This window comes from Onychostruthus taczanowskii, unplaced genomic scaffold, assembly GCF_017590055.1.
Source record: "Onychostruthus taczanowskii isolate IOZ18803 unplaced genomic scaffold, ASM1759005v1 scaffold90, whole genome shotgun sequence".
Taxonomy (NCBI): domain Eukaryota; kingdom Metazoa; phylum Chordata; class Aves; order Passeriformes; family Passeridae; genus Onychostruthus; species Onychostruthus taczanowskii.
Genome location: NW_024506994.1, coordinates 2,597,980 through 2,719,875, shown reverse-complemented (window position 1 = coordinate 2,719,875; position 121,896 = coordinate 2,597,980). Strand labels below are relative to the sequence as shown.

Here is a 121,896-nt window from a genome sequence, read left to right as displayed (position 1 = left end):
CATATTCTGCTGGGCAGGGAGGGAACCCCCTCTGTTGCTGCAGGTCCAAAGCTCATCACAGCAATTTTCCCTTTAATTTTAAGTCCCATTTTGAGTTCATTACGAGGGAACCCCCTCTGTTGCTGCAGGTCCAAAGCTCATCACAGCAATTTTTCCCTTTAAGTCCCATTTTGAGTTCATTAACCGAAAGTCCCCTTTCTCCTCTTGAAGTCCCTCTCTCTGATGGATGTGTGTGGCTACAGAGGATCCAGGGTTTGCTGGTGCTGCTGTTGGGGGTTGTCAGCCTGGGGATTTCTCTGACAGGAAACGTCTTGGGTACAGCATTTCCTTGTTTTCAGGGTGAACCACAGGGTGTCTTGTGGCTGACAACAGGATCCAACAGGATCAGAACTGTGTATTGCTCTGGGTATGACTTCCAGGGCACACAGGAGACTTCTGGTCAGCTGGAATCTCTGAATGTGCCCACGCTGAGTCCATAATCTATACCACAGGCAAAATGAAGCTGTAGTGCCCTGGACTCTATGGAGCAATCCAAAAAACACATCTTCTCACCACTTCTTGGGGCTGGTACCATTTAACCCACAGTCCTTTGCTTGGCTCCTTCCCACTGGAAATCAACTTCCCACTGAAACAGCCCCATGGATCCCACACTTGGAGCAGCAGAGGCTGGGGGCTGGTGCCAAAGGGGACATCCATGGAGGAGAGCAATGTTGCTCCAGCCTGGGAGGAGGGGAAGGGGAAGGAAAGAGGGATTTTGCTTTGTGGCTGATTTTTGACCCCTCCTTTGATTTTTGAGCACAACCACCCACACCGAGCTGCGTCCTGTGGGAGGAAGAGGAGGAGAAGGGACTTGGCAAAGGAGCTGAGTGCTTGTGTTGGGTCTGGATGCTCTTCAGGCTTCTTCCACGCAGGTCCTGCCTTCCCCATGAGCATCCCCAGGCCGTTCCAGTGCCAATCTCCACTCTGCCACCAAGACCAGCTGCAGGTTCCCTTTGCTCCTCCTTGGCCTCTCCTCACCCAGCCACGAGGCAGAGAGCTCCCTCTCCCTCCTTCTCCCCCATCCTTCCCTCTCCTTCTCCCCACCCCGCTCAGCACAGCGAGAACCGGCGGGAGTTGATGTTCATCTTGGTGACCCCGATGAGCTTGAGGGGCGTGGAGAGGCTGAAGGAGCTCACGAGGGGGAAGTCACAGAAGAGGTCAGCGAGCTCGTCCCTCTCCTCCAGCTCGTAGGTGGCATCGTTGAGCATGCGCTGGTGCAGGTGGCACGTCTGCTCGATCTTCAGCTTGTTGATGTCGCTGCGCAGCCGCATCAGCTGCCTGGCCAGCTGCTGGTCCTGCAGGCGCATTTCTGCCTGAAACGGGGAGGGAAGAGGGGTTTTAGTGGCAAATTCCCTGCCTCCCTGCTCGAGGCTGCACCGGGATCATGGGGAATGGAAGGATGTTGAGGTGCTTGAATGCGTCCAAGAAGGGCGACAAGGCTGGTGAAGCTTGACGTAGCTCAAGCTATGTCAGGGAAGGTATAGGTTGGATATTAGGAAAAAACAATAATAATAAAGTACTGGAATGCTCTTCCCAGGGAGGTGGTAGAATCACCATCTCTGGATGTGTTTATAAAAAGACTGGACAGGGCACTTTGTGCTGTAGTCTAGATGAGATGTTAGGGCATAGGTTGGACTCGATGATCTTAGAGGTCTCTTCCAACCTCATTATTCTATAATTCGGTGATTCTAGCACTAGCCCTGGTAAGGAGGGGCTGTGGGGGCTCAGCCTGAAGAAAAGGAGGCTCAGGGGAGACCTCATCACCCTGCACAACTTCCCGACAGAAGGTGCAGTGAAGTGGGGGTCAGGTTCTGTTCCCAGGGAACAGCAACAGGATGAGGGGACACAGCCTTAAGCTGCTCCAGAGGAAGTTTAGGCTGGACATTAGGAAAAAGTCCTTTATATAAAGAGTGATTTGGTATGGAGTGGGCTACCCAGGGAGGTGATAGAGTCAACATCCCTGGAGGTGTTTAAAAAAAGGCTGAATGTGTCGTGGTTTGGTTGACAAGGTCATAGGTTGGACTCAATCTCAAAGGTCTTTTCCAACCCAGCTGATTCTGTAAACTCATCTATAGGTGCTCAATCTGTGAGGGAGACAGGGATCTTCCAAGCCAGCCATGCATCCCAAAAAAATACCAGCTCAGGAGGGGGAATTTTTAACAATTGAGAAATTCTGTGCCTGCTCTTGTTTTCAGGAGCACCAGGAAAGTAGAATCAAAGCTGTGCCAAGGCTGTTGGCTTGGGTATCTGTCAGGCTTCAGAGCCTCCCTTTCAACATTAAACAAAGCCCATATTAATTTTGCTCATAAGGCAGCAGCCACAGGGAGACAGAGCAATTAGAGGTGGAAAGGACCAATTAAAAGAACACCAAATAACTGATCCCCACATACTCAACCTGGGTTTCTAGCCTGCATAAATCAGAGCTGGCCCATGACAGTCCACCTCCTCTGTGGCTTATTTTATCTCAGTAATTTGAAGTGGCTCTCAGGATGGGACCTCCATGGTTTCCCCCAGGACAGAAAACTACAACCTCCAAGCTAATGATCTAAGTGTTTTGGAGGTATTTTTTTCTCCCCTGGTACCTGGCTTGGGAAGGTGGAAGATTCATAAGTAATGAAAGGAAAGAGGTCTTTTATTAAAAAAAAAAAATCTAGCTCATAATTAAGAAAATTCATTGCCACAGGATGCTGTGGGTAGTGAAAGAAGGAGTGAACACTTGGTGTGGGAATCAGCCTGGCAAACAGGGGAAGGCAGGGCTGGAAAAGCAAATCAAGACAATTCCCTCTTCCCACCCCACTTCCCTCCTCACAGAAAAGCAACAAAACCACAAAAGCTACAAAGAAAAGAAGGTGGGAAAGAAGCTGAACAGGCTCACTGGAAGGGCTGGAACAGGATGATCTCCAAGGTCCCTTCCAACTCAGCCAGATCTAGGACTGTGATTCTACATTTTGGCATAAATTTCCCTTTCCTGGACTTTAGCAGCATGGATGTGATCAGACAATATCAGTTTCCCTCCAGGCCTGAAAATGAGCTGCTCAGTTTGTGGGTACAGACGCAGCTCTGGGGAAAGGGGTAAATTATTCCTGTCCTGGTGACTTATGCATGAAGATGCAGGAGGGAAGGGAGGAAGGAAAGTTCCCCTTGAGAGACCCCACAAAGACCCTGATATTCCTACATGAGACCTTTCCATGACCCCTTTCCAAGGGCTGCTGCAAGGAGGGTGTGAACCAGAGCAGCCTCAGGGTTGCTTTAGCTTTTTCCATAATCCCTCCTCCTCCAGGCAAGCAGAGAATCCCAGAATGATTTGGGTTGGAAGAGACCTTAAAGTTCACCCAGTTCCAAGCCCTGCCATGGGCAGGGACACCTTCCACTATCCCAGGTTACTCCAAGCCCCATCCAGCCTGGCCAGGGCCTCACCGCTCTCACAGGGAAGAATTATTTTCTAATATCTAAATCACTTCAAACCCAAACCATTCTATGATTTTCTGACACTACAGAGACATCCTGGAGGACCTTGCCTGATGCTCCCAGACAGCAATAAGACTCCAGCTTGGCTGTCTGGAGAGGATTAAGTCACCTTTGTACCAACCTCTGAGTGAATCTCTCTCTCTCTCTCAGGAAATCTCTCTCAAATTGTTGGCAGGGTTGTGGTAAATTACCTTTATCAAAAAAAACCCCACTACTTCCTCTCAGACTCATAACCTGTGCCCCCAGCAGAGCAATGCCACTTGGCAGTTTTTATTCTTCCACCTGAGTTACAATATTAAAAAAAAAAACAAAACCAACAAACCCCAAAACTATTCTGTTGATATTTTGCCCTGTCTCACAACAAATGCTGACATTTTATCAGGAGGTGATCACAGGTGTTATTGAAGTGACCCTGGGTCATTCTTTCTTCTCGGTGTATCAAGTTACCTAAGAAATGCCAACAAAGGCTTTCACTGAATATTTGGAAGAATGTGGGATTAAAAAAGCCTCTGCTGTCAAAAAAAAACCCAAAAAAACAAAAAAAACCAAAAAAAACCACAAACCAACAACATTTAAAAGAGAATTATGAGGCCATTGTGCAAAGAGCTGTGAGTTATAGGTGCTTTCTTTCTCTTGCAAACCAGCTTTACATTTTTTTGACTGGTTCTTGTTTTCCCTCTTTTGAGGAATCCATTTGATTTCACACAAGCTGGAAGGCAAAGCCCTCTAGAAAATAAAGATAAGGAACAAAGCCTGGCAGTGGCTGACTAAAACCATGTGGATGTGGCACTTGGGGACGTGGTTTAGTGGCAGCCTTGGCAGTGCTGGGTTGAGAGTTCAAGTCAATGATCTTTGAGGGTTTTTCCAGCCTTAAGAATTCCATGTTTCTATGAGAGGATGATGTGCACAAGGAGGAGATGGAAGATGGGGTGAGAGCTGTCACTGCCTGTGCTCCTTGGAAGGCTGCCTTGTCTTCCCAAGGGCTTGGGAGTTCCTTGCCTGGTGACAGGTCCTGTGGAGGCAGCTCTGAGGGGTGACAGCTGGGCAGAGGGTGGAGCATGAAAATAGAGCTGCTCTGAAGGGCGTGAACTCTCACTCCCCACACTCATCCCTGGGGCTTGGCTTGAGATGCAAACCCTTTGCCCTGCATCCATGGAGTCGCCCCATTAAACACTGCTCTGTTCAAACCCTCCCAGAATATTTAGTGGAATTTCAGCCAGAACCCAGAAATCCTCCTTCTCCTTCCCTTTCCCAGAGACTCTGCACAAATACTAAAGCCATTCCACTGTCCCATGCTGAGGACCAAACAATCACTGGAAAGGATGAGTGATGTCCCTTGAAAAGCAGCGTTGTCAGGCCAGCAGAGCCCACAAAGCTGCCTGGCAATGAATAATGGGATTACAGGGGCCACACCACGGGAAGCCGTGGGGTTTTTCATTTGCAGAGTTCACCCACGAGGTAACTCCACACTCCAGTTTATCCATGTGAGGCAGCAGCAGGATCCCACACACGGATGCAGCATCCTGGAGAAACCCGTGGGGAGCATCCAGCAGAAGCCAGGCTTTGGATTTCCTTTGATCCTCTCATGGCCAGGGCAGGAAGAGCCTTAGGTGTGTCTTGCTCATGAAAACCAACATTTTAACACATTCTGCCCCTCTCTGCACACCCAGCCCCAGCTGTGTCTCACCAGCATGGGTGGGGAATGTTGTTGGAAAGGACAAAATGCCAGGTTGAACTTCCCAGGCTGGAAGGGGGAACAAAACTCAAGTCCTTCCTGGCAGTAAAGCAACTGCTGGATTAAATGCAAAGCTAGACCACCAGATTTTATGAACCTAGGGAGAATTTTCTGCTTGGATTGAGCCTCAGAGTCTCCCAGGGATGTTTAACAGGGATGAGAGAGAGAAAGCTCTGGGTGTATTCTTTCCTGATTTCCAGTCTAGGTGGCTCATCCTAAATAGCTACAAGCAATTGCCTTCAATTTTGCCTTCAACAGACAGGAAGACCAACAATTTTCACATTTAGAGCAACCTATCTTTTCTCTGCATTGCTTTTGGGAGATTTTCAGCAGGCAGCACCTCGAGGCATGGAGATGAGGAGTCCTTTGAGATTTCCCTCTCTTCCCAAAAGAGAAGAATCCCATGGATGAAGTAACAGCCTGGTCCATCAAGCTCAGGGGGATGGTCTGTGGAGAAGCAGCTGCTCCCACAGGGCCAGCCCTTTTTATTTCCAAAAGATCAAAAGAAACTGAAATGTCAATTGGCACTGTCCTGAGTGCAAGCACAAAGAAGCACAGGCCACTTGTCAGATCCTTGCCCAACCCTTCAGACAAGCCCACAATGTCTGTGTTTTGGTCTGGGGCTTCTTCGGAGGAGCTCAGATGCCACCCTGTCATGGCTAATTTTAGGTGCTCACGCCCTTGTGGTGCAACTCACAGCCTCAAGTGAATTATCCCAGATCCTTGTGGAGTGCCTGGGAGTTCTCCACCACCACCAGGACAGCTTTCTTTGCCAGCTGGACCATGTCATGGGTCCCAAATCTCACTCTTCCTCAGTGTTGTTTAGGCTGTGTTGGCTCCCTCTCTCCCCAAAGCAGTGGCTGCACCAAACTGACCCTTGGGGATGGTCCTATTCCATAATAAATCCTAAACTCTTCCCTAGTTTCAGCAATTTAACAGCAGGGGTCACAGAGTCACACAATGGTTTGGGTTGGAAAGAACCTTAAAACTCATCCTGTTCCACCATGCCATGGGCAGGGACACCTTCCACTGTTCCAAGCTGCTCCAAGCCCCATCCAAGCTGGCCTTGGACACTTCCAGGGAACCAGGGGCAGCCACAGCTTCTCTGGGCATCCTGTGCCAGGGCCTCACCACCCTCATAATGAGGAAATTCGGCGTTGCATCATTGTTCAAATCCACTCAAGCACTTGTTCAGCCAATATGAGTATACTAAATGGAAATAAAAGTGCTTAATATTTAATTTTTAAAAATCTGGCTGACAGGACACAGGTGTTTTATGATTTCCCAGGAGGGCCCATCAGACATTTTTGTTCCTTTTCAAGTCTTTCCTGCATTCTGGCTCACACCCCTCAGATTTCAGTGCCAAACTGGTGAATTTGAGATAGAAAACTCGGTTTTCCTAAAAGGACAAAGTTAGAGCTGTTCTAAGATGTCCCTGTTCACAGGGCTGTACTTTAGCCATACTTAGGAGGGAGAGAACTTTGAGTGCTTAATTTTATAACTTGTAAAACCTGGCAAATTTCAGAAGCAAAGAGCAAAGTGTGACCCCTCCAGTCCTCGAGTCCATCACCATCCCTGGGCTGGTGATGGCTTTGCTCTCAGCACAGATGAGGAGCTGCCACACTTGACAGTGCAAAGGCAAGCACAAGGGCAGAGAAGAGGCAGGAGGAGCTGAGGAGGGAAATGCTCCAGCCCCGGGGCAGCTCAGCACGAGCTGAGAGCTGCAATTTGCTCCTGCACCTCCACAGAGCCTCGCAGCACAAAAACAAGAGCAGTTTGCATGTCTGAATAAATCAGCTCCTCAGGGCCAGGATCTCAGCAGGGCCCAGCTGGCTGAGGCTCTGTGGGTTTGTGTCAGTCCCACAAACCTGGGCCTGGCACGGGTCACGTGGGGTGACAGGCCCAGAAAAGCAGATGGACAATAAAACCTCGGGTTTGTCTTTTTGCTTCGCTTCTCAACGTGAGCAGCCCGAACCTGGCTGAAGTCAAATCTGAGCAGACTCTGAAGACACGGAGGAAAATTCCTTGCAGTGTCAGATGATGACTTTTGTGTGGATTGGGAGTGACAAGAGATAGGGCAAGAGGGAATGGCCTCAAGTTGCACCAAGCAAGGTTTAAATTGGGTATTAGGAAAAAAGTTCTTCAGTGAAAGGATTTTCCAGCCCTGGCACAACTTCCCAGGGCAGTGGAGGTGTCCCCATCCCTGAAGGGATTTGAAAGCTGTGTGGATGTGGCTTGGGGACATGGTTTAGTGCTGGCCTTGGCAGTGGTGGGGAGTGGCTGGACTCAATGATCTTAAAGGGCTTTCCCACCCTAAACCCTTCAATGATAGTACCAAATCTACTCTCCTGCCTCTGCTGTTTTGGCTGGGATAGAGTTAAACCAAACCTGGGTGGTCCTGTACAAATTGCCTGATGGGAACAGTCCCCAGCATGTGCAAACTCCTGAAGCTCCAAGTGCTTGGCAGGAGCTCCCTGGGACAAGCCAGAACCATTCCAGGGTGATGCTGTTGAAACAACCCAGCCTGAACACGCTGGGAGCTGTGCTGAGGGTTGGGGGTGATGGAGCTGCACACGCTGCATTTCACTCCCTAAGGACAGGGCTGCTGCACTTCTTTCCTGCATGGAAAGATTCTCCACATTCACCGGCTTTTGTCCCTTCATGGGCTAGGTGAACCCTACAGACCCTAAATAAGCACATTGTGGGATCACAGAATCATGGAGGGGTTTGGGTTGGAAGGGACCTTAAAACTCATCTTGTTTGACCTTGCCACGGCCAGGGACACCTTCCACTATCCCAGGTCACTCCAAGCGCCATTCAGCCTGGCCTTGGACATTTCCAGAGATCCAGGGGCAGCTACAGCTTCTCTGGGTGCCCTCTCCACCCTCACAGGGAAGAATTCCTTCCCAATATCCCATCTCACCCTGCCCTCTGGCAGTGGGAAGCCATTCCCTGTGTCCTGTCCCTCCAGGTCATTGTCCCAAGTCCCTCCCCATCTTTCTTGTAGGCTCCCTTCAGGAACTGAAAGACCATAATTAGCTCATCCCAAAGCCTTCTCCAGGCTGAACAACCCCAGCCCTCTCAGCCTTTACTCCCAGCAGAGCTGCTCCATCCCTCTGATCATCCTGGTGCCTCCTCTGGACTCTTTCCAGCAGCTCCAGCTCCTCTCTGTGCTGGGTCAGCTCTGCAGGTGGGGTCTCACCTGAGAGAGACAAAGGGGGCAGAATCCCCCCTCCCCTGTCCTCTGCTGCCCACACTGGGGGATCAGTCTGGGATCTGGTTGGTTTCTGGGCTTCATTCTGCTGTGGAACCTTCCTGATGTCTTTGCTACCACAGCATGAGGAAAGGCAAGGAAAAATCTTGTCTGTGTTGGGATCTTTGGAAGCTTGTTCCTTTATTTGACAAGAAACTGCTTTTCACCCTTGAAATGTAATGTGAAATGCACCTTTTGGTTCCAGCACCATGTGATGGGATGGCCTGGCTGTGCTCCCTCTGCCTGCTGGCAGCTCTTACCCACACTCGTGCCTCCAGCTCAGCTATTTCACCCTGTGGTCAGTCAAAAAATTGCTCTCTCTTTTGGGGAAATTGTTCTAAATTGCCAGTCATGTCCAGATCCAGCAGAGACTGGTATAATTAAGTGGCTGGGAAATGGAAAGTGAGGAACAATTAGGGTTTGCTTGGCCTTTTCTTGTCTTTAATTCAAACTTTCAGTTTTTGACAGATGGTGGTTTAGATACCACACCCGAGTTTAAGGGGTAGAATCAGACTCTGAGACAATTTGTACTTCCATCATGGGCATAGATTGAAAGGAAACCCCAAATCTTTTAAAATTCAGGGTTCTGAGAAAGAAAATCTGCTTCTTACTCTCTTTGATCATCTTGAGATTCGGGGTTTCCACCAAGTGTGAATTTAAGATTATACCCAGATTCAGGTCATAGATCTGGAGCTGAGGCTCTCCAGAGCACTGAGGGGTTGTAGGGGATCATCTCAAAGCTGTTCCTAATAGTCCTGAATTCCTGAAAGCAGGATCCTAAGAAACCAAGTCACCAAAGTGCAATATCCAGAGCCACCTCTGTAAATAAATCCTCAGGGGACCAGTGGAGTTGGGGGAGTGCAGCAACAGAAAGTTGACAAATCAATGTTATCTGAAGCAAAAGTCACAAAGAAATCTTTAAAACTGTTATTAATTTTTGTGAGAAGCTTTCCTCAAAGATTTCAGTGCTTCTCAAAAACAAAGTGTCTGTACAGGAACATCTTCACAAATGTTGGCCACAAGTGATGTCCCAGCCCCTGTTGCAAATATTCCTGCTGGGACTCACAGGCAAAACTCCAACTGGGCAACAGAAACAAAGCCACGTGTCATGAGTCACTTCCAGTGTTTTGGGCCAAATAATAAAGAATTTTCATGCCAGTGAGGAGAAGGGAAGTGTCGTTTTGGTGTCTGATTGCTTCTACTCTTGTGAAGAGCACCTGAGCTCAGTCTCCAGCTGCCCTGACAGGGACATGCCCATCCTATCGACCTCCAGAGAATCACAGAATACCCTGAGCTGGAAGGGACTCACAAACTTCATCAAGTCCAACTCCTGGCCCTGGACAGGACAACACCAAAATCACTGTATGTGCCTGAGAGTGTTTCCCAAACATTTCTTGAGCTCTGTCAGGACTGGTGCATCCCCCTGGGAATTATCCCCAGGCTTTGCTGACTCCTGAGCTTGGCTGGGAGCTGGGTCAGGATCAGGATAAATTTGTGCCAAAAACCATGAGAGCAAAGTGACAGAGAAAAGGTGAATTCCAGCCCTGCCTCTCTGGATTTTCCTAGCACAGGTTCCTAGAAAAGACAAAGCATTTTTGTTCCCTCCTTTTCTGTGAAATATCCAGCACATAACCACCAGAAATAAACAGATGTGGGAGACAGGGCCCAAGGCTGGGATGGGGGGATGACTGAAATGTGAACTGGGTTTGAATCAAGAAAAAAAGCAACAGAGGATGGGCCTGGAAGAGCCAGGTGTGGAAAACAAAATGAGTGATGGAAAATACGAGTGATGAAAAACACAAGGATTGATTGTTGCCTTTCCACCTGGGGCTGAAGGCAGGTAGCAACAAGGAGTTTCCCCACTCTTTCATTTTTATCCCTCTTGAAAATTTATGCTAACAGGGACAGGCAATCACTTACCAGCTCCTTCCTGAGCCACGTCAGAGCTTCGTCGATGCTCTCAAAGCCACCTATCCTCCCTGAGGTGACAGTCCCCTTGTCTTGGGCAGGGCTCCCGTTGAGGTGCAGCTGCACTTTCCTCATGGGGACAGTCTCCCCTGGGGTCTTTTTGGCCTTGGTGGCCTCGTCCTCCCTGTCTCCCTCTGACTGGGGGCTCTTCCAAGCCTGCTCCTCCAGCTTTGCCTTCCATTCCAAGTAGGAAGGGCGCCTGGTTTCCAGTCTCAGCTTCTCTGTCAATGCCTTGAGGGTCCTCAGGTGATCATCTGGAGGAGGAACCCCCCCAGAGCCAGCATCCATGCTGTCCAGAGCCTCTTCTATTTGGATTTGGGGCACAGACATCCTGTCTGGCAGTCCAAAGGCATAGAGGTGGGCTGGAAAGGACTAGGGATGGAGCTGAGAATACTCAAGGTTTGACCAGGTGTCACGAGGGGCTCAGCACAGCTCCCTGGAGGACAGCTGAGGTGTGGGCCCCTCCTCAAGCACCAAACCAGCCTTGAATGAACACCTAGAAGAAGGAAAAAAAAAAAAAAGATTGGTTTTGAGAAGGAAAAGGGAGTGAGGAAAGTGAGACAGCTCTTGCTGGAGCAAGGGAGTGAGGGTTTTGGGAGAGGCTCAGTGCCAAGGTGCTGCAGGGGAGGGTGACCTCACCTCAGTTATCTGAGTGCTCTGGGGCAGGAACAGACAGGCTCTGGCTTTTAGCAAAGCTCTGGTTACCTACACCTCCAATCTTAACTCCAGGGGCCACAGAAGGGTGGCCAAGGAGGCCAGGAGACATTCTCAGACCCCAAAGTCCTCTGGAGACAGCAGTGGCTGCTGCTGGATGTTGGGCTGTCTGCTTTTGCTGATCTTCTGCCTGGCAAACCCACATTTCCCCATCTGGGCAAATCAGACCCAAATGAAACAGGACAACCTGAAAGAGGGGAAGTTTGGTTAAATATTAGGGAGAAATTCTTCCCTGTGAGGGTGGGGAGGCCCTGGCCAAGGTTGCCCAGAGAAGCTGTGGCTGCTCCTGGATCCCCGCAAGCGTCCAAGGCCAGGCTGGACAGGGCTTGGAGCAACCTGGGATAGTGGAAGTTGTCCCTGGCCATGGCAGGGGGTGGAGTCTTTAAGGTCCTTCCCACAAACCATTCTGTGATTCTGCAGACCCAAAGTTTTCCCAAGAGTTCGAGTCAAAAGGAGAACTGGAAAAAGGGACTTGTTCTTCCCCATACCACACTCCCCTCCAGTTTAATATCTGGGATTAGTTCTGGGTTTGCTAAAGCTGCAGCCTGAGGATTCAGTTCCTTCCTGGCCCACTGGCCCCAGCCGGGAACATGGTCCCAGCCAGGGGAGGAACTAACTGTGGTGCTGGCATGGCCTGGGCTCAGACACCCAGGGACACTTGGACTTGTGGTTTCCATCTCTGGCCACGTCCAGTTTGTCCAGTAGGAGTGGTCCCTTGTAAACACCCTCAGGAGCAGCAGCACAGAGAAGCCAGGAGCTTCCTCCCCACTTCTCCTCCTGCCAGCACTCATGGAAGCTGTGCCCAAAGCTGGTCTGTCAAACCCTGGGACCTGGAAGGGCAGAGAACTCCTCAAGAGTTAAGCTCAGGCAGCTTCCGTGTTCATTTGCCAGCAGGATCAGATAAAGACATTCTCAAGGTCGTGTGCTCATCTACAGCTGAGCTAGGAATAGATCCAGAGCTCTCCTCTGAACGTCAGGCACAAAACAAAATACTTTTCTGCCTGCCTGGTGAGGTGCCTGGAAAACCAGGCAGGATGTGTGCAGCTTCCTAGAGTTACTCAGCCATCCTTCTCCCTGCCATTTCCACAAAGGCATGTGCAGCTCTGAAATCCAGACCATAATTACGCCTCTCCAACCTTTTGAGTAAGAAGACTCAGTTTAAAATAAACACTGAGTGAGAGCAAGACTTATCCCAACAATTGTGTGGGGGGCACATGAGCTGAAGGAGGAGTTGTGAGTGTACACACAGACAGTGTGGGGGTGGAGGATTAGTCATGTTGTGCTCTCCTTCCTGCTCCTATTTATGTTAATGAGAGTTTTACAGGGAGAGGGAGCACACACAGACACTCTGGCTGGTTGAAGCCAACAGCTCTCGTGCCTGGAACAGCAACAATTTTCCTTCTTCTGTTGAAAAAGAGAAGGGAAAGCAGCGGGCTGCCCTGGTGGAAGGGTGCTCTGCTGGGCTCAGGGCATGTCAATGAATTTACCTTTCCTCCTGCTCCAGCCTCCCCAAATCAATAAAGGAAAACAAGTAATGACTCTAAAGACCTCGTTTCTGAGCGTTTTTCTCTATCCTATGAGACCTCTGTGGAGATTGCTGAGGGTGGCCCAAACCCATCAGTCCAAGAGTCTGCTGCAATTTCACACTGGGCTTCTGGATTTGCTAATCCCCAGCAAAGATCATATTTTTATCATTTTCTGAATGCCACAGCTACAAAATAGAGCACCACACAAACTCTTTTGTCCTGTTTTTCAGCTTGTATGGAATCCTCAGGGTGGCAATGGCCCCTGGTATTTGAGCCCTGGGCACAGCTCACTTAACATTTAGAGCATTGGAGCATGAAAACAGAACAGCAGCTTGGAGCATCCCCTTTGTCACAACCCTGCTGTCATCTCCCCCTCCCTGTCACCATAACTCCCAGCAGCTTTGGAGGAGATTTGGTTTTTCTACCCTAAAAGCAGCATTGATTCAGCAGGGACACCCCCTAAATTGGCAGCCTGTCCGAACTCCAAAGTGACAGAAGGGAGCCACTTCTAATTTCCTATCAATATCTTGGATTTGGCTCAAAGACCTGCTGTGGAGAAAGAGATCTGAAAGTTGTAAGTGTGAGAAAAATGCCCTTGTGCTGTAACACAAACCCTGAGAGTTACCAAATTCCCAGGAACAAGCCTGCCTCTGGCTCAAATCCACATCCTCCCAGTTTCCCTGCCCTAGGCTTAACTCCCCCTGGGCTGGCCTGTGTGAGGGGATTTAAGTGATTAATCCTTGATTTGTCTCATTATCACACCTGCCACAGGGAGTTTGTGCCACTCCTAATTAGGGGTAACAAGTTCAGCCCCAAAACAAGGTGAGGGTTTGCTCACACCTCACTAAGAACCTCTGCCCAGGGGTTCCCCCCTTCCCTTAGATGAATCCTGAAAGCACAGAACACAACAGGTCACTGAGGCAGCAACAAAAAACACTTTAATTTCTTTCTTGTGTTAGGTTTCCACTGGAGAAGTCAACTGACCTACCCCAAGGGATCAACAGAAGCACCAGCCTAGGATGGAGAAATAATAGGAATGTTAAACTGGGAGTTCAACAATTAGCCAAGGAGGAGCTGTGGGGAGCAAATTATTCTTCTTCCTTCACTGTTCCTGGTGGACTGTGGGTTCCTCTAACACCATTTCTTATTGCAGAGGAGCAGCAGTGGCTGCAGGAGTCTATGTTAGGGGAATTCTGCTCTGGAGGCTGGGAAGACAAAAAAGCCTCAATATGAGACAAATGCTCAGCTGACAAAAGCCCTTTTGCCCACACACACCACGGATGACACTTCTGGCATGGAGCAAACAGGGCAGAGGCAGTGCTTCAGGCTGTGAATGACCTTCAAAAAGCACCTCAGCCCTTTGTGCCTCAGTTTCCCTCTCACTGAGAAGTCAGTCCGTGCAAATGGCCTTCAGGGAAAAAGCTCTGAGGGTTTTCAGAATTCACCTCTGGTGTCCCCAGGTCTCATTTGAGTGCTTGTGCTCACACTCCAGTGGGTGCAGGGACACCCCCTGTGATCCATGGAGTTTGGGATGTGGTTCCCCTGAGCATTTGCTCTGAAGGTTTGCACAGGGCTCACACAGATACCCCCTGCTCCTACAGAAGAAACCCCTGGAGTAAATCCAACCTGCCAGCATCACCATCCAGCTCTGCAGCTCCCAGCAGCAGAGGAGGACCCTGAGCGTGGAAAGGTGGGATGAAGGAACACCAAGGCGGGGGACAGTGCCTGGTGTGCAGGGAGAGCTCTGTTTGCCTCCCTCCATGCACACCAATGACACAGGGATGGGGTGGGAGTGACTGACCCCCCCTGGAGGTCTCTGACCCCCCCTGGGTGTCTGCTGCAGGTTGGAAGAGGGGCAGAGAGGAGGAGATGCCCGTGAGAAGGGGTTGCCATAGCAATGGAGTAAGGGAGGACTCTGGCTGCTCACGGAGGTGAATGGATGTTCCGGAGCATCCTCAGGGTTGCCATAGCAATGGAGTAAGGGAGGTGGATGGATGTTCCAGAGCATCCTCAGGGCAGCAGAGACTCAGAGGGCTCAGGAACGGGGTGAGGGAAGGAGACACTCATCAGGATTAACACTGCAGCTCCCTGGAGCTGGTGCTTCCCTTTCAGGCTGGTTGCACATCACTCATTCCTTTCCCCACGCCAGAATGAGCTCTGTCAGCAGAGGAGCTGCTGTGCTGAGTGGGTTTGGTGAGCTGGGGGTTCCTCACCCTGCCAGAGCCCCCCCATCCTGCTGGCTCTGCACAAGGGTCCTGCAGAGGTGGAGAACAAATCCCCAGCTACCCCACCAACCCTGAGGAGAGCTGGCTTCCCTGGATTTTATTATTCAGTGTTTACCCACCCAATCCTTTTCTGTATCAGCTGAAATCCTCTCCTGCAGAAAACCAGCCTGGTCCCAAAGTGACCTTCAACTGCCCTCCCTTCAAAAGGACAAAATCCCAGCAGCAGGAAGAGCTGTCTGATCCCGAGGAGCCAGGACATGCTGCAGGGCTGGAATTGGTGCTGTCAGGATCAGATGCTGTCTGCCAGCTCAGGATGGTCGGGACAGGATGGAAAGGGCTCTGCCCATGGAGGAGTCATGGCAGAGCCCTCAGTGACACTGAGCACGGTGCCCATGGAGACTTTCTGGCCACACTCCTGTCTGTGAGCTTGTTCCTTTCTCCACGGAAAAATGACAGCACTGATGGGACCAAAATGGGCATTAAAGGCATAGATGTGGAGATGGCATTCACAGAAAAATGGGAAAAAGGGAAAAAGAGGGGCTTTCCATTCACATATGACCTGGAGCAAGATGAGGGTTTGCTCCAGCACATCCTTCTGCCCAAATGGCCTCCAGAAAGAGCCTGAACACTGCAAGGGAGGAGGGGAGAGCAGTGGCGGCTGCAGAAAATCCACCAGAGGAGTGGAGGGATGCAGAGATGGCAGTGTCCAAGGCCAGGCTGGACAGGGCGTGGAGCAACCTGGGATATAGAAGGTGTCCCTGTCCATGGGAGGAGTGGATGAGATTTATGGAAGGGGCCTCCCTTCCAGCCCAAACCATTTTGTGATTCTGTGAGATTAGAGGGGACCAGTTTGCACTCCCTGCCCCAAGGCACTTCTCCCTGGCTGATTTCCAGCATCACCAGCAGAGTCAGAACCTGTTTCAGTAAACACATCTGCACCTTCCTGCCCGACTACACCTCATCCCTCCTGCATGCCCCACACAGCTTCTAGCAGGCTCCTGGTGAGGGAGGAGGGCTGAAGCTGCTGCCTACTTCAGAGGGACCCTTGCAGCTCCATTTTCAGACCAGTTAGGCTCCCCTAGATCAGCAGATTTCTAGGCTTTGTGTGGAAATCCTGCATGAAGAAGTATTTGGCATTCCAGCAAACCAGTCTTCCAGTCAGCTGGAAGGAGATGCAAACTGAGGAGCTGAACAGGGTCAATGCTTACAACCCATGAGCCAAAACCAGATAGGATTCCTTTTAGGAGGAAAAGGATTGAGAAGCAGAAGCAAAGGCAAGTTTTCAGGCTCTTGGTGAAGTCACCATGTCCACTCTCTGTGTGTTCTGAGCTCTGTGGAGCCATGGGTCATGGGGAAGGGTTTCATCTGCACTCACTGCCCCAGGCTCCTGACAGGTTTTGGAGCTGATCTTGGAAGTGGCACAGCCAACCTGTTCCCAGAGATGCCCCCAAAGGACCTGTGGCTTGGCACAGCTGGTTGTTACCCCTTTTTCCCCACTGCCACCCCAGGCACAGCCATGTTTCAGCAAGGACAGGCAGGGACCTCTGTGCCCGTGTGCCCAGGGTAATGAAAAGGGCTGGGATTCCTTGGGAATGAGCCAGGGCAGGCTGAGAAAAGCTCTCTTCCCGGGAGACTGGTATGGGGAGCTATTTTTTCCCCAGATCCAGCATGCAAGGGTGTGTTTTCAGAACGAAAAAAACCAACCTAACCTTTTTGTTTTTGTTTTGTTGAGCTCCAATCTGCCCAGCACCGAGCTCAGCCCCTGAAGGGACAACACCAGGACCAGCTCCCACTGGAGACCCCCAGGCTCCAAGTTAACATGATCAGGGGAATGGGGTCAGCCCCTCGGTGACCCCCTAATCCCCTTTACATGCCCCCTGTCCCATCCAATTATCCAAACCATGATCATCCAACCTCTGTCCTCAGACCTGTCTTCTCCCAGTGCTGAGCTGCACTGTGGGATTTAATATCATTTAAGATCAGCTGGTTGTAAACAGACCCTCCTCTCCCTCCCCCCAGAAGGGCTACGCTGCTCTGAGGCTGATTATTTTTATTTATTTTTTTCTTTTTCCCTGCAGTGTCTCTGCTACATTTTGCAAACACCTAATGGCTGCGGGGTTGTTGCAAGCCCAGAGCCCGGCAGAAGCCGGATTCCTCCCGTTCTGCTGGATTTTTGTGGCGTACAGACACCCCCCCATCCACCCCCCATGAAGGATGGGGGGGAATTTAATGGGAATTTGAAGGCAGAGAAGAGCTGGGATGCAAAAACCAGCAGCAGCTCCCGTGTGCTGAAATGATGGCTGGCACAGAGCAAACCCACGGCAGCCAAAACAGGCTCGTTCCCGCTGGAAAGTGGGGAGTTCCTCGGATACAGGGGACGAGCAGACAAAGCCAGAGGAATCAGCTGGGCACAGCTCCCCGCTGGAAGCCAGGAACTTGGTTTTCATCCATTCCCACCTCCCCCCACGCCTCCGCTGAGGTCTCCGATGTAGAAAAAGCTCCGGAGGGCGCAGGATTGTGGAATAACAGGGGGAGCATGGCAGGGAAGCAGGGAGGGGTGTCCTTAGAGAGGTGCCTGCGGTGGGAGAGGTGCCAGCCCGCCCGGAGCGGAGAGGTCCGGGCTGCGGGATGAGGATGCTGCCCTGGTGTGCAACACCCGCGGCGTTCGGGCTGGGCTTGCACAAACACTCGTGCTGGGAGGGGTGCGGGCTGGCGCTATTATTTTAACAATTAGCCCCAAGCTGTTATAAAGGGCTCTGGAGAAGTTCTGGCTGGGTTTTTTTCCCCCCTCTCCTCGGTGTAAAGGTGAGCTGCGAGGGCCAGACCCGCGCAGGTGGAAACCTGCTGTGCTCAGCGCACGGTGCGTGCCTCATTCAAAAACCCGAGGTAGCTACGCCCTGCGAGGCCACCACGCTCATCCCACCATGTCTGCACTGCACAAACCCACAAACCATTCCAGGTTTGGAAAGGTTTCCAGGGCTCCTGCACCTCTCAGGCTGGGGGCAGAGGGAGCAACAGGTGATTGTCCCGAAACCCGGGCAGCCTGTCCCCTGTCACACCTCACCCTGTGCGGGAAAATCCTCCTGGAGCCGGTGAGAAGCCCCACGCTGCTCCCGGCTGAGAGCAAAATCCACAAACATCACGGGAAAGGAGGATTCAGACATCCCCAGTCGATGGGGAGCCACCGTGCCGGCCATCTCCAGGGAATGTCGGCGGGGCAGGAGATTGCGGCAGGGGGGACACTTTGCAAACCCCAGCTCCGCCACAACAGAACCGGCTCGCCAGACCCCGGTGCTGAGCTGGTGCTCGGTGGGGTCCCCATCACCCCTCTGTGCTGCTCCTGGGGTCCCCTCCAGCCCCGGGCAGCTCTCCCACAGCTCCCGTCCTGGGTGTCCCCAGGGTGGCTCTGTCCCCCCCCAAGCCACCACCAAGTCCAAACTTACCGGGGCTGGAATCAGAGAGGGGATGGCACGGACATCTTGGCTCCCTCCTTGCACCTCGGGTCCCCAACTTGGTGTTTGCAGAGCGGTGTCACCAGTGCCTCCCGGAGTCTGTCTCATCCTCCTCCTCTGTGTCTCGCTTCAGAAATCTGCGCGTGTGGCGGTTGGTTTGTTTTTGGTTGGTTATTTTTTTTTTTTTTTTTATTTAGGGGGCTCTTTTTTTTTTTTTTTTTTTTTTTCCCTCAGCGGTTGCGTCAGGGCTGTTGCCTGGAGACAGGCGAGCTATTCCAGTTTGAGCTTTTCAGTGCCGATTTCCTCTCTCTCTTTCATTCATACCATCAAGCCCTGAACCTACCTCCCACCAAGCAATAACCCTGGAGAGACCTGGAAGGGAGGAGCTGCACAGCCCGGGTCCTAAACATCCTCCGGCACCCAGGAGAGGAAGGAACATCAGCGATGCTTTCGGCGTGGAGAGGAGGGATGGAGCGGTCCAGTGGAGGGCAGGTACCCTCAAGGCTTGCAGGAGATGCCCGGAGAGCTGCTGTGCTCCTGAAGGAATCTGTGGCTCTTCCCGACAACAACCTGCTGGTGTCCTCATGCTGATCGTGTTTCTTACCATGGATATCAGCCCCCACCAAGGAGTTTGGGGTCCTCTGGCATTCGGGAGAGCTCTGGCATGACGATTTCCAGGTGCCACAGCTTGCCCACTGCGTGTGCAGAGGGGAATTTTGCAAGGATGCATCAGCATCTCTGGGAAGCACCAGGGTGGTTCCTCGGGGCTCCCAGGCTGGTACCATCCATCCCCGGGCAGAAACCAGCTTAGGAACCAGCCTGTGCCTGAATTTTGTACTGGGGAAGCTCCTGTTGCTTCCACAGCTGCCCCAGCGGGGCTGGAAACCATTTTAGCTGCTTCCGAGGAGGGAGTGAGAGAGGCAGTGCCCCGGCTCCGGCTGAGTGGGGTCCAGAATCAAAGGCAGGGGACAGAGGGGCTTTCCTTCCTTCCCCAGAAGTTGGAGGTTAACCCCTCAAAGCCTGTCCAAAGCATCCCACACTTCACACATCTGGGGCTCAGAGCCACTGCCCGCGTTTGCAAAGCTGGTGCTGCGAAGGGTTAAACCTTGGGAGCGACCTCCAACCATCCAGGCCCCTTCCCGCATTCCCACATTCAGCTTTTGTGACAGAAACCCCTTCAGAGCCTTTTTATTCCTTTTTTTCACCCTTCCCTTCTCCTGCCCACCCCCGAGGGCAACAGGGAGATTTACAGTCCCTTCCAGAATTCCAGCATGGAAGGGCTGGAGGTGGGATTTCCCACCTCCCTTCGATGTCAGGGGTACCCCAGACCCCCACAGTAATTTAGAGGCTGTGCCTGCACAGGGTTTGGAAGTCTGGAGTGCAGAGAAGGGGGGTGCCCTGGATGCAGCAATGCAGCTTCAGAATGAACAGCAGCATTTCCACATTTCTGATGAAAATGCAAATATTTTTCAATTTCTTTTCTTTTTTTTTCTTTTTTTTTGCTTTGCCAGCATCCATTTTTTGTCAGATTTCAGATCTGCATATGCAAACTCAGCCTGGTGATCAGCTCTCACTGTGCTGCAGGGAGGCACCTGAAGGCTGATGATGATGGAGAGGCACCAAGGGAGATGGAAGAGCTGTTGGCTGCATGTTAAAACTGTCTGACAAAGACCTACAACAGCTTTTAGCAGCAAAAGGAACCCCAGAATCCCAAGAGCGGTCAGGTTGGAAGGGATCACAGTGGGTCAGCTAGTCCAGCCTCCCCATCCCAGAGCACAGGGCTGTATCCAGATAATTTTGGAATATCCCCAGTGAGTAGACGCCACTCTCTCTCTGGACAATCTGTTCAGTGCTCAGTCACTGCACAGGAAAGATCTTCCTCATTCCAGGTGGAATTTCCTGGGCATCAGTTCCTGCCCATTCCTGTTATCCTGTTGCTGGGTCCCACAGAGCAGAGCCTGGTCCATCAAGCACGTGGAGGTTCAACATTTTCATCCAAATCAAAACTGAGTCTGTGCCCATGAACCAAGCAGAACCAGGGAACAGAGAGGCACAGGGTGAAACAGCCCCTGGCCTGATTTTGGTGTGGAATGAGCAATCCCAGGACATGGTTTGGGAATGACCATGACTGGGGCCCCTTCCTGACAAACAAATTGGATCCAGCCACCCAGATTTGATAGCCAGGAGCATTGAATCACAGCGACGTGGCCAGACAGGGTCAGTTGGCCTCAGGGCCAGAGCGCAGGTCTAGCAGGGTGAGTTTACAGCAGAGGTGTTGCTTCTTAGGTTGGATGTCTGTCTGTCTGTCTGTCTCCTCGCAGGAACAGACCACACACTGTCACCCGCTCCCTCTCCTGTAAATGTTTATTTTTAATTCGGTTGCGTAATGGATTTCAAATGAGCTGCCATAAGATAGCAGTGAAAGGCTGCAGCCACATCCCTCTGAAGCCAGTCCATGGGTTTGAATGTTTTTTGGCCTGGATTTATCTTGGATAAGTTGTCTTCATCCAAAAAACACTGGTGGGGAGCTGCTGAAGAAGAGTGCTGCTCCTGCTGGTGATGCTCTAACACCAACCACCTGCAATGGACACCTGAAATTAGGTGTGATCAGTTAAAATAAACCTGTGAAACACCAGCACTGTCCACACCTATGGCTCAGTATTTTTTTCTTTTCCTCAGACACAAGGAATCCTTTCTGTTGCCCGCAGGGCTCCAGAGACTGCCAGTTCCCACAGCATCCCTGGGCACAGGAGCTTTTCCAGAAGACTGCTGAATCCTTGGAAACACACAGATACAAGCCTGATTTTTTGCTGGGATGAGGTTTTGCAAAGCCCAAGCTGGAAATTGCTTGCTGTAGTGGTAGTTTGTAGAATCATGGAAGGGTTTGGGTTGGAAGGCACCTTAAAGATCCTCTCATTCCATCCCCTGCCATGGGCAGGGACACCTTCCACTGTCCCTGGTTGTTCCAAGCCCTGTCCAACCTGGCCTTGGACACTTCCAGGGATGGGGCAGCCAGACTTCCTTGGGATCCCCTGTGCTGATCTGAACACCACAAACTCTGTAAGGTGCCTTAGAGCCCCCTAAGTCTTACCTGGACCTTCTGAGCTGCCTCTCACCACCCAAAATGGGCAGAAACGACCATTTCTTTATCACAACAGCAGCAGCTCAACTCAGTTTGGATTTGAACATTCTGCTTCTTGCCCTTTTTACTGGATTTGTGGTGGTTTCTCCCTGCAGGTATCCTGCTAACAAAGTGTGGAGGAGCTGGATCTCCTGGCAGGGTTGTGTGGCCATTCTGTAGAAATCTTGCAGAAGCATCCATGGTTTTTTCTCAGCTGGTCCTCAAATAAATGCTTTTCCCCTAAAGTAAAGTCCCTGTAAAGAAAAATTCCTGAAGTACCCAAGGGGAACATATCAGGAAGCTGGGACAAGAACATGGAATGACAGGACAAAGGGGAAAGTGTTCTGGAAGAGAGTGTCTTTAGATGAGATATTAGGAAGAAATTCCTCCCTGTGAGGGTGGGGAGTCCCTGGTAGAGGTTGTCTATGGAAGCTGTGGCTGTCCCTGGGTCCCTGGCAGTGTCCAGGGCCAGGCTGGACAGGACTTGGAGCAACCTGGGATAGTGGAAGGTGTCCCTGCCCATGGCAGGGGGTGGAACAGGATGGTCTTTAAGGTCCCTTCCAACCCAAACCATTCTGTGATCCTGCAGTTCCCTGGGGCTTGGCCTTCCAAGGATGGGAAGGGGAGGCTGTCGTGCACCCAACCATCTTCATCCCACTCTGGGCAGGAGCACCCTCTGTGCCCTCCACAGGGATTGGTACCAGAAAAGTCCTCTGGCATGGCAGAAGGATCACCTGAGACCAAATCAATCTGGAAACGTGGCAGAGGCACCTCCAGAGGGCAGCAGGTCCCCAGGTGATGTTGTCCCCTGGTGTCCCCAGGGGCTGCAGAGGTCAGTTGTGGTCACCTGGCTGCTCATCTCCATGGATCACTGAGGGACCTGGCACTGGCCTGGTTCAGTTTCCACAGAATCATTGAATGGTTTTCGTTGGAAGGAACCTTAAAGATCACCTAATTCCAGTCTCTTGCTGTGGGCAGCATCACTTTTCACTAGATCAGGGTCCTTCCTTAGGGTATCTATTTTATTTTCTCTATGGGTTTCTCCCAGGTGAGTCAAACATCAAAGACCTAACAAAGGACAATTGTGCCTGAAATCCTATAAAAATCATGGTGGGTGGGAATTTTCAGCCCATTTGTTTTTTTTTCAAAGGTAAAAGTAAACCCATTTTGTGATTCCATAACTAACTTTGTGTGTATTACTGAATTATTTCTCCCTCAAATAAAAAAAAAATTCCCCAAGACCTGAAGAACTATAAGTAATTTCCAAATAAAATCAAGACCCTTTCCAAAGATTTTTGACTGATTTGTAATGGCTTTCCTTTGATAAACCTACTAATCCAACTCATTGCAGCAATCCATAAAAGCAAAAAGCACTTAAAAATCTCAGGACTGATATATGTTTTTCCACCTCTCCTCTTTGTTGGAAAAAAAAGGGATTTCAGTTCCACTTCCACTCCAGATGTTTGTTATAAATTAATTCCAGAAGTGCTAGTGAATAAAAATTCCTCCTCCTGTCTTACCTGTCCACCCAGTGAGGCTTCATCACCAAAACCCACAGGACTGGAGGGGTCTTTAAAAATGCTGTGATTGCCCTGAACTTATATCCTATGCTTTGTGAGGAAGGGAAAGGTAAGAAAAGTCCATCTCAGACTCTTGCTTTAAGTTGGGGTGAATGAAGGTGGAGTCTAAGCTGCAGCTTCCCCCCCTTGTCACCCCAGAATCACTTCCTGCTAGCTCCTGAAGGAAGAGCTGGGTGGAATTCCCTGGATTTGGAACTGATCACAGGGAACACAGTTCTACTTCAGTATCTGGTGGCTTGACAAACAGAATCTGGACAGTCTCCTCAACCCAGGACAACAAAAGACCAATAACTGGATTTTTTTTTTTTTTTTCTTTGACCGCAGCTGTTGGATTTTTTTTTTTTCTATTTCTAAATCAAACTGAGTATTTTGGGGGCCTTAAAAGTGAATGACACTTGAAATATGTTTGCTTGTTAGATTCCTCTGCTTTGATGTTCAGACTGATGAATGAGCCATAAAATCAAATGTTTGCAACACTCCCAATGTCCACTATTCCAGAGAAATCCACATTTTGGAATTTGCTTCCAGAAAACTTCCCCTGCAGAAATCCATCAGAAGAAGGGTGTTATCTCAGCCAGTGGTGATCCTTGAAACTGCAGGACCAAGAGTGAAGATCCAACCTTCTCTTAAATAATATTTTCACCCCTCATCTCAAAAAAAAAGCTGACAAACATCCCATTGCTCAGCTGGTCTCAGCCAGGATCCCTGCTGTCCTGTTTGATGAGCCTCTGGCTGGTTTTCCTTTCTCCTTGTCTCAACGTGCAGTGGCTGTATCCAGAATCCAGCAGGATCAGGAGGTGACACTCATCACCTTCAGATGAGTTGGTGGGTCTGGAACCCTGGGGGTGAGGGTGGAAATGGGGATGATGGAGCTTCACAGCATTGCACAGTCAAACCAGGAAGGACCTGGAGCGTCTGGAGTGGTTCCAGAGGAGGCCACGGAGATGCTCCAAGGGCTGGAGCCCCTCTGCTCTGGAGCCAGGCTGGGAGAGCTGGGGGTGCTCACCTGGAGAAGAGAAGGCTCCAGGGAGAGCTCAGAGCCCCTTCCAGAGCCTAAAGGGGCTCCAGGAGAGCTGGAGAGAAACTTCGGACAAGGAATGGAGAGACAGGTCACAGGGAATGGCTTCCCACTGCCAGAGGGCAAGGATGGATGGGATATTGGGAGAAATTCTTCCCTGTGAGGGTGGTGAGGCCCTGGCACAGGTTGTCCAGAGAAGCTGTGGCTGCCCCTGGATCCCGGGAAGTGTCCAAGGCCAGGCTGGACAGGGCTTGGAGCAGCCTGGGATAGTGGGAAGTGTCCTTGGCCATGGCATAGTGGAACATGCTGATTTTTGTTTTTCCTACCCACCCAAACGATTCTGTGATTCTCTGGTGCCCAAAGGCCCTTGGGAATGGAAGGCTCTGAAATGTCCCAGAGGTTTGAGTGAGGTTTGAGCTGGGCCTCACCCACAGCAGCTCCAGATGTGCTCTGGGTGCTCAGCACAGGCAGAGCTTTGTGCAGTACCACAAACAGTTAATTGCACAAAACAGAGGGAAGGCAGATCTCACAAAATCTCTCACACAAGCAATAAAGAGATACCAGGATGTGCTGTCAGCTGTCTTCTGTGCTCTTCCCCCTGTGCCCTAAATGGCATCAGCTGTCTTGAACTCGTTGAAGAAAGGAGGAAGAACATGACCTGTCTCTTTAGGTGAGATCTGAAGCAGAACCAGAACCTCAAATGGAAAGTGAGTGAGGTTACAGCCCCGTAACCCAGCTGATTACAAAAAAAGAAACTTCTCAGACTCGAACGTGACTGGTGATAAGCTCTCTGAAAGTCAAGTGCACACAATAAATAACCCCACCCCTTCTATTGGCTCAGACTGCTCTGAGCTGTGAATGGGCCAATTTACACAACCCCAGACCCATATTTCTCCTCCCATTTTCAGACCAGCTTTATATCCTGAGGCTCCAGGGGTTGACTTTCACCTCACCCCAGCCTGAATGAGAGCAGTTCAGGGCCCTGTTTGCAGCAGGACCAGACTTCTTACAGCCTGAGGAGCCTTTGTGGGTTCTTCTAAGGTAGACCCCGTTCTAATATTAGTAGGGTGTGAGAAGTGTGGTCATATAGTCAGCCCTCCACTGCTCTAAGTGTAACAAACCAGCTCCATTTGTCATTCAGCTGTTGGCAACAGGAAACCACCAACAGCAACTCAACACAGAACAACAAGAAGAATTAGGGTTTTCTCTTTCTGCATGCTCCAAGGATTGAAACTCATCAGAAGGAGCTGATGGTCCCACGCTGATGATCTGGAAGGGGTTCTTCAGCTCTGCTGGACAGCTAAGATTGAGTGGGATATGATTTAATCTGAACACAGGACTCTCAAGGTAAGTGCAAATGATTTTCCAGCAGTTTTCCTTCCTTCCTGCTGCCTGTTTGTTGTTTGGTGCTCCGCTGGGCATATTCCCCTAGGGTATTTAAAGATTTGGCCCATCTGTGGACCAGTGATTATTAAAGCCTTTGTGGTGGGATGTCCAATGAGCCAAACTGCTGCTCTGGACCAGGACAGGGGGTGTGTCTGTCTTTCCTTCTGGCAGCTTCCCAGTGCTGGAATTGGGAACACTCTGAGGTGGGACTGATGCTCCAAGTCGGGCATTCACCCAGTGGGTTCTCTCTCAGGCACAGGCCAACCTTCTTTCTCTTAAAAATAGTGAAAACAGATGATAGCCAGGAATGAATGAGTTTCATCCAACTGAATTTCTTGGAAATGAGAGTGACAGGAGAAGGCGAAATCAGGGACCCAGTTCTGGGGTTGAGGAGAGGTGGAAGTTTGGGTACTCAGCTTCCAACACAGCAACCTTTGGGTGATGCGGACAGAGTGGGGAAGGGTCAAATCTTTAATTCCCCATTTGTGGAGATGCACATTTGGGATTTTTGAGTTTTTGCTTTCTTCTGCCCCACAGATGGTTTAAATGGTCTCACTGGATGCAATATTTTGTTTTCACCAGCTCCTCCACTGAAGCTGGTAAAACTGCTGCAAAGTTAACGCTGGTTGTAGGCAAAGCTTCTGGCAAAGCTGGAAATCTCCAGGGGAGCTGTAGGAAGAGTGGACTTGCTGCTTCTACCTTGGTCACTTCCCAGGAGCTGCACTAAGCCTATAACTTTCATTCCTGATTAAAATTTAGGTCAGGCTCAAAATTGTGAGCTCTAAGTTGGAGCATGGATATTTCAGTATATCTGTGCTTGCTGTGGCACTTTTGGGATGGAATAGCACTTGCTGTGTTGTGGGGTATTTGCATCTCAGACCTCCTCAGTGAGGAGGTTACACTGCAGTGTTTTCTCAGGGCTTTGTGGCCGATGAAGCCCCACTGAACGCTCTTCAAAGTGTTTTAGTTACCCCACTCATGGTTTAGGGCTATTTCGTGCCTCTCATGACAGGCTGCTCTGATATTTAATTGATTATGAATCTTTAACAGTACAAAACCAGGACGCTGCCAGCAGTGAGGGTTCCTGCTGCATGCAGAGCACACGCACATGGTCCCAGCTCATGTACGTGCTGGAGATGGAGAAGGCAGATGGAAATGAGGAATAAAAAAAGGACAGCTGCAGGGCAGCCCAGGCACCCTCATTAATATGCTTGGTCAGTCATTCTGTCAAGGTTTAAGTAATTTTTTATCAGAAGATTTGAGGGCTGCAGAGCTTGTGGTTTCTCGTTCATATTCTGCTTTCTTCTCCCAGACCTCCTGCAGTCTTTTCATTGTATTGGTACTCAGAAGTCAGTGAAAAAACCCTTCTGGTCCATTCTTGTTTTGTTCTGCCTGTACAGGGCTATTGTTGCCCCGTGAGGATTGCGAAGTCAAAACCTGAATTTTCTGGTGGAGGAGGAAACACCCAAGGCATATTTAAGTGAAAATTTTGCAAAAGTGCTGATGATTATTCTTCATCTTCTCATCCAACAAATTCCCATGTTTGATTTAATCAGTATGGAGTGTTCTGGGATGCTGCTATACCCCGGATTTCAGCTTAATGGTGTGCTCCCAGCTTCTCTTAACTCATCACACAATATCCCAGGATGGGCATCCCATTCCCTCATAATTTGGGCTGTGTGTCCCTTTCAAACATGTCTATCAGCTCCTTTATTTCTGCTTTGTGGCTTTCTTCCTGACCCATATTTCAACCTTTAATTCTCTGTGGCACCTCGATGGGCATATCAACATCCGAAAATGACCTTGAGGCTTTTTCCAGAAACAGCTGAGGCTTTTTGTCATCTAAAGCAGGTGTGGAAAGGGAGGATTCACATGGATGGATTTCACAGGGATCACAGGGATGTGCTGAGTAGAGTAGGAGCTCCTGGGCATGCTGTTACTTCATCATTATTTGCCGTCCTTCCTTCCCCTCATTCTTTCCATTCCATCTGTGTTAAAAAAGGAGTTTCCTCACTGCTCCTCCACGGTTCACGAGCCTCTGGAGGCAACCAAGCATTGCCTCCATGTGGGTGAGTTCCCTTGTAGCCAATCATTTCCTGCAGGGATTCTATCACAGGGAAAATATCTTTCAGGACACCTGGGGCTAAATCCTGGTGGAATCCCTGCCAGCCCCAAAGTTTCCATCCATGTCTTAATTCCATGTGGAGCAAGTCAGCTCTTTTCATTAGGCTGACTCCACATTGCAAGATTAGAAGTAGCTGGAGGGGGTAAAAAAAAGGACGAAATTCCGCCTTGCCGAGGTCTTGGCAATGAATTACAGCCCCAGGGTCCTGTTTGTGGAAGGAGCAGTTGCACCAATGGACATCACTGGACAAAACAGGCTGTGCAGGTCACGGTTCTTGCTTAAACATAAATAGGAATGTAAACCAGAATTCCAATATTTCATGCTGGACAAGACATTTGCTTCTCACAGGTTGGCCTGTTTTCCATACCAGGTTTAGATCCATCACAATATCCAGCCAAAAATATCTCCCCCACCACCAAAAACCAGGCTTAAACCACAGCAGCTCCTTGTGTGGAAGTAAAAAAAATGGGTTTCAATTATAATTTTTTCCAAGAAGAAGTTGCAACTGAGCAGGAGAACAATGTTCCTGTGGTTTTACAGAGCAATTTTGTCTTTGTTAATGCTGGTCAGTTTTAATTTCAAAAATGTTGTGGCCTTGCCTATTCAAACTTCCACACCAGTGACAAATGCCTGAAGTAGAGGGACACGGTTGAGCAAAGGTGTGGGAAGGGTGAACTGTTTGGAATTACTGCAAGAAATGATGTTGCTTCATTTGCTGGAGACACAGCAAAGAGGGAGGGAACAAACTTGCAGTCCACCATGGAATCATGGAATGGTTTGTGTTGGAAAGGAATCTTAAGGGTCAGCTCATTCCAGCTCCCTGTCATGGGCAGGGACACCTTCTACCATCCCAGGGTTTTCCAAGACATGTCCAACCTGGCCTTGGACATGTCCAGGGATGGGACATCCACCACGGGCAGGACAGAGAGTCGTGAGTCTTTCAGTGAAGGAAATTAGTGGAGGTTGTTAGGATGCCATTTTAAGGCTATGGGAATTGGAGAGCTGGGATAGACTGATAGGAAGCAGTGGGAATTTCCATCACTGAAAGTTTTGAAGCACAAGATAGGGGAGTCTCTGAGATTAATGACCTTCGTGGTGCCAGTCCTACATTTCTGCCACCCTGTGGAATACACTTAGCTTCTGAACTGAAATGCGCTTTTCAAAATCACCCCCCTGCATTTCCCCCTCTTTATTTATTTACTTACATACTTTTATAAAATAGTTTTCCAAATTTGACCCAATCTCACTGGCAATTTCTGCTCCTCTGGAAGCCGTGGAATGTGTTACTGATCAAAAAGCAGCGAGCAGCACCCCTGGGGTCTTGTGTGTCAGCCACGTAGGAGACACAGCAGAAATAATAAACACATGCCTCACAAATGAATTCTTTGCTACTTAACAAGCAGAGAAGAATGAAAAATTACTTGGTGTCCAGGATGTCTGGTCTGCCTTGGTGATGGCAGCATCAGGAATGATTTTGGTGGATGAAGGTTGGGTGAAAAACTCTTTGTCACTTGATAAAGGGACCTCACAGCCAAGAGGCAAAAGAGGTGCTTGGCCCATGCCCAGGTTCCCATGGTCACAATTTACTACAGGATGGTGTTTCCTCAATTATGGAAGGTCTCTCTTGAGAGAGAAACCTGGGATGGGAAAGAAAAACCGTAACAAAATGCCTGGTGCAGAGGAACTGCTGGACTTCTTTCAGCCCAGACAGCTCCTTGCCCAGCCCCTGAGCCTTGGTGGCATCCAGGGTTATGTGAACAACTTGGGACCATGAAATTTGGGGCAGAAGCTCTCGAAATGTGTCTGTGGGAGGATGATGATTGAGAAGTGGGCTTTGAATAGAGGTTAAATTCGACCTGTGGAAAAATCAAGGCGTCACCTGTAATGCATGATGGAAAGAGGGACGAGTGATACCAGTCTAAGAAGGCAGAGAAATTGATAGAAAAGCTTTAAATTTACTTTTATCTCGACATTTTTTCCTGGCTGTCTCTTGCATATTTGGCCTTGACCATTTTAGAAGCAGAGGAAGAAGAGCACAGCTGCTTGAGACATTAATGCAGCAGACTTGCATGATTATTGTTCTTTTTTTCCAGTGAAAGGTGCCAATACTCGTGGTGTTTGTGTGACAGAACGTTTTGAAAGGTGGTGATTTCCCATGGAATGCTTTTTTTTCCCCTGAAAATTGTGGCGAAAAGTTGGAAAAAGCATTCTAAAAGTCACTCAGTGGTCTGCCAAGGAATAATAACTGTGAGTGGAAGGGAATTGTGAATGTGGGACTCTGTACAAGACTTGTCCTAACCAGGTGAGAAGAAATCCTGGTTGTTTTAGTGCAGTACTGCTTGTGCCAGGCAGAGGATGGACACTTGAAAAGCAAGAAACTTTAGGAAATAAGATTTCTTCCAGCTCTGAGGCAATAACTTCAGGCCAGATCAAATGTGAGGTAGCCTGAGAGTGGATCAGCCCCATCAATTCAGTGCCATAAATAATGACTTTCTGTGACAAACCTGGTTGTGAGGTTTGGCTTTGTTCTGTCACATTTCTGTCTCCTTCGAGCACCATAAGGATGTTTCGGTATTATTTTAATTCTGAAAATCGAGTTAATCTTCTAATTTTGGGTAAGGGATTAAAAAGCAATGGGTTTCTTCTTTCTTTATGAGCATCAGAAAGGAAATAATATTGAGACAAGGTCTTGGCTGCTGCAAATAGTCAGGAATAGTCTTGTTGTGAGTGTAGGACAAAATTGGCAGGGAAAACTGGCCTGGGTAGGAGTCACTTTCTCTTTTCAGAAAGGCTTTTCCTCACGGGATCCAGACAAAATCTCTATGTGTCAATTGCTAGCAGAATATCTCCCAGTTGCCATCAAGCATAATCTGCATTTTCATCCCAGTCTCCAGAGATATCACTGCAAAACCAATGGGATTTAATGATAAATAATGGTAGTGAAACAAGAGGGAACCCATCTTCACCCTGCACTCGGGGCAATCTGGTACCTGGTGCTGTGTCTGAGTGTCATCCCAAACACGGGGATGAGATCAGGGAAAATCCTCTGTTTTCCTTAAAGTTAGGGAAAAAGAGATAGCCTGTCTCTTGCAAAGCAGAGATCCAACAGGAGGGCCGGTGAAATCAGGATAGACTTTACATAAACATGATAAACATACATAGATAAATATAATCCAGGAGCCACCACAGCTCCTGTAGAATGGGGATCACCAGGAGTTTGGATGCAGCCACCAAATTTTTAAGAGGGGGAGGAACTCCAATATTGCCTGTTTTAGTAGTTGAGATGCTGCCTTGGCGTTCAAAAAGTCCTCGGAGAGCTCCGAAAATGAACTCTCAAAATGGAGTCTGGTGGGTTGGTTGTAACACATCAGTGTCTTCCAAGAGCAGCAGGACACTGTAAATAAGCTGCTAGAGGTGTGGGAACAGGGAGGTTCTGATGGTAAATGAGACTACTCATTCCTAAAAGGGAAGAGAAAAGCTTGGCCAGCCTGTGAAAACAGAGTCTAGAGGAAATGAGCTGCCCAGCTTTTGCAGCAGCAGGATAGGGAAGCAGTCCTGGGGGCCAGCTAGGAAAGCAGGGGTACCTTCATCCTCCTGGTGGGCTCAGTTCAAAGCTGGAGTTGTTTCTGCAGCAGAAATCCCAACAGGAATGCCTTTGTGTCAGTGTGAAATGGATAAAATGCCACAGGGTGGGCACTGCTGCACAAGGAGGCCGTGCAGGTGCCACCACTGCACAAGTCTGGCAGTGGGGTTATCCTGGTGGGCTGTGGGGTCATCTGCAGGGAGGCTTTCCCAGGAATGGCTTCAAACTGACAGAGAGTAGGTTTAGATTGGATATTAGAGAGAAATTCTTCCCTGTGAGGGTGGTGAGGCCCTGGCACAGGGTGCCCAGAGAAGCTGTGGCTGCCCCTGGGTCCCTGGAAGAGTTCAAGGCCAGGATGGACAGAGCTTGGATCAGTCTGGGATAATGGAAGGTGTTCCTGCCCATGGGAAGGTGTGGCACTGAAGGATCCTTAAGGTCCCTTCCGACCCAAACTATTTTGTGATTCTATAATTCCATGATTTCACATTCGTGTCAGGGCCTGCAAAGGCACTGGAGAACATCTGGGGGCTGACGTATGAAAACATGGTGGAAGCCACCACCAGAAAGACCCTGCTTGTCTGGGTGAGATCACAGCCTGTGCTTTCAGGTTGGGGAAACAGGGACAGATGGAGCCCATCTGGAGTGACTGGGAGCTGCAAATGAGAGACTTTTTCCCTTTTTAGTGCTTTTTTTCACAAACTTTCTCAGGGTTCCCCCTCCAGCTGCTTTCAGAGGACATCCCTGGGCTGAGGAAGCAAATTTTCTGGGCTTCCAGAAGCTCCATCTCGTGGCCATGAGATTCCCAGGCTGGAGGAAACAGTGTGGGCCCAAGGATGAAGGGAAGTGCTCCAGGTGACACACAGGATAACTTAGATACCAGAAAGACCTCCCTGGTATGCAGTAGGCCAACCACAGCACACCCAATCCTTTTTATTTTTAATTCTTACTTTTGAGCTGCTTGAACTGTGGCCATCACTGGCAGGGCTTTTGCAGTAGGCAGCTGCAGCTGCTGGGTTTCCCCGCTGCCAGCAGTGGGAATGTGTGTCAGAGCAGAAGCAGGTTTCTATCTGGAGCTGCCACGCTGTCGCCCTGTTTCCAGGATGACTTGGCAGACACTACAGCAGTGCTCAGCCTTTGCTGCACCTCGTGGTAGCTCCTCCTTCCCACCTCGGTGGTGGATGACAGCAGCTTTCTAAAAGAGCAACTTCCCTTTTCACAGGGATAGGAAGTGAAGCTCATTTAGCAAAGAGAGGTTGCCCACCAAATGGCAAGGCCCTGTCTTAAAGATCAAAGCCCTCCACCTAACCTGACACTGCCCTCTTCTTCCCCAGCCCCAAACCTGAGGAGCTCCACCTCCATCCCCTGCCCTTAGCTGGAGGAGAATTGGGAAGGGAAAATGGGAATTGACAAGGGGGAAGTTTGGCAAATCTGCAAGGGCTTCCTCATTTCTGTGTCTCTAAGAGCAGGCACACCTGGCTGAGGCCTGCTGGGCTGAGTGTCTCTCCTGGTTGTCTTCAGTGTCACTCAGGCTTGGAGGGTGTCAGAGGATGGTGCTCTTTTCAGTGGTGCCCAGCCACAGGATGAGCAGAAATGGACATACAATAAACCACAAGAAGTTCCACCTCAACCATGATGAAGCAATTCTTTATGTTGAGGGTGTCAGAGCACTGAAACATCTGCCCAGGGAGGGCGTGAAGTTTCTTCTTTGGAGACATTCCAAAGCCACCTGGTCATGTTCCTGTGTCACCTGTTACAGGTGATCCTGCCTTAGCAAGAGGCTTTGACTGGCTGCTCTCCAGAGGCTCTTTCCAATCCCAAACTATTCTGAGATTCTGGGATTCTGGGATTTAGAGATTCTGAGATTCTGTGCTGACCCTCCAGGGTGATGGTCTCAATGTGACCCCCAAGGACTTGCAGGCCCCTGTGTATGGCCCAGACAGCCTTGCAGCCCTCCATGGGGTTGTCTTCCTTTGTCAGAAGCACAGCTGAAGAGCCAAGGCTGCTTTCCATCCCATGTTTCCAGAGGGGGCACCAGCCACGTGCACCTTGGAGCAGCTGTCCCCACCTCACACATCATCGTGTCCTCAGCCACCCTCTTGTTGTTCTTGTGTCCTGTGGCTGGTGAAGGTCCGCTGCCATGATCTCAGCTCAGATCTACCCTGTAAAGCTTTTCCTCCTGTAAACAACATCACCAGTGTGGGGTGACCTTTAGTTTGTGCATCACTCCCGGCAGATGTTGGCTCGTGTTTGTCCTGCTCAGTGGGGGCAGCTGAAGTGTAAACGATGTGAGGTCATCCCAGGCTCGAGCTGGCTGACACCAAGCGTCCTTTTCCCTCCTGCTGTCACTTACAACGCAAAGATGACGCCATGCAATTACCCACAGAGGTGTACATAGTGGTTTTTGGGGGCCATGTGTTTGCAACAGCTTAAAAAAATACACTGAAAACACCGCAGAGGAGCCAGCTCATTACACATCCACCATGGGAAGCCTCTACAGAAACAAATCCTGCTTCTTATACAACATTTATCTCCCAGGACATAGTTTCAGTCTCTCAATTGAACATGCTGAGGCAAAGTGAGAAAGTCACTTCCTCAGAGCAACCCACAAGTCCCTGACCAGTCTTAATTCGTTAGACCACGCTGCTATGGTCGAGTAGGTTCATAGAGGGATGGAGCTGGCTGGAACAAGATGTGTTTCATCAGTAAAAGGTCTTTTTTTTTAGCGACAGAAAGGAAAGATCATTGCAAAGCCAGTTTGTTGGGTGGTTTCCTAAAATTTGGTGGTTTTAATAGTGGAAGCATATCCATTCACAGTAATTTTCACTGCTTTTATTGACAGCTGTTAATAGCCTGTGGCATTTGCTGGGGTTTGTGTCTGGATTCTCTTTGTGTTTCTCGCCTTCCTCATTGTTATTTTCATTGGCCAGGTTGTCTGGGAAGTGCAACTCCCACCCCCTCCCAGGTGATCATTTTTATAATCAAAATAGAGCAAGGAATCCTTAGGGGGGGAGAAAAGAGTCAGTTCTGACACAAAGACCTGATTAAAAAAAGAAATCCCATTAAAAGCATTTGCAAAACCAGGCTGCTCCTGCGGTCGGTGGGTGTAAAGCTGTTGGTCTCATGGATGGTGTGGATGTGGTGGAATCCAGAGACCTCTGAAAGAAAAAATTGGGAAGGGCCTTCAGCCCCATGGAGCATCTGTCATGGGTCCGACCAGTGGCTCGTGCGTCCTCGGATCGTGTCCCCCGGAGCAGCAGCGTGGGAAGCAGGCAAGTCGGGAACATCCCACCCCCATCCACATTCCCCTGAGGGTGGGGAGAGGCACAGCAGGTTTTTCTCTGTCTTCATCCACCCTCCTCTTCCTCCTTGTCCTATTTCCTCTCCTCCCCACAATCTGTGGGTTAAGGAGATGATGGAGGCACTTCCTAGCTCCTGCTGGATCCGGCGCCGAGGGATGGTTTGCAGGGATGTTGTTCCTTCGGTCTGCTGCAAAAGGAGGGGAAGAAAAAGAAGTGCCAGGTGTGCACATCCTGGCAATCCCATCACCCCCATTCTCCCTGGGCCTGGAGGGGAAGAGAGGTTTTGTGTGCGGGGAAGGCTGACAGGAGATGGACACAGCTGTGATGAGTAGGGAAGTGCTCTGACATCCTATTGCTATTCCTGACACGCAGCTGGAGGCGTTCAGGTGGGGAATTGGAAATGTACATCCTTCCCTACAGCCCTTTGCCTCTGCTGAGTGTGGTGGGAGGGAGCATCATTCCCTCTGAGACCCGATCCAAGGAACTGAATTTCTGAGCACCAGCCTGCCACCAGGTCCATTTCTCCTCTTGGTCCTATAAAATGCTGTCCCCTTCCTAGGAAAAGTCATCCTCTGGAATGCAGGGCCTCCAGGAAGGGCCTTCCCCAGGGCAGAAGTTTGGGTGGCCATATATAAAGGTGTGGAGCCCATCCATTTCCTCATGTTCTCAGGGCTGGGAGGGCCAGGACCTCCCCACATCCCTACAGATTCCTGAGATGTGTCCTCCAAGTGCTGTGGAATGGAGCATCAGGGATTCTGGCCAAGGAAGCATGGCCTGTGCCCACTTTCAGAGGGTTTGGATGTCAGATAGGGGTGGCCTGTGGAGGGGATTTCTCCCTGCTGTTTCCCTGCTCACCCAGGACCCATCCACAGTTTGGCCTACACCAACACTGGGCAGAGAGAGGTTTGAGTTGAAATTTGAATTGAAATTCCGGACTCTGCAGAAAGTGCTATTGGGCAGTGCAGTTTTGTCATAGAACCTGTCCCTCCTGAAGAACCCCAGAGTGGCTGCAGGTACCCAGAGGGATGTGCCTCATTCTCCTGGACCCATCCTCCTCCTTCCCCACTCCAGTGCATCCCACAGCCCCTGAGTCCTGTAGAGACATTCCCAGCAGACATCCCACCTTGCTGCCGGGGCTGAGCTCATGAGGGAAGCATGAAGGGAGGTGGGATAAGCAGTCTGCCCTCCTGCATTTCCCCTCTCCAAGACCCTGAGCCCTGGCTCTGTTTCCTGGCCCGCAGCCTCCTGCAGCCCAGCCGAGCATCCGTCAGCTTCCAGCGGGATGCAAAGCTCAATGTAAGCAGCCATTTTTCCTCCAGACAGATGTTTTGATTAGGGAATGACCACTCTGGCAACAGGAGGCTGTTTTCTTCTTCTGGAATGAGCAAGAAGCTTTTATTATCTTCTTCTCTTTATTTTTTTTTAATTCCCTGTCAAAAGACTTTCTGTGTCTGCTTAAACTCAAGGTTCCGGAAATCTGTGCGCTCCCACACCCCCCCAGCCTCACACAGCCTTCTCCCAAAGATTGTCCCAGCTCTTCAGAAAGACCTGGAACAGATGGATTTTTTGCTTGTTTCACTTGCTTGGGCCAGGTTCACCTGCAAATCATGGCCTAAGAAAAATGGTAGATTTAGGGCAGATATAAATTGTAATAGAAATGGAAAGCTGGCCTGGATTGTAGCAGGAGACCCTAAAATAAGCCAGTGGGCTTCAGTCTCTTTCCTGAAATGTGTACCACTCACTTTGGGATAAATTACAGGAGCACAAAGCTCCAGGATTTGTTCATCTGCTCTGGGCTGCCAGGGAACAGATATTTCCAAGGCAATTTGGCCACACTGGCTGTGCTCAAGAATGGGGCCTGGACAGAATTCAAGCCAGGGAGATGGGATGCCCAGGAATGGGGAAGGAGGAGGATGGGGCCAAGAGAAGGAGGCAGCTACAGTTGCTTTGGTGTTCTTTGGTTGTGCAGTTTTAAGATGGATCAGCCTCAACATCAGCACCTCACCACAGTGGGAGAGCCCAGCTGCTCCTGGGGGTTCTTCACCTTCCCTTCAAGGACCTTTGACATGAACCAGAGTGTTTGACAGAGTCTTCATTGCACAAATACAATCTGGTATCCATCAAAGATCAGGACTGAAACGGGGTCTGAACACTGCCAGTAGGATATTCCCAGTTCTCTGGTGAGGATGCAACATGAAAACCCAACATTTGCTTCACTCCCCAGCAAGAACCAGGATGCCTCTTCCTCTGGACTCTCCAGCTCTTCACGGGGACTTCCTGCAGTGCTGGAATCATGGAATCACAGAATGGCTTGGTTTGGATTGGAAGGGACCTTAAAGCCATGGGCAGGTCTACCTTCCACTAGACCAGGTTGCTCCAAGGCTCACCCACCCTGGCCTTGAACACTTCCAGGGATGGGACAGCCAGATTTTGGCCACCACATCACAGAGGATGGCTGTAGCCTCCACCTTCTGCTGCTGAGAAAGACCTTGCTCATGGTTTCAATGCTTTTTATAGCACAGCACATTGGTTTGGAGCTGTCTTCTTACCTCCTCCTTTGTTGCAATAATTTGCAACAAAGCTGCAAATTATTTCAAAATATGAGCTAAAAAGGACTTGACAGAAACCCAGCAGAAGTAGAAAATGGTCACAGCAAAAACTGCTTCAGTAGCAAATCTTTCTTCTTATTTAAGGAGCTGATCCATCAAGATCTTCAGTAATTCTTCAGTTTTGTGTCTTGCAAAGCAGTCCAAGGGTGCCAGGTCAGGAAATGTTCTGAAAAACTACATTATTGAGGGGAAAGAGAATTGAATGCATCTGTGATGCTCTGAGAACTGGAGGAAATTTTTTTTACTGAACTTTCTCACTCCTTGTTGATGCAAAATGCAAATCTGGAACACTTAAATTATTGCATCTGAAGTGAATTGATTTCAGCAATTCTTTCAGGAGAGGGGAGGACTTGCAAAGAGAAAGCTAGCATTTAAAACCTTTCATAATAGGCTAGATCTGCATTTTCAAAGTAATTTTTTTAGGGTTTTTGAACCCATTTCCTTTTAAAAATGTGTTCTTAAAAAAATAGACATTCGTAAGTTTTTTAATGAATTAAAATATCTGAACTTGCTGAACTGTTAAAACACTGTGTCGCACCCACCACAGAATCTGGATGGAAAGGGGGCTCATTTTGTGATTTCAGTAGGCTTAGGGGTTTTTTTTTTGGAGCTGCCCTCAGGGTGAAACTCTATTGACTTACTTGGGCATTAACCTCTTTTTTCCATGGCAGTTTAATGGGGCTGAGGCAAATGGTGATCCAAGACTTCTGCTTTTCTGCTCAGTTTGGTCTTGTTTCCTTTCCTATACCCCGCCTATGCACTCTCAAGGCTGCCTGTCAGTGTCCTCCACATCCCTCTTGCAGAAGGTGCTGGATTCTCACCAGAAATTACTTTAGATCTCTTTTGCCCTGGTAGAGGAAAGCAGCCAAAGGCAGTAGGTGTTGCAGGGCTGCTCATTGTGAAAATGAAATGGGCAAAGATTTGAAATGACAGAGCCCAAGGCAAGGGTGTGAAACTGACTCCAGGGAGGTTTAGGCTGGATATTAAAGAAAGTTCTTCCCCCAGAGGGTGATCAGGCACTGACCAGGCTCCCCAGGGAATGGTGAGAGCCCCAAGGCTGCCAGAGCTCAGGGAGCGTTTGGACAATGCTCTCAGGGATGCACAGAATGGGATTGTTGGGGTGTCCTGGGTAAGGCCAGGAGCTGGATCGATGATCCTCGTGGGTTCCTTCCAACTTGGGATGTTCTGTGATTCTAGGCTCTTCGAAGAGCTCCCTTTGACTCATTCCTTCAGAAACCCTTGAGCCTGCACGCACCTCTCTGTAGCCAAAATGCCACCTCAACTACCCCTGTGAAGGCTGCTAAAATTACATTCTATCATTCCCCAATGTGGGCACCCAGCTTGAACCCCAGTTTTAGAGGCTCATACATCCAGTGTTCCTGTGACCTGCACGTCTGTCCCACAAATTCAGGGCTGGCTGCACCACGTGGCTCGTTGTCCTTGTGTCTATTGGCTTCTTCAACTTGGCTCTTCCAGGAACAACTAATATTCTTTACTCATGACCTAGCAGCAGCTAAGCTGGACTCATAAAATTGTAGAATATCCTGAGTTGCAAGGAGCTCATAAAGGTCATTGAGTCCAGCTCCTGGACCTGCACAGGACCACCCCAAGAATTCCATAATTTTGTTTCTGAAGCTGTTTTTTGCTACATGTTTTTATGCATATAGGATCTTAAAATCCCAGAATGGTTTGGGTGGAAAGGGACCTTAAAGACCATCCCATTCCACCCCCTGACATGGGCAGGGACATCTTTTGCCTTCCCAGGTTGCTCCATGCCCTGTCCAGCCTGGCCTTGGACACTTCCAGGGATCCAGGGGCAGCCACAGCTTCTCTGGGCACCCTGTGCCAGGCTCTCCCCACCCTCACATGGAAGAATTTCTTCTGTATATCAGACCTAAATTTCCCCTCCTTCAGTTTAAACCCATTACTCCTTGTCCTATCAGTCCATTCTCTGATGAAGAGCGATATGGAAAAAACTTTGTGTTGCCTTAAAACTTTTTTGTTCTGGTTGTTCTGCTTTGACTTTTGGCCACTTTAAAAAGAACTCGTTTTGGAAGCTTGAAGGAAAAAAATTTCCCTTCTCTTAGTTATTAAATAAAAGCAATATTTTTAGATGAGAAATACTATAAATTCACAAAAGGAAATTTCTATGATTTTCTGAGTGGTGCTCTCCCCAGCACTCCTTTCCACTGGAAAAAAAAGTAAAAACAGGGTGGGAGAACTACTCTAAGTGGCATTTCTCATTTGCTTTTTCTTGTGAAGATATTTTTTTAAAGCATTCATCAGAAGCGAAACACATTGTCATGACGCACACTCAACTCAGCCGCCTTTATTTTTGAAAATAAAATTACTTTTTACCAATCTAAGGTTCCACCAGCTGTGACATGGGAACCAGCAGCTCGCTGTATCCAGAAACATTTGCCTGCAGGACTTATTTTGGGTTTTTAAAACACTTGCTGGCCCAAACGACGGTGACTTTGGCTGCCAAAGGTGTTGGAGGTGACTGGAAGAGTGGGACTGGTGGATTTTGTAGGGCCTGCGAAACCCCAGTGCTGTTCAAACCCCTTCTGTGTGTGGGTGGGAGCAAGTGACCTTTGTGGGAGGCTTGACTCGAGGTGGGCTGTGTTGTTCCCCTCTCTGAGCTGCTCTTGCACGGCTGTGTCTCCAACACGTGCGTGGGGACAAAGCTGAGCCTGTGCAAGGCTGCAGAGAGGTGTTTCCAGTCTCAGCAGGGTGCAGAAAGGGCTGCAATGTCTCCACGGGGGTGCACAGGCCAAGTTGTGGTCCCCACTCCTCTCAAACCCTGCCAGAGGAGCTGGAATGGTCCCAAGCCCCTGGATGGAGTTGCTGAGGTTGATGTTCCTCCAGGCCTTTCCTATTCTGCCACCACTGGGTACCAGCCTAGTTGAAAGAAGATTCTTGGCCCAGTGGAAGAAGTAGGACACAGTGATGGTGTGGATGATTATGATTAGATTTATAGATAATACAATAAATATTGCCAATGAATATCTAAATAATAGCTCCATCATCTGTTACAGTGGTTGCAGTGTCACCAGGTCATAGTTTATCTTGTTGAGCCATGAGACCTCCTTGCTTTCTAAACTGCTCAAAGAAATCCAAGTGTGGCTCACTCCACTTAGTCTCAGATTTGGTCTATGACTAAAGCATTACAATGTAAGCAAGTTCAGCTGGAAATGTACAGGTTTTCAGTCTTTGGCCCTGCAGAATTCACAATTGCAAAGCACCTATGGAGCTACTTTAGGATTTATCTCTGTATTTGACCAGAACTGAGAGCTTTTACTCACCCACCCAAAAGTTCCCCATCTTTGGGCTGGATGTTCTGCAGGTGTCCCTGCCAGGGTGAAGACCCATCCAGAAGCTGCCTTCTCTTGGAAGATCAGTTGGTCCAAAGAGTCCAATCTCCAACAGCATTTTTTTACCCTTTTGCAGGCCCTCAATAATCACAAACATATAATAATAATAATAATAATAATAATAATAATAATAATAATAATAATAATGTTCTATTTTTTAATGTATTCCATTAATTATGTGAGCACCTGGTGTTCTTATGATTGGACAAATTACATTGCCTGACACAGAGCGGAAGGGGAGAGGGAGGATGTGTGTGGGAGGATATATTTGATGGCCAAAATATCTTTTGTTGCCATCACACATTGAGAGCAACTGAAAACCCCAAAAAAAGCATCCATAATCCTGTAGGTGTCAATCCTCCCATAAGATCATTCTTGTGACATGACTGGCAGTCAAAGCAAATTGCTGACTCGTGCTGTATCTCACACTCCCTAAATCTGCCAAAAATATGGCAGTTGCATGAATTATCTCTCATGTGGGAGCAGAGTATATCAAAGATCCCAGGATTTTCCAGTGAGACCATAACAAGGACAACAAATCAATGCCAAACATGTAGGTGGATTTTCTGTCTTTCACAGTTGCTAATGAGTGATAGCTGAAACTTATCCATTGTCCTGCCTTGACTTTAAATGATACCTTGCTTTTCCCTGCTGCTGGAAGAAAAAAAAAAAAAAAAAAAGAAAAAAAAAAAATTCAAGCCACTCTTGTGGCAAAAAAACCCATGATCCAGAATCTGAAATCCTGGCACAAAGTTATGAGTGGAAAAGCAGGAAAAGTTTCCCTGATAAATCATGTGCCATTGCACCACCAGATCTGCTAAGCAGAGCAAGTTCTGGGTACAGCCTGGAGGCTGCCAAATAAAAATGAAATTGCTGCAGGAACTGCTCTGGTTGATTTAATAGGTGAAACTCCCCCTCCAACTGTGCTGTCAGTGCCTGGAGCAGAGCTGAGGCCTGGGGACAGATGGATGGACCATCTGTAAGCCCAGGTCAAAGGAAATCTCAGAGATGAAAAAAGTTTTGGATGGGGGGAAAGCGTGTATCGGGCTATCCTGACATATTTCGCTATTTCCTTCTATTTTGCATACCTTATCAGTAATAATAAAAATAAAGCAGAAGGGAAAATACATTTAAAAAAAAAAAACAACAAACCAAACTTACAATATTGTGGTGGCTTCATTAGAAACCTCATTTTAGAGTCCCAGATTTTAAAATATTACATCTGTGCTAGAAAGCAAAAAAAAAAAAAAAAAAAAAAAAAAAAGTTGCTTTTACTGGAATATTTTTCCCTGTGAGTCTGGCTTGCTGAGAGCTTTTCTGAACACATTTGTTGGAATCTGACTACCAAGAGACAGTGCCAGACTGACATTTGGGGGTTGTCCCTGGACCTGAGGCCCCTGATCCTCCATGATCACTGCAGACCTTGAGGTATTTTGGCAGAAATAGGAGTCAATGTGTCTCTGCACTTCAGGGTTTGAATTTTGGGAGTTTTGGGCATGTAGCCCACACCTTCCAAAGCCTTTGGTTCAAAGCAGGAGTGGGGCAGACTTTGGCACTGGAAGTTGCACTTCAGCAAAGCTGGCTTCATCTATTCCTTCATTTTTGAGGCTCCAAGAAGAGTTTGGCCATTTTGGCTACCCAGACCCATTATTATCCTTGAATTCCAGACTGGAGCTGAAATTACATTTCTAGGATGAAAGTCAAACAGTCCTCAAGCCCAAGTTTGGAATCCTTAACGCAGACCAGATGATGATCCATGGAAAGGGCTTGATTCATTAGTGTCTAGTGATCCTTGGGGTGTCCAGGAGGTCTGAGACATCCATAGGGTAGAGGAAACCTAATCCATGATTTCTGGGAGACCCACACCTTGTGAGGCCCCAGAGCACATCACAAAGTACCAGAGTACTGCAGCTGGATGAGACAAGCCCTCAGCCCACACTTTACAGGCAGGATGGATGCAGGCTGCACCACATTTCTTAAACTTCTCACAGTATTCCAAAGGGCCAGACAGGTCTTGTGGCTTCCTGGACAAACCAAGTGTGAGCCTGAGCTGCTGAAATGTGGGGAACAGCGGGACTGGTTCCCCGCATGGTGCGGCCACATCCGCGCGCTGGCCCTGCTGCGTGGGAGGGACAGGGACTGCAGAAAGCCCTGAGCTGCCTGAGGTGACTCGTTCTTGGGCCAGGGACTGTGGGACCCTCCTGAAACCCTGGTGCAGCTGACCAGCTCAGCACAGGGCTGTTGATAAATCCATCTTCATCCTTCCAGCATCACCCAGCCCTGGAGCAAGTGCAAGATCAGATGGGGATCTCTGAGTTGGAGAAGGGACATATCCAAAGCAGTCATTTGAGCCTCTTTTTCTTGTTTTTCTGGTGACTTGTAGTGTCTGTTTGAACCTCATTTGCAAAGTGTGAAACACTAGAGTCATGTGGGAACAGAAACTGTGGGGTTCACAAGGTCCAAGGTAGCAGAGGACTGTAGACAAGATGGTTTTTGACTCCTCTCTTCACTGTGCCATCATCCTGCATTCTGATTTTCTCCAGCTTCTTCTTCATGAATGCAGAATTTGTCCCTCAGTGCCTGCACCTTTCCCCAAAAGCAGTCTCATTAAAAAAAAATTTCTGCTCTTCCTTCCAGGATGGGGTTGTTTGGCAGCAAAAATCAGCTGATGCCCAATGAGAAACACACTTCTGGAGGCAACACAAAAACCAAGGGCAAACCTCCTCCTGCCCCACCCAAGGTAAGCCTGCAGTTTTCTGTCCTTTTGGGATCCCCCCACAGCTCAGTTGATATCTGGGGTGATGCAGGCAATATTTAGAATCACAGAATCACAGAAATATTCGGGTTGGAAAGAACCTGAAAGTCTATCCAGTTCCACCCCCTGCCATGGGCAGGGACGCCTTCCACTATCCCAGGTTGCTCCAAGCCCTGTCCAACCTGGATTTGGATACTTCCAAGGATGGGGCAGCCACAGCTTCTCTGGGAAACCTGGTCCTCCCAGCTGATGGACAGGGGTGGGAAGGGATCTGAGGAACCTCTGTATATTTAAAACCCCTAAAATACTGTGTATTGAAATATCTTCTCATCAGCACTTTGAAACCCAAGCTGATGTTGCTGACTTGCAAGATGGGTCAGATTCAGGCTAAGATTCAAAGTTGCAAACCACAATGGAAACTTCACCGCTGTGAGTCCTCAGCGGGCTCAGTAAGAGGGTCTGCAGCCAGTCTGTGTTGGGGTGAGCTGAGACTCAGCAATGCTGGGCATCTGCTGCTCCCTTTGCACTCCCTCCGCCTCTGCTGGCATGGATCTAGAGCAGGAAGGAACTAGGGAAGGATTTAGGAGACCTCAAATGACAAACTTGTTTAAGCTTTGTAAGTCACTTTGCCTCTGTTGCTCTCCAAAGGACAAGAAGTTGTTTTGTCTTTCCTTGTCCCTGCCAGCACTGCATCCAACAGCCAGCAGAGAAACTCGAGGTGCAACTCTCATGTGAACACCATCTCGAGCCTTGGGAGAGGGGAGGAATTGCAAATCATTGCTTTTTATGACAGCTGGAGATGTTTTTCACTCCTTTACTTTCATTCCTGAGTTCTCCCACGGCTATTCAGCCCAGTTTTCATGACAGTAGATGTCAGATTGACCAAGAAGATGTTATTTTCCTAAATTTCATTCTCTCCAGCTCACTGGAGAGGAGCCACTATCAGTATAAATACAGTATCACTGACCATCTTCTGCCATTCGTTATTTTTTGCCACAGGCATTCAGCTCTCACATGTCAGGGGAAATCCAAATTTCTTCCACTTAAATGAGAAATGGCAGCAGATGAGCGGCTCTCCCACCCCACACTGCTGCTAAGCTGGGGTGAAAGGGTGGTGCAGGCAGAAAACACAAGGTGTTTTTAGTTCTGTGTCTGTATTTCACTGCTTTTGCACGTGTATAAAAATACCCAGTGTGGTCAAACACCCACCATAGGCACTGTAAGGTGGGTGAAGGCCAGTTTCAAACTGTTATCCCCCAAAACAAGGTGGTTCCATCCCAGCCTATTTGCAATGATCTGTGGACAATTTGCCAGTTCCAGCAGCAGGGCCAAACCAAACCAGGAACAAAGTAAACATTTTAAAATTGTGCCCAGATGAGTTGCAGTAACTTGTTGCTATTTAATTTCACAGTCTGCAATTTCCTCCTGAGGGACAGTGGAGGGGCAGCTGCAATCTCTGCTCTCTGTGACCAGGGACAGGACCCAAGGGAACAGCTGGAGCTGTGTCAGAGGAGATTTAGTCTGGATATTGGGAAAAGGTTCTTCCCCCAGAGGGTGTTGGGCACTGGGCAGGCTCCCCAGGGAAACTCCCAAGGCTGCCAGAGCTCCAGGAGCACTTGGACAATGCTCTGAAGCACGGGGTGGGATTTTTGGGGTCTCTGTGCAGGGCCCAGAGCTGGATCAATGATCCTTGTGGGCCCCTTCCATCTCAGGAATCATAGAATCATTGAATCATAGAATATTCTGAGTGGATATCCACAAGGACCATCGAATATTCTGTGATTTCTACAGTTCTCTGATTAATTAGCTGCTACAGTCACTGCCTCTGTGTTTTTAATGTAATCTTGAGCAAAGGATACCATATACTCATGATCCTTGGGACAATTATGGCAGACAATATCTCTGGTTTCTGCTTCAAACAACTCTGCAATTGCCATTTCTCAATTGGACCATTCATCTCTCACCCCTCACTGATCCGAAATCTGGCATCAGTGGACAGGGGTTGGATAGAGCAGGCTCCAAATGAGGGGGCAGCAGATTTCTGCTTTCACTCAGAGGGAAGCCAAGGCTTATTCCAGCTTTCTGTGAAGACAGCTATGAACACCTCATGGCAAAATGTGCTAAAGCCATCACAGCTGTGGAGCCAGGCACAGGGGCTGCTGGCTGACTGCAGTGGTCTCTGGACCAGACTCCCACTCGTCTGTGAAGCTGAAATCAGTTCTTCCTGAAACACAGCAAAGTGATAAATATCTCCTTTTTCCTTTCTATTTCTGTCACAGGGGAGACAAGTTATCAACAGCCCTCATCTAAACCAAGCCTCTGCACAAGGTAAGGTTCTGTTTTCTTTGCCTCCCCGTGGGGTTTTGCAGGGTGGTGGTCCCCAAATGTCAGGGTCTGAGGACGGGCCATCACATCACAGGCGTGTGGTTTCTGTATTTGCAGCCGTGCCAGGCAGGGAGTTTATCAGAGTGGTTCAGAAAACTCAGTTTACATCACCAAGTCCTTGCAGCTGCCAATTTTCCCCTGCTCATCAAAGAAACCCAGAGGGAAAAGCACTCCCTCTCCTTTGGAAGCAGATCTTCAGAGTTGCTTCCAATCCTGTGATTCCATGACTGGTGGAGCAAAGGGAGATCTGAGCCTGGAGCTGTGTGAGATTTCTCTGCCCTGTCTGCAGTGTGACAAGTCATGGATGCTTTATCCAGCCAGCTGAAAATTTCAGAGGAAATAGCAGGCATCAGAGAGCACAGAGAGGCTACAAAGAGAAGGAGAAGAAAGGGAAGAGCATAAAATAAGGATACGCAGAGCCCCTGCCTGGAGACGGGCTGTTGGCTTCATCCACCTCTGCAATTATCTGTGGGTCACAGATGGTGTTTGGAGATTATTGCCTTTTAGCAGGGAGCCCTCAGCTCCCTCTGCCCAGCCTCCAGCAGCAGCTCATGTGTATTTTTGTTGAAGTTCTGCAGATTAAGGACAGAAAGAGAGATAATTAGAAGAGGGGGGGAAATAGAGGAAGCTTGGAAGAGGGCAGTTAGCAAAACATGAAAGTTCTACACGTGGATGAAAGGGTAGGATTAGGGGAGATGGTGTGAGGAAAGAGAAAGGGGGGATGGTGAATAAATGGAATGGGTGGAATGGCAGTGTTAGGTCTTCTTAGGTCTTATGGATGGTGATGGAGGGTCCCTACCACGGGCCAAGCACAGGAACTCTTGCCACATCAAAATATTCTTCAAATTTGGCTTTTGTTATGGAGATCAAATTTGTGGGAGGTGAATATCTTCAACCATGTGATCTAGGGTGTGTTTTCATGGAAAGGCCATTTTTCCAGAAACTATGTTTTCTTTTGCATTCTTGTTTTCATGGCACATTTCCAAGTGGCCGTGCTCTCCCACCTCCCCAGCTGAGCAGGGACTGACAGTTTGTCGCAGAATTTTTATCACAGAGTTTTTATCACAGGGTTTTTATCACAGGATTTTTATCACAGGGTTTTTTCCACTCTGGTCAGAGTCACAGCAGAAATTGTGATCAAGGAGGTGGATTTTACTTCTCCTTCATGCCCAAAGGCAGAAGTTGAAAGTTGTTAAAAAATGGATTAAGTACAATATTAGCCATTTTCAGCTCTCAAAACTAATTTTGTTCATTAGATTCAGTTCCAGTTCTGGAGGAATATTCACATGACCAGTCTGGAAAACTTCCTATTTTTCTCTGCCAGTGTCTGAGTTTCCTGAAATGATGGTACATCTGACTGTGCCCTGTGTGGCAAAACAGGCTGATAAGAACCAAGCAAGATATTTGAGATACCAGAGATCTTCTCCTAAGTGACAGTAATTCAAGTAAATTGAAAGAGAAAGCACAAAATCCAGGCAATCACATAATGTAAAAAAAAAATAAATTCAGAGAGATGAATTAAATCCTGTGGGAGCACTTTAAATTCAATCAGGAAAAATTATTGGCTATGGAAGTGTGGTATGTAACGTAAAATCAACCTTTTATTTTCCTGTTTTTTTTTTTTTGTTTTTTTTTTTTTTTTACATTTTTGTGGGATTTTTTGGTTTTTTGTTTTTTTGGTTTTTTTTCTCTCTTTGTGTTTTGAATTTCTTTTTTTTGTTTTTTTTTTTTTTTTCTGATCTGGAGTTGTTGAAATTGCCTCACACTTTCCAGCTTTCACACCTCTGTCTCAGAAATCATTAATTTGTTTATTTTTTACAAAAGCCTAACTCCTCCTGACATTATTTGTCCTCGTGGAAGTAACACAAAGGCAGGCAAGGGGTGCAGCACTCTTCATTCAATGTGGTGCACGTGGCATCACCAATCCTTTTTTCACTTCAGGTGATTCTCCTATGGTGGGAGTCTCCCATTCATTTTAACACCATTCCCTGGGCAATCACAATGTTTTTAAGGCTGATTTTAAGTCTCTGTGGAGACAAAATTTTAATTCTGAACTCCCAAAGCCCTCAGCACTGCAAAGTCCTGGCCCATGGTGGGCCCCAAACCAAAGAGTCCCAGGGGAGAGCTGCTGTTTGCTTGCATTGGATGGATAAGACACAGAAAATAGGTAGAATAACCCCTGCCCTTGCCCTGCCAGCTGCTCACAGCTGGATTTAAATCCCATTGATGGAAAGAGCTGGTGGGTTTGGCTGCTTGTGCTCAGGCATTTTAATAACCTGTAACAGCACGAGGAGTTGAAGTCTCTGCAAGGTCATTTCTTCTGGTGAGGAACCATGACTTTTCCACCTCTTCACTTGCTTCTTGCTGACCAAAATATGAACAGGACTGAGTTCCAGGGTCTGGAAGGTCAGCACGGTCTGGAAGGTTAGCATGCTCTGGAACTTGAGGTCTTCTGTGGTGTGTCAAAGTCAATGCTGAAATTCTTGGTTGTTTTTATTGTTGTTACTTGAATGTGGTTTTGAGTTTGAAAGGAATGCTGTCAGAAACATGAATTTGAGCTGAAGTGGGAGAAGGAAGGGTTGTTTCTACTGAAAAGGCCGAGTTTTCAGTGAGAAATTAAAAAACTTCTAATCAAAAATGTTTGCTTTGATGTGAAGCATGTCTGAGGAGAACAGGCTGAGGGAGCTGCAGGGTCTCAGCCTGGAGAGAAGGAGGCTCAGGGGGAACCTTCTGGCTCTGCACAACTCATGAAAACAAATTGTAGCCAGGGGTTGGGCTCTTCTCCCTGGTAAAAAGTGAAAGGATGAGAAGAGATGGCTTTTAAGTTGCACCAGGGAGGCTTAAATTAGATATTAGGAAAAAAAAATCACAAAAAGTGTTACCAATCTTCAGATCAGGTTGCCCAGGCAATGGAATCACCATCCCTGGAGGGATTTAAAAGCCACAGGAATGTGGCACTTGGGGACATGGGTTAGGGGTTGCCTTGGCAGTGCTGGATTAAATGGTTGGACTTGATGACTTTAGAGATCTTTTCCAAGTTTACCATTCAGTGATTCCAACCAACCCATGCCAGGCTGAAACAGAAATCTGACCCCATTTCCAGCAGCAGTAAGTCATAGCTCAGTGCACCCAGCTGGCCAACATGTCCTGCAAGTTGTCACACCATGACCATCCTAAAATGGCCATAAACCAATGGATGATCCTCTGGGACACCCTGGCACAGCCTCAGCCCTTCTTTGTGGCCATGAGGTGGTTGCAAAGACTTTCCATTCAGGACAAGCCAGCAGTGGGAGGACTGGTTGAGTCATTCCTACTGAGCCACCAAACTGGCACTCAGCCTCTGCAGACCCTGCTGGTGTCAGACTTTGCTGACAGCAGCTCTGAGCCAGGATGTGTTTGGCTCCCAATCAAAGTCCCGGGGCTGGCAGCTCTATCTGAGAGATCCTCACATCCCTGACAAGCCTCTCGTGGCCTGAGTGGATCAAACTGATCCAAGGCAGTGTAATCCATGTGTTTCTCAAGGGGTGATGGACTCAGGGACAGGAAGAGCCCCTTTCATCATGAGATGGCAACTGCTGCTAACTCGGGCAGAGAGGGCTTTTCTCCTGGCTCATTTCAGTGTCCAGCGTTCTCAGCATCTGTTGTGGGATAAAAGGTGATAAAGTATTTTTTCAGCATACAAACCCTTTTTGTCCTTGCTGTATCCGCGCTTTTTAATTTCATTTATTTTCACTTCTGTCAGTCACTTCAAGATCAAAATTCCATTTTCATTTTCTGGAGTACACAGCCACTCTGGGCTTGAAGATATTCACACACTTGCCCCTGTTTTTCTGAACATGAGTGTGATCACTGCATTATTTCCCTTTCAAGAGGACCAGGAGGGTGTGTGTGTGTGGATGGCAGGCTGGTTGTGGACACCTCGCAGGAGGCACATGCCCCAAACCCTTTCATGTCTGAGCAGATGTGTGATAACAACTTTCTCGAGGAGGCAGACAGAGTTTGGGTGCATTGCTAATTCGAGCTGCCTCAAGGGGAAGCCCCCAACCGTGCCAGCTATTTTCAGACTTCAAAGCATTCCCCCTTGCGACTGATCATCCTTTTCCCATCCTGGGAGAGAGGCTCTGCTGGAACCTCTCATGGATCTCCGATTTCCTTCTCAAAAGCCTGAAGGGAGCTGCTCAGGGCTCTGCTTTCCAAAGCTGCCTTTCCTCCCACGCTGACCCTTTCTCCTCCCTAACAAATTGCCATCGGAGCAGCAGCCAGCCTTGCACAGACACAAACCCCAAGTCACCCCAGAGACACGGTTATCTTGCTGTGACAAAGGGCCAGTCTGGCTCTCTTGCTGGTGGCATTATTTGAAAAGGTCACGCAAAGACAGTGGCTTGACAGGCTGTTTTGAAAAATGCTAATAATAGGCTGTCCATCGGTCTCAGTGCATTAATTAGGCTAAGCACAAGCTGAAGCCTTCCTGCAGCACAGCTCCCATTCTTTTCTTCTTTTTCTTTTTCTTTTTCTTTTTCTTTTTCTTTTTCTTTTTCTTTTTCTTTTTCTTTTTCTTTTTTCCTTTTTCTTTTTCTTTTTCTTTTTCTCTTTTTCTTTTTCCTCTTTTTCTTTTTCTTTTTCATTTTCTTTTAATATTTCTTTAAATTTTTTTTCTTTAAATTTTTCTTTTTCTTTAAATTTTTCTTTAATTTTTATTTTTATTTTGTTTTTCTCCTTCTCCTATTCCTTCTCCTTCTCCTTCTCCTTCTCCTTCTCCTTCTCCTTCTCCCCCTCCTTCTTCTTTCTTTTTCTTTTTCACCACAGTGTTCTGGTATGATTTTTTGTGATCCTGCGCATGTGCTGATTCTTTTTATACATTTTGATTTGCCCCAAAATAGCTGCTCTTTTCCGCTTCAGCAACCCCGAGCGTGCAGAGCTCAGGGGAAAGGTTGCACCGCTTCCCCGAGAGCAGCCCCGGCACCTCCGGGGTTTGCAAACCAAGAGGTTCAGCTCCAGCCCCCAGGGATCAGCCCTGGGCTGTGCCAGAGCATCGTGGCAAGTGGACAGATGCATAAAAAGGAGCGAGAAGGACTTTTTGTATGGGGAGGCAGTGACAGGACAAGGGGCAGCAGTTTTAGACTGGCACAGCTCAGGTTTGGGTTAGATGTGAGGAAGGAATTCTTCTCTGTGAGGCTGGGAAGGTCCTGGTACAGGATACCCAGAGCATCCCTGGAAGTGTTCAAGGCCAGGACAGATGGCCTGGAGCAACCTGGGATAATGGGAGGTGTCCCTGCCCATGGATGATCTTTAAGGGCCCTTCCAACCCAAACCATTCTGTGACTCATTCACTGCAAGGAAAAGTGTTCAAGAGGGAGAGATGACAAGATGAGCCCAAAGCACAGGCCACAGACCATGAGCCCAAGGAGAGCTAAATCCTAGAAACAGCCTCAAATAACAGAAACTGCAATGACTTTATGCTTTTTTCAATCAAAAAACCCCACTCATTTTGAGTCAAATTCCACTGCCACCATGGGAAATGTAGCAGTTTTCATTTACCACTGTGTAACACTCAGGCTGAACTCTGACAGGTTATTTATGACCCTTCTAATTCCACACAAACCCCTTTTTCTTATTGACACTCTGGGTTTTGTGGATGGGGGAGGTGGTTCTGCAGTGTTTTAAAAATACATACACAGGAAATGCTTTGTTGAATGAGTGTTAATCCCTGAGCAGAGGTTGTGGTAAGCAGGAAAGCTGGGTTGGTGGAAAGGTTGGATTTGGGGGTGGGAGGATGAGAGAGCCCCATGTTTAGGGGCTGAAACGCCCCACCATACACCCAGGTGTGCATCAAACCACCCAAGGAACAGTCTGGATTCAAAGGAGTTAATTCTTCTTTCAGATCACTTGTTTGTGGTTGCACTGTACGATTTTCCTGCCTCAAGTGACCGTGACCTGGAGCTGGTCAAAGGGGAGAAACTCCAGGTCCTCTCCAAGTAAGTGACCCAGAAGCAAGTTCAAAAATGAGCAGGGGGAGGCTGGGAAAGGGGGGACCTTGGGGTCAACCACCACTTTGCAGCTGACCAGAGCTCAGCCTGTGCCTTGGCTTTGCTCCAGAGCCTGGCTGTGGATACCCTCTTCTCTCTGGGGGTGACATTTCTGTGGGTCACAGATACTCTGGGGCTGAGGACTGTCCTTGCCTGGGTGCTACTGGGACCCTCTTTGCTGTCAGTGCCTGTGGGTGCAGAAGTAACATAAATAACAACAACAACAAAAAAAAAGGCAACAAGAAAAAACAGCTCCTGTCCTCTGTTTGTGCTGATTCTGCTTCTGCAAAGGATGTGGGTTGGGTGTAGTCAGAGGAAAGGACAGAACTGAGCCAGACTCTTGTGAGGTTTCATTTCAACTTCTCAAAATCACCACAGGAGAGGCCCAGTCCATAACAGGGCAGAGGTGAGCTTGGGGGCCCCAGACCTTGGAGGTCTGCTCCATCCTTGACTGCTGGAGGTCTGAGGTGGCCTCCAGAGGTGACGTTTCTCACCCAGATGCCATGGGCTGGGACCTGTGGGACAAGGGGATGGAGAACCCCCTGCATGGGGATGGCTTTGGGTCATGGCTGGTGATTCAGTCAGCAGTGGGACAGCAAGGTGGGGTGTCTGGAACACAAAGGAAGGAGAAGAAAGGACCCCAATGCCCTGCTGAAAAGACAAAATAAACCCCGTGACCCTGATGCCCCTCCTCTTACTCAAGGTGTGTAGCAGAGGTTTGGGTCTGTGGTTGCTCCACATTCATGGAAAGAGATTTTCACCTCCACAAATCCCTGAAACACCAACAACCACCAGCCTGCGTCCTTGGGAACCCAGAGGGAACTGCAGAGTGGATTACAGAGTCCTAGTCCCTCTGCAGTGCTCAAACCCCACAGTCCACATCCCCACAGCCTCAGCTTGTGACAAAACCTCCTCTGGGCACTCACACCTTCTCCTCTGCTCCCTTTGCAGAGAGGGGGACTGGTGGCTGGCAAAGTCCCTCAGCACTGGGAGGAAAGGATACATCCCCAGCAACTTCGTGGCACAAGTGGACAGTTTGGAAGAGGAAAAGTAAGTGGGAAAGCTTTTGAGAGGCCAACACGGATGCTGTGCCCTGGATCTCAACGAGCTCCAGGAGGAGCTTTATTGATGGCCGGAAGATGTCACTGCCAGGCTGGATGGCAGGAGGTCTTTCCTCATCCCAAACAATGCTGCCCAAAAGCTCAGGACAAGTTTTTAAGCATTGTATTGGTATGGAAAGGGAGGATGATGTTGTTTTCGGGAAAGTGGGCAAAGGTTCTTGTTCCATTGATTGCACCCACTGTGGAAAACAAGGATTTGGGGGCAACAACAGAAAGGTTATGGTGACAGTGCCAGGGACCATCCTCTGGTCCCACTGGGTCAGTCCACCCACACAAATGGATTTAAACCTCTTCACCTTCCAAGAAAGTATCCATATGCAAACTGGGAATCTCTGGATGGGGTGCACTGATCCAGATCTTGGATCTGCCAGGGACCACACCAAGAACTGAACAAGACAGAAAACTGAGCGCCAGTGCCCAGACCCACGGTGCTGGTTTTTACACGAGCCCAGATGCAGCCTCCCTGCAAAGCAGATCAAATGAAAGACTGCAGTCAAAAGAGTTTATTTTGCCTGTAATATAAACAGAGGGAGATTTTTTTTTTCCATGAGTTATCCTCCTCTATGGCATTCAGCTCTAAATGACCAGTCCTGCCTGCAATCTCTTCTTGGAGGGACTCAACCATCACTGAGTTGAGCAAATATTTAGTAGGGCAGAGAAATATGGCTGAGACATAAAAGCTCTTTGTATCCAAAGCCTGAACTTTGCATGGGATACTGCACATCCCATCTACTCCCCACACTGTCTGAATTTCCAGGCTGTGAAACAAGCCCAAAGTGACCCAAATCTGGCATTAATCTACCCAAAACAGTCTATTACTGCCACTTTCCAGGAGATAAAAAACTACTTGTTGATAAAAACAACTCTCAGTTTCACAGTGTAATGATTAATGAAAAAAAAAAGAACTAAATGGAAAGAATTCCATTTTTTAAGAGTTTTTCCTTTTCAAGCCCCTTTTCTGTCTTCCAGGTGGTATTTTAGAACTCTGAGCAGAAAAGATGCTGAACGGCTGCTGTTGTCTTCTGGGAACAAAGTTGGCTCTTTCCTCGTCCGGGAGAGTGAAACCACCAAAGGTGAGATCCGTGGAGCAAAGGTAATTCCTCGTTGTTGCCCAGGCTTGGAAAACCTTTAGCAGGGCTCTAGGAGTGAGCTGAGGGTTTGGAGGGCAAAGATTTGCTCATGATCTACTCATTTGTGCAGTTCTGGCTGTGGTAAGCGCGTCTCTTCCACCAGAGTTCATGGCAAAGACACAGGAACACAAATAAGCAGATTTTCCAAAATAGTTTAGGAGTTTTCTTTTCCTTTTCTTCCCAAAGAAATGTCTCTCTCTTTTTTTCTTTTTTTTTTTTCTTTTTTTCTTTTTTTTTTTTTTTTAAGATATTTCTACGCACTCTAGAAGGAATATTTCTCCTGTTAGTAACAGAAACTTGCACAGTTTTGAAAAAAGTCATTTTCCCAGGGAAAACATGTTTTTCTTGATAGTCTGATAGGGAAACTCATACAAACCAGAACTTTTGGAAGGAGACTGACTATAGCAGGATAGATGGATTTCATCCATTTTCCTTCCATATGAACATGTCTGACTTTTGAAAAAAATGATCCAGTGAGAATGGAAAGCCAGAGAATTGCTCCCACTCCTCTTGGGCAGTGGATATAGTTACTAACCATAAGATAAAACCATGTAATTTCAATTTCTTTGTTCCATGCTATTAATTCATAGAGTCTGGAAGTTAGTTTAGGTTTTCCCATGGGAATTCCTTATTGTTTCTTTCCTATTTTTTTCTCCTTGCTTCCTCTGGGCCATCATGTGTGTTTACAGCACGGAGGAAATGATGCTCGTGATGGTCCCGTGGTTCTGCTCTGAACCAGATCCAGGGATGAGGTCAGGAAGTGCTTCAGTCTTGCTGTCATTTGGTTCCTTTCCTTTCAAGTGGATGCAGAAGTCTTTTCTTAAGACTTGGGAAGAGGTGATTTTTGTCTTCCCAATAGAATCAAGGAATTGTTTAGGTTGGAAAACCTCTAAGATCATGGTGTCCAACTGTGACTTGAGCAGTAGAGAGTTGGAGCATCCATCTGAAACCATATGGAACCTTCATTTCCTTTTATTTTCTTTCCCAAATACTTCCAAAGGCCCAGGCCTAACAGCAAGAGAGGGAATAGTCTGGTTCCTCCATCCTACAAATGGCTTTTGCCTCCTGTAGCCTCTCCTTCTTCCTTTCTCGTCTCTTTTTTCCTCCTATTCACAAGGGAGGTTTCCAAGGCAGCATCTGTTCCTTCCACCATGGAGGTGTTCCTTCCACCACTGCCAGAAAATTAAATAGTGCCAGGGTCTGGAGGCAGCAGCTGGAATGTCATCCTCCTGTACATGTCTCAGCCACCAGGCAGTGGGGCTGTGTCAGACTGTAACATCCTACTTTGAATTTCCCTCTCTGCCCCATCCCTGGACTCACCTCCACACATCCCTGCTGAGCTGATGCTGAGCAGGAGGGCTGCTATCCATAAGCGTTTGCAGCTTCCAGAATTTTTAGGGAACATTCAGCTCAGGAAATATTTCAGATATTTGTTTCTAAGCATTTAACTTTATAAGTCACCTTTTCTGCTGTATCTCAGTTTCCCTGCTGCTTTTGTGGTGCTTAGACTTAGAACCACGTGCTTTTCTTCTGTTTATCCCATTCCCATTCTCTCTTTGTTTGCTGGGATACCTGGGGAGCTGGTGTGTTCATTGCACCCAGGAAGGGCAGGGAACACCACAAAGGAAACACTGGGGTGCTGTGTCTGAAGCTCTGTCCACATACGATCCTGGTGTTTGTGGCATCTCTAAGTGCATGGGATCAGACCTTTCCCTCCACTTGTTCAGGACAATTGTCCCTGACTTCTGCAAGTATCTGGAGTGTGGGTGGGTCTTGGTCACACAGGGCTTGAGCAGAGGTGGCAAAGTCCCAAAATCCAAGGAGAAATCACCAGATTTTCCTGTCAATTCCCTGTCTCTGCTGTCAAGAAGAATGAAGTGTGGGATGTTCTGCATTAGCAGATGTGGGTTCAACTCCATGGAAGCCCCATGTGAGTCCCAAATGCTCAGATGTGTGTCTGCCCTGTGTCTTTTCTGATATTTAGCATAAAATATGGGTGTTATTCATTTGAACACCTCATCCTCTGGATCATCCTGTGTGCCCAGCTGCTACCTGAGCACCCTGTGCTTTGGGCTGCCTGAATGACCACATTTGATCCATCTTAGCCACAGCTCCATCCTCCCTAAGGAGAAAGGTAAAAGACAAAGCCAGGCATCTTCAAATGTTCCATGAAGCTGAATTCCCTTATGTAAAGCACCCTGTGGCCCACCAAGAGATGTGCCGTGGAATTAACCCTGCCCTTAGAGCCCCACTGTTTTTTCCTGTTTTTCTGTCCCTATGATGTGTGTTTTCATTCACTTGGCACATCACCAGCAAAATTTGGCCATCAGGGACAAGCACTGGGCTGAGCTCAATCCCATTAGTGACTTAAATTGGGAGGTGGTGGCCTCATACTGGGGTGTCGCAGGCACAGCAGGATGGGTTCTGCACCCTGACTAGGAGCAGCACCTATTCCCAGCCCATCCTAAGCAGAGTCTCGTTTTCCTCATGGTTTGAGATGCAAAAACTCTGCAAATCTTCAGAAAATCCCCAAAAGGCACATTCAGCAACCTGGGAAGATGGGGACAGTGTGGGAAGCAGAGAAATCATCGTCAGAGCACTGTCCTTGCCGAAGCTGCTGCAAATAAACAAAGTCCCTCTGAAGTAACAATCATTCCAAAAGCTGTAGGAACACATTCCCCCAGCTGTGCTGAGCCACGGGCTCCTGGCTCCCAGCAGCATTCCTGCATCTCTGCTCCCAGCAGGAGGGACCTCACTGAGCTCAGCCTCTGCATCCAGCTCAGCTCCTGCCCTTCCCGTTGGGAAGGATTTAAGGAGCTGCTGAGAGTTATAGGAGCAGGAAATGGACTAAACACATGTCCCCAGGTGCCACATCTGCATGGCTTTTAAACCCTTCCAGGGATGGGGGCTCCATCACTGCCCTGGGCAGCTGTGCCAGGGCTGGTTAACTTTTTGATGAAGAAATTTTGTACTCTGGTCTCTTTACCAGCCCAGGTCTGTGCCAGGATGCAGAACAGGTGAATGTCCTTTGAGGCTGAGGAGCGAGAACTCCTTTGTCAATCCTGGATATCATCAGAGGGACTTAGGAGTCAATGATTTTCATTTTCTGCTGTCACTGGGAGCAGGGACCAGGTTGGATGGGGCTTGGACAACCTGGTTTAGTGGAAGGTGTCTCTGTCCATGGCAGGAGGTGGAACAAGATGAGTTTTAAGGACCCTTCCAACCCAAACCATTCTGTGATTCTGTGAAGGAAGAATTGAATCTTTCCCTTCAGTGCCTTGCCTCTGCACAGCAGCTCCCAAGGGAACAGTATCTGGCCTTGGACAAGGACAGGGAAGCTCCACCACGCTCCCTGCAGCAAATTAAACTGTGTCTGCGGCTGAGATGCAGTCATTAGCTTAATGACAGGGTAAGAATTAACTCTGGCAGCTGAGAAATTGGCCCTTTCTCTGTCTGAAAGTTTAAAGGGTTGGTGGGGCCTGGAGAGGAGATCCTGTGGGAGATTTTTTGGGTGCAACCCCTGGCAAACAGTGCAGGTCTCCTCTTCCCTGATGACTCTCAGCCCCCAGACATGCCCTTGCAGATGTATTTTGTCATCAATTCCTGGATTTCCTTCTGCAGGATCATTTGGCCTCAGTGCAGCTGCCTTCACACCACGTTTGGCTCCTTCCTTGAGCAGTCCTCACCCTGTAAAAATCCCACACAAACCCTAAGCCATGTCCCAGGCATGCCAAGCACCCTCCTGGTCTTGTGCCACGTAAGCCAAACTCTCTTGGGCTGCAGCCTGGCCTGGGCAGTATTTCAGTCTCTTTGAAATTAAAACATCATCACCCTCAACAGCAATAATGGAGGTTAATAATAGATGATAGTAATAATAGCAATAATAGTAGCAGTAGTAGTAGTAATAATAATAATAATAATAATCATCATAATAGGTGTGTTGTCATCAATGTCATATTCTTCTTCACAGAATCACAGAATCATTTAGGTTGAAAACACCACTTAAGATTATCAAGTCCAGTCTTTGGCCTTGATGTTTATTATCATTATTTTGGAATTAGGGCCACGTGGATACCACAGAGGAGCCAGCAGAGCCATTTCTTTGCCCACTGAAGGTGTTTCAGGGCTGTTTCTCAGTTGTTCAGCTGCAGGACTGATAAAATCAAAAGGGCTTCTTAATTTGTCTTCTGCCTGACATTCATAGTGAAGGAAAGAGAACGAGAAGAGTTTCCTCTGCTGAGGAGACCACCACATCAAATTGAGGTTCCCTGGCTCTGCATTTATACCACCAGGTTTTTCCATGTATTTTACACCACCAGATCTGGTTTCTGCAGGAAGGGAGTCCTCTCAAAATGATTGCTGGCACTTGGGAAAACTTTAGACTCTTCCAAACTCTGCTTGTAAAGATTTATGATCACTCCAACAGAGCAAATATCCTCAGAGGTGGGGAGATTTTTGCTGCTTTTTATAAATGCAAATGGGTTTCAGGCACAGTGTAGGGAAAACTGCTGGTGCTGGGATGGAGAAACACCAGCCAGTGAGGATTTTATGTTAATAAACTTTCCCCTCACATGCAGGTTTAGGATTTCAGAGTTGCTGTGGATGGCCCTCCTTCTTTTTATGATCCTGCATGAGCAGATACACATTTTTAAACATGTATAGCCTTGCCTTTTCATTAAAAAAAAAAAAAAAATTAAAAATGGGCAGTTTATCGGCCCAGGTGACATATTAGACTTAGAACAGCCCAGCAGGCATTTAACAACTCACTCCAGAAATACAATCCAGACAAAGGGGAGAAAAACCCCTCTGCTCAACTGCATTGAACCATGCTGACACAGGCTGGAAGTTCTGCTCTGCAGCAACATCTAGTGATGCTTTTGTGCACTGAAAACCAGCCTTGGTTTAGATTCTCATGGAGGGAATAGCAGGCTGGGGAGGTGGATGGCCGAGCAGCTCCCTTGAAGCCCAAAAGGGACAAGATTCCAGATGGGAATCTCTAGATCTGGTTTAGCCATGGTCACAAGTTTGTGGCTGAACAAGACAATTCTCCTGAACTCACCTTTTGTGCCCCCACAGCTGAACCACTGCTCTTGGCACAAGGTTTAATAATGTTTAATCCAGAGGAAAATGGTTTTAAGTGGCATTAAATTGAAAGAGGGGAGGTTTAGATTGGATGTTAGGAATAAATTCTTGGCTGTGAGGGTGAAACCCTGGCATAGATTTCCAGAGAAGCTGTGGCTGCCCCTGGATCCCTGGAAGTGTCCAAGGCCAGGCTGGACAGGGCTTGGAGCAACCTGGGATGGTGGAAGGCATCCCTGCCTGTGGCAGGAGGTGGAGCTGGAAGAAATTTAAGGTCCTTTGCAACCCAAACCATTCTGATTTCTTGATGCTGAGGTTGGCAGAGCTCAGATGGGAATATGGAGCTGTGGAAACACCATCCTGACCTAGGGAACCCAAACCATTCTGATTTCTTGATGCTGAGGTTGGCAGAGCTCAGATATGGAGCTGTGGAAAGACCATCCTGACCTAGGGAACATCTGGCTGCTGTGCCTGGAGTGGTGCTGCTGGTCCCCACAGTGCTTCCACGGGGCTGTTGGCCACAGCACAGGCAGGTGTTACTCCAGGAAGCCTGGACTGGATCAGTTAAGCTTTTATGAACTTTTATCCTGTCCCCTTGCCTTGGAGAGAGGGAAGCTGTAAATTCTGGGGGGGTTTGCTCTGAAAAGGCATCAGCCAGGGCTGGTTTGGAGTTGTTGGCAGCCATGGAAAGAGGAGGAAGCTGGTCCCTGGCTGGGGTGCAGTTTTTCCTCACAGCTCCTTCTGCTCCTTCTCCAGATGCCTATTCCCTGTCCGTGAGAGACAACAACTCTGCCCACGGGGACATCATCAAACACTACAGGATCCGCTCCCTGGATGGAGGGGGGTACTACATCTCCCCCAGGATGACTTTCTCCAGCCTGCCAGAGCTCATCCATCATTACAGCCGTGAGTTGTCTGCCTTCCCTCATGGAGTTGTGTCCTGGAAGAGAGTGGGGACAAAGGGAGGACAGGTTTGGGAGACACCACAGCTGCTCCACCCACTCTCGTGGGGCAGGTGTGATCCTACAACCAGAAGCCATGTCCTGGTTTTCCATGTTAGGGAATGGCAAGGGTGAGCTCTGCCCCCAGCCCTAAAGTCAGGGAGTGTCCCCATGGAGAAAGGAAAGACGTGAATGTTGTCAGGAGGGATGTATGGGAAGCAGGGTTTGGAATAACTGGGCAGGATAATTTGCTCCTCTATGGCTCCCTTTGAGCTTTCCCCTTTGATTTGGACCATTCTGGGTGCCTTGATCCCTGTGGCTGAAACTTTTCATGAAACCATAGAATTATAAACATTGGAAAAGCCTTGTAAGACCACTGAATCCAACTGTTCCCCCTGAACTGCTAAGGCCACCACTAACCCATGTCCCCAAGTGCCACATCCACACAGTCTTTAAATCCCTCCAGGGCTGTGGGTTCCACCACTGCCCTGTGTGGTTGTTGAGGTTTCCATGGCTTGATTTTTCCATGTGTGGATGGAGGAGGAGGTTTTCTCTGCCATCCCCCTGAACTGTCCTGTGCTTTGTCCTCCTCCAGAGAAAGGGGATGGGCTGTGCCAGCGCCTCACAGCTCCCTGCACATCCCTGGTTCCCCAGAGACCCTGGGCCCAGGATGAGTGGGAGATCCCTCGGGAGGCCCTGAAGCTTGTGAAGAAGCTGGGCAGTGGGCAGTTTGGGGAAGTGTGGATGGGTAAGTGGAATTCCTTCCATTCCAGGATAAAAAAGACATAAAGAGAGGAGATGGATAACCCCTTTTATTTCCCCAAAGCAAAACTTATTTCCCTAAGGAAAAACTTCTGGGAATGGGGATCCTTAAGGACAAACACATATTTAGAAGTAGCTGCAGGATCCCTGGGAAGGAGTGGACAGCTGATGTTTGCAGAGAGCAGTGGTTGAGGAAGGGTTTCACAGGGGATGGGTGTTGAAGTCACTATTTACTCATCTCTTGGGATATGCACTCATTCTTCCTGGGAGTCCTGGGCACAACTGTAGTGATGACAGTGATCCTAAGCCACACCCAGCAGGGTACCTGGGTGATATTTTCCCACTTTTTCTGCATCCCTGTTCCACTTTTTTAGCCCAGATCTCCATCCCTGATGCCTTCCTGCCTACTGCTAATCAGAAGGAGAGGAAGTGGGGGCAGCTCATCTTCCTTTGCCGCCCTCTTTGTGGTTGCTGGTTGCCTTGGAAATGGAGATTGTGGACAGGACCAGGCTGAGTTCATGTGCTGACTGCTCAGTCCTGCCTTTTTGGCTGCCTTTGGATGATTTGAGAGCCCAGCTGGTGGGAGGCCCCAGGGGATTCACCCAGAAAGGGTCTGGGAGAGCTGTGTGAGGATGGGCTCAGTGCAGGGATCATCCCTGATGCAGCCTCATGGGTTGACAGCTGTGCCATGAGTGTCCCTTCTCCTCTCAACCTGCTGGCACTGGGATTTACCCTGTGTTCCTTTATGAGGGGTCCAACGGACCATCCCTGATGCAGCCTCATGGGTTGACAGCTGTGCCATGAGTGTCCCTTCTCCTCTCACACCTGCTGACACTGGGATTTACCCCGTGTTCCTTTATGAGGGATCCAAGCTCTTCCTGTGGTTTTCTGCTCCATGAGCTCTCCTTATTACACAACACCACAGAGCCTGCAGAGGGCCCAAAATTCCTCAAAACACCATGATCTCCCTGCAGGCTACTACAAAAACAACATCAAGGTGGCTGTGAAGACCATGAAGGAGGGCAGCATGGATCCTGATGCCTTCCTGGCAGAGGCAAACCTGATGAAGAAGCTGCAGCACAACAAACTGGTCCGGCTGTACGCCGTGGTCACCAAGCAGCCCATCTACATTGTGACAGAGTACATGGCCAATGGTAAAAACCCTCCTGGAGCTCTGTGCTGGGCTTCTGCAGAGCCACTTTGGTGACCTGGCCAGTGCTCCCGTGCAGAATGAGGGTGGGCAGGAGGGGTTGTACCAAATCTGCAAGCAAGTGACCCAAAAGTTTGGTTCTAATACAGAAAGAGACTTTCTGGGTGATGAAAAAACCATGGTGATGCTCCATTTGAAGAGTATTTAAATTTTTCCTCCCCACTGTTCTCACTGGAAGTTTGTTTCAGGTTTTTTATCCCTTCTTGGTGAGATTGCCCTTGCTTTTGCCCCTCTTGTTTACAACAGTTCAAACCATGAATGCCCAGCAGTTTGCAACAGATCTGTGCAAAACAGAGGGAAATTTTGGGCTGTTTGGGAGTTTTCCTAATGAAAGATACTCCAGTGGACATCCATTCTGGCTCCTCTGATTCCCCTTAGGATGGAGGCAGATTTGTTGCATATATTCAGAGAAACACCAGGGAAAATAAATTTATAAATTATTCAGAAGAGTGACAGCAGTCTCTCCTCTCCTGCAGGGTGTTTGCTGGATTTCCTGAAGACAGAAGAAGGAAGCCAGCTGAATCTCCCCAAACTCATTGATATCTCTGCTCAGGTCAGTGAACAGTGGGTGGGAAAAGGATCCAAGATTTGTTACAACTCAGTGAAATTCCTGCAAGTCTGAAGTCAGTCAGAGCACAGATTTTCTGGAGAAAAACAGCTCCTCCTGGTGTGTTCTCTTAGGGATTCTCCTCATCCTTCTCGTATCCATGTGCATATCAGTTCTGTCCTTAGGGCAACCCTCTGATAGCTTAGTGCAGGGTTATAGATCTGGAGTTTAGGGGTTTTCAGGGGTGGTTGGATTTGTTTTTGTCTGATTTTATTTACTTTACTTTTCTTCCTTGCTGAGCAGGGAAAAAAAAAAAAGGTTTGTTTTTTTTTTTACCCAAAAAAGGAGAAAAATTTCAACAAAGAGACTTCCAATGCAGGACCAGCAGTTCTGCCCTTCTGAGGATGAGGCATAAAGGATATTCTGATCCTCAAATCTTGGAATATTGCTCTTTAGGAAAACAAACTTTTATCTTTTAAACCTCCCCAGGCTGCAAATCCTCATAGCTGCGGCTGCAGCTTAAAATTTTAGTCCATAAGTGCCTTTAAACACAAATAGGGCAAAATTAGGGAAACCACATGAAGAATGAGAATGGCTAAATCATTGCACTTTGGTCCCAGACAGCTGTTGACAGAATTTGGCTCATCCAGAGCAGAGTCAGGTTAATTAGGAAATATTGGCAGAAAAACCAAACCAAACCAAACCAAACCAAACCAAACCAAAACAAACAAACCCTGAAGCATCAGGCTGAACATGGGATTTATCCATAAAATCACTCAGCTTCTCCTGTCAAACTGGATTTGAGGAAACAATGTGCAATTTTTGCTAGTTCCAGCCCTGATATAGAGTTGCTTTTTAATAAATTGACAACTGGAAAATCTTAATATTTGAGGGGATGGTTTATTATAGTGAAATACTTTAATTCTTGCTTTAACCAGAATGAAAATATTCAAATGCTTTAGGGCAGTGCCACCTTCTGTCATTTTTACTTCGAACTTTCCATAGGGGTGCAGAGGAACCTCTTTCTGTTCCTTCCCTCTTCACTACTGATAAATTTTCCATATCTGCAGCTTCATCATTGTTGCTTGTGAGATGTTACAGAGACAAATGCACCCTCCCAGTTTAGGGTATTTGACTTAATTACTTCCCTCCTTCCTTCCTCTCCTGAAATCTCCACTTCCCTCCCTCCATTTTTCATTGTTTCATTCCCTCTCTTGAAAATTACAGCCTGTGGTTTGTGTTAAATTCCAGAGGATAAGAAATGAAATAAATCCTTTAATTAATTAATTAATTCCTTATTCCAATTAATCCATATTACAGAGCCCCTGGGGTTAGTGGGAGCATTCCCCAGAAATTGGCAAGATGCATTTCTGTGCAGGACCAGAACAATCTCTGGGTGACTCAGAGCAAAGATTTTGGTTAATGTTACAGAGTTATGGAATCATGGAATGGGTTGGTCTGTAAGGACCAGAAAAATCATCTCATTCCAAACCTTACTCTATCCCAGCTTGCTCCAAGCCCCATCCAGCCTGGCCTTGGACACTGCCAGGGGTGGTGGGGCAGCCACAGCTGCTCTGGGCAAACTGCACCCGCACATCAGAACCAGGATAACTGAACACAGACCAAACCCCCACACCCCAATCATGCAAAACCCACCCTCAGCATGGGGTAGGAAGGATTTTACCCACCCCTGAGGCATTGGTGTCAACTGGAAGAACAACTTTCATCCTTCCTCCCACCCCAGCATCACCTCCCCAGGGCAGGGACTCAGACGTTCCCTGGGTATCTCTGGGAGGAGCAGCAGGAGGAAAGGGCAGGCTACTGAGCTATTTTGCAATCTGCTTATCTGTGGTGTTGGGGTGACATCACAGCTCAGCAGGCACCCAACCCTCTCGAGTGCAATTTCTGATCCAATGACATCCGTGTGAGTTAAAATTAGAACACTCTGGGCTGATACATTCAATCCTGTGGTCAGTCGTGAGGGTAAATGCTTGAAAACACTCTGGGCTGGAACGGGCCAAGCACCAGGTCCTATCTCATTAACATCAGGACAGGAAATTACATCAATTCTTCCATTTTCCACTGCAGAAACCAGCCCTTGCACTAGAGGGGTGTTGACACAGGTTAGAAATGCAGCATTGGAAAGTATGTGTGAGTATCCTGTTTGAAACCACATGTGAGTGCAGAGGCTCATGTGAATCTGCATGGAGTGGAAAATTGCTCTGCCCTCATCCACAGGCACTTAAAAGCTTTAATGAGGGCTACCCCTTGCTGGCAGGGGCTGCACACATCCACTCACCTTCCCAATAAATGCCCAGTCCAAATCTGAGATTCAGCCTGGCAATCTCTGTTTTCTAGCAATCTCCCTTTTCAAACCCCAGCAGCCATCAATGAAATATTGCTGCTCATTGATAGAGGCTCATCACACACCAGGTGCCTCAATTAAATTTTAGGAATAAATTCTTCCCTGTGAGAGTGGGGAGACACAGGTTGCACAGGTTGCCCAGAGAAGCTGTGGCTGCCCCTGGATCCTTGGAAGTGTCCCAGGCCAGGGTTGGGTGGGGTTTGGAGCAACCTGGGTTGGTGGAAGGTGTCCCTGCCCATGGCAGAAGGTTGGAATGAGAGGATCTTTAAGGTCCTAAGGTCCCTTCCAACCATTCTATAATTCTAAGATTTGCTAGTTTGATATTTTTGAGGGTTTTTTCCTTTTTTAAATTCACATATCTAACTTGGAATATTCATGAATAAAATCCCCACTGGAGAGAAAAGACTTGTGGCAGAAACTGGAAATCCAGTGATATGGTTTCAGCTCTCGCTGCAGACACAGCTCAGGGCTGTGACTTCTGAGCAAAACAGAGAGTGGTGCTTCTGTTCTGCTTCACTTGGCTGCTCAGGATTGTAAAGCTGAATATCTGCAGCTGTATAAGTGCGATATCTATTTATTTACCTGTCTGCTGATCCACCTGTCCATCCATCCATCCATCCATCCATCCATCCGTGAGCGACGTAGGCACATCCATGATCATGGAGAGACAACAGCAACCCTGTAAAAACGCTGTGCTTTGCAAAGGTGGGTGAAAACCAGCCAAGATACCACGGGGAGGTGATGATGAAGGTGGGTTCTTCCTCCCCTCCCAGGTGGCAGAGGGCATGGCCTACATCGAGCGCATGAACTTCATCCACCGGGACCTGAGGGCCGCCAACATCCTCGTCTCAGAGACGCTCTGCTGCAAAATCGCTGATTTCGGCCTGGCCAGGCTCATCGAGAACGAGTACCTGGCACAGGAAGGTGGGTGTCCTTCCCAGCACTGCCCTAATCTCCCACCATCCTGCCCCCAGGAATGCCAGGATACCAGGCTGGCATCAGGCACAGGGCAGCAGAGCCTGCGTGGCTGCTGCTGTCAGCACCCAGGCCAGAGAAACAGAAACAGCCAAACATCCATAGCTTGGGGACTACAAAACCGACTGGAAACTGCAGAGGGAAAGGGGAAAAAACTCTTTTGGTTCTGTCTGGGGGAGTCCTGATGACTCCCCAGTTGTTTGCTGGAGAAATTCGACCTCTGCTAATGAAGGCTGCTGCTTGTGGCCAAGTTTTCACAGGGATTCAGTCCAGAGGGAAGGAAATAACAGAGCTGGAACCACAAATCTGGATCCAGCAGCAGCTTCCAGGTGTGTCAGGCAAACCAAGCCCTGACCACATCAAGTCCCTTCCACAGCAGAGGGACCACATGGAAAACAATAAATCACGGAATCATTTCGTTTGGAAAAGACTTCTGAGATCATCCCTGTACTGAGCTCTGACTCTGAGGTCAAGCATGAAATCAAATAATTCCAATTGCAAAGGGACTCTACAGAGCATCTACAGCAACTGAAATAAAACAATTCAGTCAGGAATAAGTGGCACTTACCAGAAAATTTTCAAATTTTGGAAATCTGTCCACTTCTAGAGTTGGGATGAGATAAAATTCCCCTTAAAATGTACTCTGAGGAAAGGAAATTTAATAATTTTTGTGGGTTTTTTTAATGAGATAAGAAACATTTCTTTCAATTTCCTGACCCCAAAATCCTTTTTGATACAAATTATACCCATTTCAACATGCAAAACTATTTCAGAGTAGTAAAAGATCCCAAATGCAATTCAGAAACTGTCATGAAGGGGAATTTTGACTTTGCTGCAAATTTTTAGGGCAGTTTTGTCCTTAAGAGAAGCTTTGATGAAATCAGTATAATTCTGTTAATAACCAAAGGAGCTGCTTTCCCAGCAGAAAGCAGCTCCCATCAGCATTTTTCCAGCTAGCTTTGCTCTGGAATAACACCTCCCCTCTATCTGCTTTGAACAATTCTCACTTCATATATTGCATTTCCCAGCCTTGTCACTCAGAGTGTGATGTGCAACAACTGAGGCACTTATTTCACACCCTGCAGTTGGATTTCCAGTCCTGTGAGAATGTGTATAAATAAAAGTGTGGTTTCCTCTGCAGTGTAACGTAATCAGTTCCCACTTATCAAGGTGGTTTTGCTGTTGGTTGTTGTTTTTTTTGGTTTTTTTTTTAGCTAAACTGAAATTGCAACCTTATGGTCATTGTTGTCCACAGTGGGTTAAGCAAGAACTTGGTGGGCAAAATAAAATGGAGTTTATTTTGGTTTTAATTAAACAATGCAGCTTTAAGGACTGGGGAATTTATATTTGCTGTTATATTTATGCACTTTTGCTAAAACAGTCCTCTTCTAATAAGTAATTTCACAGAATCACAGAGTACCGGGTTGGAAAGACGATCATCTGATCCAATTTTTCTTGGCAAAAGCCAAAGAAGTTTAATACAAAATAAAATCCTACTGTTATTGTCCCATAATAAATCTGCCAAATTGGTTTTGAAGATTCCATCCAGCTCTGGGATGGAGCAGATCCAGAGAAGGACCTTCAGATAATTAAAGGGCTGGAGCCCCTCTCCTAGGAAGAACCACAGAATGATAATCAAGAGTCCAAAGGAACCAGGGATCAGTTTGGGGGAATTCTTGTGCCTGTGACAGGTGAGGGAGGTGTTCTAACTCCAGGAGTTATTTCCCTTTGTTTCCTTTGGGACAGGTGCCAAATTTCCCATCAAATGGACAGCTCCAGAGGCCATTAACTATGGGGTTTTCACCATCAAATCTGACGTGTGGTCATTCGGGATCCTCCTGACAGAGATCATCACCTTCGGCAGGATCCCTTATCCAGGTACAGGATCCTTTATCAGGGTACAGGATTGTTTATCCAGGTACAGGATCCCTTTTCTGGGTACAGGATTATTTATCCAAATACAGGATCCCTTATCCAGGTACAGGATCCCTTTTCTGGGTCCAGGATTTTTTATCCAGGCACAGGATCCCTTTTCTGGGTACAGGATTATTTATCCAAGTACAGGATCCTTTATCCAGGTACAGGATCCCTTTTCTAGGATCAGGATCCCTTTTCTGGGTACAGGATTATTTATCCAAGTACAGGATCCTTTATCCAGGTACAGGATCCCTTTTCTAGGATCAGGATCCCTTATCTAGGTACAGAATTATTTATCCAGGGATAGGATCCCTTATCCAAGTACTGGATGCCTTATCCAGGTACAGGATTCCCTATCAGGGTACAGGATCCTTTATCAGGTACATGATTCCTTGTCCAGGTACAGGGCTCTGGGAATGCAGGATGAATGTCCAGGCACTTCCAAGCACCCAGAGGTGTTCCCAGACACACCCAGCTGTCTCTTAGAATCACAGAATTGTTTAAGTTGCAAAAGGCTTCTAAATTGAATTAACCCAGCATTGCCAGGGCCACCACTGAGCCATGTCCCCAGGTGCCACATTTACATGTCTGGTAAATCCCTCCAGGGATGGGGACTCCACCACTGCTCTGGGCAGCTGTGCCAGGGCTGGACAACCTTCTCCATGAAGAAATTGTTTTTAATACCCCATCAAAATATCCCTTGGTACAACCCGAGTCCATTTCCTCTTGTCCTCTGGGAGCAGAGTACAACCCCCCAGGCTGCCCCCTCCTGTCAGGGAGTTGTGCAGAGCCACAGGGTCCCCCCTGAGCCTCCTTTTCTCCAGGCTGAGCCCCTTTCCCAGCTCCCTCAACCTCTCCTTGTGCTCCAGCCCCTTCCCCAGCTCCATTCCCTTCCCTGGACACTTTCTAGCCCCTTAATGTCCCTCTTGTCACAAGAGCTCCTTCAAGCTGGCTTTCCTTCCCTCAGTTATACCTGTGCAAAGCCAGACTTAGAGAGGCGAATCAGGGAGGGGACAGAGGGATGGAGAGGAAGCACAACCCTGAGGAAAGGACGAATCCCAAATTCAGGAACCACCGCAGCCCCTCCAGCCCTGTCTGGGTGTGGGCTTCGGGGAGCACTGACCTTCCCCATCCTGGGTGCTGAATAACTCCTGCTGGGCTGTGTTTCCCCCCAGGAATGACCAACCCCGAGGTGATTCGCAACCTGGAGCGGGGCTACCGCATGCCCTGCCCGGAGACGTGTCCCGGGGAGCTCTACAGCATCATCCTCAAGTGCTGGCGCAGCAACCCCGAGGAGCGCCCCACCTTCGAGTACCTGCAGTCGGTGCTCGAGGATTTCTACACCTCCACGGAGAAGCAGTACGAGCCCGAGCCGCAGCAGTGAGCCGCGGCCCCGCCAGCTCCTGGGGACAGCGCTGCAGGACAGCCACCACCGGCGGTGGCTCGGTGCCGGCGTTTTCCTCTCTCCCATCCGCGCGTGGAGATGGGGAATGAGGACAGGCATGAGGGAGGAGGAGGAGGATGCTGCCGGCTCTGTGGTTGTCGCAAAGACTGAAGAGGTGGCTGAGAGGTGGCGCGGCTCCTCGGAGGGCTGTGCCCACCCGGCAGGCATCACCTCTGGCACGAAGGACAGAAAACTCCTTCGTGACACACCTGGGTAGAGAAAAGCCCCTCAGCCGCGCAGCTGCAGCTCCGGGAGGAGGGGGCCGTGGCCAGGGTGGTGGTGTGGGGGTGAAGGATCACTGCCCCACTCTGCGGGCGGTGCTACACCCCCTCCGTGCCGCGGGCAGGGCTGGCAGCGTGTCCTGTCCGCACCTCCTTGGGCCGCACCAGCTCTGGAGCGTTCCTGCCGGGTGATGCCTCCTCTCTGCCTCAAGTCAGTAATAAAAAAAACTGGATACGAGGACTTCCCACGTCTTTATTGAGGGGTCAGGGTGTGAGCGAGCCCCTGGAGGAGAAGGGAGAGGCCGGGGGGCTCCCCGGGCAGAGAGGGGTGATGCTGGGGTGGTACCCGGGGGGGGGGGGGGGGAAGCAGGAGAAATGTTCTTGATGTGGCCACGAGATGTCCCTCCTTCCCAGCAAATCTGGACGGCTCTTGGGAAGTAAAAACTCTGTAAAAAAAATACTTCAGAAATAAAACCCTTCCTCGCTTGGCTGAGCTTTCGCTGCACAAGCTCCCGGTGCAACAGCACGGCAGGTGCCGCTCCGCACCCAGCGCCGGGAGGGTTCAAATGTCATTTCTCTGGTTTTTGGTGAATCTCCGAGCCGGGGGGATGCCCACAAGAGGCTTGAGGCTGGTCTCCAGTCAGGAATTTCACTGGGCTGAGGAGTGGAGTGCAAAGAAAAAGGGCACAGATGGCACATGGGAGGAGTGTGAGGACCACAGGAGTGAGCTCCAGGCTGGGGCACGGGGGAACACTCCAGAACCATCTCCCCAGGGTGATTCATCTGCTCTTTTCTCCTCCATGAAGTAGATTTTGAGTCCAGCTGTAGAGGGAGCATTTCACAGTGGAAAAGGGATGCTATGGGAAAGAAAAGGCAGAGATGGAAAGAGAAATCTACAGTAGAACTTATAATATTCAAAGGGGTTTGTAAGAAAGATAGGGACAAACGTTTTACCAAGATCAGTTGTGATGGAACAAGAGGGGATGTTCTTACACTAAAATAGGGTAGATTTAGACCAGATATAAGGAAGATGTTTTTTTAGAATGAGGGTGGTGAGGCCCTGGCACAGGGTGCCCAGAGAAGCTGTGGCTGCCCCTGGATCCCTGGAAGTGTCCAAGGCCAGGCTGGACAGGGCTTGGAGCACCCTGGGATAGTGGGAGGTGTCCCTGCCCACGGCAGGGGGCTTAGAATGAGATGATCCTTAAGATCCCTTCCAACCTAAACCATTCCATGATTCTGTGTCATGTGTATCAGAAAAAGCACCCAACCAAGCCCAAGCCACACCACAGAATTACCTGTTCATGCCACTGCTGCACAAGGGCCTGGGAGAAAAAGGAGTTGTCCTCCTGAGGGGGAAAGGAGGATTTGATAACAATAAATGATCTCCCAGACTGAGAAAGAAGGGAACTGGCTGAGATGACCCAGTCTAAGAAATGCTAGGTCTAGTGCAGAAACCCTAAGGTGTCTGGAATTTTTCCATAGGAATGATGGATGGAGATCTATGGGAGACCTGCACCACTCTAGGACTGCACTGGAGCAGGATGGGAAACTTGGGCTGTGGAAAAGATCTCCATCCTCCCAACCTGAACCCTGTGAACTCAAGGCTAGTAAGTCCTAGAAACAATTTAAGATTAATCAGACTCGGTCCAGTTCCTTCGTGGCTCCCAAGGGACAAGTCACATGTGCTATAATTACACAAAGCCCATTTTAAACCAGAGGATTAATAACTTCATTGGAATTGAAAAAAAAAAAAGCAAAAAAAAAAAAAAAAAGCCATTTATTCAATAACTTCATTGGAGTTGAAGGAAAAGTCTTTCCCCTTGTTTGAACTCCAGCTTGGTCTCTCCCAGATACCAGGAACTCCATGCAGAACCAGCAGATTCCTGTTAATGAGATGATAGTCAGGAAATAAATACAGATGAAAGCTATTTGACTCCTTGGCTGTTAATATTTTATTGAAGTGAATACTGTGGATTATTTGTGCTGGAGCAAAGCAGGAAGAAGGGCTGGAGGGTGTCTGCTGAGCACTTGTACATTGCATTATCGCCCAAGGCCAAAGTGTCAAGTGTTGTGGCTCAAATTAGAAAGGAAATGGATATTTTTATGGCCAGTTGCAGCACGTGGCCAAGCCCAGGGTGAACATAACAAGAGGCTGTGGGCTGAGCTTCCTCTGCACTGGACACCACGGTCCTTTTTGTTCTTGCTGAACAATCACGTTAAATTTGTTCCCTGGGGCAGGCCTGGCTCCATGATCTCCTCCATGAAGCCACTGGAAACTCTTCCCTTGCTTTGGGGAGCAGCCTGGGGCTGTGCCACCAAGCTCAGCCTCTCCAGGGCATGGAGGGAGAGCATGAGCCCCGTGAGCAGCCATGGTTTTACAAAGCATCCACAGTTTTACAAAACACCCACCAAAAAAACCACTGGGAAATGGGCCCTGCAGCTCCTCCACCACATCTGGACAGAAAAGGACCTGAGCATGGGCATCAGGGGCTGCAGCCACAATCACAGGTGAGGAGTGGGATCTGTGACTTCCAGCCCAGGATGTCTCCAATGCCATCAGAAAGCTCTGGAAAATCCCTGCAGCTCCTCCACCACATCTGGACAGAAAAGGACCTGAGCATGGACATCAGGGGCTGCAGCCACAATCCCAGGTGAGGAGTGGGGGTGCTGTCATATGTGACTTCCAGCCCAGGATGTCTCCATCAGAAAGCTCTGGAAAAACCCTTTTGTCCCCATACCAACCTGGCAGCCTAAGAGGTGTCTCTTCACATGGGTGAGCTCCAGCCAGAGGCTCACAGGGGAGCAGGAGAGCAGGTGAAAGGTGATAAAAGTGACCCAGGCTCTAAAACCCAACGTGCCCAAGAAGAACTTGTCGGGCTGTGCAAAAGGTATTTCACAAGATATGAGTCAATTCCTGCCACAGACAGAGCATGAATCCCTGAATGGCCCAGACAAGGATTAAAAATGTTGTCAAGTGATGTGCATCCTGCGTAATATCCAAGATCATCCTTTCATTTCTTCCCTGGGTGCCACTGGAATGGTCTTTCCAATTCTCCCACTGAAAGATTCAGTTCTCCATTGTTGGTCTTTCCTTTCCTGTGCAGCCTTGGTCCTGTTACTGTGTTCCTGTCATCTGTCTGAAATTTCATCTCTGTGGGTAATGTCTGGTCTTGTGCTGAGTTCCTTGTCATTAACACCCTGTTTACAAGTGGTTTGAGGCTTTGGAGAGAAGGTTTTTGTGGTATTTCTCAGTTCTTCACCTTGCAGATGCAGAAATAGCCCGTGGCTGCAATGTAAAACCTTCCCTGAGCAGTGGCTGTGCACTGTGACATCTTGGCAGGGTGGGGAGTGCATCTGGAAACTCGGAGCCAGGGCCAGCAGATGAGATTGGCATGGAAAAATCAGCAGGTGCTGAGGGGAGAGAGGAGGGAGAGGAAAGGAAAACCAGTGAGAGGGCAGGGCTGCTGGGAGCTGCAGCACTGGGTGGTTTTCCTTGCTGTCTGTCTGGTAAGGTGTGGGCTCCAGCTTTCCTCAGAGCCCGGGCACTCCCAGCAGCATGGATTTTCTCATGTCTAATAAAAGATTCAGCACAGCACACACTCCATCTGCAGCTGGGCCCCTGAGCTGTGAGATGGGCTTGGTCAGCTGGGGTAAAACAAGAGCAAAACAGCATCAAAGTCATGTCACAGAGCCATGGAATCACAGAATGATTTGGGATAGAAGGAACCTGGAAGTTAATCTTGATCCAGCCCTCTGCCATGGGCAGGGACACCTTCCACTATCCCAGGTTGCTCCAAGCCCTGTCCACCCTGACCTTGGACACTTCCAGGGATCCAGGGGGAGCCACAGCTTCTTCACAGACAAGAATTTCTTCCTAATACCTAATTAAAATCTATCCTCCTTCAGCTTAAAGCTGTTGTCCCACCTCCTGGGAAATGAGATTTTATTTCAATGCCATCCCATGCTGGGCATTTATTTGGATTAGGACAGCACTGGCTGCTCACACACACATGCACTGCCACATTCCAGGAGCTCAGGATCTCTCCCAAGGGGATTAAGGGAGAATCCAAGTGTCTCCACCTGCTTTGTGCGGAACAAGCTGCCTGGAGCTTACACTGCAAATCGAGGCTGCCAGGGAAGGGAGGTGGTGAGGAGCCCTCACCTCGCTGTGTTTTACCTCCACCCACACACAGCGGGGTAAATATTCCCTGGCAAACACTGCAGAGCAAACAAGGGCATCAATGCCCTGCCAGGCTGGGCTCTGGTCTCTGAGCTGCTCCACCAAAGGGAACAATGATCACTTTTTCCAGGGGGGGCCCCTCCCTGGCCTGGCTGCTCAGTAGCCCAGTGCCAGGGGAGAATTCACCGAGCTTGCTTCTCTGAGGAGTCTTGGCTCAGAGCATCCCCAAGGGTGGTGACACTCCAGGCTGGTTCTGAAAAGCATTTGTGGTCATCCCTGAGCACCCCTAAGCAAGGAGAAGCTGGGTCTGTGTGTCACAGCCAGGCTGTGAGGGGGGCAGAGAGCACAGGTGTGTTCCTGGTGGGAGGCAGAGACAAAGTCTGCAACAAATCAGCCCAAAGAAAATCCTCTCATCCCCACTGGCTGCTCAGGGCAGCATTCCGCCTCTGCCCACAGCCAGGAAAACCCTCCAGGGATAACAGGGCTCAAGGGAAGCATTTTCCTTGGTCACTCAGCTGCTCCAAAAAGGTTTGTGTTGGGTTGCAGGCGAAGGGCTGGGGCTGTTTCTGGAGGATTGCTCACCCCTCAGGGGGCTGAGCCAAGTGTTACAACACCGTCCCCGGCTTGGAAAGTCTCTAGATCACTGATTTCCTTGTTCTGCTCTGCCAGGGCTCATGTTGCACCCTTCCCCATGACATTTGGTGTTGCCCACCACTGCAGACAGGCTGTGACCTGCCATGGTTCTCCTTTCCTAGGCTGCTTCCAGAACCTCCTTTCTCCAGGGTTTCCTCCTCCCTGAATCTGTCCAAGGTCACTCCCAGCTAAAATTAGCAGTTTATCCAGCGTTGGAGAGAAGGGAAGGCCAGCTGCTCTGGCCTGCTCATGATCCTGGGAGCTGGCAACAGGAGCTCCAGATCTGACTCCCCTTGGAGATGAGGATGGCCTTGCCATCCTCATGGTCACAAGAAAAGGATTCATATCCAGCTTGTCCTCTCGCCTTAAACCTGAGCTACAGGTCTCTGCCAGCAAAGCAGGAGGAAGGAACATCTCCCTGGAGCCACCAATCCCTGCCACCATCCTCAAAATGCCAAATGTCACCCTGATTCTACCAGCGGCAGACATCATTGTCTCTGTGAGAGATTCCCCAGGAATCTCTGCAGGAGGTTCCCCTCAGCCTTTCAAGTGTATATTTAACTCATCCTCACCTGAACCTTCTTTCTGACCTTATCTTTCCTCTTTTCTTTCAAGGGCAGGCTGAAGCCACAGGGTGGAGACAGTGGAAAGGCAGCTGTGGCAGGGTGGTGGGAGTTTTCTGTGGCAGCCCACTGCCCTGGGCTGGGGGTGCTCAGGGTCATGATCAGAAATGGGAGTTTAAACCATATTGAGCTCTGGGAGTGAGGACACCGCTGGAAATGAGGTAACAGCCTGCCCAGGGCAATGGCTGAATCACCATCCCTGGAAGGATGAAGTGTGCATGTGGCACTTGGGGACATGGTGAGTGGTGGCCTTGGCAGTGCTGAGGGATGGCTGGACTTGATGATCCCAGAGGGCTTTTACAGCCTAAATGATTCCATAATCACAGGGAGCCTCCAAGCCACAGGGATAAGCCTTGATTGAGGATTGTGCTCTGGCAAGCAGGGGGATCTTCAGCTGCTCTGAAGAGGTGAATGTGAGAGGCTTTACCCCTGGTTTCTTATCCAGATCAAACTGCAGAACAACTGCTCTGTCCCATTGAGGAGATCAGAAATTAATATCACACCTTGCCTCTCCCATCTGCATCTGACCAACTTTCATAAAATCACAGAATGGTTTGGGCTGGAAAACATCCTAAAGATCATCCAGTTCCAGCCTCCCTGGACAGGAACACCTTCACTAGACTTTGTCATCTTCAAATAAGGACCTCAGGAGCCTTCCTTTGGCAGGACAAACACTGTCAGGGCTGCTTTGGCTGGTGTTGACTCTTCAGTACCTTAAACTTTGGCACCTCATCAGTACAGCTGTGCCCGTAAACAAAAAAAACACCAGTTTTTTCCCTTGGTCCAGAGGCCAGTTGGTCTTCTCTGGCCATGTCCATTCTGTTAAGCTCTCTCAATCTCCAAAACAGTGTGGACAGATCCAAAATATGTTTTGGGAGTTGTTCTTGAGGCGTGCTGTCTCCAGCCTGATGCCCAGGGATTGTTTGGATTTTTTTTTTAATCGTTTCTGTGAGGAACAGCTTAAGAGTTTAGCTGTGCAGATGATCAGATTCCTGGCTGGGTTGAATTTAATACCCCAGATACAACCAATAAACACAAATTTGCCTGGAGTCACCAGCGCTGGTGTTCATCTGGTGGACAGAGCCACCTCTCTCTATGGGCCAACACCACAGAGGGTGTCAATCAACCCAACTGGTCAGACTGCAAAAAGTCACCTCTGCCATCCACGGGCTGGCAAATGTTTATTCCAGGTGTTTAGATGCTCCTATAGGTTCCCAGCCCTCTCTCTGCATGGGCCAGGAGCCCTCTGTATCTCCAGATCTCCTCCCCTTGGGCTGTGCAGCATCTCCCCACAGCTCCCCTGGCACTGTAGGTGGTCCTCCAGCCCCACCGCGTGGTCGCTTCCCCCTGATAACTCCAGGGTCTCAAGGGTCACCCCAAGGGCAGCGGGGGGACATGTATCAACCAGCCCCGACACGCTGCACTCCAGGAGTAGCTGTGTTTAGAGCCAGTGACTCTCTGATCTTCAATAACCTGGCAGCAACTTGTAAACAGTGCGTTTGACATGATAGCATCCTCCGTGAGCAATTTACACCCTCCCCCCCCCAGCCCCCTGCCCTCTTCTCACTCCCACTTTGGCTGCTCGGAGCCAAAATTGCTGGGAGAGGCTCAGCCTGTGGCTGAGGGTCGGATGCAGTGGGCTGGGGAGTCAGGGAAGGCTGCTGGGATGGGAGCACTGGTTTGTGTGTGTGCTCTGCGTGCACAGTTTGGGTGTGTGGTGCTACAGAAACACTGATGGTGTTTCTAAAATATTGCCTTGCTTTGTCTCTTATGGATTTGACCTAAAAAAAAGTGGGACAGTGGAACACTGCAAAGCCTTTGGCATGGATGAACAAAATCCCAGCCCCAAGTGTGACAGGAAAATGTAAAGATATTTGTTGGGAGCAAAGCAATACCCAGCATGGTGGTGATCTAAATTCACCTCCAGTTTCACAGAATACTTGAACGGGTTGGGTTGGAAGGAACCATAAAGATCAATTTGTTCCACTATCCAAGGTTTCTCCAAGAAACCAGCCTGGCCTTGGACATTTCCAGGCATCCAGAGGCAGCCACAACTTCTCTGGGCACCCTGTGACAGGGCCTCCCCACCCCCACAGGGAGCAATTCCTTCCCAATATCCCATCTCTCCCTGCCCTCTGGCTGTGGGAAGCCATTCCCTGTGTCCTGTCCTTCCAACTCTTGCCCCAAGCCCCTCTCCAGCTTCCCACCCTCAGCTCCTTGCACACACATTAGGAAGGCCTGAGCCCTGGGGATGGACTGTGTTTTACTCAGAGGGGCTCTCTTGGCCTTGTCCCACTTGGATGCAAAAGGAAGGAACATTGGGATAATTCATTGCAAAGGAAAGACCCAACAATGTCTGCTCTGAAGCAGGAGGAGCCCAAAAAAGATGGATGAAGGGAAAGGGGATGACCCCATTTCCCTGTCTCTCCTAGAAACATGGAAAAACCCCTTTGAAGTTCCATTTCCAGACTCTACATCCTGCTTAGTCTGGCACAGGTCTGGCTTGGCCTGGGTAGCACTGATCAAGGTGAGTCCCAGGCACAGTTTTGGGGTTTTTATGAACCAGACATTGTTTGTAAATTCCCAATAATCATTGTGAGCCCAGCCATCCTTTCTGAAAGTTGAAGAGAGCTTAATAGGATGGATCCAATTCATGCTGCAGAACCAGAGGGTCCTTCCACCTGGGGAGGAAGCAAAACATGAAAGCAGGAGAAACCAAAGAGCTCTACAGCACATCTCTCCTCTTCCCCTGGCAAAGCAGCAGGTGAAGGCCACGGGACGGAGCCCAGCTGCGCCGGCTACTTCCAAGGCAATTTCCCATGAAATCCCTGCTGTCGGCCCCACTCCTCCTCCTCCTCCTCCTCCTCCTCCTCCTCTTTCATGGAGCAGGACGGCAAAACAACCCTGCCGCATCCCTGCCGGCTGCAGAGCCGCTCAAGGTGACAGTCCGCGCGCATCCGTGCCCGTCCCCCCGGGCACCCCTCGCCTCCCCAGGGAATGTTCTGTCCCCGGCAGCGGGAGCGTCACGGGGGAGCGCCTGCGTCAGGCTCTGCTGCCACCGAGGCCTTGACTCCTGCTGGGAACAGGAAGGACAGGCCAGGGCCGTTCTGGCAGACCAGTGTGGAATAACAGGGTTGGGTCCAGGGTCCTTGAGCTGGTTTGCTCCAGGGTGGAGCAGGACCTTGGTGGTCACCAAGACAACTCTTGAGCCTCCCAGAACTCCTCCCTGCCCTGTGTATCCAGCAGAGGAAACGTCCAAACCCACCTGCAAACACCCCGCATCTGACAGTCTGCCCTCTAAGGCTCTTCACACAACAGCCGGCCCACACTCAGCAAGAAAACCACAGAATTTGGGTGGAATGCAAAGTCCAGTCTGCCCAGAAATATTTCTTCCTGCTTCAACAGAAAGAGCTGGATGCCCCCAGCAGCAGGCTGAGCAGTTCCCATGAGATATTTTTTATATCCCATTCTTCTCCTCCTCCTCCCCTCAGACATAGGGCTTGTACCCCTGACAAAGCCCTGGCGTGTTACTTAAAGACTTGCTGGTGTAAAATTGGGTTTTCTTTCTATCTGTATAATCATCCACACTGTTTTCATATGGGTAATAAATCCACCATGACTTTGACCAGGATTTTCCCTGACCCACAGACCCAATCACCTGTTAGTGCTAACCCAAATGAGGACAAGGAAACATCAAAGCTCTGGAATTCCCAGAGATGAGATGAAGAACTGCACTGGAGCCTGCACCCACCATGCACAGGGAGAGTGTTTCAGCATTTGCTGCAGTCCTGGCAGCCCACCAGTATGAATAGTGAGGAAAAAAGTATTTTCCATCTTAAAGAGAAATCTGTTCTTAGTCAGAGAAGGCTTCTCCTTCCCTGGTTATCCACTGAGCACAGCCAGCCCAGAAGAGGTCAGGTCTCCTCCTCATACCTTTCTTCCTTTAGCCTTTTCTCTGAGGTGCAACATCTGCAAGGCCCAGAGTGCCCAGCAAGATGGAATCAATTCCTCCCTCCTCCCTGCCTGAACAGGAGCATTGGAGCTCCTGGAAGCTCAGCCATCCATGAGCAGGGCAACCCCTTTGCCCCATGTTCCTGAGAAGAAAACTTGGCACCAGGAAGCGCCACAAGATCTCAAAGATAAAGTTGTACCATTTGGTTTTTACTTTTTTTTTCTTTTATATATTCTCTGTATTCTCTACACATCTACTTTTCATGTGGCAGGACCTTGGTTGTCACTAAGACAAATCTTGATCCTTCCAAAACCCCTCACTGCCCTGTGCATCCATCCAGAGGAAAGGTCCAAACCCTCTAAGGCTCTTCACACAACACCCAGCCCACACTCAGCAAGAAAACAACAGAATTTGGGTGAAATGCAAAGTCCAGTCTGCCCAGAAATGTTTATTCCTGCTCCTTCACCTCCTCCTCTTGTTTCAGGAGACGTCTCCATATCTGTCTGGTTTTTAGCTGCCTTTTTTTCAGAACAAGCCAAGAGCAAGAGAGGTTGGCTGCCACTCTGCTGCTGCTGCTGAGGAGATTTGGGTAGGCAAGAAACTGTTTGGCACCAGGGCTGACATGAACAGCTCAGGCTATTTAAAAAGGGTGATTTAATCAGCAGAGGTATTTCTGCCCAGCTCCCTGCACAGTACATTTGGCATTTTGCTGGAATCAGACCAAGGTGTTTTATCAGGAGCAGCGAGGAAGGGAAGGAAAGGGCAAAGCAGATGTGGGTGCAGATGAAGGAAAAAAGAGAGGCTTCCAAGGCTCTTCCATAAAGAAAAGCAAGGAAGAGAAAACAGAGTTAAAAATAATATCATGGCATGTTCTGGGCAGAGATACCAGCATCCTAGGAAAAATATACGCCTTTATTTTTTGCCAAGAGGGAAATAAAAGGGAGGATGAGGGAGGATGCTGAGACTGTTCTTTGATTTGAAAACGAAACAAGGCCAAAGAGTAGAGACAGTCACTGGCATTTGTCAACAAAATCTGCATTTTACTGCTAAATCTAAAGCAAACGGGGCTTGAAACATGCCAAGTGCAGGAATTTGCTCAGAGGAAGAAGGGTCAGACCTAATACTGTGCCACCAAATGTTGCCTTCACAGTCCTGTAGGAAATGTGTGCAAATCTTTGGATGGGGTGAATGGAATTAGTGTGAATTCTGCTTTTTGCTTTCAGTGGTTGTTGGTTCAGTCTCTCCTGCTGTCAAGAACAGCCATCACCATCTAAGCATGAAGGGCCAAAGTCATCCAAGAATTAAGTAGTGACTCTCCATCATTTGAGAGGGAGTTAGGTACATGCATTCCTTTAAGGAGCTAACCATAAAGGCTTGTCTGGAAAGACTTTTGCACCATTTTAACTTTATCTCTTCAAGACAGCTCTGGGTTTTGTCTCAGCTGGCTGAAATTTTTCATGACCATCATTAATTCACTCAAAAATGCAGGTTTTGGCAGATCAAGACTCTTTGCAAGTTCAGGCCAAATTTGGCAAGTTCAGCCAAAAAAAAAAAAAAAAAAACAAAAAAAAAAACAAACAAACCAAAAATGGAGAAAACTTTGACACATTTCACCCTGAGTTTCAAAATGACTGAACAATGCCAATTATCTTAGCCTTTCTTCTAATGATTTTCATGGCTTCCCATTTCCTTCCCACTGTAGTCATAGGAGGAAGCATTGCAGCCAGGACAGCTAAAACTTTACCCCTGCATCCCCCTCCCATGTAGACAACAGGGAACACCAGTGCATTTCTCTCTTTGGTTGGCATATTTTCCCTACACAGCTCTTTGGAAGAGGGGTCCCAGTTTCTGGTGCCTTTCCCAGACTGAACTTGCTCATTAAGGCTTTTTAGATAGACTGAATAGCACAGCTTGGAGAAGCTGAAAGTCTCTGAAAATCTGGGAGAAATGAGCAGAACAGGCGTGCAAGGTAATTTCTGGCTTGGCCCAGAATAGGAAATAAAGGATGTGGCTGCACCACAACTAAAAACAACCTTTGAAAATCTCTTCAGGAGAAGTTGTAACAAATATTTCTTTCCCTGGTGAATTGGATCACTCAGCTCAGTTCACTGATGCAACATTGGCTCCCACTGTAAAATCCCAGGGTGGGAAGAGCCAAGCCACTGAGGTCTGAGCAAACTACTGGTTGTCTTTCAAGAAAACCTGCACACCCTGAGGTCCTAAATAGCTGCAGAAATTAGGGAAAAGCCATTAAATATGGTGCCATAGGAATTCTTCATTCATTTCAGTCTACAATAGCTGTGTGGACAACCTCACATCAGCTCTTTGATCCATAAATGTTGATTCTGGTCCATTCTCAAGCATCCTTTGCTGCAGGAACACAAAATCTCCCATGCCAACTCATGGATCTACATGAATTTTCAGTGCTCCTCCAAAGGATGATCAGAAGACAGGCTGGGTCACATGAATTGGCTTGGTTGGACAGCACAAATATCACTCCCAGATAAATGGGACCACAGCACTCAGCACCCAGCATCAGAGCCAAAGGATCCCAAGTAATTATCAAAGATGTTTTTAGGCATCTGAATTCATCATAGTCCCCTGGCTCCACAGTCAGTGGAGCTTGGAGATCTGGATGGAGGTGTCTAACATGAGCTAATCCTTCCAGGGTCTGCTGAAGGTCTGGGTGACACCTCCAGTGACCATCACAGGACATATTTGACAGCCAAAAAGGAGCTGAAAAACCATTTCGCTGAGATATTTTCCATGCAAAAGCATTAAGTGATTAAATCTTATCCTTTGCCTAGAGTCTGATCTGGAGGAGGTGTTGAGATGTGTAGGAGCCTTGAGATTTGAGAGAATCTTTGCAGCAGTGGGTTTCACTTGGAGGAAATGGAAAACCCCGTGGAAGTTTCTGTGCTCATTACAGGGTTGTGGCATAGAACAACTTGTGACAACACAGGAACAAAAATCCCTGCTGCAATCTTCACCTCTTGTTCCCTCTGCCCTGCAAACTCCATTTCTAACTGCCATAGGTGCTTTGGGAGAATTCCTTGGTTTGGGTGGATTTCTGGGTGCTCCAGGAGGGTTAAAGGGACAACCAGCTACTGGTTTGCTCTGGAGGAGCAGCATCCATTACAATCAACCCTCGGTCACAAGACACAGGAAGAGCAGTGAACGCTGGGGTAAACGAGGAAAATTTGGATGTTAAAAATGCAGAGGGACTGCCAGGAAACACTGGCAGGATATCTGAAAGGCAGCAGGGGAAATGAGATGGAAGCGAGGTCAAATTTTAGGGATAAACTCTCCAATTTGCATTTGTTAGCTTCATCCCCCACCCTGCTTTTTCTTTGGCCATTTTTAGATCCAGAACCTTTATTTAGGCTCCCAGATATTCAGGACTGCTTTCAAATTTAATCCAGCCATGCAGAGGTAAGTGATCTTGTGGGATTTGCTGCCTGTCCAGAGGTAAATGAAATCTGCACAACAGATACATACACAGCTCCATTCCTTCCAAATCCACATCCAGGGACTTCCTCCAGCTGGGGAAAGCTGACTTTCTCCTGACATTTCAGATCTTCTCCCTGAACCAAATTCCCAAAGGCAAGGAAGCTGCAAAACACACAGTTGAGCCCCAAAAATGTTTTTTCAAGATGTTCCTTCAGGTCAGGATTTGCTAATCACAATCACCTTGAATGAGTCGTGACAAAATTTTAGTAGGGCCTGTTGTGATGATGATTTAAAATGATGAATGATGATTTAAAACTAAAAGAGGCTGTATTTTTACTAGATATAAGGAAGAAATTTTTTACAGTGAGGGAAATGAGGCCCTGGCACAGGTTGCCCAGAGAAGCTGTGGCTGCCCCTGGATCCCTGGAAGTGCCCAAGGCCAGGTTGGACAGGGCTTGGAGCAGCCTGGGATGGTGAAAGGCGTCCCAGTTTATTGCGAGAAGACTGGACTAGCTGACCATTAAATATCCCTTCCAACCCAAACTTTTCCATGATTCTTTGTGCGAATCCCAGAAGATCACAAGAGAGGGGGGAGTCTGTGCCTATAAATCAGACTCCAGCTCCATCCCCACCATGTCACTGCATCAAGGAAAAGCAAAGACAGCACAGCCACCTGTGCAGGGGAGCAGCCTGAGGATGAAAGCCACAGCCTTGCCTCCCCTCCATTACCTTCACGCTCTACAAGTCACTTATTTTTTGTTACAGACTCAGCCACCTTCAGCAAGAGGGCTGAAGAGAAGGTCATGGCTCCTCTCTGGGAGCCAGATGATTTTAGTTTCGTTTTCCTGAGCCTGAGAGAGGCTGTGAACTGAAATCTCTTCTTTTCTCCTGAACAACTCAACCATGAGGCTCCCCTGTCCCTTCCCTGCTGTGACACAGAGAGAGTGTCCACACTGGGACATGGCAGGGATGGGGACACAAACCTCTGTCATTAGGAAATCCCTCAGTTGCCTTTCTAGAGGGAATATGTCCACTTGCAACCAAACCATGAAAGATTTACATTTTTCAGCCTTTCCTTCTGGTGATAGTCATTTCTACTGCAACAGAAAGCATAAGAAGACACACCACAAAAAGGTACTAAGCAGAAGAACATTAAGAGGAAAACTAAATTCTCAGTTCCACATCCCCTTTCCCCTTTCAAACACATTTCAAGTGAATAATTTCTGACTGCTGCCGCTGCAGTGCCATGGGCAGAGTGAATGGAAGCAGCCAAGTCTGGCCAACTCAGTGCATGCAGGATTCCAGCTGGGAAGAACCACTGGGCACTGGGTCACAGATCCCTGATCACTCATCAGCAGGCCCTGAAAAGAGATGCAAGTCACTGCAAAGAGTTTCACTGATTGGGGTTGGGGGGGGGGGGGCAGGGGATGGGGCCAAATCAGTGTTTTCTCATAAATCTGGACAACGTGTATATCACTCTAATTGATGTCAAACTTTCAGCCTGACATGCTTTATAAACCCTGGGCAGCTTTGATCTCCTTGTCTTTGCCTATAAATGCAAGGATTACAAAAACATTCCGAAAAAACGTCACCAAAAAATGTCTTTCACCGAGGTACTTTGCTCCAGCAGATAAGGCTAATAAGCAAAGAAACCCCAGGTATTAGGAAACGAGGCTTTTCAGGAACATACTCCAGGGTGGAGAGAGAGAGGGGAGAAGCAGCTGAAGGATATTGATGCTTATGCTCCCCCTGTCATTATTCCAGGATATTGTTTATATCCCTGGGATGTGGATAAAGGTAGCTGTCACTTCTGGCACCGCTCTCCCTGCGGGAGATTACAGCGAACTGTGGCTGACACTGCCCAACGTTGCTCTGACTGACAGCCCCCGTGGCATGGTTACTGTCAGAGCCCTCCCAGGGCTGGGGGTGCCCGGCTCTGAGAGCCATGGAAAAGGGAAGGGGGGTTTCCATGAAGGAATGGGCTCTGCTCAGCCTCCAGCACATCCCCAGGCAGAAGGAGACAGCTCCTCTCCAGGCAAAGCTCAGCAGTGAGAGGGGAGTTGAGGGAAGGTGTTTTACCATCCCTTTACTCTGTACAAAGCTCAAATCCCAAGTGTTGGGGTCCCTCTCGGGTGTTTCAGTGCTCTGCTCCCAGGGGATGCTCAGGGATGGAGAGGGAAGGGGTCCTGCAATGCCTCCACCAAGCAGGGAAAAGGAAAAAGTGATGGGAATGGAGAAGGGAGATGTGAAACAGCAAGGGAGGCTGTGAGACATGGTATGCCAAGTCAGGACTCAGTTGTGGATTAAGACTAATAAATTTCCCCAGGTCAGTGTCTTTGAGTGATCTGGATGTCTAAATTCCCTTTATGTTCCCTTTATATTCCCTTTATTTCCTTAGATAGGATTCAGCTGGCCGAACAGAGGCACTGGGAAAGTCTGAAAGCACCTGAGATGTCAACAGAAGGCCAAATGGCAGCACGACCTCAGACTAAAGTGACCTTAGACATCCCTGTGGCAACCAAATCCCACCCCAGTATTGATGGAGCCACCACAGCTCCTCGCTCCCCTCAGCAGCAGAACTCGAGGCTTGGCCAGGTGGAAGTAGACACCAAAAAGTGGGTTTTGGTGTCCTAGATCTGCATTCCCCAGTCTCATTTCATAATGGGAACTCCTTTTCCCAACCTCTGGGAAGCTGGGAAGTGTCTGAGCCATTGGGAAGCTCCGTGGAGTTACGGCATTATCTTTGAAGTCAGCTCTGGAGTTATCTCCTTGGTGCTGGGAAGGTCTCAGCTGGAGCATTGGGCCCCCCTCCAGGCTTCAGGGGAAAGAGGGGTCAGACTGGGGACAGCCCAAAAAAATGCCAAGGGAATGACTAAAGGAGCAGGAAAGTCAGGTTAAGGAGGGAGCAGTGAAATTGGTTAGTCTGCAGAGACACTTGAGGAGTGACATTCCCTCATGAGAGGTGAAAGAAGGGAGGGAAGGGACTTTTAATGGCAAGGACAGGGAAGTGTATGAAGGAGAAACTGCCTGAGAAACTCAGCAGTGTTCAGAACAGCCCTGGCAAGGGTAAGCAGGATGATACTCACTGCCTTGGGGCAAGAGGAAGGAGGAGATTCCCCCAAGGAGCCCCCTCACTCCTGGGGTTCTTTGATCCTTGGCTGGGGCTGAGGTAGCTGCCATAGGATGGGACTTGCCCCAGGCATCTTGGGACTTTTGGAACCAGACCTATTTCTGGGGCACCCACAGAAGTATTTGGCTGCAGAGCCACCCCCTCTGTGCCTGCATCTGTCAAAGAAGCTGATTAAAACCTCGGGGAAAAGCAAAACCCAGGGGTGGGGACTGGTTTGTGATGGCATTACTTGGGTCACATGGGGTGAACTCCAGGAGATTCCATCAATGAAAAAAGGAGCAGGGATTTCCAGCCCTCACAAACACAGCCTTGGCTGTATCATTCCAGTCTTGGATATGTTTCTCCAGGACATTTTCCCCTTTCTCACTTTGTATGCTTTTATTTGTACAAACACCCCTCCTACAAGGTAGATTTCCTTTCCATCAGCCTGAAGAATGCAACTGAACTGCCTACATGATGGGTTTTCATGGCAATATGGGGTTCTGAGGGAAAAAAAAAAGGGAATCAGGCATTTCTATGAATTAAATGACATTGTTAATTAACATGATTTAGGATAGCAGGACGTGTAGAACGCACATTAACTCTCCTGCTTTGGAGTTGAAAGCAAGCTCCACTTTTTGCAAGTCCAGATAAGTCTTCTTTGAGAAATGGGAATTTGGCTCCTAAATCAATTAGGCCTGGCAGCTCTACAAAGGGAAATTTATAACGGAGCACAGAATTAACCCTGGGACCTTGCAAACTGTCTGTCAGAGCTGCTGGGCTCTGCCTCTCGCCTCTTCCCCTGCCGAAGTCGCACGGCCCAGAGAGAGAAATTACTTTGCAGTAATGCTGTCAGAGACCAAAGCAAATCTGATGCTCCCAGACATGTGGAGGGCACAGGCCTTGACCTGGGACTGCAACCCTCTGCAAAAAAAGGATTCACACCTCTGAGCACAGGAGGAAGCCAAAGCGTGCGGTACCACCGGTTTTCCGCGGAATGCCTCTTAGCTGGACCTCAGTAGGGTGTGTGAGGAGCCCTGGAGAAGTCCAGGGTTTTTCCAAGATCCACCAGCACAGTCCTGAACTCCATACACATAAAATCATTGAATGGTTTGGGTTGGAAGGGACCTTAAAGCTCATCTTGCTCCAACCCCCTGCCATGGGACACCTTCCACTTGCCCAGGTTGCTCCAAGCCCTGTGGACCAGCCTGGCCCACGTCATCCATCTTCATGAAAGGTACAGTTGGGACCCTTCAAGGAAGTGAGTTTCACCACTTTTGTCTGTCAGACACCATGAGCACAAAGACTGATGAAGGTGGAGTTCATGCCTAAACAATCTTGTAAATATGCCTTTGAGTTTGTTTTAAAGGATTTGGTGATCTCTCTTTTACAACAAACAGGTCACACAAGAGAAATCGTGGATCGCCAGTCTATCTGACCCCAAACCTGACTTTGGTGCCACTTCTTAACCTGCTCTGGTTAAGTGGAAGTTGTCCCTGCTTATGGCAGGAGGACTGGAATGGATGATTTTTAAGGTCTCTTCCAACTCAAATCTTTCTATGACTCCTTGATTCTTCACAACTCTCCCTACAAGACATGATCAGCTAAAGCCACACATCCAGAGCCCAAGCCATCCACAGTGACTTTATCAGATAGATCCACTGCCCATTGACATCAAGTGCCCTTTTTGATGCCCTCATCCTCCAGCTGCTCTCCAAGACCTGCACAGGTCTCCCAAGAGATCTGTTGTCACATCTGTGTGACCCTGGATAAATGTAGACATCCTGAGAAAAAAACACTTTGGAGTTGGAACTAGATGGTTTTTAAGGTCCTTTCCACCCCAGCCTATTCTCTGATTCTGTGATTCCAAACCCAAACCATTCTATTCTCCCTTTCCAGTCACTCCAGGCCTGAATCATTTGACCTCTTTCAGATCCTGCCTTAGCCTGGCTGAATTGTCCCTCTGAGTGCACGTGTCTCTCTTCACTGACTACAAAGTGAGCTTGGGGTGATTAGCTCAGCTCTGGATGTTTACAGTGCATACAGCAAAATTTGACCAGCAGACTCTCACCCTCAGGCCTTTGCTGTTCTGCATATCCCAGTGTCCCATCCAAAGCTGAGTTTCCACCAAAAAAAGGGAAAAAAGAAAGCCAAAGAGGCCCTCCCACTCTGACTCTGCTTACATCGTCCTTACACTGAATGGAGAGGATCCTAATAGGATATTTAGAAGAGGTTAACTCTTCAGAAGCCTCCGTCCCTGCCCTACATCCTGGACGCCTGCCAGAGCAAAGCCAAGGATAACAAACCAGCTTTCGTTCAAGTATTCTGAGCCAATTAAAAAAGACAAATTAGTTTGGCCTTATCTCTCCCTCCTCCTCCCCCTTCCCACCCGAGAGACAAGAGGGGATTCGCGGAGGAATGTTTCTCCTCTGTGATGGCTCTGCCTCGCTGAACTCTTCAAGGTCTGTGATGGATGAAAGCTCTCTCTTCCATTATGCTTCCGACAGCCCGCTGGGTCCTAATGGGACGGGGGGCAGGGGCAGTGCTGGGGGGACCAAAGTGGCAAAGTGGGGGGAAAGCTTTACATGGAAAATCAAGGAGACTGAGCTAATGGACATCTCCTCCCCATCCAAGCACAGCCTGAGGATCTCTGCAACCTTGCAAGCCCCAGTGCAAGATAAACAAGAACTGCCTTGTGCAATCTGCCCTTTTCTTCTGTAGTTCTTTATTCCTTGCATTTTTTTTTGACATGCAACTGCTGCACTTTCCACGTGCTGCAAGCAGAAACTCTGGCATGACCTGAGTATGGCAGGAATGGAAAAAAGAATTGGCAAAGAAGGCTTTTGAGAAGAGCTATCTGGTTCAGCTCTGGGCTTTTTAAAGATATCCTGTGCTGGTTTGACCTCTGCCATGGTCTAAGCTCATCTGCATGAAAAGCAGGGCAAAAACATCTGAGCAGCCGAACAGAGTCAGAGCAGAGCCCTATCTGCTCATGGGCTCTTTCCCAGCCCTGGCCACTTGCAAATGTTTATGTAAAGGGTCTAAGAAGCAGCACAAGAGGAGTGATGCATCAACAGGCTCAGCTGTGCTTTGCCACATGCTCCTTGCACCCACAGGGGGTTCATACAGGGCACCCCAACAGACTGGATGTTCCACCAGGATTTTGTCTGGGTAAAGCAGCATCCCTATGCTCTGCCCTGTGCTGATTTAGGGTGGCAGTAGCTGGCTAGGACCAAAACTGTGCCAAGCACCATGTCAATGACAGAGACAATCAAGTTCCAGTGTCTGTGTTTGGCACTGTTTTATTTGTTAGTGGAGCTGTGTCCTGTGACGGAAAAGATCATCTCATCCCCAAGATTAGAAACCCACTTGTTATTTGTGATAACACAGAGCTCTCTTCATCCCACTCTTGCACTGCCTCTGTCTCACAGCTGGGGAGAAGTATGATGAGCCACTCAAGGAGGAGAGTTTAAACCCCACCTCACTTCCCAGACCAACACTCTACCCAGTGGATAACTAAATCTGTCTCACTTGGGAAACAACACACACACTCCGGACAACCCTAAGATACTCTGTCCCCACTTCATGGACCTTGGGATGAGGAAAGCCAAAACACCCAAGCAATTCAGGAGAACAAGACTCTTCAATTTCCATCCAGTCTCAGTCTCCCAGAGTCTTCAGGGATTTTGCAACATCCTGCTTTTGCAATCCAAGAGAAACACTCCAGGATGACTTCACTGAAACACTGTGTCCTTACAGAAGGAGCAGGAAGGACTTCATAGAAAGGCTAATTCCCCTTGTGAAATATCTGTTGGGAAGGAGTTGCATTTACTCCTTTGACTTGACTTTATTGTCCAGAGGTTAGGAATGTGGAGAAACAGCAGCAGGCTGGGAGGCAGGGGGATTACCAGTGGATGGGCTCCCAGAGACAGAAACAGAATGGAAATCACAGATCCATTAGAATGGAAGTCACAGGTCCACAGAGAGAAGATGATGCTCATTTGTGCTTTGATATTTCTATGTGATTTAGGCTGAAAGTTGGGTTCAAAAGGCTGGGGAAGCAGCATGAAGTGATGTCCTCCCTTCTCTCTGTTTAATCCTCCTGACCAGACATTGCTGTCAACTACAAAGACACCAAGAAGGCCCAAATTTCCTACAGCACAAGCACCTCCCAGACACCAAAAGTGCAGGATTTCTCTTCTCAACCCACCCCTTGCCTCTTCCCTACCAGCATTACTGCTCTGGCAGGAGATCACTGCAGGGAGGGTGGCTCCTGATCTGCATCCTAACATCTGCCCTGGCATGCAAAACCTCTGCTGAGGAAAAGGGCTCCTGGATTCTTTAGGAAGTGGTAGGAATAGAGCTCCTGGAAACAGGAGACGTGCACAACTGGGCAATTCACACTGCAGAGAATCACAGAACCATTCAGGCTGGAAAAGCCCTCTAAGGTCAGCTCCAACCATGAATCCACCACTGCCAAGCCCAGCACTAAACCAGGTCTCTAAGCTGTAATGTGAATTTTTTTAAGGACCTAGACTCTGAATGCTGTCTGCAGCAGCAGGGACTTTGCAGAGAAGCAGGCCAGCACCAGCACAGCCCTCCCAGGGCAGAGCTGTGTCTGTACCCTGTGGGCAAAGTGCCAGGATGGTTTTCTAGGAACCACTTAGAGGACCTGCAGGGCTTGAGGTCAACTCTGCAGCACTTTCACGCCAATCCTGGGGACAGAGGGTATATAAGAGGCACAAGAGCAGCCCCTCAGAGGGGCTCTGGCCAGGCTATAAAAGGAGCTGGTCTCTCCTGAATTCCACAGGGAGGGAACATGCTGTAATTACACTGGTGCTGTCTCGATCGACAGTGGCACAAACCAGAACCTTCCAGATCTGCGGTGAACAACAGCCGAAAAAAATGCCGGGTGCCCTTGAGAGAAGGAGCATGCAAATTAAAGTTTAGTCTGAAGTTTCACTCCTCTGCAAGCTCAGCCCTGGCCTTGGGAAGGGGGTGTGCATGTGGGCTGCTGGGAGAGAGAAACAGTGGGAGAAAAAGCAGGAAAGGGAGAGGTGGAGGGGGAGACACGAAAAGGAGAAAAGAAAGATTTAGGATAAACATATCTCAGCTGATAAGCAATCAGGGTCAAGACGGGAGGGGCTGGAAAACCTGCTCAGAATGAATGGAAAGGGTTTTTTCCTCTCCTGCTATGCAATGAAAGGTATTAGGGGCTTGCTTTATGTAAGAGGCTGCAGCCTCTCCCTGCTGGGCCGAAGGCTGTGTACACAGGGGATGAAATCCTTGATGCCCCAGGGAGCTGGGATCCCACCTCCATCTCATATGGATGGGACTGCTCTGACCTCTCAAAGGTTTGGATCACCACTGGTGCTGTGGGAGTGTGGGAAATTTGTCAAAAAGAGAACACAGTATCCCCATATTGGTATAAAAACTCCTGGAAGCAGAATGTTTGTAAGAGCACAGGGTAATCTTCACAAACAAAATTTTGTGGGGAAAAGGTGGATTTAGGAAAGAGACCCTTCATGCAATAGGAAGGGATTGATGGTGACAAGTCACAGGGCAGCAGAGCAGGAGCAGAAGGGGATCTGCATTGCAGATCAGAGCCTGAGCATCAATGAGCTGGAGCAAAGGGCTTTTATTCCACACTGAGATGCTTAAATTGCTCCAAAACCTGGGATTGAGGAGGTCCATCACAGGGTCCAGCCTGGGCACCACATGGAGTTGCAGGAGGAAGTGGGGGAAATGCAGGAAAGAGCAACAAGGATGAGGAGAAGAGTGAAAAACACAGACAACGAGGAGCAGCTGAAGGACATGAAGTGTTCAGTTCTAGATAAGGCATGGGGTAGATGTGACATGTCCCTCATTTCCCTGTCTGGGGAGAGAGGAGACAGGAAGAACAGTGTCTCCATCACCAGTGGTTTACAGGAACAGGCTGCACAAGGACAAAAGGTTGTGGAGGTTTGATCCAGTGTTTGGACTGAGTTTTTCAAGGCCCCCTACCTGTCACAATATCTTTCAGTCCTGTTCACCTTTTATTCCTCCACTGCTGAAGATTTGCTCAGATTTCACTGAGGTTGCCTTCTTGGTGCTCACACCTTGCAGCCTGTTAATTAAATGGGGTTTTTAGACACTTTTTAGCTGTGCTGGCTCTCCCCAACAGAGACTCCTGCTCAGAATGGCAGGCAGAGCTCAGGAAAAGCATTTTTCAAGCAACATGTCTCTCCTGTAAATTTTGCTCAGTGAGAAAACCGAACATTGGTAATGAAGCAGCTGGGAGTGAAACATGCCTTCAAAAAGAAAAAAAAAAAAAAAAGAAAAAAAAGAAGGAAGAACAGGAGAAGTATTAAAGAATGGACAATTCCATTTTGAAGAGGTGAAGTACTAAATCAAACAGCCTCCCTGTTTGCTTATGACCTGCACATCCAGAAGGGTAAAAAGTGTAAAAACACCAGCAGAAAAGCATGAAAAAAACATAGAGTGAGAGAATTATTTGGGCTGGAAAGAACCTTATGTGTCACCTAGTTCCAAACCCCTGCCATGGGCAGGGACACCTTCCACTACCCCGGGTTGCTCCAAGCCCCATCCAGCCTGGCCTTGGACGCTTCCAGGGATCCAGGAGCAGCCACAACTTCTCTGGGCACCCTGTGCCAGGGCCTCACCACCCTCACAGGGAAGAATTCCAATATCCCATCTATCCTGGCCCTCTGTCAGTGGGAAGCCATTTCCCCTTATCCTCTGCTCCAGGCCCTTGTCCCAGGTCCCTCACCAGCTCTTCTGGAGCCCCTTTAGGCACTGGAAGGGGCTCTGAGGTGTCTCCCTGGAGACTTTTCTGTAGGCAGAACATCCTCAGCTCTCCCAGCCTGTCTTCACAAGAAGAAACATTTCCTGGACTACTCCAAGATTTCCCAGTGGAAATTTTAATTGGGCTAGATTGAAAGTCTCTTCCAACCCTGACGATTCTGTGATTCTCACTCTGGTTTCCCCATCCCCTTGATTTGCTGAGCCATTGCCTTACCCCAGTCAGGAGCTTCTGAGACAGGAATAGGGGCTGTGTCCTCAAACCAGGAAGAAAATCTTGTAACTCTCATAAAATAGTAATCAAGGAGGTGCCAGATCTCCCTTTGATCTCCCTTCCAGAACTGCTGAAGCAAATCCAGCTGGAATCTCCACCCATCAGAGCTCACCCCACCTCATTTCAGCACTGTCAGCATGATATTCAGGTGCAGCTCCTGCCTGTAACTCAGCAGCTTGCACCTGACTGAAGCATTGCTTCCAGGAACGCATCTGCTCCAAATTTAAAGATATCCAAGCATGAAGAACCTGGGTTAACCAAGTGATTAATTTCCCATTGCAGCAACCACAAGCTTGGGTGGTTTGGCTCTGCTTTGCAGCCAAGGAAGGCCTTTTTTTGCTAGATTAAAGACACTTTTATCACTAGGTATTTTTCTCCCCAAGAAGTTCTTCTCCAGTCACTTCTCCATCTCCTTTTCTGATAAGCCAAGCAGACCAAGCTTTCTGAGTCTGCCATGCCAAGGTTTCCTCTCCACTCTTCAGATAATGTCTGCAGCCCTTTTTCCACACCCTTTCCAATTTTTCAGGATCTTCTCTAAAGCAGCAATGTGGCTCTCTCAGTGCCTAACCACAAAACAACTATGCCAGCATCCACTGAGAGGTGATCCTTCTGGTCTCAGGCATGTGGCCTGGTTAGTAAAGACAGGAAAAGAGTCAGGGTGTTTTATAAAGGTAAAGAAATAAGGATGTTTTCATCTTTCCTTTCTACATTCTGAGATTTGGCCTCTTCTCCCAGGGAACAAGAGATAGGACAAGGGGAAATGACCTCAAGCTATGCAAAGAGATGTTCAGGTTGGTTATAAGGAAAATTTTCTTTGCTTAAAGAGAGGTAAAACATTGGAACAGGTTGCCCAGGGAAGTGGTGGAGTCACCATCACTGGAAATGATCAAAAAACAAGCAGACTTGGCACTTAATTACATGATTTAGTGGGCATAATGATGATGGGTGAAAGGTTGAACTTGGTGATGTTTGATGTCTTTTCCAACTTTAATTATTCTATTATTTGTTGCTCTCTATTTACAGTGAAAACTGATAACAAAAAATCACTGCAGATTCTGCATTTGGGCAAACTCGTTTATCTGGGGTGTGTGGGTGTGTCTTGTTTTTCACCTTCATTTTCTGAAAACAGTGGGAAATTTTCAGAACTGGGATCACTCCCTGCAGATTCTTGTCTTTCCCCCAGTCATGGAAATGGGGTCAGGAACAGCCACTGGCACTGACCCAGTGCCACACCCACACCAACGACACCAAAGTCTTTGCCACTGGCCTTCGCCCTAGGCCAACTTGCAGATGAGTTCCCCAAAAGGCAGCTGAGCTTCCAAAGACCTGATTCCTCCCTGGAAGACAGAACCAAGTCCACAGTGCTGACCCTGGGCTGCAGGGATCTCTGAAAATCAGGCTGCCAAGAAAAGCTGGCTAATTAACAGGAGAGCCAAAGTGCAGCACTGCTGGGTGGTGGGGAGAGGTGAAAGAGAGGGGAGGGGTTGCTCAGATGGGGACTAGTGTGAGTGTTTCAGGGGAGCTTTTCTTGCAGGTCCTCAATACTCCTACCCTAACCAGGTCCAGGGAGGGTCAGAACCACCTGGCTTGGAAGCAGAATCCCACTGAATGTTGGATGTGGGACCAAATGTTGGTTTGGAAGAGAAAATGTGAAACATCACCAGAGGTTAAGGAGTGCTGGGCTTCATTGACAGAGCTTTGCCCTGTCTTGTTCTAGAGGTGAAACAGAACCCATGGAGTGCACAGAGGTGAGTGTTCCATCTCTCCTCCAGGAATGCCATGGAGAAATTCAAAATGAGTGCAAGGACAGAGCAACGCTTCCTCAACACCCTCTTCCAGCCTTTAGCGCATTTCTGCCACGTGACATCCTGAGCTGGATAAGCTGATCTTATGTTTAATCGCCCTCCACAGAACATTTTTCCTCCACCCAAGTGTCCAGTTGCTTTCCTGAACCCTCATGAACCTCCAGTTTGGCCTGGAGTTGATCCCATGCCCCGGTGTCAGGAGGCCAAGCTTCTTGCAGACGTTTGAGGACGCAGTGGGGGCCAGAGGAGCCCTATCAGCCTTACCCACCGCTGAACTCCCGCTGACTCCGAGAGGAGCCGGCCAGACTCCCTGGGATGCTGAGCACATCCCAAACAAACAGGAGGGAAAAGGCAGAAATTGGCCCGTGTGAAAAATGAGAGGGGGAAATAAGGGGCGAAGCGAGCAGGGAAACGTCTGATTCATTATGCACTTGTTTTGCTTTTGTCTTCTCCAAGGAGGAAGAGGATGGAGCGCCGTCGAAGACAGAGACAGAAGGATGTTTCCTGGCCCGGCCTGGGAGAGGATCAGATATGGGCAGATAACAATAGAAATGATGACTGAGACAAAACCGCGGCCGCTCGCTGAGCGGAGAGAGCAGCCGGCCCACCTCGGGCAGGGGAGGCTGAAGAGGAAGACGAAGAGCAAAACAGCTTCAGTGCATGATATGGCCAGTCCAGGTAGGACCTCTGCAAGCTCAAACCCTCCAGGACTTGTTTATCCCATTGCATGAGCCTTTCCACACATTTATTTGAGGTCTGAGGATGCAGCAGTCCCACAAATGTGGTTGGGTATGGGCAGTAACTGTTTAGCACGACTCTGCCCACCACAGTTTGTGTTTCTACTCTTGCTGTCCTTTCAACAGCACTTCAGAACTGCCAGCCAAGCACTCCAGCTGGACTCTGTTGTGTCCCCATCATGTGGGATTCTCACTAATCTGATGGGTGCGGAGGAGAAGGAGCAGTAAATGAAGGAGCAAGAAATGAAATTAGCTCTGAAGGTCTTCTCAGAAAGGCCTGTTTTAGTTCCTCTGCTGCAAATAAAACGTGTTGTGGACTTCACTCATCTCCAGGGCTCAACATGCCAACAATCACCCAGGGTATGCAAACACAGATGCAAAAGTGCTGGTAGGCAAACGCCAAAGCCCAGGCTGAAGCTTGTTGGGGACAGATGAAAAGTCCAATTGTTCCCACAGCACTGCCAGAACTACCAGTAACCCATGTCCCCAAGTGTCACATCCACAGGGCTTTTAAATTCCTCCAGGAATGTGACTCCAGCACTGCCCTGGGCAGCTGTAGGTTCCACCCACCCTCTTTGGGGAGAGCAGAGAGGATCAACCTCACACATCTGCACAGGATTTTCCTGGGGCTCTTATTTGCAGTTCACTGTAAATTCCTCTGGTCTCAAGGATGATTTTTTTAAGGGATGCAAATTGGTCCTGCTTGGCTTTTTGGAGCTCCATGGACCCCAGAAAAGCCTGAAGTCTGACTGTTGCTATTAAACAATAATGCAGGGACCTATAGCAAGACATGTGATTGCTTGTTCTTCCACATCAAACAAACCTGCTGAGCTGACCAGATCTACCAGGGGTGATGGATTTGCAGCAGACACCAGTCTAGAGCCAAAAAACCAGCTCCTCATCCACAGCGAGCCACCCAGCAGTTGAACCCAAAGTCCATAATCAATCTCTGTTTGATCACCCTGTGAACTGGGCACCACTGAAGCAGCAAAGTAGGAGTCAAACTGGGTTGTTATTAATGACACAGTGGCAAAGAAGAGGCTCTAGAGAGACCTTTAAGGGGTCTATAAAAAGGAGAAACGGACTTTTTCTATGGGCAGACAGTGACGGGCCAAGGGGGAATGGGTTTATCTGAGACAGGACGGGTTTAGATTAGAAGTCAGGAAAAATTTCTTTACTCAGAGGGTGGGGAAGCCCTGGTACAGGTTTTTGAGAGAAGCTGTGGCTGCCCCACCCCTGGAAGTGTTCAAGGGCAAGTTGGGTGGTCTTGGAGGAACCTGAAGCAGTGGAAGGTGTCCTTGTCCACGGCAGGGGGTTGGAACAAGGTGATTTTTAGGGTCCCTTCCCATCCAAACCATTCTGTAATTCTGTGATTCTAATTCATATATGGCTTCTACAAGTGCACTTTATGAGGGAGTGTCTTGGCAGCAGCATCTTTACCAGGCCGCTGGGTTTGAGTGGAGCAAAACAGGAAATTAATAACTTCATTAAAAGAAGAGGAAACCTCAAAAGATCTTCTGGTCCTGCCTTCACACACAGAGCCAGGAGGAAAGGACAAGCATGAAATGCCAACAAGGAAGGAGCAGAGAGTACCTGATGAGGTCCACTCCCCTCACACCAGAGACTGCTCCAAGAGGGAGTCACAGTGGGCTTGAAAATATTGATTTTGGTCAGTATTTGTTGCTGCTGACTTTGGCAAAAGCATGAGTGCCATGTGGGCTGGGGGAGCTGAGTGAAACCAGGCCATGGTGGTCACGGATGATGCTCAGATATGGCTCCAGATGTTCTGTGTCCTGCCTTGGCAACTTCATTGCTGCTCTTTCCACTGCTGAATAAGCCAAATCTGGTGTTTGATCCTACCTGCCATAAACCTCATGTTGCTGCAGTAACAGAAATCCAATGTGTTCCTTTCTTCCTGTGTAACATCTGAAGTGACTCTGTCCCTGCTGCTGTCATGGAGGCGAGTCCTGAGGGTTTAAACTTAAAATATCCTGAGTTGGAAGAGACCCACAAGGATCACCAGGAAACAAAGCTGATGAGGCCACACCATTATGTTATTACTTCATGCATGAGGATTCATTTGTCCTTTCCATTTAACCCCAGATTTTTAAAAGTCATTTTAAGGATGCTCAGTTGCTGGTGGGATTTTGAAAATTGGTGTTTAGAAAAAATCTGGGGGGAAAAAGGCCCCTGAGTGTAACAGCCAGTGAAAACCTGCCTAGGAAAATGCTGGTAGGGATGACCCATACTACAGGACATGACAGGGCTCAAGCTGCCACCAGCAGCTGAGCCAGTCCTGCTGTAGAAAGCCAGGTCTGCACCTTCTGGCACTTGCAGGGAGGACCCAGAGAGGACATTTATCCTGATGAACAAACACCCCAATTAAAAATATTGTCTGGATGGGAGGAGCAGGAATTATTCTTATTAAACTGCTGCTTGGAAAAAAAATAAAAAAGTCTGCTCAGTTTGGGCTGGTAGCCCCCCTTCACCACCCAGCCAGCCCTCCCTCCCTGCTCCATGCAGGAGAAGGGCTCCTATCTCCTGAGAATCCCGATAAACCCTCCTCTCGCACCCTCCCCTTCCCCCCCGAAATAAAAGTGAGCTGTCTTAGTGCTAGGATGCAGAAACCACTTCCAAGCCAGCATTACATCAACATTGCAGCTGATAAAGGGATGCACAATGGAGTGTTAGACTAATAGAAAAACACAGCTCAGATAAGGCAGGCTCCTGATAGCCTGGGCTGATGTAAAATGCCATTGTCTCCCTTTCTGTCAGCTGAGTCACTGGAGCGATAGGGAATTCCAGTGGCAACGGGCAAGTCAGGGGTCAGAAACCACAAACCCTGGGCAAGCAAATCCCCCAGTGTGGGCACAGATGGGCAGATGGAGCTGGGGTGGGTGACTGGCAAATTCCCTGTGTCTGAAGGGATAGGGAGGAGGATGAAGGATGGAATGGGTCCAGCCTGCAGGACTGTGCCAGGCTCTGTGTGCAACAGATCCCTCAGCACCACACTCCTGGCATGGGACCACCACTTTTCATGGCTTTTCCTGGCTGTTTCACCTCCCTCCCACTGCCTCACACATCTCCTGCGTTTTCCCTGGGTGTTCTGAAGTCAAGGGAGAGTGGGAAATCCGCTGGAGAATGCACGGGACGGGATGCTGGTGGCACTGCAGTCTCCCAGCTTCTTTTGGGTCCAGAACATCCCTTCCACGGGACTTGAGCAGGCACAAGAGCAGCCGAATCTTGTCTGCAGCTGTTGTCCCACACCAGTCTGAAAGATAAAGTGGGAGAGGCAGGGAGAAGGACACCCTGCCCGCACCCAGCCGGTGCCAGGGGCCAGAGGACGTCTGTCTCCATCCCTCCTGTGAACGGGAACTCCCAGAGCCGGCCAGGGGCTGCGATAGTGCCCTGCCTGATGGGTGAGGGTGTTTTTCCCTCTGTGGGCTCCTCTCATTTTCCTGTGCTGCCCTTTGATCTCGTCTCACACGAGGCTGCCCCAGAGGAGGAACTCCAGATTACACGGTGGGGTTATGTCATTTTTCCAGCGGACGTGCTGGCCTGGCTCGCAGTGGAGAAAAGCTTTTTTTAGTGCCAATGCTGCACTCTGTGCGAAGGCAGGTCCTAGGGAAAGCCTGGAGTGGGGATACTGCAAAAGCCTCGTGTTGCAGGGAAAATCTGGGACCCATCACAGGCTCAGGAACCAACACTGGTCTTTGTGTGCTTGCTCCCACCTCAGTGGCAACACGAGGACTTCAGAGCCTGCCACAAGACTGTGGGTGCAAGATTAGCTCTGGCTGAAAACTCAGTGTAAATGCAGAAAATGGGTTTTGTGTTGGGAAATGGGTGATGTTTTTACCCAGATTCTCAGAGGTGGAGCAGATCTATGAGGACATTGAACATTACAGGAGTAGAAAGCATAAAACTCCACTCATGGAGAGTGAAATCTGGCTGAAAAGCTTCAAAGATTGCCCTTCTGCTTCATCAGAAGTAAAGACTTACAAGTAAATAATAAAAATAAAGTATTTTTTCTACAATGCTTTCTTACATGTTTTTCTTCTGAAAAACTCCTCAGTAAGACCTTTCTCTTTTTCCCAAACTAATGGACTTTCTTACACATCTGGTCAACTTGATGACCATTTCCTTATTATCCAAAGATAGAAGCAAACCCCAAAATGTTGGAGAGTGAAAAAAAAGAGGATGGAAGCCCATCATTTATGTTTGTGAAGAAGCCAAAGTGCCCAGGGTAAGCTGCTGAAGCTGGAAGATTGTGGAGGAGACACTGTCACATAAAAAGCTCTGACTCTTGCATCTCCATCTCTACTCTTGTTGTTTCAATGAACTGATGCTGATCAGAAATACCCCATGACCACCCCAATGAACCTCTTGTGAGTGTGGAAGGAGATCCAGTCTGGATCTAAATGGCTGGAGTGCAATTTCGTGTCTTAACGCCTGGATTTAGTGCTGAGGTGGACCAGGAAGGAGAGAAGGTCGTGTCTGTTTGCAAAAAGGCAGGGATGAAGGCTCAAACCCCCACACTCATCAAAACTTCTGGGGGTACAGTTTGTGCCCTGGGTTGCATTGGTTTGTAGAGGTCTCTGGATCATAGAATCATGGAAAAGTTTGGGTTGGAAGAGACCATAAAAATCCTCTCATTGCACACCCCTGATATGGACAGAGACTTTCTTCTAGACCAGGTTGCTCCAAGCCCCATCCAACCTGGCCTCAAGGCAATCAACATTTCAGAGGCTGACCTCTGTTTTGTCAAAACTCCTGCTGTAAATCCCCATTCCCTAAGGGAATTGCCTGAGGCAGACATGGGCCACACTCTGCACACATGGGCATGGATGAGGGATTGCAGTCTGCCTGCACTGATCGCCTCTGGGGCAGAGCAGGAGAAGAGGCCTGGGTTTGTATGGAAACTCCAGGGAGATGCTCACAGGAGAAATTCATTATCTGGTCTAGAACACCAATGAACACCTCTGCTCCCATGGGAAATCTTTAATGACCACAGATTGGGAAATTGTCCAAGGAGAACAAACCATTCCACACAATGAAGTGCATCACCACTTCAGGAAAGAAGGAATCCCTGAAAAGCCACTCTCTCCCAGGAGAATCCATGATCCCTTTGACTCAATACTACTTGAAGAAGGGCTCTACAGTGTTGAAGTGCAGCCCACAAGAGGAGGGTGATCAAAGCTGCTTGAGGACTAAAAATCCAGTTTATACAACATCAGTGCTGACCCCTTTCCCTGCCCTGACCGCTCTGGGGCTTAAATCTGGCTCTGAAAGGTGAAGGTTGTCTTAGTTGGAGAAGTGAGTGGAAGAGGCTTCAGAAGCTCAGGGAGAAGGGATGTGTTGGGTAGACTTGGGATTTCAGGGAGCACAACAGCCTGGGTCTGGTCTCAAATTCCTTCAGATGTCCCATGGTTGTTTTTTTTCATGGAATCACAGAATCAGTAAGGTTTGGAAAAGACCTCCAAGATCAACAAGTCCCACCTTCCATTTTGGTGGAAGTAGTTACAAACCACAAGAGTCTACAGATCAGATCCTCAAAGTCCTTCTGATACCAGTGGGATTTCTTAATTGATGTGGCTGTGGGGATATTGGGGTCTTCATGAAACACCCTTTACCTCCCACAGTACAAAACCTCTGGGGAGATCCTTTAACTCAGCAAATGCACAGTGTTTCTCTTCCCAGATTTTTCATCCTAAAATATTGGTATGGGATTCAACTGCAAGTTCTAGGAGACTAAATTCAGGGTTTAAGATGGTTTTCTGCACTGAAGATGCACCAGAGCAGCCAAGATGCCCTCATGGGGTTGGGAGGAAAAGGGAACATAAGTGACTCACACTTTTCTGTCCAGCAACTGGAGATTGAGTGGAATATAGACTTAATGATCCCTGTCTCTTCCAACATGGAATATTCCATGATTCTATGATACCCTGAGGCCGGGAAATGTGTTGTGAGAGGAGCTATGAGGATAAACCCTAGAGAGGACAGTTTGGATCTGGAGAGGCAGGAGGATCCTTATGGGAACCTCACCCTTTTCCAGGAGAGACAGAGACTGCTGAGTTTCTGAAGGGGAAGAAAAATACAGTCTGGCACTGAACCCTTGAAAGGTTTCCGGCCCTTGGATTAGATGACCTCAGTATGCCTTTTCCATATCTGCTACCACAGATATAAGGCTTACTTGAGTCTGCTGGGAATTCTTGGACAGAACTAGTCCTTTTTTTCTATTTTTTTAAACAGGGAAATCCTATTTGTTTAGTTATTATTATTATTATTATTATTATTATTATTATTATGGTTGCTACTCTTTTCTATGGAAGCGTACTCATTGCAGTGAATCCTGTAAAAATCAGTGCTAAATGGAACTTCTGCTCAAAATTATCTCATTTCTCACCGAATAGCTTTGAAGACATTTACAGTCCCAATCAGGCATTTAACTCTCTGTTTCTCAGTACAGGATCAATTTTGACTCTTTGGACATCTCATTTTACTGTTTCTCCATGACAATCCAGGGCTAGGCACAAGGCTTGTGGCTTGTTGCTTATAATCAAGTGTTAAATTATCTTGTCTCCCTCCTCCATACCCTTTGTAGGTCGGTGGTCCTGGCATCCTGTGCACCACCACAGCCTCTGAGGGAGATATGGAATAGGACAGCTGTGGTTTGGATCAAACTCTGGTGTGATCCCAGCTTCTCTCCTCAAGGATTTAAAAATTATTCAGAGGTGAATCAGTTTTCTTCAGAGCAAAGGTGCTGTAACTTGCAGGAGATTCCTTTCTATGAGTTCTGCCTGCTTAGGTGTGAATACAGATCTGTTGTGATGCCAGAAGGGCTCCATAATATTTATGAAATCTGGAGTTGGATATGGAAAACAGGCTGGCTTAAAAAGTGACTTTTTTTGGAAGTGATCAGCTTGGCATGCCCTGAAAAAATCTTGTTTTCATACAGCGCCAAACACATTCATGGAACTGTGGAATCATGGAATGGTTTGCCTTGGAAGGAAACCTAAAACTCATCCCATTTCACTCCATGCTGTGGGCAGGGACACCTTCCACTATCCCAGGCTGCTCCAAGCTCATCCAACCTGGCCCTGGAGACTTCCACGGATCCAGGGGCATCCACAGCTTCTCTGGGCACCCTGTGCCAGGGCCCCACCACCCTCATCATAAAAAATTCTTTATTATATGTAATCTAAATCAGCCCTCTTTAGTTTAAAACCTGGTCCTACCTCCTGCTCGGAGAATGGAAAACTGTAAATTGTAAAGTGGCCTGGAGTCCAATCTTCCCAAAACCATTACCAAATGTCTTGGCCCCTTTCAAGAAACTGATTTTCCTGAAGGAGACACCTCCTGGTCTGATCATTGCCACCATCAACCTCCAGAGAGCAGATGCAGGGTTAGGAGAGATGCCAGCAACCAGAAACCTATCTTTTGTCCCCAAATTGTGGCATGGAGAAATCATCCATGCACCAACACTGCCACTAAAAATACACCCTTGTGAAAGCAGGTGTGCAACACCAGCAGATTGAAACCTGAACACCAGCAGATTGAAAGGTCCAGGCTGATTCAGTTTGTTTTGCTTTTCGGGGAAGTGAAAGGAGTTTCCTTTTCAATCTGTGTCTTCATGCCAAAGTTTGGACTTGTAATGGCCACACGGGGCTTGAATCAATTTACAATTGAGGAAAAAGGAAATTTTTCAGCTAAAGAAATCTTGAATCAGATGTGTTCATTTTATAAATATCTTTTGAGGAAAAGCAATGACTCTCAGAGCATGTCTTTCCACGGGAGCAGAAGGGTTTATATACTCGCGGGAAATATTACTGCTGAATTCCCTTGTTTTGTTCCCAATAATTCCATCCCCACTACAGAAAAAAACAGGAGGGGGACACAGGATGGGACAACTACAGCATCACTTCGGGTTGTTCCATCAGCCTAATGGGAATATAATCCTCCCCTTCCCGTGCTGCCCATGGGAAAGGGTCTCAGAGCTGGAGGTCCTGGCATGGAATGACAGCAGGGCAAGCACGCAAAAGGAGGGGGGATGAGGATGGAAAGGGCAAAAGCAGGGGCAATGAGGATGAAAAGGGCAAGGGGAGAGGTGAGTTGTATCGATTGGTGTGTGAAAGGCTTCCCGGGAGCCCCGTTGCTGAGAGACAGCCCTGGGAGATGCAAGGCTGGAATTAATAACTGCTCCACTGGGGCCCTGTTTGCTCTCCTTGCCCAGAGCCCGAGGACTTTGGTCGCAGCTTATCGCCCTGCAGAAAGCCCCAGGAATGCAGTCACAGGCAAATGTGCTCGTTCACACGACATCTATTAATCAAAGGACTCCCCCACCCTTTAACCCTTCGCAGCTCAGGGAGGGGGAGGAGGTGAGCAGGGCCCTGCTTTGTCTGAAATCAGGGTCCCAGGAGTCTCTTCAGAGATAGGGGTAAGCTACTCCAGTTAGGACACCGTCTCCTTACTCTACATCCAGGATTTTCCCGAATTCTTACGGGATTTGTTTTGGTACTTGCACCTGAAGTCATCCTATTCCTGTTAGGAGCCAAGCACCTAACCACTTTAAAATGCATTGAAAGCCCCAAATATTGTCACTGAAAAACTACCACAGACTTTTCTTCCTCTTCACTCTGTTTCACACAGAATAATAATTATTCAGGTGCTGCTTGCACTCACACCACGGTGCTTCTGCATCTCCCCTGGGCTGTGGTTCCTCCTCAGCTGTGCACATCTGCAATGGGATTCTCTGTGCTCTGAGCGGCACAGAGCCCATCAGACACACCGTGGGGACGCAAAACACCACAGGCAAATGTCTCTGCTGCTGCTTGGAGCAGGTAGGATTTACCCCAACTTCACAGAATCATAGACTATCCTGAGCTGGAACTTGGCGCCTCCATGGCAACACCAACCACTCTAGAATTATGGAATCATTAGGATTGGAGAAGATCTCTAAGTTCAGCGAGTCCAACCATTAATCCAGCAAGGCCAGGTCCATCTCTAAACCATGTCCTGAGGTGCTGTGTCCCTTTCATCTTTTTTTGCTGGGTGTTTTAGTCTCTGAAATGTGCAGAGAAATGTGTTCCTGCCTTCAGAGTGAGGAAGATTTTCAGGGTCTTGACCTGTAAGCAGTTATTAGCCAGTTCAATTAACCAGAGAGGCTCTGTAGGCCCTCCATGGTGAGGGAAGAGGCAGTGGCACCTCCTGAGGACAATTCAGCACACCAAAATTAGGCTTCTGCTCTGTGACACCCCCTGGAAATCATGACCTGCTGCATTAAGTGTTGTAAACTGGCCAGGATGGACATTGCTGCATTGGTTACCCTGAGATGCCACTTCATCCTCGTCCACACCCTGAAATCCATAGGTTGGATCAAGAAGTCAACCAAAAATACCCTTCAGGAAGGTAGCAGGGATACCCCAGTGCTGTAAGACACATGTGAGCCTGGAAAATGCCACTTGGGCGCTAGGAGATGGCTCCTACAGAGGGTCTGGAATGATATCCAAGGAGAAGCAGCTGGGACATGAATCCCACCCATCCTATCAATGGACTCGGAGCAGCCTCTGGTGTGGTGACCCAGAACGGAGGCTGATGCTGCTCCTCCCTGTCCTCTGTCCCCTGTTCCTGGATAAACAGTGCCCAGTGATAAGGTGACCATTTGTGAAAGGGGTGGGGACTCAGCAGCCTCAACCAGCGTGCTCAGTTCCCCATCACCTCAAGTTTTCCACCCTGGCTGGCATCTCGTCACCCAGTGCCACCCCAGGAGCCCTGCTGGGTGACAGGGTGAGGCCCTGGCTTTTGCCCCAGGCCAGACCAGGCTGGAGGATGGGGTGGATGACTTTTAGCCTTCCCACACCAGGAAGGAAGGATGGATTTTTGTGCGTCACATCCTGAGAAGTTTTCAGCCCTGGGTCCCGTCTTGTTGGCCTCGTGTCAAGAAGGAGGAGCCATGAGCTCAAGGAATTTGAAGGAAGGCAGAAGGCACCATGCCAGAGGTGGGATCTGGGGTATTTTTACCTGCTTTTGGGTTCTTTGCCTAATTAATGGAATCTCACAAGGCCAAGGTGCCAGGATCACAACCCCCTTCTTGTCACAGGAGGTTTCACCTGTCATGACAGTAAAAGAGAAAGGACATTATTATTATCTGACATTTTTAGGCATGCAAAGTTTGGGGTTTTTCCTAGCTGCCAAAGAATGAAGCACATCATTTAGGATTGAGCCAGGTCATTTCTGAAGCATCACCATGGTCCAAACTCTGTTTTGAGCCTTCAGCATTTTCCCCTCCAGATCAACTATGCCTAAAATTACAGATTTCTTTTTGGATTAAATCAATCCAAAAGATGCACTACAGCTTGCCATGGGTCTGTTTTCTATGGGACCAGAGTAAACCCCTCCTGAACCATTTGCCGTGGGGACATCACAAGCTCAAGGCCAATATTTTGGCTGCTTTGTCCCACTCCTATATGGCCACCTCTCCTTCTGCTTTTCCACAAGCTATTGAGTAGGGTTTGCCACATGTCTGTGCAGCAAAGGGACCTGCTGTGGTCCCTGCATGAAAGACAAGCACTAATCAGAACTGACTGATTCCTCATCCCATTCCTTATTTCTGATGGCTCAATGAACAGAGAGAAAGAAATATAAGCAGGAAAAATAAAAGTATTATGAGTTCTGCAGCTCAAACAATCTCTAGCAAACCAGGTATTGAGAGGGAAGAGGGAGAAAAAATAATGCACAAAGCAATTTGACACTTTTACCTGTAAATAATTATTTATTCAAACTCTAGTGATAAGGACATGACACTCTCCAGGCAAATTAGGACCTCACTGGAGAGGAAAATCCTTCTTGTTCCCCCTCTTCCCATATTGTTCCCAAAGAGTTAACAGCAAAGTAGGTCTGCAATTACCAGGGAATAATGGGGTGTGATTGGGGCACTAAAGAGGTGGAATTGATTTTTTTTTTTTTTCCAGGCTTTCAGCTCTGGAAGCCCCTCCCTGACTTCCTGGTAACTCATGACCAGCAGGGTCAATAGAGCAGAAATCCTTCTAAAGGGCCAATCTGTATTTGAATTATTTAAACAATGTAGTACAGCCAAGTTAAATGGGGCTTATCAAACGTTACACCTCTCCAGGCACAATTGGAGACAGAAGGATATTAACTGCTGAACACTCCACCGATGGCATGGAGAGAGATGGAAAAAAAGGAGGAGAAAAAATGGGAAAAAAAAGGGGGACCAAGGCAGGCTGATTTGGGCAAGGGGAGAAGCAGGTGCCTGTCTAGAGATGGTCTTTTCTCTCATTTGGAGACCCTCCATTCCTCTCCTGGAGATTGGCTTTACCCATCCTAATAAACCCCCCAGTTTGGGGGTATTTAACTCCTTAACATGCATCATCTCCTCCCCTTAGGATGAGAGCAGCTGGAGGGATCTGGAGGATACAGGTCTTTTCTTCACCTTTCTGGAAAGGAAAATGAAGAAGGAGCTGTTTCCATGTCACATAGGCTGGGGTTTATTATCCCCAAGTGTGCACTTTGCCCGGGGAGGGCTTGGCAGGAGCTGCCTGCAGGGCACAGTGGAAAAAGAAACAGAAAAATAGTAATAGTAATAATAGTAATAGTAGTAGTAATAATAATAATAATAATAATAATAATAATAAATAGTAGTAGTAGTAATAGTAGTAGTAGTAGTAATAATAATAATAATAATAATAATAATAATAATGCATTATATATTATATCCAATATCTTACATAGTATCTGTTACATATTATATAGGTATTATTGTTGTTGTTGTTATTTCTGTTATTATTATTATTATTCAATTTTCCTTCAAATTTGAGACCCAGACAACAAACTTTTGTCAGCATCCCCAAAAGGTGGCTGAGAGTATTTTTTCCTATAAAAATATACAGTTTGCTTAGGTTTGGGAGCTGAGAATACATCCAGAAAAACAGCTCTTGATTGTCTTATGAATGTGAAAGTAAACAAGAATCCACCTGGGTGTTTTCCTGGCCATTTGTCCTGCTTTACCCAGAAAAATTCTTGGTGTTTCAGGTGACTGGATGTGCATTGGGAAGCTCAGGGGGTCCCAGGTGGGATGCAGGGGGTAAATAGTTCACAGGTAATTCATGCACTGACATTTTCACATGACTTATTTGACCTGGAGAGAAAACAAATGTGTTTGCAAGTAAGAAACAAACTGCAAACAGACCCCAGAGGAGCACAAATTCACCAGATGATGTATGGATGGGTGAGAAATAATTCACCCACATACAGCTATGCAGTAAGGATAGAGGGGGAAAAGATTTGTAAAGACTCATGGATCAAAAATGCATAAATATTGGTTAAGTGAGCCACAAAGGTTTCAGCAGAAAGCCTCAAGTTTAAAGCAATTGAGAAAAGAGGGGGAAAAAAGATGAATAACTCTGGCTTAAGGACACACATCCTTCACTTACACAGCTACCGTGCTGCCTCCGAGCTAATTAACCCTGTTAATTAATGGGGTTCAGGTATCAACCCCCTGAGAGTGGATTTTTGTGGGGGGTAGGGGATCTTTGCCCACCCTGATCTGAGCTGCCATGCCCAGGCTGGACCTTCAGCTGGAACGTGCAGCCAGAGCCGGCCAGGAAAACCCAGAGGCAAACATTTCCTGCTGTGAAAGGCTCTCCCATCCAAACTGGAATATTTCAGGAGACATTGCTGATTTCACTGAGGTTGGTTTTTCTTTTGTTTTTTGGTTTTTTTTTTTTTTTTAAAGAAAAATAATGAGGGGAAGGAGAGGAAAGTTTTCCTGACTCTGTTCCATCCTTTTTATCAGAAGTTAGGACTATAAGAAGGTGCCTCACGGCTCAAATCCAGGCCAGTGCTATCTCAGTATTTGACATTATTTGTCATTTGGGGAAGAATTTCAAAATGTTTAGATTTCGTTACAGTTCAAAATGAAGCCCCAAACTCAACTTTTCCTCCCCCTCCTCACCAATCAGCGTTTGCCACCCTTCCCCAACCACGTTTCCAGGGACTGCAAAAATCGCCCCAAAACGAGTTTTTTGGGGACAATGTCTGAAACACAACCGGGCACTGTGTTTGCTCACTGGGCTCTGTTGGATCCAGCCCCGGGCAGCCTCTGCCTCCCCTCCACGGGGGAGTTCTGTCCCTGCCAGCTCTGGACGTCACATCTCCAGCGGGTTCTTCCACCTTGGATGTCTTGCTGAAGGTCACCTCGGCCAGCAGCCCCTGCTTTCGCACGCTGCCTTCGCCGGGCGCTGCTGGGAGGGGACGGGATGGTCACAATATTGGGAAAGCTCAGCCCAAGCAAGCGCAGGGTTTATAAACTCCTGGCCTACCCCGCAGGCTTGCAAGGTCGCCCCTTATCTGAGTTTGCAGAGGGTTTGCAAAGTGCTGGCGGCCCTCCAAATATGTTTGGGAGTTTTTTACTCCAACCTAAGGCTGCCGGACTCCCGCATTTGACATTTTCCAAGTGCCGCGGGACGGCGAGGGAACAGTGTGTGATTATGGCAGCTGGCTGGGATCGGGAGAGCTGCTGGCTGAGGCTTTCCAAGAGCCAGAGCAAGTGTGAAGGCTCAGCAGCCCTGCAGGAGCCACCTTCCTCAGGGATGCTGCAGCGTGGAGGGGGTGTTGGGCAGAGCCAGTGCTCACCCCTTGGAAGCCTTTAAATTGCAGATGGAACAACGAAGTTTTGCAAAGGGGGGAAATGCTTTTATCTCTGCCTGGTTACCTCTGCTTTGCCTGCACCGTCGTGTTGTGAGAGCCTGCAAGACGCCGTGTGCTGCTCAGCCCCATTTCACAAAGAAACGAGACAAAAAGTGGCCACATGGATGATTTGGAGTCCTAGAGGAGCTCGTGGACTTGAACCAGGGCTTCTCCAGTTCTACATTAACCCTTGCATTCACTCTTTTTCCCTTTCATGCCTTAATTAATCCATTAGTAGCAAGGACTTACCATAATTAAAGAGCTGGATTCATTAATGGATGTAGTCAAGATTGCACAATAATTTAAATGAGCTGAGGTGCCCTAATTTCAGCTGGGAATATTCCCCTTATTTGGGGAGGAAAAGAGAAGAGAGGAAAACCACACTGAAGACAGATAAAAATACAAACTCACTTGTTGTTTTATTTCCCCTTTTTCTTCCTTTTATCTCACTAGAAAACTGAGTGTGCAGGACAGGGAGTAAAAGAAAACAAAAGAAAGAGGAAGGAAAACCAAAAAACAAAAGTGAGTGTTTATCCTTCTTTCTCAAGAAAACAAGTCCAGTAAACTTCTTCCAAAACTGCTTTTTACCAAACAGCCGCCTGCACTGAAAAATAATTTTTTTTTTGGAGGAGGAATGAAAGGAGAGGAATGGCTGGGGAGAAATGGGATGTGCTTAACTACAAATTGCACTGGAAGTGCAAAGGGGGTTATTAGTCAGACAGGGAGGATTATTTTACATCTCGACCACCTCCACAACCACGCGTGCAAGCGCTGCATGAAATGTTGCCTTAATCATCCTGGTCAAAGTCCTTTGGCTACAAGCAAGGCCTTGTTGTACTGAGGATTAACAGCGGGGAGAAATAATAAGGGATTCTATATATACAATTTTCTGGCTTTGGTTGGAAACCCCAGGGTCAGAGCAAAGCTCTAATTTCAAACAACTGTATTTTGAGTGATCCTGTTTATTCCAAGTGTCTGCTGAGGCTTTGACTCTGAGCTATTAATACAAAATAAATAATTTTCGCACGAGCTATTTTTACCTCCCTTGCCAGAAAAACGAAGCAGAAGCGACACGTGTGAGCAGCACAGAGGCAGCGAGGTGGGGCCGTGGGCTTCTGGGATTTTTTTGGCTGCTGGATGACACATGGAGCACTGCTGGCTGAGGATGCTGAGGAAGACCATCAGCCAGCCCAGTTTAAGATGCTTCTGCAACTCACATGGGGTGGTGGGGGGCTCCCAAGGTGCTTTATGACATTTTAACTGCTGCTGTTTGAGAGAGGCTCTGACTTGACCCTCTGAGTGCAGTGTGTGAGCCCAGATGATGCAGATGTGCTGGTACAACATCTGGGGGTGTTGCAGATGCATCCACAGGACTGTCTTTCTGTGGGGCTCGTGTTTTTTTTTGGGAAGCAGCATCCCTCCACAGGGGTCCCTTGAAGAGTCTCATTGCCTGTGGTGTGGGATCCATCCAGGCTGGCTGGAATGCACTCGGACCCGGAGTTTGGATGCTCAGGGCAGGGAGCAAAAGGTGAGGAGACAAAGGCAGCGAATCCCTGCTCAGCTGTGTTCCCAGCAGAAGCCAGGGATGAGCTGTACTTGCACACCTGGGGCTGAGCCCCCTCCCATGCCAATGGCTCTGCAATCACAGCCCACTTCCCTTCTCCAGCAGCTGCTTCCCTGCTCCTCTTTTTGCAGGTTGATGTCTTGAGCTCACCAGGTCTCTGCACCTGGGTGCAGGATTTCAGGTCTGGTGATGGAGTGAAATGGGAGGGAAGTTCAAATGGTGCCAGACACTCCAGGAATGAGGAATGAGGGCCTCAGAGACAGGAAATAATCCTGCAAAGCCTCTGCAGAGGCCACTTGGCTTCCCAAGGTGTACCTGAAGGGCAGTCTCCTGCTTTTGTTCTCCACAAACCACTTTAAAAACTTTGGCACTTGTTGTGCACCTTGTAATGAAGGGGCTTCATGAGGGTTTAGGGGTTCAGAAGTGAGGGTGGGCTTGGGGGCACCAGCAAGGTGAGAAGGCAGCTGGTGAAGGTGCCAAGGGATTGCCTTTCAAAATCCCAACCCTCAGGAAGGAATTCTTCCCTGTGAGGGTAGAGAGACCCTGGCACATGTAGGGATGCCTTCCCAGAGAAGCTGCGGCTGCCCCTGGATCCCTGGAAGCGACCAAAGCCAGGCTGGACAGGGCTTGGAGCAACCTGGGATAGTGGAAGGTATCCCTGCCCATGGCAGAGGTTGAAACTGGATGAGCTTTAAGTCTCTCCCAAACCAAACCATTCTGTGATTCTGTGATTAACCCCTGCCCATGTCAAGAATTCAAACCAGCCTGGGAAAAGAGGGAATCCTGCTCCCACCATGGCCCTCTCCATCAAAATAAGCACCAGAGCTCTCCCATCTCTGCTGGATGTGGATCAGGCAGGGATGCACCCGATCCCAGGGTGTTTTCCACACTCAGACACACACAGGTACAGGGAAGGACCTTCAAGGCTGCTGCACCAAGGACCGGGTGTCCAAGGCTGCCTCCAGAGCAGGCGGGGGAAGTGGCTGCTGCAGAGACTGGGGAGGCACTCACTGGAGTCTGGGAGTCTGCAGGGAGAGCGAGCAGCTGGAAAAGTGCCTGGCATTCATGTCTGGGTCCTGTCCCTTTGGTGCTGGGTTTGAAGGATCCATTGAACTCTGTACTGATCAACAGAGAAAACTACCTTAAATTATCAGGTTGTAGAAAAATATACTATTTTTTTTAAGCTGCAAGGTCTCCAAGACAGGACAGTGTCCCACAGTGGTGTAAAATCTCTCTTAAACTACTGGGATGCAGAAGCAGACAAGGCTTTAGATACCCAGGTGCATCTTAAGGAAAAAAACAAATTTAAGATAAGGATTAAACACATCCGTATTGATTCTGGATACCCATTGCTTGTAATCTTTGATATTATTTTATATTCTTATATATAAAGAATATATATAAGAATATATATATACAAAAGAATATACAAAAGAATATATATTCTTATATATATATATAAGAATATATATAAGAATATATATATATAAATATCATTTTATATTAGTTTATATTCTTATATATAAATCTGTTATATTTATAAATCACTGCAAGATCAACTCCATGTTATCTTTTTCCACCAATATCTCTTTCCAGTTTGGAGGAAGGAAGCACAAGCACAGTTCATCACTGTCGCAAGTTACACATTTCACTTTTCCATGTTTGGCAAAGTCATGGCTCAGCTTAACCCTAGTGCAAAGCACCAGCTTGATTTCATTGTCACCCTTGGTTATTCCAGTTGTCATGTTAATAAGGCCTGGATCTCAAACAGCACCTGGACACACAATAATGTAACTAAATACCAATAAAATCACATGGATCCTGCCATCATTGCTGGCACAGCTCAGGATCTCCAAAGGAAACTCAGGAATAACCGAAATGTGGGGTCCCACCAGCGCCCAGGCAGGAGGGCAGAGAGGCCAGCTGGCTTTCCATGAGCCACAGGCATTTATTAACAACCAGCTTTGGGCTCCTCTAAGTGTGTTCAGCCTGACTCGGGTTTATTGGCATCACCCATCTCCCAGTAAATGTGATAAGAGACCTGATTAGCCATGGCCATCAGACTGGGCTGGGAACAAGTCTCCAGCTGGGCTGTCTGAAAGCTCCTGACCACGTGTGCTTCCCATGCCACGCTTCCAGGCCCAGGAGGCTCCAATGAAGATTGTCCCTCACTGTTTACATTTAGGCCAGCATCAGAATTAAGACCAATTTAGCTGCCCCTTCTTTTCCTTTTGTTTCTTCTCCGGCTCAGTCTAAACATGCATCTTCAGAAAGAGACTTTTTTATTGCCAAGACAACACATGATAAGGAAAGATCATCTGTCTGTGGGGTTCAGAAAGTGGTCCCAAGGGGCTGATTCCAGCACAGGAACAGCCCCTGGGGAACATTAAGGAGTTACAACCCTCATGATAAGCCACTTTTCTTTTATAGTTTTTTATTTCATAGCAATAGTCACAGCTTACAGATAAGGGCAACATACATTTTGTTTAACTAGGCTCTTGTTCCTTGGTGTGGGGCTCAGAGTGAACTGGCATCCATCAAACTCTTTTGTGATTTACATGAATACCTGATTCTTCTGATAAGGGAAAGTGTAAGTCAACACAGTTCTGTTGTAATTGGGTGTTACCTGTTCAGATACTGAGCTGCTATCTCGGCATCAGCTCACAGCAAGCTCCACTTTACCTTTCCTTGCTAGGTGCACAGAGAATGTCTCCTGCTTCTGCATTGGCCCCAGGTGTTGCAAGAAGCTGCCTGGGTGCTTTCAGTCTCGTGGAGGTGTCCACAGGATGCTGGGGATGCTAAAAGTCCATGAGCATTCAAACAGTGACCAGAAAAAATGACAGAATTAAAACCCCCAGTTAAACCCCAAATCCCTGCTTCTGGTCCAGCACAACCCTTGGCATCTCTCTGTGTGTTCTACCAAAGATGTGCTACCATATTCTTATTTTTCTGATATATTTATTTATTTTAGTGAGCAATATTTCATGTTTATAGTATAAAATAAATATTCCTAATTTGTAAGACTGCAGCAATCTCTGCTCCTCTGCATACCAGGACTCCTGTGCAGTAGATGGTAGGAATACTAAGACAACTCAAATCTTGAGAAGTTTGTAGCCTAAAATCAAATCAGAAACAGATCCCAGTAAAGGATTTGATGACTTCCACAGACCAAGACTTCTCAGAGGAGAAACTGTAGCTCCTGCTACCTTTAATTAGATGTCAGTGCCCCAGGAGAAAACTGCTTTACTTCTAAAAGCACTGGACTTCCAGAACGAGAGTGACTTGAAATGAAAAAACAAGGAAGGGAAGACCACAATTAGCATGAATCTCCCACCTAAAGCCCCTGAGGGCCAGAATATTTAAGAAATTAAATGTAAATCTCTAATCAAACCCACTCATTTTGGATAAGGAATGACCCAGAGGCTGCCCAAGGTTTCCTTTGTCCCTGACATCTTCAGGAGAGCTGAGCCCAGGAACCTGAAATGGAGAAACAGAGTGGAATCTGGCCAGGTTTTAATACCAGCCTGCCACAATTCTGATCTCCCTGGCCTAAGTAACACAAAGCTGCAGGGTCCTGTCAGCAGCTGCTGGTGAGGGGTCAGGAGACCACATCCCTGTGAGATGCACACTGGGAAGACCCCAAAGGATATGGATATGGGACATGGGAATGGATATTTGGATGTATCTCCCTCCCCAAATCAAAAATGAACTGGAGCGATTTGCCAGCTCTGAGCTGGGACAATAGAGGAGCACCAAAAGGTCTGTTATCAAACCAAATCATCCTCTCCATGTGGCATCACCTCCTTGCCATGAAAGGGCTGCTCATGGCAGATGTCCCCAAATTCCAGCCATATTCCTTGTGCCGTGCAGGATTTTGTGGCAGTATTGAGAAAGGCAGATGTGTAGATGTGTATTTATATAAAATGCTGAACGTGCCAGCACAGGAGAGCTCAGGCTTAAGAGGCCATTTCCTGGCTTAGTCTAACTCTCCTATTAGATATTTTCCTTCACACTCCACCTTCATGGCAGACGTCCCCAAACCCCGGTGATATCCCTGTTTTAATCCTACACCACTGCCCACATGGAAGGAATGTTGTTTCCTGCCAGCAAACACCCAGGGCTGGATGAATGAGAGGAGAGGCAGGGCAGATGCAGCCTTCTTCTTCCCTGATGTGGGATCCAGGTCCCCAACAAGAGTCAAACTCAAAGCCTGATCCCTCCTCAGCCTCCCCAGAAGCTTCTGTTCAGTGCAAAGCCGTGATGGTGCCTCCTCATTTGGGGAGTGCATCACCTAAACCACCTTTGTAACCACACCTGGCCAAGGTCCCTCTCTTTGGAGCTCAAAATTGGTTGGGTGGGCACCTCTGGGCAAGGGGAGATCACGGCTCTGTTGGCTTCAGGTGTCCTTGAAGGCTGGGAAGATTTGAAACTGGGAGAGGCCTGGAGAAATGCTCCAGCCCATGTGGTTGAAAAGGCTGTGTTGGCTTGGGTTTATGAGTTTAAAAGAATTTCTCAGCCACTTTGCTAAGAGCAGGGTTTTATGGTGGTACTGAGAAAGGCAGATGTGTAGATATGTATTTATATAAAATGCTGACTGTGCCAGCACAGGAGAGCTCAGGTTTAAGAGGCAATTTCCTGGCTTAGTCTAATTCTCCTATTAGATGTTTTCCTTCACACTAAGTGAAATTCTGACTGAATTAAAGACCCGCTTTTCCTCTTATCTGCTGCTGCTCTTATCTAACTCCGAGGAAAGACTGGGAGCAGAGACAGCCGGGGCTTGCCATTTTACAGCTCTCCTTCCCACTTTTCCCCTGGGCTCACATCAAATGCCTGGAAGATTTGTTAAAAACCAGCCTGTTATGCTCAACACAACCATACAAAGGGAGCAGCAATGGAAAAGCCACAAAGTAGTTCCATTTCCTGAATTTTCTTTTTTCCCCTAGGGGGATCTCCCAAAATCTACAAACCCCATAAAATTGTCTCCCTGAAGCAGGGACCATCCTTTCCATTAAAAGATCCAGGTATATTCACTTGTGTGAGTTTCCAGGGGTGTCATGAAAAGGGAAAGAGTAAAAAACACAAAAAACACCAACCCTGCTCATTATTTATTGTCACTGCTCCTTTCTGGGTCCTGAGCCAGGTCGGTACAACCAGCAGGAGCCAAGACACCTCAGCCTCCTCCCTGACTCACTGCTTAGCCCTAGGCAAGTCCCTTCCCTTATTTCCATAAAGTCACAAAATAATGTGAGTTGGAGGGGACTTTTTAAGGGTTTTACCTCTTTGTTAGCAAAGTTTCTGTCTTGATTATAGATTTTGTCAGTGTTAAGGGAGCGGGATTTGTTGGTCCAGCATCAAACTCAACTCATCACCTCCTACTTCCAGCTGATCCTCTTCATGCCATGCTGAAGCAGTGCTTGCTCCTAATTAGGGCAGCCCTTAACTAAGTACCAGCTTTTATTCTTGGATTTTTCTCTAGAGCCTTGTCCCACTGTTATTCAGTTTTATCCAGTTTTTCTCTAAGCCCTCCCTTGTCCCAAGCCTCTGCCACCCTCCATGCTCGAGTGTCCCAGACTTTGCAATGAGTTGCTTCTGCCAAGAGCTGCACTTCTCACTCAGGCCAGTTTTATCAGGGCTGCATTTCCACCCTGTGACATCTCTGTTCCCTAAATTCCCAACACAATTCCAGGCACAGAGGCGTTTAGAGCCCTTGAAACCAAATTAGCCACTCTCCATTTTTTCTCACATGCAGGTTTTTTATATTTATCCCTAGTTCAGGGCTGTGGCAGCCCAACTCCCTGCAACGCCCTGCTGTCTCTAGCAACATCAAACAAAAAACACCCTCACTGGATGTGGGCATCCTTCCAGGAAGGGCCCTGCTCTGTGGTCAGCTGGGAATTGCAGCAATCTTTAGAAGAGAAGGCTCTGGGGAGAGCTTAGAGCCCCTTCCAGAGCGTAAAGGGGCTCCAGGAGAGCTGGAGAGGAACTTGGGATAAGGGATGGAGGGACAGGACACAGGGAATGGCTTCCCACTGTCAGAGGACAGGGAGTGATTGGATATTCTGGGAGAAATAGCTTCCCACTGCCAGAGGGCAGGGAGGGATTGGATATTCTACTTGTCCTCCCAGCCTCTTCCTTCACCTCCTGGCAAATTTTGGGAAAATATCCTGCTTTGATTTCTGCCCTCCTCTATAAAACCCAAGAGAAATCTGCTTCCCCTGAGACTGTAGTGAAAAGGGATGTACAGCATGATGAAATGATGACTCCTGGATGGACATGCCTCTTCCCACTTGGAACAGCTACAGATCTGGCCCAAAAATTCCACAAAAAAAAAAAGTCTGACTATCTTTAATACACTGGTCTGATTTAAAAAGAAACAGAAACCTGGAGTAAAAAAGCAGGTGGGTTTTATCACCTCTTTCTTTATATAATTTGGCTGGAATGTCCTTCTCTTTTAAGATGAATGAACCTTCTTTCTGACAGCAACTCCCTTACTTTCTGCTTGCAAACCAAAATTGATGGGATTTTAGGGGATTTTCTGCTAGGAAAAAATAAAACACCTTCCTCCTTGGAAAGTGTGTCCACCTGTGGTTACGAAAAGCTCTGGAAAACCAGAGCATCCTTCTGGGGAAGTTACACCACATAGAGTAGAATTGTGGAATGGGTTGGGCTGGAAAAGAGCTTAAAGATCATCTTGTTCCAATCTCCTGCCATGGGCAGGGACACCTTCCACACTTACACCTTCCAGGTTGCTCAGAGCTCCACCCAAAATGGCCTTGAACACTTCTAGGGATGGGGCTTCCACAGCCCAGGACATTTCTGGTGTCTCCTGCTCCATGTTTGGTTAGCCAGTCCCTATAAACTGGGCCATCACAAGGACAGTTTTAGGGGTCCTGAGATCAGGTGAGCATCCCTGCAGCTACATCAGGTCTTGGACCTCTTCAAAGTTCAGATGGATCAGATTTTGGGCACTTTGGTCAATGCCACCCAAGTGTGCATGAGCCCCATGTTGGATCATCACAAGCATCACCTCAGTGACAGCTGAGCAGGGATAAACCTCTGGATTCCTGGTATTTGCTCAGTAAAGTTCTTTTTTTTTAGTAGGAAATTTGTGGCTTAACTTCTACACAAATATCCTTCCAAGAACAAGCATGAGGGCTCAAAGTCCAGCACAGCATAAGCTGGAGATCTTCAGAACTTTCTTGAACAACGATAGATATTTTTATTAGAAAATAAAATTTTCACTTCTTCGAGTTCATCACATGGGCCTGAATAAAAAATACAGAAGCCAGCTACACATTTTCTTCATCCCAGACAGCTGGAGCCTGGACTTTGCTTCTTCCCATCCTGTGGATTATGAAGGTTTTTTCTTGCTCCAGCAATAGCCTGTGCTCCCTAGAAGCCACCCCTGCATTTCAAGGGCCCTGCCAAGCAGACAGGAAATTAATGAAGTTTAAATGAAGAGCTGCTCCCTCTTCCAGCCGTTTGATCCTTTCTTTTGATTCAGTAAAACCCTGGCAGAGGACTCCTGATCTAATCACTGGAGCTTGCACTTGGTGATCCAATTACTGCCAAGTTTCTGGACGTTTGTTTCTCCTCTGATGAGAACATTTAAAGGTGTGAACTTTTCAGGCGCTGGCTCTGGGATCTCATTTGGGAAAGGCAGGAATAAAATGCTGTGATTTTCTACAGATTTGAGCTGTCTTCAGCCAGGCTGTGAATCCTGATAGCCTGTGCTTATTTCTGCTCTTACCTACAGGTCTCCACCCCTCTGCCAAACCTGGCTTGAATAAATCAGTCAATGCAAATGTCATCTGGAGGGATGTGCAGCCAGCACATTCACCCAATCTCATTTTAAAAGGGGAGGCTACAGACAGATAACACAGAGACTCTTTTCCAACAGCCCTTCTCCTGCCCAGATGTGCACAAGTTTACAAGAAGCAGTGGCCATAAACTACAACACAAGAAGTCCCACCTCAACATGAGGAAGAAATTTTTCACATGGAGGGTGGGAGAGCATGGGAGCTGCCCAGGAAGGGCATGGACTCTCCCTCTCTGGACACATTCCTGTGTCACCTGCTCCAGGTGACCCTACCCTAGCTGGGTGTTGGACTAATGATCTCCAGAGGTCCCTTCTACCCCTAAAAATTCTGTGATTCTTTGGAAGTTAGGTTGAGAACTGATGATTTCACTTCATGAGAGAATGCAGGACTTCTGCTCTGCCCACTGATTTTCCAGCATTGTTGCCCAAACACCCTCACGTTGTAGCCTCAGTCTTTCATGTCCAAAGGTTGCCGCAGTCACCAATCCCACCATGTAGAGGAAAGAGGCTCCCAGGCTCTGCCCTGTGAGATAATATCACCCCAGTGACTCCCAGAGCCTTTCTTGAGGTGCTGCTGGCCAGTGTTTGCTCATGTCCTGGCATTGTCCCCAGCCCTGATAACTCCTCTGGTCAAGGCTATCAACTCATCAGCATCAGCCCCCCGGTTTGGCAGGGAGGACACCAAACCCTCTCTGCTGATAGACTTATCCCTAATCCCATTCAGGACCGTTTTGATCAATGGATAAATCTCTGTTTGTGCAGCCAAATCCCTCCTGCCTTGTCTGCGGGCTGGGTGTGGGGATAAATGTCCTCGATGTCCCCCTGGGCTCGTGCCATCCTAGATCCTGACGATGTGGAGAGCACGTTGCAGTCAAGGCTTAATCCCATGGGGCTTTTTTACCTTTATTTGAGCAGATGGACAGCTGAGGTCCCAAAAAGGGTGCTGTGGCCTCTGCAGAATCCCAGGACAATTTAAAACTGAGCAGGGAATTCCCAAAGCTTAAGGACATCCCTCTCTTCCAACAGCACTGCACCAACTCAGAGTATTTTTGTGCTGGCAGCTGAACACAGAAGCCAGAGACACTTTTCCACCTAAATTCCCGATATCTTTTTAAAGACGTGACCATTTGCTAAGCTTTATTTACCCAGCAACCCTCTTCCAGTCAGTGGGGAGGAGATAAGGACATATGAGGAGACCTTGATCAAATCAGGACCCACCTGACAGGACAACAATGGGGTGGAAAAGAAGAACAGAAAGTAAAAATAAAAGCTCTTGATGATCCAGGCTTGAAGAGAGACCAAATGTGAAGGAAAGAGTAAATAATTCTCTTTTATTTCTTTCACAAATTTGGCCTCCAGCATCAAACCACCAGCAGAAAGAAAAAAATCCCAAAAAAAAAAAAAAAAAAAAAAAAGGAAAAAAAAAAAAAAAAAAAAAAAAAAAAGAGAGAGAAAAATAGAAAAAAAAGCTATATATATAATCTTTCTCTTTTTTTTTTTTTTTCCCCAATATGAAATTGGTCCAGAATTATGAGGGGAAAAAAAAAAAGAAAATCGTAGCAACAGAAGATGACCACATGGTCAATATTGGTGGTCAACTACAAGGGAAGGAAACAAAGAGCATTTCACAAAAGGTTCTGCCCTGGAGGCTCAGCTGGACCCTCTTCAGATGGTTCCCAGTAGTGTCCAAATTATTGGACATTGGAATTATTATATTATTGGTGGAGAGGGACAATCCTTGGAGGTGCCCAAGGAATGACTGGATGTGGCACTCAGTGCTCTGGGCTGGTGACAAGGTGGGGTCAGTCACAGGCTGGACTCGATGGTCTTGGAGGTCTTTTCCAGCCTTAATGATTCTGTTATTCCATGGTCCTCTGATGTGAACTTGTGGCATCTTAACTCCCATCACCTCTGATCCGGCGATGAAATCCCAAGGACAGACAAAGGGCAGGAAATGAGGCAGGTGCAGATGGAGCCCAAAGATGTTCTTCACACAACCAGCCACTGGGAAATGGAAGATTCTGGGGTGTCATCAAAAAACCCCCTGTGATTTAATCCAAATGGGATATGAAATGTGGCAATCAAAGAACCACAAAATCACAGAATGGTCTGGGTTGGAAGGGACCTCAAAGTTCATCCAGTCCCATCCCCATGGGCAGGGACACCTTCCACTATCCCAGGCTGCTCCTGCCCAACCTGGCCTTGGACAGTTCCAGGGAGCAAATCTTCTTCCTAAGAGCTCCTTGCCTACAGCTCCAAGGACAGGAACAACGTGACCCCTCTGTGATGCTGGGATTTGCTCAAAGAAGAGGTGAGTGGCAGAAACATCTGCAAGGGGTGATGGTAGAAACAAGAATTTGATGCCAAAATAAAAAAGAATTGTGGACTTCTTACATATCCTGGTATTTGTGATGGAGATCTGTGGTTCTCATATTTTTAATTTTCCATGTAAGAGGAAAAGTGAAGAAGAAAGAGTTAAACACAAACAGCCCCGTTGTTTTTTGGCTTTTTTTTTTCCCCTTTGTGTATTTTGGTTTTGCTTGAAATTGTATAAAATGTAACAACTTTTTCCCCTGCTGTGGTTTTCTCACCATGCACTGTGAACAGTCAAGGTTTTTTTAATGCAAAAAGAAGGCTGAATTCTGAAAATGTTCTTTATTCTCTATACAAACCACCCTCCCCAAAAACAAGAAGAAGAATTCAGATTTTTTCATCTATAATTAGTAAAATCATTAGAAACATTTAAACTTCTTGCTTGGAGCAGTTCAAAAACCCAGCTTTTCTTTTTATTGAGTTTAAACAGCAATTCATCCAGAAAGGTCTTAGAATTTTCTTAAAACAAGCAAACCAACCAAAATCAAACAAAAAAAGCCCAAAGTGAAAGTAAAATTCAATTAAATTAAAAAGAAAATTTAAAAACCACCAACTATTAAACTTTGGAACTTTGTCCAGCCACAAACAACCAGTACTGAACATTCCATTTTGCTGGTTTTGTATTTCTACCTCTTCCAGATGGAACACAAATAACATTTTCTTTGATTTTGGGAGGATTCTCCACTAAAAAAAAAAAAAAAAAAAGTGTTCCTTAATGGGTTCTACTTCTTTCATGGGTGTTTTCCTGGTGTGAACATTACATGTGAAGTTTTACCACAGACCAGATAGAAAGGTGTTAAAAATGAACCTTTATTTCATTGTCAGAAAAAGACAGTTCATCAGGAGCAGATATTTTGGGAAGGAGCCCTATGTGAGGTGCCTGCAGCCATTTATCCATGCTGGTTTAGGTATCTTTGGGTGTTAACAACTGGAATATGCTCCAATGCCTCTGGTGTCCTGCTGGAATTACATTGAGATTTCACAGCTCTACTGCCAAAAATCCATAATCCTGTGAAAAGGCACAGGACTAAGTGCTCTGGGAGGAACAGGTCCTGTCCTGGATCCGCTGTTCCCCACAAGGCCTTTAATCCCCCTTCCCCTTGTCTTCCCAGATAATAAGATCCACCTACCCTGCACTGCTGTTGGGAGGCTTAGCATGGTAATCTTTATAAAGTGGCATGGGATCTTCTGGAAAAGAGAAAATAAAAAGAAAAAAAAAATAAAAAAAAGGAAAGAAAAGAAGAAAAAAAAAGTAGGATACAACATGATTTTGGTGTACACAGGCAAGGAGTGACTCCCAGAGAGATACAGATGATCTTATAAGCTCCCTTCCAACCCCAACCATTCTGTGATTCCATGATTTTGTGGTAAAGAAAAGCTCAGGATCAGGATCAGTTATCACTGCAGAGCCACCCTTCACTTATGCTCCTGGCTGCCAGCGAGGGTGACACTGCAGGGACATTTGACCTGTCCCTTTGAGATGTCTCTGCCTTTCTGCACTGAACCAAATCTGCTTTGT

General features: G+C 48.0%; 2 protein-coding genes across 2 annotated transcripts; one reads left to right on the top strand and one right to left on the bottom strand.

Moving 5' to 3' along the window:
• Positions 1-219: 219 nt before the first annotated feature.
• Positions 220-18,481, bottom strand: FAM167A (family with sequence similarity 167 member A). Its single transcript, XM_041426180.1, has 3 exons — positions 18,372-18,481; positions 10,416-10,959; positions 220-1,352 (listed from the first exon to the last, which is right to left on the bottom strand). Exons 2-3 carry the CDS (start codon positions 10,791-10,793, stop codon positions 1,089-1,091), a joined length of 642 nt encoding a protein of 213 aa, XP_041282114.1. The 5' UTR covers positions 10,794-10,959; positions 18,372-18,481; the 3' UTR covers positions 220-1,088.
• A 15,901-nt stretch (positions 18,482-34,382) lies between these two features.
• Positions 34,383-69,072, top strand: BLK (BLK proto-oncogene, Src family tyrosine kinase). The gene is made up of 13 exons (XM_041426133.1): positions 34,383-34,462; positions 43,113-43,215; positions 45,510-45,558; positions 51,497-51,590; positions 52,593-52,691; positions 53,732-53,835; positions 59,728-59,877; positions 60,508-60,660; positions 61,649-61,828; positions 62,361-62,437; positions 65,570-65,720; positions 67,518-67,649; positions 68,864-69,072. Exons 1-13 carry the CDS (start codon positions 34,383-34,385, stop codon positions 69,070-69,072), a joined length of 1,581 nt encoding a protein of 526 aa, XP_041282067.1.
• The last annotated feature ends 52,824 nt before the right edge of the window (positions 69,073-121,896 follow it).

Excerpts from the sequence above, each read along its gene's own strand:
- FAM167A (XM_041426180.1), bottom strand. The coding sequence starts at position 10,793 with ATGTCTGTGCCCCAAATCCAAATAGAAGAGGCTCTGGACAGCATGGAT. Across the intron at positions 1,353-10,415 it reads CGTGGCTCAGGAAGGAGCTG|GCAGAAATGCGCCTGCAGGA; the intron begins GTAAGTGATTGC and ends TCCCCGTTTCAG.
- BLK (XM_041426133.1), top strand. The coding sequence starts at position 34,383 with ATGGAGCATCTGTCATGGGTCCGACCAGTGGCTCGTGCGTCCTCGGAT. Across the intron at positions 52,692-53,731 it reads GACAGTTTGGAAGAGGAAAA|GTGGTATTTTAGAACTCTGA; the intron begins GTAAGTGGGAAA and ends TCTGTCTTCCAG. Across the intron at positions 61,829-62,360 it reads GACAGAGTACATGGCCAATG|GGTGTTTGCTGGATTTCCTG; the intron begins GTAAAAACCCTC and ends CCTCTCCTGCAG.